At 33.3% G+C, this 110996-nt stretch overlaps 11 protein-coding genes and 1 long non-coding RNA gene across 20 annotated transcripts; 5 read left to right on the top strand and 7 right to left on the bottom strand.

Annotated features, from left to right (window-relative positions):
• The first annotated feature begins 5320 nt into the window (after positions 1-5320).
• LOC7462865 (kinesin-like protein KIN-4A) lies at positions 5321-16514 on the top strand. 2 transcript variants are annotated; one of them, XM_002302396.4, is made up of 26 exons: positions 5321-5828; positions 7429-7575; positions 7676-7825; positions 8413-8666; positions 8998-9185; positions 9262-9386; positions 9838-9874; positions 9993-10084; positions 10195-10302; positions 10463-10576; positions 10665-10758; positions 10949-11061; positions 11641-11739; positions 11832-11939; positions 12041-12157; positions 12261-12341; positions 12673-12744; positions 13128-13221; positions 13475-13506; positions 13595-13692; positions 13779-13877; positions 14018-14239; positions 14529-14691; positions 15272-15442; positions 15530-15841; positions 16169-16514. In XM_002302396.4, exons 1-25 carry the CDS (start codon positions 5652-5654, stop codon positions 15740-15742), a joined length of 3168 nt encoding a protein of 1055 aa, XP_002302432.3. In that variant the 5' UTR covers positions 5321-5651; the 3' UTR covers positions 15743-15841; positions 16169-16514. The 2 variants fall into 2 exon arrangements, with proteins under 2 accessions (XP_002302432.3, XP_024451432.2); XM_024595664.2 differs by having other exon boundaries at positions 15949-16514.
• A 5549-nt stretch (positions 16515-22063) lies between these two features.
• Positions 22064-24277, bottom strand: LOC7462864 (uncharacterized). Of its 2 annotated transcripts, XM_024594765.2 has the most exons (3): positions 23900-24048; positions 23021-23258; positions 22064-22786 (listed from the first exon to the last, which is right to left on the bottom strand). In XM_024594765.2, the coding sequence occupies exon 3, from the start codon at positions 22778-22780 to the stop codon at positions 22421-22423; it is 360 nt and encodes a 119-aa protein (XP_024450533.1). In that variant the 5' UTR covers positions 22781-22786; positions 23021-23258; positions 23900-24048; the 3' UTR covers positions 22064-22420. The 2 variants fall into 2 exon arrangements, with proteins under 2 accessions (XP_024450533.1, XP_052306177.1); XM_052450217.1 differs by lacking the exon at positions 23021-23258 and having other exon boundaries at positions 23900-24277.
• A 6415-nt stretch (positions 24278-30692) lies between these two features.
• Positions 30693-32626, bottom strand: LOC7472684 (probable WRKY transcription factor 7). 2 transcript variants are annotated; one of them, XM_002301130.4, is made up of 3 exons: positions 31613-32626; positions 31373-31501; positions 30693-31209 (listed from the first exon to the last, which is right to left on the bottom strand). In XM_002301130.4, the coding sequence occupies exons 1-3, from the start codon at positions 32395-32397 to the stop codon at positions 31047-31049; spliced, it is 1077 nt and encodes a 358-aa protein (XP_002301166.2). In that variant the 5' UTR covers positions 32398-32626; the 3' UTR covers positions 30693-31046. The 2 variants fall into 2 exon arrangements, with proteins under 2 accessions (XP_002301166.2, XP_024449814.1); XM_024594046.2 differs by having other exon boundaries at positions 31373-31498.
• Positions 32627-38215: 5589 nt separating this feature from the next.
• Positions 38216-40227, top strand: LOC7462863 (16 kDa phloem protein 2). Its single transcript, XM_002302395.4, has 7 exons — positions 38216-38438; positions 38546-38650; positions 38808-38934; positions 39038-39109; positions 39200-39245; positions 39375-39672; positions 39827-40227. Exons 1-7 carry the CDS (start codon positions 38396-38398, stop codon positions 39886-39888), a joined length of 753 nt encoding a protein of 250 aa, XP_002302431.2. The 5' UTR covers positions 38216-38395; the 3' UTR covers positions 39889-40227.
• Positions 40228-45418: 5191 nt separating this feature from the next.
• On the bottom strand, positions 45419-47371 carry LOC7472683 (F-box protein At1g47056). Its single transcript, XM_002301129.4, has one exon. It carries the CDS (start codon positions 47194-47196, stop codon positions 45595-45597), a length of 1602 nt encoding a protein of 533 aa, XP_002301165.1. The 5' UTR covers positions 47197-47371; the 3' UTR covers positions 45419-45594.
• A 7505-nt stretch (positions 47372-54876) lies between these two features.
• On the top strand, positions 54877-56830 carry LOC7472682 (cyclin-D3-1). Its single transcript, XM_024594854.2, has 4 exons — positions 54877-55573; positions 55685-55886; positions 55990-56120; positions 56234-56830. The coding sequence occupies exons 1-4, from the start codon at positions 55052-55054 to the stop codon at positions 56492-56494; spliced, it is 1116 nt and encodes a 371-aa protein (XP_024450622.2). The 5' UTR covers positions 54877-55051; the 3' UTR covers positions 56495-56830.
• An 8643-nt stretch (positions 56831-65473) lies between these two features.
• LOC7462862 (probable isoaspartyl peptidase/L-asparaginase 2) lies at positions 65474-68365 on the top strand. The gene is made up of 4 exons (XM_002302393.4): positions 65474-65708; positions 67105-67338; positions 67531-67617; positions 67697-68365. Exons 1-4 carry the CDS (start codon positions 65547-65549, stop codon positions 68198-68200), a joined length of 987 nt encoding a protein of 328 aa, XP_002302429.3. The 5' UTR covers positions 65474-65546; the 3' UTR covers positions 68201-68365.
• Positions 68366-69899: 1534 nt separating this feature from the next.
• LOC7462861 (uncharacterized) lies at positions 69900-70529 on the bottom strand. Of its 2 annotated transcripts, none has more exons than XM_006386437.3 (2): positions 70379-70529; positions 69900-70284 (listed from the first exon to the last, which is right to left on the bottom strand). In XM_006386437.3, exons 1-2 carry the CDS (start codon positions 70388-70390, stop codon positions 70036-70038), a joined length of 261 nt encoding a protein of 86 aa, XP_006386499.1. In that variant the 5' UTR covers positions 70391-70529; the 3' UTR covers positions 69900-70035. The 2 variants fall into 2 exon arrangements, with proteins under 2 accessions (XP_006386499.1, XP_002301164.2); XM_002301128.4 differs by having other exon boundaries at positions 69900-70287; positions 70379-70507.
• Positions 70530-70992: 463 nt separating this feature from the next.
• LOC7472681 (D-3-phosphoglycerate dehydrogenase 3, chloroplastic) lies at positions 70993-74177 on the bottom strand. The gene is made up of 5 exons (XM_002301127.4): positions 73301-74177; positions 72452-72828; positions 72274-72384; positions 72098-72193; positions 70993-71821 (listed from the first exon to the last, which is right to left on the bottom strand). Exons 1-5 carry the CDS (start codon positions 73839-73841, stop codon positions 71150-71152), a joined length of 1797 nt encoding a protein of 598 aa, XP_002301163.1. The 5' UTR covers positions 73842-74177; the 3' UTR covers positions 70993-71149.
• A 16840-nt stretch (positions 74178-91017) lies between these two features.
• LOC7462860 (transcription factor MYB44) lies at positions 91018-92377 on the top strand. Its single transcript, XM_024595947.2, has one exon. It carries the CDS (start codon positions 91172-91174, stop codon positions 92093-92095), a length of 924 nt encoding a protein of 307 aa, XP_024451715.2. The 5' UTR covers positions 91018-91171; the 3' UTR covers positions 92096-92377.
• Positions 92378-96596: 4219 nt separating this feature from the next.
• On the bottom strand, positions 96597-101873 carry LOC7462859 (uncharacterized). 5 transcript variants are annotated; one of them, XR_002980321.2, is made up of 5 exons: positions 98779-101873; positions 98092-98604; positions 97849-98002; positions 96961-97757; positions 96597-96849 (listed from the first exon to the last, which is right to left on the bottom strand). It is a non-coding gene; the product is annotated as an uncharacterized LOC7462859 (long non-coding RNA). The 5 variants fall into 5 exon arrangements; XR_002980323.2 differs by having other exon boundaries at positions 96597-97194; positions 97292-97757; positions 98779-101872; XR_002980324.2 differs by lacking the exon at positions 96597-96849 and having other exon boundaries at positions 97333-97436; positions 97521-97757; positions 98779-101871.
• A 5886-nt stretch (positions 101874-107759) lies between these two features.
• On the bottom strand, positions 107760-108659 carry LOC7462857 (F-box protein GID2). The gene has a single exon (XM_002301124.4). The coding sequence runs from the start codon at positions 108539-108541 to the stop codon at positions 107993-107995; it is 549 nt and encodes a 182-aa protein (XP_002301160.1). The 5' UTR covers positions 108542-108659; the 3' UTR covers positions 107760-107992.
• Between the last annotated feature and the right edge of the window lie 2337 nt (positions 108660-110996).

Genomic DNA, 110996 nt, shown 5'->3' with positions numbered 1-110996 from the left:
CCAAGCAAACATCCATCATTGGATGAAAGAACTGTGTATAAGAAAACAAAATGACCTTGAATTTTTTAATACATGGAAAATAATTTTGTGATTGCCAATGAAAACACGAGAAAAGAAAGAAACGGCCCATGAGAGCTGGGACACTTCCCATTTGTGGGACTCTCCACATTACAATCATGAACACGTCTGATTTGATGGGATTGGTGACTGGATATAAATCGAGAGGAGCCAACCCCACTAGAAAACAGGAGATCGACAACACTTGTATATCACCACTTATAGTCCAACTCTAGAAGCAATGACCCCAATGCGCATGATGAACAATAGCAATCTTGCACATGCTGTGTCTCTACAATTCTAAGCTTATTAGCTTTTGAGCCAATGGATAAAGATAGTCAACAGCTATATGGGTATAGCAGTCTTTACCAAGACGATACACGATGGAAGACAGAATTGAAAGAAGCATATATACAACCCATTAGTATTTGATAATTTGATTGCATGTTCCATTTAGAGTTGACAAGAAGAGGGCCGCAGTGGTAATTATGCCATATATATCTATCCTATGCTTGAAGCCTTGCAAAGAATATCATGTTGATTGACTACTTGAAAGAACGTGCACTGATTAGCAGAACTGCGGGATTGGATTGTAAGATAGTCCACATTGATTTTAATAATGAGCTTAATAATTGTAGTTAATAAAGGGGAGTTGTTAACGAGTCTGACAGAAAGAAAGGGGGCAGAAAGCTGGTGGAGCTTGGATAAAAAGAAAGAACTAGGAATATAATGCTGTGATGAAATTAAAGGAGCTGAGAGCATGTGATGCGAAGTTCCACATGGGGTAGAATGCAGAAGAAGGAAAAAGAGAGAGGCGGGGGATGGAGGGGTGGGAATAAAGAGATCACAGCTTGCTGCACAAGTAGCTATTCCTCTCTGAAATCCAAGAGGAAAAGCTACTGCAAAATTGGATAGAATACGACCCCAACTCATCCAATCATTCGGCTTAATTCCCTCATGGCCTGATGAGAATTATGTGTTGGGTTAACACTCTAATTTAAAGGTGTTTTTATGGCCGAAAGTTGATTATCCACTTTAATTATTATATACACATGTTCGTGGACAAGAGAAGGGAAGGAAATTTGCGTTATGGAAGCATGTTGGCTTACATGATTTGTCAGGATAAAAGATTATCTAAATCTACGAGTATATATAAGAGGGACCTTGCCACGATTTAATTTATCATGACATTCTTCTACTTGTATCATGCCAGCCATATAGAGGTGAGGAAAAAAACAAGAGTAAGATTTCGGTCCCTGCACGCCATTGCTGGTCAACATATGAGATATCCTACCTACCTTCAAGTTGGGGAACAAGATTTTGGTGTCTCTATGCAGTACATAGTGAGTGAAGATTTCTAATGCGATGAAATTGCTGGACTGGATGATTAGCAAGACCGTACCACATATCAGGTCAAGATTGCCTCTCTGTACTCTCAATACGGATCACGCGCCACTACATTGGCTCCAGACATGTCTCGCCAGGGACCAAACAACTGGGAATCCATGCAGAATACAGAAAACAACAGAATAAGGAGCCGGTTCCATCTACGTTGTAGTCAAAGAGTCATCATTCATTGCTTTAGGGTTCAAACTCTTTCCAGGTCGGCTTAATCGTGGGAGATTAAAAGTAACTTAGTTAGTATTGCTAAACACCAACTGAATTGCCACGACAAACTTAATCCAGTCAAGTGGGTCCTTTTACTATGTAGTTGTTGTCTGGTCTGCATAGCCAACGGTCAGAGATGGGGAAAAATTCAATGAATGGAGAGTTAGGTTGGGAAAGAGAAACTTAGGGTTAGGATCTTTGCATCAGCTTTTCTTCGTCTCGATTTCACCGTGTTTCTTCCTTGTGAATAAAGCAGCCAAGACAAGAACTGCAGAGAGAAATTGATGTCTACACACGAGTTTTCTTAACTTGCAGTCTACCACACATGGATAGAAATGCATCAAAGCCAAAAAAAGAAGAAGAAAAAGGTCTCATTTAATTATTTTTACGTCCTTATTCCCCTTTTAGATGAGAAATATCTGTCAAGATCTTGATGTTTTTGTTTTTTTTCTTTTCAAGAATTGGTGCTGTTAGTTCTTGCTAGTTACTGCACGAGAAAGGAAAATAAAATGTGATGGTTCAGGCTTGACCCCCATGAAAGGGTTAAGCGCACGCTCTATGATATGGTGAGAAGAACCCATCAATCTCCCAATTAATTCACTGTCTTTCTTCTGGAGATGATCAGTAACGAAAAATAAAAAAGGAAAAGAGTAAAAAATCAATCCTAAGAAAAAAGACTTCAGTCAATAAAAGGCGTAGCTAACCGGAATGGAGGTGACTGTAAGAAAATGTTATTGCTGGGGGTGTTGATTTGACATGGAAAAGAAGAGCTGGTCTGGCATGTTAGAGAGTGCCCACGTAAGAAGGATGGATGATCATGTAAATTTGCAAAATTCCAAAATTAATCAACTGCCATAACATCTCTCGAAACATGGGACCAGTAACAAATACCGACCACAGTGTGAAAGGAGTAGGGTCGATTCCTGTTTACCAAAATAATATTTTATTTTACAAAAATTATTTTAATATTAATACATTAAAATAATTCAAAAATATAAAATAAATTTATTTTTAAAATATAATAAAATGATAGCTCAACGGCTAACCCAAAAGATCCCTAAAATAAAATCTAAAGAGTATAGTTGATAACTAGTTTACGTATGGGTGTGTTTGTTTTTCTAACATGGTGGTGCTTTTAAAAAAATTATTTTTATATTTTTATATTGTTTTCATATAGTTATATCAAAAATAAATTTTAAAAAATTAAAAAATATATTATTTTCATGTGTATCAAAACAATAAATATTTTTAAAAGCAACTGTTACCATAAACATCAAACATTATCTATAAGGTTGCGATGCCATGCAATTTAAGTACAAAAATAAATATAAAAAAATATTTAGGACATAACAAATTATTTTGCATTGTTATTAAACCGATTTTGCATTGTTAATAAACTCGGTTTAATAGTTTAACTTTCAACTTCTCAATCCAACTATTTACCTAACTCGAGTTTAATATCAAGCTGTGTAGGAGTTTCTGATATGATCTAATTAATTTAGTTGGCTTAGATGTAACTTTGATGATCGGTAAAAAGCTTGATAGGAAAAAATCAAGGTGATTTTTTTTAATATCAAGACGTCAACATATTGGATCGATCTGAATTCTGCGATTTAACTCGCCAAATCCACTATTTAAGTAATGGTTTCCACCAGGATTAAAATTTTGGTTTTTTTTAATTGGTTTTTAATTAATTATACAATAAAAAAAATATATACTCATAAAATTGAGCACAAATCAAATTTCAAAATATTTATTTGAGGGTGTGATAACCTTATAAAAAGAACTTTAATAATTCATGAAAACAAATTTAAATTTAAGTAAATATTAAATGGTGATTTTTTTTAAAAAAAATTGATCAAAATCAATAGATTTAATTGATAAGATATAGCCAAAAAAAACTTATATTTTTTTTAAAAATTTCCACAGTAACATAATTTTATTTAAAAAACTAAAATAATATTATTTCATAATCATAAAACAAATTTGGAAACCAACCATGAGCCCTATAGAGTACACTGGGAGGTTTGGGAGACCAGCAGCTCGCTATGTCTAATACGAGGGTCTCCCTCTCATGTCCCCTCCCATTTACTACTACTGCTATTGACTAGTCTACCACTGCGACTCCTTATTTGTGTTTATGTGGCAGTGGAGTAGTTTTTATTTCTAGCTATTTTTTAAAAGTTAATTTGTTTAAAAATATATTAAAATTATTTTTTCAGGTTTTTTTTACATTAATATATCAAAACATATAAAAAACATTAAAAATAATTAATATAATATTTTTCAAGCTAAATATATTTTTAAAATATACTCAAATACAATTTTAACTGTAATAACAAACTGAATGAGCTTCTCTACCTCCGCCACAACCACCATCACCGTACACCACAAACAACAAATTATACCATAAAGTAAGATTTTATAAGTAGTTGGCTCATCAATGTCCATCGCTAACTAGCAAGATAAACCGAAACTGATCCTTAGAAAAGTAATATAGAGTGAAAAAGAAGCACAAAATGGTGCCTTCCTCCGTATGCAAAACATACCGTCCGGCGTCCAGGACCTCGTCTTAAAAACAACTCTCCACGGTGGTAATATGATTCGACATCACGTGGGTTGTGTGCTGTGTTCTCCCTTTTTTCTACCATATTTTCGGGGACAATCATGAATCACAAACATCGTTATACGCGCTGTTATTCTTGTTACCAACATACACTTGCTAACTTGGCCTCAAAAAGAAAATAAATACTCCTTTTTTATATATATTTTGGTAAACGCTCATGGGCAAACGCTCAAGGGGGGGAGATCACTCACTATGTCCAGAATCCAAAGATTCTCATCAAACATAGAGAATTTGGAGGCCCCTCTCCGATAGCACGAAAGAACCCTTTCCATTAAAAAAAGCTCCAATTCGAAGGTGAACCATACAGAGGGTGTGTATATTTAACGTGTTTAAAAAGTGTAATACAATTGTTTTTTTTAATATACTAAAATGATTTTTTTTATTTTTAATATTAGCATAAGAATAGCAAAAAAAAAATTAAATTTTTAAGAAATTCTGTTCTCGCGCGTTCCAAAACTGCTTCTAAAAATTGTCTGAAAACTGGTTCTGTAATTTGTTTTCCTTTTTAAGAATTGGTTTGCGAATTCCCCTGAAAAACAAAAAGGGAAAAGGAAAAACTTTGAAGAAATGGAGAGAGAATCCAAGAGGGGTAAAGCGGTAATAGCGAAAGGAGAAACGGAGAGGACAAGAACATGAAAGAGAGGTGTGAGAGAGAGAGAAGTTGGCTTTAGAGGGCAAAATAGGAAAGAGCGTCATGACAGATTTACCAAAGCAACCGTAAGGGCTAGTGGGGGCGTGGGAGTTTGTGAAGGCTAAGGAAAATGGTAGTGGTTGGAGTTTGGGAGTTGAGTAGTTTTGTTTTTATATGCGTTTTAAAATTATATTTTATTTTTAAAAATATTAAATTAATATTTTTTAATGTTTTGTAATAATTTTAATGTATTAATATTGAAAATATTTTTTATTTTTAAATAAAAAAATATTTTTAAAAACATATGTATTATGATATTAAATAGACTATTTCGGCGTGTTTGTTTAGTAATGCGGCCCTAGCAAAAGAGGACCGGCTACCATCCCACCGCTTCTAATCTGCCACCGTTTTGCTGCTAATTCCCCAACTACCCCTTCTCTCTCTCTCACTCTCTTTGTAACCAAGCCAAACTAAGCTATCTATTGTACACAGTACTCTCAAGTCTCAACTCCACCAGCTTCTTCTTTCTATCAACCGCCTACAACTATTTACTGTTGTAGTTGTTGTATCACCTTCTTGTCATAAAATTCTCCAATTTCTCAGACAATGAGAACTGTTTTTCTTTGATCTTTTCACATACACAATAACCTTTGTAAATTTTCTCCTCTAGCTAAAAAGAATAAAATCTGTGACTTCCTTTTCTTCTTTTTGTTTCTTTCTAATTTCTCAATGGAAGCTCCTTCTTCTCCTTCTTCTTCTCCTTCTCCTTCTCCTTCTCCTTCTCCTGCTTCTAACGGAGGAGAGAATTGCTGTGTTAAAGTTGCTCTTCATATAAGACCGCTCATCGCCGATGAGCGAGCTCAAGGCTGTAAAGATTGCGTCACTGTTGTCTCTGGAAAGCCTCAGGTTCGTACAATTCCACTATTACACAATGTGCGGAAGGGTGAGTGAGTAACAAAAACTAAAAAGTAAAAAAGAAGAGACAATCAAGGCTAGTTTTGGTGAGTCTAATGGGGAGGGTGCCTTTTTCTTTAAAAATTCTTAGAGTTTCGAGATCTGGATCTTAGTGGATGTTTATTGGCAATGGAAGAAGTTTACTGTTTAGGATTATTGTTATGCTTTACTACTTTTCTTCTTCTAAAATTTGGAAATCTGGAAGTATTGCATGTTCGACTTGGAACAGTGTGCTAAGCTACTCTTAGCTATCATAATCTGAGTTGGGATCTGAAGTAAGTCATTGTCTGGCATTTTCATGATTGGGGAATTGTGTTCGATTGAGTAAAATCTTTTATGATTATCTTAAATTCTGGTACAAAATGTCCCGTTAACATTCCAATTTTGGAATGGCTTGAGCCTTGTTTTGTGTTTGCCTTTTTGGGATATTCTTGTAGAATCTAGTATACATACATATATAGAATTGAGTTTTATACGAAATCAGATTGACTAAAAGGGCTGACATTTCTGAGGTTGAGATTGTGATAGACATTAATTGCAAAGGAATTGTATGAAAAATCGGATTGACTAAACAGACTGACAGTTGTGAAGTTGAGTTTATGGTGAAAGACAGTAACTACTTAGAATTTTTAACAAAATCGGATTGACTAGGCACCGTTTGGGAGTGAGTTTCAGCATGCATTTCGTCAAATTTTGATTTTTTTCCTTCAAATTAATTTTTTTTAGTGTTTTTGGATGTGGTATTGTCAAAATGAATTTTTAAAAATAAAAAAAATATTATTTTGATGATTTTCCGAAATCACTTTGAAAAGCAATCCTACCACACTCATAAATAACCTTTAAACTGATTGAAAGTTGCGAGGTTAAGTTTATTGCGAAAGATATTAACTGCTAAGGAATTTCTGTTTAGCTTAGTTTTTCTTTGGTTTTTATACAATGGTGATGATAGTGATAAGGTGGCCTGCTTGCTTCGTTAGTCAATCTTTTTTCTTTTTCTTGTTGGTTATTTCTCAATCTGAATAAGGTGTGTCTTCTTTTCAATCAACTTATAGTGTTGTCATGTAATTCTAGTGTAAGACCTGGACAAAGCTTCTCTATCATCAAGGGATCATGAAAAGTTACTGTTCCTTTTCTTTTCAGTTTGGAAATCCAAATTGGATTTCCTTAAGGACTGGTCAAAATCTGTCAACCAGTGCTATACCTGCCATGCAGACTTGTCTCAAGCTCATGTTCAAAGTTGCACTTTCTATTTGCAGTTCAAGTTGACATTTTTATTACCTTCAATGATGAGGAAATATAAAGACATCAGAATTGCATTCATTTTTTGTGTTGTTTATCATCTGCTATTTAATGGATAATGTAGGTGCCATTTTCCTTTCACTCCTTTTCTCCATGTGACATTGCAGATGCATTTGCGTGATATAGTTACAGAACTTTTAAAGTTTCTTTAAGCTCTGCTTTCTGGACACCACAAAATACTAAATATCTTTGGTATCTGATTGTGTTTATTATTTTTTTCTGACATTGTATTTTGATCGTGAGGATGTCTCAGGTACAAATAGGCACACATGCATTTACTTTTGATCATGTTTATGGGAGCAGTGGCACTCCTTCGTCTGCTATGTTTGGAGAATGTATTGGCCCATTAGTTGATGGTTTATTCCAAGGATATAATGCGACTGTTCTTGCTTATGGTCAGGTAAAGCTTTATTTTCCATGGAAAATCTGCTCAAGTGGAACAAAATTGTTCGTGGAAATGTTGATTTCTTTTCTTGTATTTACTTTTCAATCTGTTGTAGACGGGATCTGGGAAGACATATACAATGGGCACAGGCTTCAAAGATGGTTGCCAAATGGGAATAATTCCTCAAGTCATGAATGTTCTATTCAGCAAGATTGAAACTTTAAAGCATCAAATTGAATTCCAATTGCATGTTTCTTTCATTGAGGTTCGTTGAAGCATTTCTTTTCTCCATCTGCCACTCTTAACTCTACGGGTTTGTCATCAATTAGCTCTCTTTTAACTCTCTCTCTCTCTCCCCCTTCCTTTTCCTCTCTCTCTCACACTCACTCACTCACTCACTCACTGACTATCTTTAAGCTATAGCATTTTACTCTAAATATCATGTTCGATTCAAAAATCAATTGCATATCATATTTCTGGCTTGTAGAAAGATAAGTTGCTGAATCCACATCATCTAATAATTTGCTTTTGCAGTTTATGTTGATAGAATGTCCATTAAAAAAACTGCTTGTATATATTTGTAGAAACCTGGTCTAGTTCTAAACATTATGTTGAATGATTAGACTGCTCCCTCATCTGTTAGTGATTTAACTGAAGATAATGAGATATTAATGCCAAATTGTTTATCTAAATCCAGTAACTTTTGATTGGAAGTGCTGTGTGAGTTATATGTATACTCCTGCAGTAGTTTTGAAAATATCTTTCTACCACTAGTTTCTAGTATGTGTATGCTTCTTAACAAATGTTGGAATTGTGTGGTGGGTATCTAATTGTGAGATTTTGATGTGAAAGATTCTGAAAGAAGAAGTGCGAGATTTGCTGGATCCCACCACTTTGAACAAATCAGATACTGCAAATGGGCACGGAGGGAAAGTAAATCTCCCAGGAAAACCACCAATACAAATTCGTGAAACATCAAATGGTGTTATAACACTGGCAGGATCTACAGAAGTGAGTGTTAGTTCATTTAAAGAAATGGCCACTTGCCTAGAACAAGGATCTTTGAGCAGGGCAACAGGAAGCACAAATATGAACAATCAATCGAGGTATAGTACTGATCTTACTATCAGTATCTCTAGGTATTGATTTCCCTTCATCAAAGTACCATTTGCTTTCTATAATACATTACATGCTGATGGCTTAGCTAACTACAACTTATGGAAAGACTCGTGATGATGATCTGTTCAGATAGAGATGCATAATAGAGTTGAGTATTGTTGTTGACTACCATATGCATGAGCTTATAAACTTTCCAGTTTTTAATTATGTTTTATCACCTGGTTTGAAGACTTTGCAAGTAAATTCTTACTTTTGAAGCTGAAGTAGATACCACTAGCTTTAGTGACACATGATTTTTTTTTTTTTTTGTTTATCTAGTCGTTCACATGCCATCTTTACCATCACCCTAGAGCAAATGCGTAAGCTCAATCCAGTTTTCCCTGGTGATAGCAATCCAAATGACAGTATGAATGAAGAGTATCTATGTGCAAAGTTGCATTTAGTAGATCTTGCTGGATCTGAGCGTGCGAAGAGGACTGGTTCAGATGGCATGCGTTTTAAGGAAGGTTGGTGGAATTGCTTGTGACTTAATGTATGTGAATTTTGTTGTAAGGTATATAACAGCTTTATTTTTTTACACAGGAGTTCATATCAATAAGGGCCTTCTTGCACTTGGTAACGTTATCAGTGCACTTGGTGATGATAAAAGGCGAAAAGAAGGTGTTCATGTGCCCTATCGGGACAGTAAATTGACTCGGCTTCTGCAGGTATTACACACTTGAGAGTGAAGAATGGGAGCTTTTAACAAGGATTCCTATGTGAAAATAGTCAAGCGAATTCTTTCATATGGTTAATTGTCCTGCCAGCCACTGAATGCGATGCATATAGCATTTGATTGACTGATTTGAATGATAAATAATTAACTAATTGAAAAAGACATTCGAAATATGCACCTGGATTTGTTGAACGTTGGACACCATCAAGCTTGTTTTTCATCTCTGACTCTCAGACACAATACACTAGCCTTTTTCCTGTAATTTAGTCAATTCAAAATCGGTCAGACATATGGACTGGTACTAATTATAAGCCATTAGGAAGATGAGCACACCACCTTTATGGTGTATGAGATGGTTAAGAATGGTCTTCGTGCCTTCTAGTTTTTCCTTTTACTCCGATGCTTCCTATAGTGATGTAACTTAGAGTTGTATATTTTGACAGGACTCCCTTGGTGGTAACAGCAGAACTGTTATGATAGGTACCCTCCCAAAACCTAATTCCTCTGTTCTATTTCCCTTCAAATCCTTGTTACTTGTTATCCATTGCGTTGTTTTTTTTTAATGTTTCCCAAACATCTAAGTGGTTGCCTTTTATAGCCTGCATTAGTCCAGCTGATATCAATGCTGAGGAAACCCTCAACACCTTAAAGTATGCAAATCGTGCCCGCAACATCCAAAACAAGCCTGTTGTAAGCTTTTCAGAATAACTCTTTCCTATTTCTTTTCCATGTGTAGATAAAGATTGAATGCTTTCATGAAGCATCATGAATGAAACTTTTTTGTCTTCGTGTGTTGATAGGTTAACAGAGACCCAATGTCCAGTGAGATGCTAAAGATGCGCCAACAACTTGAGTATTTGCAGGCGGAACTTTTTGCCCGAGGAGGATGCTCTTCCGATGAAGTTCAGGTATTAGATTATGCAAACGTATACCTGAGATGTTCTGTCAATCACAAGAATAAACTTATGTATCGTTTATGTGCTAAGGAGAGCATTGGTTGGTCCTTTCTTTGTACACAATCTACTCTGCAAGAGTTTTGTGTAAGTTTCCTAATAACCATTCATGTAGGTTCTTAAGGAAAGGATTGCTTGGCTTGAAGCTGCCAATGAGGACCTTTGTCGCGAACTTCATGATTACCGCAGCAGATGCACTGCTGTGGAGCAGCGTGAAACAGACGCTCAAGTACGTGACAGATACTCCTTTTTGGAATGGAATGATTTTTCTCGCCTTTCATAAATACACAGCATGAATATAGAGCTTCATCTTTCAGGATGGCAGTATCTGTTCTGTGAAAACTGATGGGCTCAAAAGGAGCTTGCATAGTATAGAGTCTCCAGATTATCAAATGGGTGAAACTATTTCTGGTGAGCTCCACTAGATCATCAGTTGCTATCTTGGATTTCCTTTATTTTTTCCAGTTGTGGCAATTCTTTCACAGCCTTTTTATCCTCCTTTTTTTCCACATCCCTTTCTTCTCTTATTTTAGTAAATAAACAGAAGGTTTGTTTCAGTTGTAGCAGTGTTAACGGTATTAATAACTCCAACTTTAAGCAGGTGACTCCAGGGATATTGATGAAGAAGTAGCGAAAGAGTGGGAGCACACACTTTTGCAGAATACAATGGACAAAGAATTGCATGAACTGAACAGACGTTTGGAGGAGAAAGAGGTGGGTCTTTTATGTGTATAATAGTGGTAATGCATATAATTTCTGGATCATGCATTTCCCATACAATATTCTACAATCATACTGCTGGATGTGTTTTTCTGCATATTTTTACAGGACATGACTGAAAATTTACTAACAAATTTTAAGCATTTGTTAAGTTTACTAAAAAAAAAATTAAAAAAAAAAAACTGAGGGGAATCGTATAAGGTGATTTTGACTGAATCAAGTAGAACCAGAAGTCTCTGAAGCTGGAAAATTGTACTTGTGCATTTTCAAATTTATAAATTATGGTTTCTGAAATACATATTCAAATTGGCAGTTTTTGTTTCTATTAAAATACTCCATTTAGAAATATAGCCATCGTTATTCATAAATGTAACTGTTCAGTGATCTGTTTCTCATTTTGCCCATTTCTTTCCATTAAAGCACTCCATTCAGAGATAGAGACATCGTTATTCATAAGTGTATCTTTTAAGTAATCTGCTTCATATTTTGCTTATAATGCATCTGCTAACTGAAATCTTTGAATAATATAAGTAACTTGATCTTGTATATGATGTTTTTCTTTAATCTGAGCAGTCAGAGATGAAACTTTTTGGAGGGGTTGACACTGCAGCTCTCAAGCAGCACTTTGGCAAGAAAATCATGGAATTAGAGGATGAAAAAAGAGCCGTGCAGGTTGAAAATAACTCAACAAATTTCTATAGCTTATTCTTTAAGAGTAAGAGAGTGATTTGTCCATTATTTTCCATTTTTTCTTTTGACTTCAGCAAGAGAGGGACCGTCTGCTGGCTGAAATTGAAAATCTTTCTGCTGGTTCTGATGGGCAAAAATTGCAAGATATCCATGCCCAGAAATTAAAAACTCTCGAGGCACAGGTGATAATGTTATATTACAAATTCCATTTAATTTTCTTTCTGAGGAAAGAGACTCATAACAATGTTAAAAGTTAAACAAACTTTACCATCAATGCTGCCAGATTCTGGATCTTAAGAAGAAAGAAGAGAACCAAGTTCAGCTTTTGAAGCAAAAACAAAAAAGTGATGAAGCAGCAAAGCGGTTACAAGATGAAATTCAATCTATGAAGGCACAAAAGGTGAATTATCTTGCAAGATTGCACATATTTTTAGTTTTTTACAGTCTATTTCTACTTTACGTTGCAAACATTTCTTTTATTTCCTTCTCTTTTGAGAATACAGGTTCAGTTGCAACATAGGATCAAACAAGAGGCTGAGCAATTTCGACAGTGGAAGGCCTCTCGAGAAAAGGAACTGCTGCAGGTACTTCCCTTTTTGTTCTGCTCAAGTATCTTAAAATCTCTATTACACCTATTCTTCTGTGCTTTCTATTGAGTTATGACTACTTGTGGGATGTGATGCAAAAAGGAAATAAATTTGGTAAGAATTGGATTTCATTGCAACTCATAAAATCTTCTCATTTGTATACGAGATTGAAGCTTCTTATGAAACTATGATGCCAGGATAAACTTTGTTTGACCATCAGAAATACTTTAATAGATGCAAACTCTTGTTTGATGTTTGCTGTTTTATTAATTGATAATACTGTTCATCTCCTTATCCCCCTCTTATGATAGTGAGTTTGCTTGTGTAGTTACGGAAGGAAGGTAGAAGAAATGAATATGAAAGGCATAAGCTACAAGCTATAAACCAGCGCCAGAAAATGGTGAGCTCAAGCAACATTATTATTTAATTCACCATGAACTTCAAAGAGCTTAATGTATTATGTGGAGACAAACTTTAATTCTATAAAGTTCCAACTTCCCATCCCCATCTGTTGGTTATGCTTTTTGTAATGGATCATATTGTTCTGTATGACAAATTCTTGACTCTGGATTATATCACTGGTATTTGGTATATTTTCTGCCTTTCCAAAGGCATCGCTGCTTGGATAAATGTTTCAGTTCTTTTGGTTGTCACTAGCACTGCTTGTTGTTGCTGTTAGTATAAGTGAAAGCAACTGCATGCACAATCATTGGTTTCTTGTAACTGTCTCTAAATTAGGTGTAATATAAATAATTTGTATCATAACAATCTTCTTTACTTCAGGTTCTTCAAAGAAAGACAGAAGAGGCTGCAATGGCCACCAAAAGGTTAAAAGAGCTGCTTGAAGCTCGAAAATCTTCTGCACGAGACAGCTCAGGTATGCTTGTTAATTTTAAATATATTGTCCCCGAGGCTTGTGATCTTGAACCCCATTGTTTCTGTTAAACACTAGCTTCTACAATATAAGGTTAGGTATTCAAAATGAACATTTTCTTTTACGACCATGGCATATGCAGCCAATGGTTAATTCTTCAGCTGGTAGATCTATTTTATTATTGAAAACATAGGGTATTTATGTAGTGTTGTTTCTTTTTGTACATCACATTACTAACAGTATTACCATCATGCAGCTATCTCCAATGGAAATGGAGCAAATGGTCAGGTGATTGTCTTGACTTCCTCTTTACTAGTTATGTTTGTCTAATTATTCTTATGATGCGTTTTCATTCAATTTAAGTTTGCATATCCAGAGCAATGAAAAATCCTTGCAACGTTGGCTTGATCATGAGCTAGAGGTCATGGTAAATGTGCATGAAGTTCGCTTTGAATATGAGAAGCAAAGCCAAGTGTATGAACTTAATTCTATATTTGGTAATTCCATCTGTTTTATAACATACTATTGTAGTTTTGTTTTGATTATACTGCAATCTACAGGCGAGCTGCACTTGCAGAAGAGTTGGTGGTGTTGAAGCAAGTAGATGAGTTTGCTTCAAAAGGATTAAGTCCTCCACGAGGAAAGAATGGATTTGCTAGGTATAAGCTATGTAATTTAATTAGTTTTTACTTCTTTTCCCGTTGCCAGTGATTGATAAATTAGGCAGCATCAAGGAGGTAAAATAGCAATACTTCAAATCAACATCATAATATCTTAACATATCTTTCCTGCTTTTCAGGGCATCTTCTATGTCACCAAATGCGAGAACGGCCAGAATATCATCCCTTGAAAACATGTTGAGCATAACATCTAATTCACTTGTAGCAATGGCTTCACAACTTTCAGAAGCAGAAGAGCGAGAGCGTGCATTTACCAACCGTGGACGTTGGAATCAGCTTCGTTCAATGGGAGATGCGAAGAATTTGCTCCAGTATATGTTTAATTCTCTGGGAGATGCAAGGTGCTTGCTTTGAACAATGGATGTTTAAAGTTAGAGCACGGGTGGCCAATAAAGGAAATTATTTCACCATAAAAGAAAAAAAAGGAAATTGTATTAAATCTAGCAAGTTTCTGTCTATTATATTTTATTTCCAAGCATATAGGATGCACAGCATGCAAACATTCAACTTGTCTACCTTCAACACAAAACATGCTTCATCTAAATTCCCATCATTTGGAGAAAGTTTAAATGTTCTTTAATTGTAATGATTGGTAAAATGTATGCTTACCTAGTTGCGTGTTCTCAACAGGTGTCAACTATGGGAGAAGGAAATGGAAATGAAAGAAATGAAAGAACAATTCAAAGAACTTGTAGGTCTATTGCAACAAAGTGAAGCACAAAGAAAAGAATTTGAGAAGGAGCTAAAATTGAGAGAGCATGCACTTGCAGTTGCTTTGGCTACTGCAGCCTCTGTAAGATTATGTCACTTTGTAAAATTATTCTTCTCATGCGTCAAATAACAGTTTTTAGAATTCCTGAAGATAAAACTGAACATGTTAGATCCATGATTCAAGGCAAGACAGAACTAAGTTAAATTGAAGTGGTCTGGATCATATGTTTAACATCTTATGATGGTCCAGTAATATTAGAGGTTGTTAATTTTATTGACTTTGTAGGAAAAGTTTGGAGCTTTGAAATCTACCTTTGTTTGATTTAAGATTAGAATGATGAAGATTGCAAGAACATGAATCTTCTAAGCACTTCTTATAAGCTGGCCCCTTCATACTTTAGCTAAAAAGTTCTAAGAACCATCTCTAATTTCGTTTTGAACAAAAATTTGTACAAAGAATAGTAAATATGGATTCAAGGAGAGGGAATCCCAATACAAGAGTAGAAGTTTGGGCTGTTGTGATTGTGTATTCTTCTATATATCTATGAAGCTATTATGACTCGTGAGCGTGCCATGGTTTCTTTAGCCTTGAACTGAAAAAAGTGCATGTTACATATTATTATCATTCTTAGTTTAGACTATGACTGCCTTCAATTCTACAGGCTGGACAAGAACAGAGGAACTCCCACAATTCACTGAAACACTCGAATGATGACATGAGTGGTCCACTGTCTCCAGTGTCTGTGCCAGCACAGAAACAGCTAAAATATACGCCAGGAATTGCTAATGGTTCAGTCAGAGAGACAGCAGCATTCATTGATCAGACTAGAAAGGTTAGTCTGCTTCTTCTCCTCCTTCCATTGTAGGCATGGATCTGTGTTGTTGCTTGACTAAGAAAATGGGTTTTATTGTTAGTGTAGATGGTTCCACTTGGGCAGTTATCAATGAGAAAATTAGCAGTTGTAGGACAAGGTGGGAAGTTATGGAGGTGGAAGAGAAGTCATCACCAGTGGCTTTTACAATTCAAATGGAAGTGGCAGAAACCATGGAGACTGTCAGAACTGATCAGGCATAGTGATGAAACAGTTATGAGGGCAAAGCCTCGCCTGCAGGTTCTGCCACGTAAAGTATGATGTTCAGTTGTCACCAGATTATTCCTTCCTGTTACTCATCTTTGACCTATAAGCCTGGTCCCAACACACAGCACAGAAAGAACCTATAGATGCGTGGAGGTAATTCTTTTGTGTGACGACACCTTTTAACAATCCATTTAATCTACTACTTGAATCTATTATTGCAATTTGCATCATAAAATGAGAGTTGGAATGCTTCTAAACAGGCTATTTCAAGACGTTGTTTGGGAAAGTATTCTTGCTCAAAACATCCTTTCACTTGTAGTAGCTAGATATATGGAAATTTCTTATTGGAAAACAACAGCTGATTGAAATTACAATATAGGCCTTGTTGGTCAATTTAGTTCCTGAGAATATGACAAGATAGCTTTAGGGTAGCAAGGCCAAGTTTTATGGACAGTGAATATGCCCTTTTACTGCATGCAGCGTGCTGGAAGTGGCTGTTGAAGAGATATGCTTATAGCAATGTGGTGGATGAGTTGATTTTGAAAGGCAATCTTGGAATTTATTTTTTTCCTTTTTTTTTTTCCCTGTGGTCTCCCCATTCGGAGCATCTTGTAAAGCAGTATTGATGCGGCCGATTGTTGACCAAAATATTTACTACAAGTGCTGACACCTGTGATGGTGGGGTGAGTTGCAAGATGATGGGTAAGAGAACATCTTGCTCCAGGTGTCAGTAATGTTTTGATATTCTGTCAATAACAACTCTTTAAAGGGAAGAAATCTCTCTCCAGAAGTCACAGAAATGTATAATAAAGGTCTTTTTGATTTATTTTAGTAATTGTGAGTTCTTGCTAAATGTGTTCCAACGTTTATTCTGTATAATCTCAATATTCTGTTGAAAGGATTGAAGGCTGTAGCGTTCAGTCACCCGACAGAAAAAAACTGTAGTGAATTTCTTGTACTTTTACTTGTTGGCAGTGATTGTATCTAAAAGAATAAGAGTGGTTGTGTCCAAAGAGGAGGGATCATACTGCACGCACTTACTCTTGTTGTTGTTGAGATCAGTAGAACGCCTTAATTATCACTCACTATTCATGTAGACAGTCATTGATTTTCCTTTCTTTCCTTCTCATATTTTTTTCACTTCCCTTTGCTTGGTTATGCACACCCATCTCTTTCGTTTTGAACGAATCTAGAAATCAACTCTGTATGATACTTCCTGCCATCCTTGAACAAGCTAAATTAAATACCTGTTTGGGCTATGTTTGCATTGAGTTCGAGTAAATTTTGAATTTTTTTTATTTCAAATTAATGTTTCTATTATTATGTTACATGTAAAAAAAAAAGTTAATTTTTTTATTTTTACATTTCTAGATAAAAAGTATTCAGAAAAGCGCAATTTCAACGGCAATGAACTATCTATAAAATAAATTTCACATGTTATAGTTTTAGGGTCTGTTTGGGATTGTGATAGCGGTGATGGTTTAAAGTGTTTTTTGTTTAGAAATGTATCAAAATAAAATCTTTTTATTTTAAAAAAATTATTTGACATCGGCATATTAAGGTATATTAAAACATGATTTGAAAATATAAAAATATATTTTAAATTAAAAAAAATTAAAATTTTTAAAAACATGGTTTCTAGATGGTGTATTTGGGAGCTCCATGTTCAGTGCAATGCATGGTTTCTTGGTTTGGTAACCTCTTACTTTGGTGAGGGCTGAAAGAGCCGGCATTTGTAAAAGACCACCCCGTTTAGAATTCCGGCCTCTGGGGGTTTCTAAAAATATCATTCCATCTTTATTCGTCATCAAAACATTATTAACAAAACATTAAAAGGCATGGCTATTTTACTGTAGAGAAAGACACTAATGCACTGTTCACACTTCCATATTCATCTTGGTTTTTTTTTTTTGTCATCAAACTTTTATTTTGAACGATTTGATTCTATTTGAAGATCAATTACTTATGATTTTTAAGGTAAAGATAAAATTAAAAGATAAAAAACCCAAATAAAAAGGGCATCCATAATGGATGACATGTCCAGAGTTTTGCGTGGAAAAAAAAAACTTGGCTAAATTTTTACAAATAATGCAATTTAGGTCATTTTAAATGTTGAAAATTCAATTTTGGTCTAAAATTTTTCTTCTTATTTTTTACTCCTTGGTTTGAGAAAGAAGAGAGATTGCATTGTCGAACTTCAACGATCGAGAGTCATTGTTTCCACCAATTTTGGCCATGAAAAATGTTGATATTGGATTAACGGGTTTCATCTAATGAGAGGATTTTAACTTGACTATTATTTAACCTTAAAATTGCATGAGAAAGTAGATCTAGCATCAGGGAGTTTTTAGGTTTTGTATTGATTTTTAATTTTTGAATCAATTTTTGAGTTGTTTGAAGGCATAAACAAATTTATTGAGGTTTTTGGATGGTTTTCTAGGTGTTTTTAGGTAAAACAAAAGCGTTGAAAAACAACTTTCGGTTGAAAACCCACTACCTCGATTTTCAGGGACCATTCAGTCGCCAGATTTTGGGCCTGAAAATAAGTTGTTTGTAGGCCCAGACAACGAGTTATCTCTTATATAGACGACATATCGTCCATTTAAACATACAATGTATCGTCTTAGTTGTATTTTTCTAAGAAAAATAAGTGTCGTCCACCCTCTATTTTGTGGGCAAGACCTCTTTACATAGGCTTGTAGGACATTTGTACAGGCCGAGAGTGTTGGTTGGCCCACACGCATGACCTGTTTTTTTTTATGTATTCTTCATAGTTATTAAATCCGACCTAAGATAACGACTCGAGAACAGGCCAGATGAGTTGAACACGGAAAAGAATTCATTTTTTTATATATAAAAGATCAAAATGACATTGTTTTGCGTTTTTTAAAATTTCACAGGTTTCAGACCAGAATTTAACAGGGTCAAGGATCAAACCGGGCTTTTGAGGGGGCTATGTTAAGTCAATTACTCTTTTTATTTTTATTTAAACCTTACCTGGCCTAGGTTTTGAGTTGACTAGGTTACACGTCATCTCAATGAGTCGATCTGTGTTGTTTTGTTATTGTATTTCAACCCTTAAACTTAAAAAAAAGAATATTTTTCCATCCTTGTTTTGATATTTTAAAGTCTGTTTTTTTGGCATAAAAAAAGGTCTCTTCTTTATCAAACTTTGAAAACTTAGGCAAGTTTTTTATTTTAGTACCATGAGCTACCATGTTTTGTTTTTTTGGAAAAATATTTTTTTATTGTTTTGTGTATAAAAAAATCACGTGCTATGCACCAAGATTTTATAGTTATGCACCTGGTTAGTAATAACTGAATGAAAAATAATTTTTTAAATAAAAAGTTATTAGATCTAATTTGGTTCATTACCTATATATGGATTTTGCACTGAATTCATTGAATAGCAAAATCTAGTCAGGATGTGTGTGTATTTGTATAAATAAAAATTATTTGTTCTTGATAATAAAAAATGATGTTTAAGATAAAAGAAAAAGAAAAAGAAAAAGAAAAGTATGCATTAAAGGGAAAAGCTAGGGTTAAATATATATTTTTTTAACTATGTTAAAAATTAACTTTATTCTACATGCGACATTGTGTTAACAACTTTTTTTATATTTATTAACGCATATGATTCTTGTTTTATTTTATTATATGTAAGTATTAATTTTTCAATTCACAATTATATTTTTTTTATGTAAAAAAAACACGTTATCAACACCTAGACATTCATTCTTTTGCGTAAGGAAAAACAATTATTTGACCCATAGCGAAGCGAGTCAAATAAACATGTTAACACTTCTTTAATTTTTGCATTTATTAGAGTAGATAATTCTCGATTTATATTAATTAAATACCTGGATAAACTTTTTAATTTATGATTATGATTTTTTTGTCAAACAACACATTTAAAAAGCCTATATATTTATTTTTTTGCTGAAAAATAATTATCTAACCCGCGGTAAATAGCGGTTCAAATAGCTAGTTTCCCTACAAATTACATGGTTTGGCTGATGCCCACTTTTTATCGATCCAACCTTGCTCTCCTCATCTTCAATGCCTGGCCTGTTTTCTTCAGGTTTGCTCCATTTCCCACTTGAATGATACATTAAAAACCCAGATTGAACTCATCACAGTGGTCACTAACCAACAAGCTCAAACATATAGTTAGCATTGCAGGTTCAATCGGCAATGAACCATCAGCAGCAATAACGTGGTTGCTTAGATATAGAACTTTAGTCTTTTGAACACTGTTTGCTTAGACTCAGGTAGTACATTACTAGATTTTACGCTACACTGTGGAGCGAGTTAATTTTTTTCTAAGATAAAAAAGATATTCAAACAATAATAACTTGAATGAATCTTGAATTAACTTGATTAATTCGCTATTCAATATAACCTCAGAAGAAAGAAAGGAAAAAAAATAGAAAACCCAAGTCTCGATAGGTTAATGTCAAACGATGAAATTAAAAAAAAAAACCGAAGTTAAACTAGGTTAATATTCGAAATCAACAACTCTAGTCATGAGATTAAGACGATCATACAAAAGATCAAAAAACAATCTTGAACAAAATTCTTAACCATCAAAAAATTAAAAAGAAAACAAATAGTAATCAAAACAATGAGAACCAAATCTGGTATAAAAACTAATGAAAAAAATAATGAGGGACTCAATCAAAAATGGAATAAAAAAAGATAAAAGATAAAAAAAGAGCAATTAAAAGAATGAGAACCAAAATTTGATAAAAAATAAATGAAATAAAATTTTGAGGAACAAAATTAAAAGATAAAACAAATTAAGAAAATGATTAAAAAAAGAACAAATAAAAAAATAAGAACTAAATCTGGAAAAAAATAAAATGAAATGTTAAGGGGCTAAATTGAAAGGAAAAAAACCCAAGAAAAGGATAAAAAAGTAATAATCAAGAGAATGAGTACTATATTTAATATAAAAACAAATCAAAATCAAATGGAGAGGGATGAAACTAAAAAAAGAAAAACAATCTAAAACAAAGAAAGACTAATAAAAAAAAGGGTTATAATTGAACTTTTTCTCCATTATTATTTTTTTTATCAAAATAATATTATTTTTACTTTTTTAGCTAAATAAAAAATCAAGTTATTAGTTAGGGGAAAATCATGCCAACATCTGTTGATTTTTTTAATCAAAATAATATCATTTTTACTTCCTGCACAATTAAAAATCCGATTGACCCTGATAACCCTAGTTATTCAACCCAACCCGTAACCCGGGACATGATAGGGGTCAACTCCCGGACCGGGTTTTAAAAGTATGGTAAAAAAAAGCACCAAATATGATATGAAAGTTCAATGAAATTAAATAATAAGGGATGAAATTGCAAAAAAAAAATTAATCAAGAAGAGAACTCAAAATAAAAGGAATTGCAATCATAAGAATGAGGATCAAATTCAACAAAAAAAAAAATTAAAAACAAAATAAATAGAAATAAAAAAAATGAGGATCAAATTTGATAAAAAAAAACATAAAAAATCAAATGTCAATGGACGAAATTGAAAAACAAATAAATTGAATTCGAAACAATTAAATGATTGAGGATCACTTTGCAACTTTGCAAGGTCAGTCCACATTTTGAGGTGGAGGGGAGAGAAATGAGAGGAGAGGGGAAAAACTGTCTTCGAAGCTCCTTCGTGCCATGGAGGCCAACACACATTGGCCCACCGTGTAGAGGGTGATGAAATACTTCGAATGTTGCTACAAAAGGCTATTGATGACCATCGGAAGGCATCACACGCGCTATCCAAAAGGCGTGGGTACTTCTCATGCACCAACTATTTTTTTTAATTATAGAAAGACTAGAATACCCTTAACCCCATGAAATAATTGCAAGAATACTAAGATTAAAACACCTAAAATGCCACTGACCTTAGGAGGAAAAAAAAAACCCCAAGAGCTATGAGGTAATAAAACTGTATAAAAAAATAAAAATCTAATAACACCCTGGACATTAGTTGTGTTGTTTTCTTTTTCAAGGACATAAGAGTAATTATATTATACAATAAATATATGAAAATACAATTTTACCTTTAAATATATGTTTTTCATTGAAGAGCTCTACCATCATAATTTCACTATGAACCGCACCGTGTACATTCTACGGTAAAACACTAATAAATTCTGGTTTTATTTGTATTGTTAGTTTTATTTTTTGTAATTTGTAATGAAAGACGGAAGGACTTGAGTGCTGGCGTGGAATTTTTATTCCCCTGTGCCCGCCGGTTTCAGGGGGCTCACTGGGGATCCGAGCACAAACCCCCACCGTTACAGAGACAATAAGAACGCCACCAGAAGCCATGACTCCCTTAAAAAATGAACATACAGGATACACTCTATTGATCCACATCGTCGTCGTCATTTCTTTGATGGTTTAACCACTAAATAGTAAAAGCCTTCTGCAAGAAGTTTTACAGTAGTACATTTCTTTTCAGTCTAAATCAAAACCGGACCTCTGTATCTCAAGTCAAGCATTTGATGTTTTGGTTGGTAATGATAACATCGGGCATATAAGAAGAAATTTCATCGAGTAAAGCAACCATGCAGTTCAGTGCAGTAAATAAGGAAAGCAGTGTGCTAATCATGCATGTCGGGGAGCACTGCATCACAATACAGGAAAGTGGTAAGTTAATCAAGCATGTCAAGCAGCACTGCATCAAAGAGCAAAAACTCGTTCCACATTCATGAGCTCAGAGTCAACCACACCAGAATGCATAGTGCTCGTCTTTGCGATAATTACTTACGAGACCACCACAGTGAAGGCAGATGAAACTGCTCCCATCTGAGAATGCATCCAACACAATTTGCGTCCTGCCAGTTTCTGCAAGTATGGAGTTTACATGAACTTCGGGTACAGCTGAAGGTGATTGGTCACCTCCATTAAGTGGTGTTTGTTCATCTTGTAAAGGCTGGGCCTCAGCAATTGCACATTCAGCAAACAAAGAGGCCAGATGATCAACATTAGTGCTCTCTTGCAATCTGTTCAAATACAGCTCACGAGCACGGTGCAAGGATTGAAATACAGCTTGATCCCCACCTTTGGTTCTCATTGCCATGACCACCTGCCCCAAGTATCCAGTAAGCACAAGTTCTAAAATAAGCACCTCATTTAAACGGAAAAGGGATATAATTTTAATGAGAACTTTTCAACCTTTTTCATGTTTGAACTGTGGTGTGTGAGACCACTGTTTGCGTGCGGATGTGTCTGTGCACGCACACAGGAACCTAAGTTTATGGCTAATGTATCGCAATAGATAATGATGAACAAATAAGTCTATCATGAATGTTTGAGATACCTAAGCTTGGGAATCAAATGCGATAGCCTCGGAATAACTCTATATGTCCTTCATTAATAGATTCACTTGCAAGTTATCCAAATTGAAAAAAAAAAAAAAAGCAGCAGCTCGAGCTTCCAACAAACAGATGACAAAACTTGTAAATATGACCGAGCTTGGGACGTAACCAAAAACATAGTTGAGTAGTTTTGAAGTTATTCTAACTTCCTTGTCACGCCCCTCATCGTTTCAAAGACTCCTGCAAGTAAGCTGTTAAATTACATGGATTTTGTACTTTGATTCTCCAACGTCAAAGAAATCAGCATGTTGGACACCCTTAAAAGGGAAAAAAATCAAGCTTAAACCCTAATGAGTGAAAACTACCATCCTAATAATTGTGACTCACCCTTGCCCGCGATTAGAAATGGGCATTTTTTTTTTCTCACTAAAGCCCACCTTTTCTCCTCATTTCTCAACTCACAACTTCCCAGATAGACCCTAATCACATTGCAGGCTAACAGATCCCTCAGCTGTATCATTTGGAAGAAAGACACATTAGAATAGGCATGCACTCCTCCTAATAAATGAATTAATTTCTTGATAATAGTAGAAAAATCATAATGCGGAAAAGTGTGAGCGATGGCGAATTGAATGACCCCTCTACAGACAAGCAGGCATAAAAACTGATTAATTAAATTTCTAAAACCTATAAGATTGGTCAATCTTCTAAACATCTGAATGATAATAATTTTGTCAACAAAAAAAAAATCAAGATAAAAAGAACGCAAAATCTGATACTGACTTCATTAGATAAAAGAGAGCGAGAGAGAGAGAGGAAGATGATCCAGACAATTGAAATGGTAAATTGAGAATATTTATTTAATTTAATTAATTCATTACCGCTTGGAGAGCTTGAGAAGGGTTGCCTTGATTGATGAGTTGGCGAGCCAATGTGAGCATCTCTCGAACGTTGTTGTCATTTGGGACTTGATGCTGCTGCGCCGCGGTAACGTCAGACATCTCTCTGTCTGCAGTACGATGTTCCATGGCATCAACCATTTCACCACTTGTCTCCAGATTTTTGCTTCTTTTTTTTTCTGTGTGCCAATCTTCTATCCCACTCTGCTATGCTATTTGTCTTCTTTCTTGCAAAATCATAAAGCAGAAAATATCATAACGGGCATTTTATTTTTGGTGTTTGATTAATCATCGCTGGACGATTCCACCAAATACTGTCCACCCTCCTCCTCTCTCTCTCTTCTTCGTGGATTGATTTGCTCTGCTCGGATTGAGCTTGGGCTCATTTTATGTTTAAACAATTAGATTGGGCTTGAATCATTTGTGTTGGGCTCTATTTTGCTAGGCTTCTCTTCTTTTTGCATTTTTTTCTTTCCCTGATGCTTCCATATAATGTTGAGAGAGTTTCGAGCGAGCATTGTGGCCTAGGCCATCACTGCCAATCAATATTGTAATTGGTGTCCATTTTCTTACACCAAGCAGGTGGTGTTGGAACTTGGAAGTGAATCAAAGGAACTTTCGCAAACGTGAGGCATGAAAAGCTTTAATCGAATGGTTTTACAAGTTTTATATTTTGTCCAAAAAAGGCATCGTAGCTGGTTTTACCTAACATGATCCTGTCTTTCATGACACACACACACACACACACACACGATACTGTCTTTTGAGGATAATAAAAGGATAAACTAAATTAGCCCAAAAGAATGTGGACATACATCGTCTTATGGTACCTTGCAGGTTTTCATTGAATCACGAAATTGCAAGCCGTCCATTCACACGTATCATTTATTCATGGGGAGCAACATAAAGCATAACATGGATGCAAGAATCATTAACTTGGATGCACTGTACAGCATGGCAGATGCTACCGTGAATTTAGCTACTCTAATCATTGATCCGAAAGAAGGAAAAAGAATTGGTGGTTTTACAAAATATTTTCAGCACAAGGCTCCCCACGGAGGATACTAGCAGGAAGAATTGAATCCGCATGCAGCAACACAGATAATGTAAATTGAAAAGGCTACAGAAAAAAAAGTAGGACATATTGCATATGCTATATCATCTATTTCTCTGCTTTTTCTATTAATTCATTAGTTTTGTGGTACAGTAATATTACTTAGATAGGTTATCCGTGCTATACCACGGGCTATCTTTTAAAACACAAATAAAGTTATGTGAAAGCAATCATTTAACATAGATCGTTAAAAATAGCAGTTTAAGCTGATGTATTTCGAAGGAGAAAGCAAGACAAAAGAGTCTATGATGTATGTTCTAAGAGCATAGGCAAATGTCAAGTAAAACAGTTACGATGTAAAAGACCAACAATGCCAAGCCATGCAAAGTTACAAAGTATGATACATAAAACATGTGCAAATGCTGGGAGTGGTGCCAAGTTCTTTGCAAAAGTACAAATAAAGATGCTTGCTTCTAGCTACACTGTGAGTTAGATCAAAAATATATATTGATATTGTTAGTGTATTTTCTAGTACTAATTTTTTTAAAAAAAATATTGTGAGCTTAAAATTCGATGTACATTTAATAAATAAATTAAAAATTATATACATTATTAAATATTAAAAAGAATTGTTAATATTCACTAAAGACCAGTACCCATGGCCTCATCTGTTTTTTCTAGCAAGATTAGAGATAAAATTAAAAAAAAAAAAAAAACTCAATGGAATTCCTTCAATGAAATACAATTCATTAACACCAAGAACAATTTTTTTGGTTGTTGGAATATAGCCAACCGATAAATTTCTCTTCTTTATTTTTTCTAACAACTTCTTTTTCTTTCTCTAAATCAATAATTAAAACATAAATAAAATGAATTTTTAGATCCAAAATGTAAAAAACTCATAAAAATAAGATTAAAAAATAAAAAATAAAAAACTCTAGAGACCTAAGAAGTAAAAAATGCACCTCGATTGCAATAGAGAAAAAGAAAAATGGTCTTCTTTAGTAACCACAAGAATGTTAAATACCTTCATCAAACTGGTCTTCTCGAGAAGCAACCTCATATACGCTTGGCTATTGGTTAGCATGATCTACTCTTGTTGGCTAAGTGAAGGAACCTACACGAACTCCCTCTAACGCACCAACCTTGGTAAGAAAATCACAAATTATTGCTGGACATTTATTTCAATCTCTATGCTCGTTAGAAGGGGCTATGGATACACTTCTTGCCTGTATCCTAAAAGCCACCACTCTGAAAACCTAATGATTAGTAAGAAATAGGGATATCGCACTACTGAGAAAATGAAGAAAGTATCAATGAGAAAATGAGATGTTAGGCAGGGAAAACAACATTCTGTGTAAAAATAAAAGTTCAATAAAAGACTAAGTCAACATCACCACACCTTGGTGTTTTTAGTATCCTCTGACTTCACATCAATTGGCTTAAGTTCTTCTTTGGAATCCTGGGCTACGTACATTAGCTTTCTCACCAAAAAAGCGTTCCTCTTGGATAGGACAACACTCACTTCTAGTCTTCTAGACCTGTGGTCATAAACGACTTATTAGTGATCTCAATGGCTATATATAGCTTTGAAATTACTTAAATGAGTCTTGTTCTTGTCATGGGCTTCGTTGCATCCTTCAAGGTTCTTCTTTATCGTAAAAGCTTCAACATTTTTGTTTATTGATTGTATATTTCAAACTTTCTTCTTTTTTTAGCAATAACAAAAAACTTTAGTCAATTTAGAGGACCATCCAAAAGACCAGAATATTTTAAATGGCTGACACTATCTTCCCTCGACTTAGATATCCTATGTCTAGAATGCGATCCTACTTGCCTGTTAAAATCAGGATATTTGAAATGACTAACACTATCTCACCTTAGCTTAGATATCTCATGTCTAGAATATGTTCCTAGTTGCTTGTCAATATCCTTATGTTGTTTATTATTATCTACATGGAAGAAGAACTAAATCAAGAATAATACAAAGCTATCAATTTCTCCAGAGAATATGTTTGCATAATAAATTAGATCCTAAAAGATGATTTGATTTGCATAGTGTTCTCTCTCTCTCTCTTTTTTTTGTCCCAATTTTTTTTTCATTTTGTTCCCTCAATTTGTTTTTCTTTTAATTTGATTATTTAACATTGCTTTTTATATGGAATTGGTCATAGTAATTTGTTTTTATGTTTACATACGGGGCTTTGTAGTGTCGGGGGAATATTTTGTTGCTCAGTTGATTCTCGATTAAAATTCAATTTTATTAAACTATAAGAATTAGAGCATCATGGACCGAATTTGAAATTAGAACAACTATTAAGTCCCTTTTGTTTGCTAACATCGGGGATGATTTGCAAGATCGAGGTAAGTTTTTTTTGTCCCTTAACTTTCTTTTTTTCTAATCTAATCCTGTCAAATTGACTTTATTTGAAATTTAACTTGGTGGTTTATTTTTTTTTTTTTAGTTTAACGTGGGTGTCCGGGCCAGCTTGCGCACACCTCGACTAATCCCACGGGCCCTGAAGTTAACAACCATGTAAGCCTCCAGTGACCATCATATGAGCAACCACAGGGCTCGAACCTGAGACCACAGAGGGAGCAAACCTCTTGGTCTCAAACTCTTACCACTGGGCCACCACCTAGATGGTTATTTATTTTATTTACCTTGATACGAGGGTCTTGCAATATCGAAGGTATTTTTCGATGCTCGATTTTGCAAAGTAAAATAACATTTGGCTAATATATAATAATTAAGTGTCTAGGGATCAAAATTAAAATTTAAACAAATATGGAGATTGGGGTAAACTGACAGAATAAATAGGTTGGCGCTTGAAATGCATGCACCAGTTGTAGGAAGCCTTTGTCGTCCTTGGGTGATGCTTGAGGCTTCATATTGCGGCCGAACGCCGCCTTCTGTAATAATGTTGGAAGTGTCCTGACATGCATGATCTTTATGCTTGTCAAGTGTGTGTATATGGCGGCGTAGTGATTGGGCTCTGATAGATTTTTTTTGTTCTCCCTCTCTTTCCTCTATTTTCTCTCTCTTCTCCTCGGGTTTCACATTGGCCTACTAAAATTATTTAAAGGTATCATGTCATTTGTTTTTTGTATCAAATTTGATCTTATTGTTTTATTGTTATTTTTTTATCCTTTTTTATTGATTTTTTTTCTTCAATTTCATTCATCATCATTTGGTTTTATTTAATTTTTTATATCAAATTTGACCCTCATTCTTTTGATTTTTATTTTGGGCTTTTTAATCCTTTTCTTAATTGATTTTTAAAAAAAAATTATCCCTCAACATTTGGTTTCAATTTATTTTTATATCAAATTTGATCCTTGTTTTTTTTATTTCTATTTGTTTTATTTTGGATCATTTTCTTATTTAATTTTTTTTTCAATTTTATCCCTTAGCATTTGGTTAGTTAAGAATTTTACTTCATGATTTTTTAGGTTTTGCCTTCTACGAGGTTAATCATGTGCCTATGACCACGGTCACGACTTCTGAATATTAGCCAAGGTTAACTTTAGCTTTTTTCATGTCTTTTTTTTAATTGATTTCTTTTTATCCTTCAGCATTTGATTAGTTATCTTGGTCTTTGTGCTTTTTTTTACTTTTTTTTGCGGGGTTATCCTGTTATCCTGATTTTTTTATCTTAGGTCGCGGGCTTAGCGATTAACTCGAGTTGATTAGGGTCTTTTTATTTTTGCTTTTTTTATTTTATTTTTGCCCTATAAATTTGGGTTGTTTGATGATTGAGTTTCATAATTTTATTCAATTTTATTTTGACAGAATTACCTGATATTACGACCAGGTTACAGATTTGGCACGATAACCCGGATAGGCTAGAGTCATTTTTTTTACCTTTTAAATTTATTTTTTCTTCAATTTTATCTTTCAACATTTGATTTTCTATAAATTAAGCTTTGAGTTTTTTCTATTTTACTTTCTATAGAGTTATCACATTCTTATTTATTTATAATCGTTATATTTTTTTATTATTATTAAATTTTATTAAACCCCAATCAATTTATTGCTAGAGTCTCAATTTTATTCTTACTTTTTTCAAAGTAACTGTGTCTCCTGAAAAAATTTTCTTTTCGTTGAAAACAATTTAGCTCGGATGGGACATAACGCTAACCACCTGTCCAATCCTATGTTATTTTAAGAAGTGAAGTCCAATGTAGTGGCTTTGTTCTTGTTGATTTCGAATATGCACAGTTATTCAATATTTTACCTAACACCCCGATCAAAGAACGATGCAATTCATAAACTAATGCAGTGGTTCTTCTATTTCTTCTTATATTTTTTATGGAGTCAATTCTATCCTTACAGAAATTTCAAGTGTTTAATCTACCATTCCAATGAGTTTTATGAGACTAGAAATAGTCGTGTGAATAATTTGTTTTAAAAAAATGACTTTTCCAAGGTTAATGCGTTAATATATCCTTCTATATAAGATTTTTTTTTTCTAATTTGTCTTTATATTTCTAATTTAGCCGATTTTATTCTTGAGTAGATGTTGTCTTTAATATATTCGTATAGCAAGGTTTTTAGGCCAATCCATTGGAATTAGTTTGTGATTTATACACGAAGCAAAGTTCTTAGAAACTTAACTTGTATTTAAACGTAAACTTATGATCACGTGAGTAATTCTGATGGGTTGGTCTCAAAATTTGTCCAAATAATAGATTTGAAACTTAATAATCAAAGATAAAGTTAATTGAATAAAAAATATAAATAAAAAATAAATAAAAATATCTTCATATAAGAAACATGTTGAGTCATTAATTAATCCTGTATTATAACAAGGATATTAAAAAAAAAATCATGTGCAAGTCATGTGACTAATTCTAATTATTTTGATTGAAAAACTCATTGAAATGATAGATTAAACAATTAGACTTTATTTAAATATAAAATAAGCTAAGTTATAACATAAGAATAGGTCTTAAAATCACCTCATTATATAAAAAAAAACAAGACATTATTTTCATAATTAATTGCTTTTGTGTTGATAATATCATACCCCAAACTTTCAATATCACCTTTCCACTTCATCATCGAGTTACGAATATAAGTTAGAAAGAGATGCTCAACTTATCAACATTTCACACAAATGAGTTCAAAAAATCACATAGAAAGTTCTATCCAAAACAAACACAATTTTGTGTGATTAAATGTGGGAACTAGTGAATAAAAACGTTGTGTTAGAGGTTTTCAAAGACGTTGAAAAACTAAAGATGGTGGAGAACAATTACCAGAACCCCCACCTGGCCACTTTGACTTTGCATTATTTTACGTGGGTCACTTGAATGAATTCTCAAAAGTCGTCCATGACTTCAAAAATAAGAACTTTGCTAATCCTATCCGCACAACCCTTGAAATTTTTTTAATGATGAGATCAATGCGAGCCTTCGATTGTTTTAAATGGTACTCAATAATTAAAGAGGTAGGTAAAACCCATAAACACAACCCTTTAATTTAGTTTTTCTTATTTAAGATTGCGTAAATCCCTTCGACGCGATCCTTCAAATATCTTTTAAGAATTGCGCTGATCCATCAGCAAATTTTGTCAGTGTTGTGCTGATGAGTTGCACTTTCTCCCCTCTGCTTGGTTTGCAAATTTCTTTCCTGTTCTTATGATGAGGACCACTTCTTTTCCCATCGACTAGCCCTCATTTTCACCCATAAAAAAATGCACATAACATGATTCGAGATTGGAATAATATTAGGTGGGAAGCCTTGCAAGATCCACCACGTAACCACGTATATAAAAATTATATAAAAAAAATCTAGAAACCAGTATGAGACCCTAAAAAAATCAAAAGAAAATTTTCAATAACCCACTACTTGCATGATTCAACTCCCACCAAATCCACTCTTTCCACCCTTTTCATCTCTAATTCAACCAGATGAAAGAAAACAAAGGAATCCTATGCATTTCTTTTCTGCTTAGGCGGCTAATAGCCTACTAGCCTTGTCCGTTTGAGTATCTGAGCCCTGCTGTCTTGCACGGGTGTGGATGATGATGAGCTGGGGAAGAGCCTTTCTCAGCCGATTGATTAGTTGACTTAAGATGATTCAGGGACGAGAGCAGCAGGTGCATCATCGAATGGATGAGAGTGATTGTGTTCCCCTTCATAGGTCACAATAAGCATCATGGAGTCATCTAGAGCTCTCTCCACATGTTTGCGTGCTGGACATCCTCTCACGCTGCTGCACTTGTAATATCCCCTGACAAATTGAAACAATGGCAATTCAGACTGAGTTTTTGGTCTAGCCCAGATATCTCTAAAAATAAATCGGAACCTAGAAACAACATTGAAGGACCAACAATGCTGGAAATGTGTTAAAAATCAAGGAAAATCAAGGGAAACCAAGAGAGCAAAAACGATACCTTGGATGAGGAGAGCCTTTGATGGGCTTTTGACCATACTTTCTCCAGGAATAATCATCAGGTGGAATATCAGCCATCTTATTGCTAATTGCAGGAACTCTGACCACTCTTTTAGCCCTTGATTTTCTGCTGAATTAATGAAAACACGGTTAGGAAAATGAAATCAACACCATTTCAAACAATCTCACACAAATTTACCGAATGAGAATTGATGTTAAGAGTTTAGAGAAAAAGACAAACCTTTTCTTGGAGCAATGGCAGCGACCAGAAGAAGAGCCACACTTGAGAGCAGCATCATCCATGGAGTTGCACTTTCTCTTAAGAGAAGAAGAGGACAAAGGGGGTTTACCAGCAGAAGGTTGGGTAAAATGAAACCTAGAAGGCATAGAACGCTGGAAGCCATCAGTTTCCCCTGTAAGAGAAGACATGAAAGAAGTGGCAGAAGAAATTGATGGCGAATTAGAGAAATTGATTGTGGTAGGAATTTCATTCCGATCTGACAACCCTTTTTTTGTAACCAGAAGAGGGCTCTTTTGCTGCTGATTGTGAGGTAAAGGAGGGAGACGATGAATTGGGGTCGGTTGATAAACTCTAAAAGCAGAGGCTTGCTCTGTTGGCTGCGAATTAATTGCTCGAACAGATGGTCCAGGCTCTTGAACTTGCCGTTTTTCTTGTTGCGATTCTGGTTCTTCTCGTATTTGTTGTTGAGTAGGGGGGGTATCAGGAGCTCTTCTAAATCGAGCGTGGCCAGTTCTTGTGGTGCGACCCAGTAAAGAGATGACCTTTTTGAAGTTGTTCACCGCCATATCAGTAACAGTCATGATATTATCCGTGCCAAGATTGGAACTTGAAGAGGCTGCAGATAACTCTTGGTAGTGTTGCTGTTCAAGTTGATTTTGTTTGAGCAATTTTATGACTTCCTCGACGCTTTGTATCCCAGAAGCTGCCGCTTCCCTCACGGCATTCTCTTGCATTTTTGTAGCAAAACAATCACCAGAATACCCCATCATAAGCTCCACAGCCATGTCTTTCACAGCATCCGAGACTGTATCTCTCTTTTTCTCTATAGATTGATTGACCGATATATAAAAAAGAGGAGAGGGATAAAGAGATATTATTATCACTCCATTATAGATATAGATACACAAATAGAATGGATTCAGTTCAACGGAAGTTTGAATTAGAAACAAGAGATGAACATTAAAGAAGGAAAGAAAAAGCAAAAGAGAGACGTGAGGGAAGATGATAAAATAAAAGGAAAGAGATTTTCTTTTATTACTTTCAGGTCAAACCTCTCGGCATCAAGGGTCCCTTCTGCTTACCTTGCCGTCAAACTCACTACCTAATGGGTTTCCACCACGTGGAAGGTTTTTTCAGGATATTGGCTGCCTCTTTAAACGTGGGTCCCGGTAACGGGATTGAAACTGGTTGGAGAAAACGATGAAAGATAGAGAGATAAGGTCAAAATGTTTTGTTTTTTATGAGCCGTTGGATTGATGACGCGGTAAAATCGGGGTTTGTGTTGGTGACAGTAAGGTAGAGTTGACCTTTAACAGCTTTTAATACAAAAGTCGTAAGTATGTAACAGTGAAGAGTTAGGTGGGACCAAGAAGGTTCCTCTTTAACAGAACACAAGAAGCTGCGTCAAAATCTCTACCTACAAGTCACATGGGATTCTTTTCTTTTTCTTTCTTTTCTTTGGCGCTTTTGAAGTATAATTCTCCTCCGGTCCGCTCACCATTAGATATGATTAACCTAACAGTACTTGTTCTTTCACCGTTGATCAACATCTTCCAACATTTTTTGAACATCAGATCTTCAACTGGAAATCCCGCTTAGGGCCCACATAAATTACAAATTAAGATTAAATTAAATAAAACAGAATAGTGTTTCATTACGCATCATTCCGTTGACGCAACAAAACGTTATTCATGAGGTGCCTTTTTTTACATTATAATCCTTGTAGTTCTTCAAACTTATATTTTTGTCATCACACTTTATTTTTTTATATTTCAGTCCCTAAAAGTTAAATACTTGCTTGGAAGTGTGGTCAAAATTGTGTTTCAAAGTACTTTTCATTTGAAAATATATAAAATAAAAAAATTTATTTTTGACATCCGCACATAAAAATGATTCAAAAAACATTAAAAAAATTAATTTGAAGCAAAACTCTTTTTTTTTAAATAGCGAAATGGCAGTTCAATCGCAACGCCAAATATTTTCTAAGAAAGAAAAAAAGATGTTGACAAGGGAAAAAAATAAGAGAATGTTGAGAAGGAAAAAATGAGAGAGTTTTCTATTTGCCACAACCCAACATAAAAAATAGTCTTTGTATTAACAAATTCATATTGAAAAGGAGAGTTCAATATAAGTGGTTTGGGCATTAAATAATGCTAGAAAAAATATATATTTTAGAAAATATATTTTGATTTGATTTGATTTGATTTTGAATTTTTAAACTGATTAGGTTGTGTTTTGGAGTTTAAAATCGAATTACAAGAGTATTTATGAACTATTTTTAGGGAAAACAATTGAAGTTTGAATTTTAGAAGTCAAAGAAAATTTGGCTTGGCGCTTTTTTTAAAAAACCAGGTGTACAGGCTTGGCCTTGCAAGCTGAGTCATACATGGGTCATTCTTTGAAGTCCAGGGCGGTTAGGCTTTATTGTTTTGTCCCTTCTCTAATTTTATTTTTATTTAATCATTTTATTTTTTTCACATTCTAAAATAAAATAATTATTACTGTATTTTAAAGAACAAAAAATGACACAATGATATTGTAATTTTTAAATAAGATAATAGACTTTATATGGTAATATTGACAATTGCTTTATAAATAATTATATATAAACCTAACATGCATTTTTTTAATTTGTCATGAATGTTCAATCCTCTCAAATTTACCTTTTATTTTATTTTCACATGTAATCGTATAAAAATTATTAAAACATGCTTTTTTTATTCAAAATTGCTTTCAAATCATGAAAAGTTTTTATTCAAAAAAACAATGATATGAATAAGATATATGTTTTTATAAAAAAAAAATACATGAATAAGGAAAGAGATTTTTAACTAGAGAAAATTTTAGTAAAGACTCATAACTATATGTTAAAAATGTGTTATCTCCTATTTTACCATTAAAATAATTTGGTGTTCATGTATCATGATGGACTTCTTATATAAATAAAGTAAATTTGATTATGCTAATATAAATTAAAATAAAACTATCAATTTTTTTTCTTATACATCTTCCATATATTCATAAATTAAAACACAAATGCACATGTTAAAGTGGTTAATAAGACTAGTTTATCGAAAACTTAAAGTACTTCCAAGTTGATCGTGCACCTTTGATAGATATGATGGAGATGTTTTCGAAGGATGTGAATTCTTATTTGTCACATCGTTAGGAGATTAGCCAAAGCATAAGTGATGCATAAAAAGATGAGAAAATCACTATTTATAAAGATCATATATTTTTATAAAATTGCACAAGGCCATCAATCAAATAAAATCCATAGATGAGTAGATTTCAAGATTGCAACAATAAAAAACAATGTTGTCACCCCTGATTGACTTGATTTGTGATTAGTAACAAAAGACAGACGATAAAATTAAGTCCAAGAAAAAAAACTTTTAAAGTTAGAAGAATCCAAGGTCCAAGGTGTTGCAAGAGGTAGACCAAACTGGGCAGTATTTAGAGCAAACTTTGCTTAGAATGACAATCACAAGTTGGGCAAAGATTGTGTAGTTATCTTTCATTTATTGTTGTTTTATTCTTTTATTCATTTTATATTCAGAAATGAACATCTGGTTTAAGAAAATATTTTGTTTTCTCCTTTTTTATATTTTTTTGAAGATTTTATTTATTTATTTCTTTTTGTACCTCGAATTGGACTTGAAAGTATTTTAATATCAAGAACCTAAAATAAAACAAGAATTTTATATATATCCTTGCGGGCCAAGAATATTACTTTTTTTAATGTCTAATAGTTTAGGCTCATGTGATATGGAGCTTGATAGTTCTTCAATAATAGAATTGCTTCATAAACTTCCTATTGATAGGTCTAATTCGTATATCATCTTTGTCAACAATCTTGTATAATTCATTATTTTTCCTATTCTTCAAAAGTTTATGGAGTTAGAGTTGGTTTATCCTCAATAGATAACTCATCTAAGTTTGAGTTTGTAATTTGTAATTTGATGCTTCATCAATGGTGATATGGTTTGTGGATACAATCTTTAATTTTGAAGATTAAGTCTCTACTTTTGTTAGAGTCTTTTCACCTTTTTAAAGCTTTTTGTTTCCTTGATCAGGATTTACTTGATCTTCCTGACTTACTCCTCTTCTATAACTCTATTTTTCTTTTCATCACTTTAAAGCCCAATATGGAGAAAACATAAGCCTTTAGTCTTGAACTCTGTGTTGGGTGGAAGAGGATATTTGATCACCCGGTCTTTCAAATGCTGAAACACGTAAATCCTCGCCCAGTCTTTTAAACATTGAAATAAATGAATTTTATTTATTGTCTTGATATGAAAGACAAGGTTTTTAGGCATCTTCTTCATTGTATTCGATGATATGGATCGTAATAGGGTTTGTTGCAGCATTCTACACCTTAATATTTGGAGGTTTACAGGGTCAATATCCTATTCTAAATTTTGATTATTGGACCGATCTTCCTCTCTGTATAATCTTTCCTGCTCTTTAAATGGTCTTCTACCTATAAAAATGTCATATGCTTCATACTTCTTTACTCGTATCTTATCTTTTGAATTGGAATTAGGTATGTCTTCTAGCTTAAAGTAGAACCTGACATTTGTATAGTGTGATTCTTCAATAAAAATTGTTTTTTTTTTTTTTTTGCAACCATAACACACTTGACTTCATCATCACAACTATATAAAAAACGTTGATGGAACCACACCATTCTCGTGTAAGCAAGTTCTTCCCAAGAGCAAGTCTTTGCCTCAATAATATGACAAAGTGTTGAAAAGTTCATCTCTCCAATCTCAATCTCAATATGAATCTTTCAAATATATGTTGTTCTTTTTTGTTAAAACCTTGGATAATCATCCTACTTTTGGATATTTCATCCAGAGATATGCCAATATTCTTCATCATATGAACCTGCATAATGTTAATTATCGATCTATCATCAATTAAGATGCGTCTTATTCCTTGATCTCGGACCTACCCACTTATATAAAGTTGTCTATTATATGATTTTACTCCAAGCTGTAAGTCCTCATTTGATAATTAATTTGTTGTTAAACAATTAACATTGATTACATCATCAGCCCTTGAGAATAACTTTTCTTCAAACTTTTTAGAGCCAATAAAAACTTGAGCAAGAGCCAATCAAGAGCAGTGGGAAATAATTTTTTGAATTGTTTTTTAATGTACTTGTAAATAATTTTTTGTCATTTTTATCTCCATTTTGATTTTTATGTATCATTGTATATGTTTAATGAGTATCACTAAGACAATGAAATCCAATAACAAATTCAAATTGGTTCTCTTGTTCAATTGAGGTTCAAGACACTTCTTCCTTTTTTGGGTTGTTTGGGAACATGTTTGAAACTGTATTTCTTAAAAAATTAAACTTGTTTTTGCTTAAAATTATTTTTTTCATGTTTTTAAATTGTTTTGATGTACTGATATTAAGAATGATTTTTAAAAAATAAAAATATATTTTATTTTAATATATTTTTAAATAAAAGTATTTTAAAAAATAATTTCTATCATAGACCTGAAGTCAACCATGAGTTAACCCTGAGGGGGGTGTAGCTCAACTGGTCAGACCCTAGGTTTGTCCTTAGAGGTCACCAGTTCGAGTTTCACAAACCTCAGGGTTACCAGAGGCTTACATGGTCATTAACTCCAGGACCTGTGGAATTAGTCGAGGTACGCGCGTAAGCTGACCCGAACACTTACGTTAACAAAATATATATATATATATATATATATATATATATATATATATATATATATATATATATATATATATATATTTTCCTCTGAGCCTTTGATGCCCGGTCAACAGCGAGAGTATTTTTCGTGAGGGGCACGAGGAAAGCCAAAAGTATGGATGAATCGTGGCCCGATATAAATCATTTAAACATATAGAAAGACTACAAGGCCCGTCTTTCCAAAAATCTGTTTTAATCTTCTGAAATAGCCTGCCTTTAAAGTTCACGCGTCACTATTTAATATTGGGCTTCTAGACCCGGGCTTAAAGAAAGCAGGAGTATAACATGTAGCTGTTTTTTTTTTTATTATTATTATTTTGTTGGCAAATTGCGGCCAATTAGAGCTGACAGATTCTCATTCAGAAAACGTGGAAACTGGCAAATTGCAATACCAGACTCATTTCCAAAAGTCAAAACGTAGAAAAAGGCCAATTGCATCACCAAACTAATTTCCGAAAGTCAAAGGATTGATTAAAAGAAAAGGAGAGAAGTTGCTAAATAGAGCTGACGGGGCCATTGTCTCTACGGGGAGTGGAGGGTTGTCAGGAAGTGAGTTTTAATTTATTTTTTTATTAAAATTTATTTTTTGTTTTAAATTAAAAATTTTTAGTGTTTTTATGTTATATATTAATAATAAATTTTAAAAAATAAAAAAATATATATTATTTTAATATTTTTTCAAACAAAAAACATTTTTAAAATCAGATTTTATTGAGCTTATCATTGTGAACTATCGAAATAAAGAAACAGCACCACCATTTCTTCCATGTTACTGTCGTTAAATCCACCGATTGCTTGTTAAAAAAACAAATCAGACTAAAATTTGGAAAATTCTACGAAGACTTTCACAATAATGATTGTTTACAGAAGGGGAATTTATCGCCACTAATGAAGATCCCTTGTTGTGATTGAGTAGTGAAAGCATCGACTAAAAAGTCTACGTCAACTCTTCCCACATCACCAACCTCTATTCCTACAGCTATAAACAGCTGCTAATTCTGTATTGATTCAATATCGCTAAATAACCAGCTTCATTCCCGTCTAAGTAGCCATGGCGATCTGTGGAATCCAAGGCTTTCCTCTTGAGGTCACTGGTATGATTACCTACCTAGCTCAGACTCGTTAAGTGTCAATCGATCAGTTTGAGACTGACAAGTGACCATCGTAATTATCTCTCTGTTCATAATGTCTTTCTTTGCAGTCGTTGCTTGTTACAATTTGGAGGACAAGGAATGGATATCAAGACAAGACCCATATGTTAGTGTTGAGTATGGAAACACCAAGTACCGAACCAAAACGTGCACAGGTGCCTATATCTCCTGAATTTTGCTTTCATGTATAAATAATACATGCCAAACCACTTAGTTTTTAATCTCAAGAATCTTCCTTCATGTTTGCTCTTTCTTGTTTTCCGACGTAAGTTAATTATTGCATTACTTGTAAATTTTGATTCACTGAATCAGATGGAGGCAGGAACCCCGTTTTTCAAGAAAAGTTCATTTTCACACTTGTTGAAGGCCTCCAGGAATTGAGCGTTGTGGTTTGGAACAGCCACACCCTCTCTGCTGATGAGCATATTGGCACCGGAAGGTAATTTGTTGTTAGCCCTCAAGAAGTAGTGAGGAAAAAGAAATTGAAATGTTTAGGATCTTACTGATCACTTCGCTGTATTCCTGGAACCTGCTTAATGTAGAATCCAGCTCCATAAAGCCCTTTCCCAAGGTTTTGATGATGCTTCCTGGCCCATACAGAGCAAAACTGGCAGGTTAAACATGAGCTCACATAACCTTCTGTCGTTAATTTTGACTCTTGTTAGTATTATTCTTGAATTTCTGATACATTCTCTCCAATGCAGGCATTCAGGGGAAGTGCGGCTTATGTTACACTACTCAAATCCCAATGTATTTTCAATCCCAAAAATTACTTTGCTTCTCTTGCAAATTAATAGATCAATTTATTCATATGCATGATAGAGAACTGGTTTGCTAACAAATTAATAAAAAATGGTTTCTTTTGTTGGAGCACCACAGCAACATAAAGGGAAAATGACTCCATCAGATTTAGGATCAAAATATGCATCGCCACCACTGAACCAGGTTCTGCCATACCCTTCCATGCCACCAGCACCCGCTGCTCTTTACCCTGCTACAACTACCTACTCCTCCCCTTCTCCGTACATGGGGTACTCTCCTAACCCTGCGAGCTATCCGCCACCCCCTCACGTTCCTCCTCCAGCTGGCCGCTACCCTCCGCAAGCGTGTTTTCCTGCAGCCTACCCTCCCCAAGCATATCCACCTGCTCCTCAGCCCTCAACGTACTATCCTACAGGTAAATTAACGCTTCCTTGCTGGTTATATATCAGGCCTTCAAATAAGGAAAGAAAACGTTACTCAGATGATTCATGTACTTGTCAGGTTCTTTATATTTATTAATGGTTCTAATGTAGTCTAATAAGTGGTGTTTTTTTTTCGCTTGATGTCAGGTGCATCCGGGGTTTATCCACCACCACCACCACCAGGAACATATCCACCGCCGCCGTACTGAGTTTTTTATTGGATTTTTTCTTGGGTTAAACAGATAATCTGCAGAAGATATAAAATTATTTCTCTAGTAAATAAATTTACTCGACTTGGAGCGCAATTTCTACAGTCCCTTTTCTTTTCTTCAAAAATGTCACTGCTTTAATATGCATGATCAATCAATTAGCTCTCCTTCAGCTCAAGCAATTGTATGTGCTTGACTTTGAAATTCATGTGATTTATTAATATCTCGACGTTGATGTTTATCCTTTCATTTTCCAAATAAAATCGCTGGGTCGTCAGGATTTCTTGTACACAAAAAAAATCCCAGATGTTGAATTAAATAACTAAATTTATTGATTCATTATGGTTTCAGTGTCTATTTCTTCTTCTTCTTCTTCTTCTTCTGAAACTCTTGCTCTCGATCTGCTGCTTTTATCATACATAACAAGCCATCTTCTTTGAGTTATCTAGTCTGTATTACCTCTCTAATGAGATCAATGTCGGTTCTTGTTGGTTATAACCAAAATTTGTATCAAACCCGCCTTCATTTATTGTCAGATTTCACCCCTTTTTTTTAATTTATAAGGTTGGTTTGGCTATGATATGATAATATTAGCAATTTTAGGCGTCACGTTAGTCTTGTGTTGCGCCAATTATACGTGTAGAGTTGTGACACAATGTTTTGGGATTGTTTGAAATTATAATAGTAATTATTTATTAAAATATTTTTTATTTAGAAATATATTAAAATAATATTTTTTAAAAAAATAAAATTTTTAAAAAATATTTTTAAAATACAAAAACAAAATAAAAGGATGTAAGTTTTTTACCCCGATCCGAAATATCTGTTTTCAATTGGCATATCTGTTTATCCGTCAAAAGTAAGTTGGGCCGGGCACCAAAATTTTCATTGTACACATGGCAATTTTGTAATTATCTTTGTACATAAAACTAAAAGGAGAAGGGCAATTTTGTAATTTTGTGTGTGTCTGTCAATTATGATCAAGACAATGTTATTTCAACAAGTTTGTCTTTTATTTTGATTTTTTTTAAATTTGAATATTTTTTATTATTGTTTTGTTTTTTTAATTTTACATAATTTGATTGGATGTGGTATATACAAAGATGCTAAGCTAAATTTCTTTATGTTTTAAAAGTTTTAAAACACATGAGACTCGAATAAAAAAAATAAAGATATAAACACTTAAATGTGAAAAATAAAACTAAATATCTTATTTGATTAGAAATAAAGTGAAATATCCACACACGTGCTTGATGGACACATGAAAACTAATTTAATGTACATATTAACATATGTTCTGACAAAATATGATAGAGAAACACTTGACACTATTAATTTTGAAAATCTTGCACTTAAACACAACATTATATAATAAATCAATAACCTATTATTTTTGTTTTTCAATAATCTCTTAACTTATAATGTATTTTATTTTATTGGGTTAATTACATTGAACCTCTTATAGTTTTTTTTTTTTTTGCCCCTATTTTTTAAAAAAGTACACTTTATATTCTAAATCAACTTAAATTTTTAAATTAGATAAAATAATTAAATTTTTGTCATATATAATACACGTAAAATTAAACCAAATAACATATTGAAAACTCGCGTGCACGCAACAACAATTCAGCCACATCATATGATAAATCCACGAACACAAAGGACAAACACAACAACCACAACTTTAAACCCAATTAACACTAACCAAAAAAATATTTAAAAAATAAACAAAAGGCAAAAAATTTCCACTGGTGTTGATTTATATTTTTTGGGTACTCCAATTTTCTTCATCAATCTTGCTATTTTTTATTGGATACCGAGAGTGAAATTCCCACTAGTATGGTGAAAATATATTAAGCAATAATAGATTAATGAAATATCACAAGGATTGACCGCTATGCTAGGAGGCCCTGGTGTTGATTTTTGAAATCCTATGTTCCTGACTTGAACATTGTTGACTAATCTACATAACCCTCCCTTTCTGGGCAACAAAAGATCAATCAATCATCATAACCAACAGAACCTACATCCCGTGCTTCAACTCCTACTGCCACCTACTTTTACTTTGGAAAATAAGCCCAAGAATTTAGGGGGGGGGGGGGGAGACAGGAGCAAAATAGTCCCATTAGATTTCAAAATCAGAAAATAAACTCCAATCAATCTCTTTCTTGTATGTAAGAAATATAAAAATCAATCTCTAATTAAAAATTGATTTGACAGGGTTGTTCAAGTCAATGTGCAACAGCTATCTAATTGATTTGGAGTTATAATTTAGATTGGAAAATGTGTGATTTTATGGTGGAGCTGGTGAGAAAGATGAAGAAGACTGCTTGGTTGAATTAGGTTGTTGAGGAGGTGTGATACGTTACTAGAATTTCTTGGTGGATTTGGGATTGAATATGTTGTTGTTTATTAAGGCTTTTTGTGCAATTGAAAGGAAAAGTAATAAAAAAGAAGAAGAAAATAACATAATGGCTTCAATTATTTCTTGTGGGGGTGTTAGCGGGTGGCTAGGGTTTTTTAGTTCAATGAAAAAGTTGTAATATTAATTATAAGAGCTTTTTAGTTATTATATTATAAATAATTTAATTTTTTTATTGATTTTTTAAACTGTAAAGTATTATAAATTTTATAATATAAAATGTAATTTCTAAAATAACACGTAAAGCAAAAGAATGAAAAAACTATTGGAGGCCGAGTATAAACCCTATTTTTTTATTATTGTTATTGTTTTGATACATATGGACAACAACACAGTAGCATAATACACATCCTCAGGCAAATAACATTTTACCAAAAGCCTAGACCAAGAAAGAGAACAAAGTAAATTTAAGGTTATTTGGAATTGGAATAGCAGTAACGGTTCAAAGTATTTTTTCTTAGAAATATATTAAAATAAAAAAAATTATTTTTAATATCAGTACATGAAAACGATCTGAAAACATAAAAATAAAATTTCAAACAAAAATTTCAAAATTTTTTGTTATACTTTCCAAACATACTTTAAAAGGAGACAGTTCACACGAGCTCTGCTTCGATATAGGATCAAACCGATGCCGTGAGGGGGGCATTAATAAAGGAGTAGAGCCCTATACAATCATGATTAAAATAGACGAAAATACAACTTCATGATTTATGCAATGGTGCACAAGAGTTCTCCTAGCCTATCAGTTATGTTGGCCTCTGGTGATATATATACTTCCAGCCAGCAGTTTGAGCTAGCCCTAACGGCTAGAATGTCATCCTGACACTGATACTAGACGACACCCAACATCCAGTTAGTCTAATCTTACCATGTATTTTTTTCGAGTTTTCAAGAGTCTAACACGTAAACTTTTTATGTATAATTTATATTTTATACACGCACGCAACTTTTTATGTGCATAATGGGCATCTTTTACACCAATGACAATAATCATGACTAAGATTTTCACTAGACACGACATGACACAACCAACGGTCACTGTAGCTAGCCAATGACTTTTCTTAAACGAAAAGCACCGAATAACATTGACAAACACTTCTTTGTCTTCTAAGGGACCATACAAAGCCAGTTCAGGCAACATATATGGTGTCCAAGTTCTAGGCCAGCATACAGGTCACTCTCATGCCATACAAGTTCAAGGCCGCCATACAAAGCAAGAGCTACTTTAAAAAGTTTCAATCAAACAGGATATCCCAGGAGCTAACCATTACAGTTGCGTGGCATATAAAATATCTTGCACTCCTACATATCAACAATTATTTTTTAATTGAATAATATAATGTTACGTTAGCAACGACCGCGGCATAACTACCACCATAATAGTATTTGTCTCTATCCGTGTTTTAAAAAAAATTTATCTTTTTATAAATTTTTAAAAAATTAAAAATATCTTATTTTAATACAAAAAATTAAAAAAAATCTTAAAAAAAACCGCCATTTCGACCTCGATGTCTACCAAGCGCTCGGTTTTTAAAACCATGATTGTGAATAACATAATGGTAATGGGTTTGAAATTGTAATAGTGATAACAATTTAAAATATTTTTTATTTAAAAATATATTAAAATAAAAGTTTTTTAAAAAAAAATAATCTGAAACTATAAAATAAATTTTATGGTGGTACTTACATTTACAATTACTCACCAAATTTTATGGGAAAAAATGTAAGTACCACCATAAAATTTCACTCTAAATACGGATGCATAACTTTGTTTCGCTTGCTGATTGCTTTAATCACCCCCACAAACAAGAAAGAGAGTCTTTCGATTCCTATGCCTCGCAAAAATAACAAATCAATCTGAGAATACAAAACACATTCCTTCATTTAATGGATTAATTTACCGCACCTCTAAACAACAGTAGATTAATCTATGTGGCACTTACATTTACAATTACTCACCAAACCATGGAAGAAAATGGTTTCAAATGCAAAACATCTCGGTGAAAAAAACACAAGAACTGAAGCACACTGTACCTTTTGGTTGAGTGAAATACCATCGTACAGCCAAAGAAGCCTAGCACTTCTACAGTGCTGAAATAGCTGTCACAGCAGAGAAATAGCAAATCGAGCAATTGTAGTGTTTTGCCGATTGAGCCAACAAAAATGATTAAGTCAGCACAGAGCTTGCTTGCACCATATGCTCGAAGTATAAAGATCCTCGCACTACACTGCATGCAAGAAGCTGAAGGGTCAAGGCCTATTTGGGTTATAAATCCCAACAAATATATTATTAGACTAGTGTTGTAACATATGTTAGTGTGCGGGTTGTGTGCGCAATTGTTATACCACACTAGTAACACTTGTGATTAATCCTAACAAGTAACTAATTAGTCTACAACGCCTTCGAGAAACTAAAGGATCAAAGACTATCTGGGAAATAAATTCCAACAAATATACAGTGTTCGGGTGTCAATCTGTGTGTTTTAGAGAGAAGTTTCATAAAACAAAAGTAAATTACCACTTATGACAGACTCACTTCTTGAGAGATTGCATAAAACAAAGGTAAATTACCATTTACTACAGATTCACTTCCTGATCTCCCATTCATTGAGCAAGGCACGCGAGAATCTGATGATAGACAAAACAGTGTTTGGAGATTTATAGACTGCATAATGATTGATCCAGCATCAAGACAATCTGGCGTAACTCACGGCAATCAGCTTTTCATTGAGTCATTGCCATATATATTAAATAAATGATAGAAATCTGTCACTTCAAGAATTAGACTTGGACTAGCATGATGCAGCTTATGCAGCAATTGTAAATGTATAACTAGGTGAACAGAGACTAGTAGACAACAAAATAGTATAACTAGGCACAACCTGGATCGTATTAACAAACCAAACAGTTAATTTTCAACAAACAATACTATAATGCAAAGATGTATTTCCCAGGACTAAAACCTTAAGAATCTTCTCATGTGTACCATCTTCTCAGAGAAGATACAAGTTATATAAATAGGAACAATCACAAATGTAAACTAGAAGTGTGTTATACAACTCACAGCATAAAAAACACAAAGGCGAAGTGAGCAGCAATCCAAGAAACAAGAAAACGATAACTTTTTTTATAGAATGTTCAATAGGAAAGGCAATAAACAGCACACAAAGTCAAATTAATTACATGAAAGCCAGAATCAGGTAATACAATCCAAACTAATCCAAACTGACCAAGGACAATAAAAGTTTTTCAATAGTTCACATTTCAGGTTCACCGTCTCATTATCCTCGAGAACTGCTATTACCACTCGACCATCCTCTAAATGTGCAAGCCGCGAAACTTTTCCCACTCCAAAGCCCAAATCTTGACTTGAAAGAAGTTGATCGTCCAGTACTGCTCGGTGCAATGCTAGGCAGCGGCATTTGATTAGGGACTGGATGAAACTCATCTACATTTTCCTGCACCCCACCATCACTAGCACTGGCATCCTGATGCTCGGGTTCCCCACTATCCAAATTGACCGCCAAAGATCCCCTCTTCATTCTCAACAAATCAGCACACTCATAAGTAACTGCTCTACACTTCTTCACCTTCACTTTAACCAAATTCGGGCACCCATTTGCAAGCGCTTCCAATCCATGATCCGATACAGGACAACTCTTAATACAGAGCTTTTTCAATGCCACACATTTGGCTGCAATACAAGAAATCTCCACGTCACCAACAGTATCACTCCCACACAATGCTAGCCGCTCTAGATTCTGACAATTTGAAGCTAACAATTCTAAACTAATCTGTGTAGGATTCACCCCGATCAGCACCAACTCTTGCAAATTAAGACAATACTTGGCAACTGCCATTAACCCATCATCACCGATCCGATGTGCCTTCCAACCATCAATATGAAGCTTTCTTAGTAACCTACATCGCTCCGCAATGGAAACAAGTCCGATATCAGTACACTCCGGGGTTTTAACTAGATGCAAAATCTCTAAATTCAAACAATTAGAGATGGCTACAAGGCCAGTATCGCTAACTTGGAGCCTCTCTAAATGGATCTCAACCATACCAGTAACCCGATCCGCAATAACTTGAAGAAGCTTATCCCAATCGCCAGAGCATCTAAAAAGCTTCAAAGTTTTCAAATTCTTTGACCCGATTATAAGCGGGCCAAAACACTGTCCATTGTAAAGTTCCTTTAAGCAAATCGTTTTAAGTGAAGCCGCAGCTAAACCCGGTCCAATCGGCTCAGCCGTCGCGCCATCCGTAATTCCTCGAAGCCGTTTTACCGATAAATCCTCGAGCGACGCGCAATTATCAAGCATCGCGTTCATTCCTTTGGCTCCGAAAGCGCAAGATCCACACGAAAACTTCTTCAATGCTTTACAATTTTTAGCGAAAGCTGCCATGCCTGCGTCTGTGATTTCTCTACATGCGCGGAGCTTGAGGCGCGTGAGGTTACGGCAACGAATAGATATTGCAACTAGCGCCTCGTCGCCGATGCTAACGGATCTACGGTCACATTTGAGAGCGAGCTTAGTTACAGCGTCGAAGCGAGAGAAGAGAGATGTTACGAAAGGAAGGAGATCTGATTGGGCGTTGAGAGAGAGTCGGTGACGGCTCTGTCCTTCGATTCTTAGCCATCTCCGACAAACTAAAGAGCAGCTTTTCCGGTCGCCGGAACTAAGTGACTGGAAAATACAAGCTAAGCATTCATCGGGAAGATCTGAGATATAATCAGGTGCTTCCACGAGCACGTATTCGGTTTGTTCTTCTACTTGCATCGGAATGATGGGGACAGTGAATTTGGATTTTGAGCGCTGGCTGCTGAGATTTGAGTCTCGACGGCTTGTGATTAAAGCCGTCGAAGTTGTCTGGCCCATTCACGGTGACTGATTGATTGAACGGTGTAGATTTGCAGCTTCAGCTTAGGAGGGAGGAGCACAGTTCTCTCTCGTAGTGTTTGATTGGCCTTTTTCTTTTTTTCGCCTATTTTCAATAACGGAACTGAAAATGGATTTCATTCGGTTTTATGGAATAGTCTCCTCTTTTGTTGAGTTTACGTGTAGTGGATAAGTTCTCATTTGTTTACCCTGCACTCTTCTTCCTGACCTGGTCTGATTTGCATTTTTCCATCGTCCGATTTTGATCTCTGCAGATGATGTTAGAAAGGGCTCCATGATGTGAAAGGGAGGTTTATGATGGGAAATAAGGTCGCCCGCTTGGAATCTTGTGCCATCGTTATTTTTAGTATAAACAATATTTATCTATCCATTTCTTCCACGAAATCTGATGGCAACCACCGTCCTTGTTAACGTTTATTTATTTATTTATTTAAAGTAATAATTGATTTCGCCAAAGCCAATGATTTTTCATCCTTCAATTTCTTTCTGTTTTTTTATTAAAAAAAAAAAAAAACAAGTTTCGAGTGCTGCGGCTTGTTTTGGGAAATATTTAAAATTTGAATCTTCAAACATTTTATTGGCTTTTCGAAATGATGTTTAAATTCCAAAATCAAAAAAAGAAAAAAAAACAAGAAGAAGATTATATTTTAGTTGAAACTTGGGATATACTCATTTCTTTTAGATTTCAGAAACCAGTATTTTGCTGTGCCTTTCTGGAAAGTAAGGTTGAATTTATACTTATCTAATTAAATAAATTAAAAATTATTTATCTTGATAAATATAAAAAAAATTGTTAAGAATAAATAAAGATTAAGCTAAAAAAATTAAGAGATTTATAATATATTTTATCTTGTAATACAACCATGTATCTAATTATATTTTATAGGTTTGTTTCTTTAAAAAAAATTATTTAATTAAAACTGTATGTGCCAATAAAACATAAAATACTATTAATGATTACTAAAGGCTAAACTTAAAAAATTGAGAGATGGTTATGAATTAAGATGTTTGATATCGCAATAGAACCATATATCCAGTTGTTTCTAATAACTTTGTTTATATAATAAATTATGTATTTAATCAAATAATAATGGAATTGGTTAGCGCTAGGGTCGGAGCAAAATTTTGTAAGAAAACCAAAAAAAATGCTTAGGCATCGCTATCATGTTTCTTTAAAAAATAGATTTTAACTATGAATTCAAAATTAGCTGCATACAAAACGATATTTTTATCTAATATTAAGACAATAATATATTGGATTTACCTGAGTCAACTCGGATTAACAAACAAAACTCGTGGGGGATAATATTGCAAAAAATAAATTGGAAAGCTCAATCCCTGGATGCATTAAACAGTAAATAAATAATAATATCATGGATGCGTGCCTTGGGCTGGACTCTTTTTTATGGACGGTGTGTTATATGGCAACCAAGGTTTTAGGCACCACCATGACACCCAAAAAATCAAGGCAATGAGTTTTCCCTCTAAAAACTTATTTTGAAGTCATTTTAATAAATAAAAAAATATATCACCAGCATACTTAGAATATTTAAAAATAAATTCATCAACCCAACAAACCTATAAAAAAGTTTAAAAACTCAAAATCAAACCAAATTAGATATATGTTTTCCTCGACTTATATATGTTTTTTACACAGTATTAAGGCTTTAACGCAACCATCATCAAACTTCTCTAATCGTATAGAACTTATTGACAGTAAGAACTATCATTTTAGTAGTCAAAAGTGGTGTGGCCAACTTTCTTTCTCAACACTAAAATCTGGTAATCTCTCTCTCTCTCTCTCCAAAAACAATAAAAAAGAACTTTGTATAACAAAATTGGATTGCAATAAATTAAGAGACCAAATGGGTATAATTTGAAAAGTTTGAGGACTAAATTGAACTTTTCTTGAGAACTTTGAACCCACTACTGATTTTAGTGTCTTTTCCATATTGGTCCTCTCTTCTTTCAATCCTATCTTTGTTCAATAAAATTGAATCAGTTGTTCTTTAATTTAGCTTAAAAAAGATGCAACTGACCATAAATAAGTTTAAGGGCCAAAATGAAAAAAATAGAAATTTTTTGAACAATGAGTACTGTCACACCCGGACATCGCGGTGACCAATTAAAAATTATCTCTCGATATGGAAAAAGAACAGATATTTGGCATCTTGTTCTTTTATGGGAAAATGTCTTGTTTAAGGAGTCGCCACCTAGTATTATAGTCACTAGGAATCCTAAATTGGTCAACAGATATTCTATGATACCAGACTGGTTACGCAAAAGGAAAGATGTTATCACCCCTTAAGCGTCCTACCTAAAGCAGACTGCATTGCTGGTTTTGTCTAAAATTGCTAAGAATTTATTCTCTTTTTCCTTTTCTATCATTCCTTTCATGTTACTGACTCCGGCGTCAGCGAACAATTCCTACGAATATTTCCAACTCTGGTGTTGATAAATATCGCGCAAATCCAAAAAATGCGATACTCCTGACTCTGGCGTCAGTGAATATTTTCGCAAAAAAATGAATTTGAAGAAGAAATTTTCTATGCCATTTTTCTTGTTTATCCTTTATTATTATTGGCCCTTTTTAAATAGAAATAAAAAAAACCTTGCACGACATATTTGCATTTAACTGTAATAGTCCACAGATTGAGCACATAACTAAAAAAAAATACAAACACAAAGAAAAAAAATAAAATAAAGTGCGAGGGACCCATAAATAAATCAACGAAGACCCCTGAATATTTTTGGAATTTTCCAATATCGAAAAGGAACTCATTTGGCCAAACATCAAACTAGAATGGACATAAAAATTATGGCCAAGGCATAAGGGTTTGTTTTGCCAAACACACTTTTAGCAAACACAATTTGGTTTTTTGAGGGCTGGGTCTAGCCCAGGGTGCATGGGTTGGAATGGACCCGGCCGGCCCAGCCTGGTCACTGGCCTAAGCTAGTGACCCGGCTGGGCAGCAGGCACGCGTGGCTCAAACCACGCGTAATTAAATATAAATACTATTATAATTTTGCATGCATCTATTTGTTTTATCATGTAATTAAACATAAATACTTTTTATTTTTTTTTATTAAACTCAATGGAGTTTATAATTCAAGTTACAGGCTAGACGGGTTAACCTAGATTAATCTAATATGTTGCAATCTCAATATTTTTTAAGAAAATATGTCGGCTTGAATGTATTTTTAAAATTAACTTATGTTTTTATTAGTCATTTGGGTTTTTTAACCCTTTAAATTAATCAGATGATATCTGAGTATTTTTTATAAAGTTTAATTTGAAATTTAAATCAGATAAAAAGTATAATCAAGAAATTTCAGGTTTGATCTACTAAATTGAGTTTACACGGTAAAAACAAATAATCTTTGCTTGGGCATTTTTACATCTATATTTTTTTTAATCCCACTGTAACTAAGTACGAGGAATTATGTAGGACAAGTCTATCAAATAAAGAATTGCATTTTATTGTTGTTATATATAGTCTGTGTACACTTCTCTAAAGACAACGTATTTTGAACTGCAAGGACTTGCCTGTTATGTTATCCCCGACAGTTCTCTGCGAAGCAGAACTGAGAGTGAGATTTTCTTTTTGTTTTTTGTTTTTATTATTATTTTAATACTCTTAAATTGTCGATACTACGGTTTAAATATATTTTATAAATTTAGGCATTTCCTTTGGTTTTTTGTTTTTATATAATCAAAAACTGTTTTTGTTTATTTGCAATGTGTAGTTATATTAAGAAGACATTTTATATGAACTGAATTTAATATAAAAAATAAAAATAAAATGCATTTTCAATTAACATATAAAAACTACATTTAGTTATATTGGTGAAATTGTGCATGGTGGTGGTGGTGGTATGCTATAGTAATGATTGCTAATAACAATAACAATAACAATAACAATAATTAATTTATTAATTTATCATGATAATTATAATATTTGTGAGTTTTTTTTAATTAAGTATGCTTTATAACTCAATATTGTTAAGTTGTAAGTGTGATTAATATTCTTTATCTTGAAGCCAACTTAAATGGATTCAGACTAAATCTCTTTTCAGTAAAGTTTCAAACCAATGCAATCACAAAATATATATATATATATATATATATATATATATATATATATATATATATATATATATATTGTGATATTCCCTAAAATCCACATATAAACCAAGTCATTATCTTAGATGGGAGGTTAAATGTTAATTGTTAAAAATATAAAATAGTTATTGGAAGGTGAAAATTTTAATCATACTAGCAGTCCTTGACTAAACAATAAACTGCACCGTAGACGCTCAATACAGGGTTCATCACATACAAGCGTTCGAGTATATTTTGGTCCTAAAATTTTATACTCATGCAAACAAGTCCTCAAATACACATAGATTTCATAATCATTTTTATTACGTTTTTGCCATTGTAACATTCAAGGAAAAATCAGAAAACATATTGTGTGGATCTGAGAGTAGTTGGCTCTGTAGGATCGGTGTAATATTGTGTTGTGGGTCATGTATCTATCACTTTTTTTTTTGGTAACCCGGGGTGTCCGGGTCAGCTTACGCGCACCACAACTAATCCCCGGACCCATTGAATACCCTGCAAGCCCAGTAGACAGGTAAGACACCGCGGGAGTGACAGACATGTACACTGAGACTCGAACCCAGGTGACAGAGGCAAGGAAACCTTGCCTCTGCCGCTGGGCCACAAGCCTCGGTGCCATGTATCTATCACTTGATTAAGGGAGATATTGGTGTGCCATGTTTATGTGGTATTGTACATTTATTTTGCATAGCATAAATATGATAGAAAAGTATGTGAGTTTGAGATAATAAAATTTAAGCATGTTACACATCAAAATTACCGGTATCTAAAAAAATAAATATATAAATATTAGAGAAAATGAAAGAGATAGAAAAAATCACAGGAAAAAAGAGAAAATTGCACTCATCACCCATGGGACGACTGAAGTGGTTACTCACTAGGCCTGGCCAGACGAACATAATTTTTTTTATTTTTTTGGGTAAATTCTACCCTATCAAAAACTATAACACAAATAAATATGTAGATAACAAAGAAAAAAAAAGATTAGAAAACAAAAAAAATATTCAAATCAACTAAAATTAAAAGAGTGTTACGAGACAGCAGTGTGATGGTTGAATGTCATGAATGTGCCGTGGTCCCTAGCCATTCTTTATTTTGTTTTTTTTATTAATATAGATGTGCGGACCAGCTTACGCGCATCTCGACTAATCTCATGAATCCTGAAGTTAACGACCATATAAGTCTCCAGTGACCCTGAAGTTTGTGGGACTCCAATTGGTAATCTCTAGAGAGTAAACTTAGAACCTGACTAGTTAAACTAGATCCTTCGTGTTACCATTCTCCCTTCTTTTGTTTTCTTTGTTGATCGTTCCTATAAAGATTGTTAAACAACATTAATAATGGAAGGTTTATTAATAAATCGACATTTAACTTGTTTTTTCTACAAAGACACGGTTTATAATTATATTTTAAATGGTGTTTTATAATTTTTTTATATAATTTTTGAATTATTATAATATAATAATATAAAAAATAATTTTATTTTAATATATTTTTTAAAAAATAATTATTATATTAGTCACCCATAATGAGATCCCACAAACAGCAAGCAGGGCCCAGTAAATTTTCAAACCGCGGGACCAGGAAAAAGCGTTGTACAGGTGTCACGTATCGAGTAATTGTGTTGCATGGCCCGTATCATTAACAAAAACCTAAAAGGCTACACTGAAATACTGTAGTACGTTAGGAGATATACTGTTCATTCGAATAATGTTTTTCTTTTTAGTTTCTAGAATTTTTTAAGAATTGGTCTCTGAATCTTTTTCTTCTTCTTATTCGGTCTTTTAAAACTGATATGATTTATGATTGGTCTTGCTAATTCTTTTTTTCTTGCCAGCATATGAGAATTTCAAAGTGTCAAGGAAATATTATGTTGTTAGTTTAATACACGTTTTAGCAAAATAAAATAAAATTTTATTAATTTTAAATAATTAGAGCTTCATGGAACGTATTTGAAGTTTACAGAAATATTATTCAGTTTTTTTTTTTAAATATCAAGGATTGATTTACATGGTAAAAGAAGATTCATGCCTTTTTTTTAATTTTGGTTCTTTGACATTTTTATTTTTTAAAATGTTCCCTTCACATTAAATTTATTTGAAATTTGACCTTATAATTTATTTTGATTGCTTTGATATGAGGATCTCACAGCATTAAAAGAAGTTTTTGGTGCTTGGTTTTGAAAAATAAAATAAATTTTGGCTTCTTTAGAACAATTAAGTATTCAGGGGGCAAATTTAAAACCAAAGCAAATATGAAAACTGGGTTAAATGGATAGGGAAAATTGATTGGCACGTGGACGTCCCTTCATGACAAAACATCGGCTTTTGCAATGGTATTGGAAGCACTACATCATGCTTTTCCTAAATTTATTTTTTTCTCCTCCCTCGTTTCTATCTCCAATTATCATAACCTGTGCCTACTAAAATTAAAAGTTTTCCTGTTATTTTATTTTTATATTAGGTTTCATCTTAACTTTTTTAATTGTATTTTATTTCGTTTTACATCATTATTTTAATTTTTTTTAATATTTGATTTCATTTTATTTTTTAAGTCAAATTTAGTCCTTATTTTTTTTTATTGTTGTTTGTTTTGTTTTGAATTTTTTTTTTAATTTCATCCACCGATATTAAGTTAATTGTGAAATTGACCTTGTAATTTTTTCGGGTTTGCATTCTATGAGATTAGTCCTTACCTTATGATCGAGGTCATGAGTTCTGAAGATTAGCTCGATAACTTTGATTTTTTTATGTTATTTTTTTTATTTCATCATTTAACATTGAATTGGTTGAGATTATGCTTCGTGTTTGTTTTTACTTTTTTGTTTCACGGGGTTATCTCAGTCTCATGTTCTGAATTGTAGGCTTGGCGGTTTAACTTGAGTCTTTTTTTTGTTGTTTTTTAATTGAATTTTTTTATGTTTCGCCCTTCAACATTGAGTTAATTTAAGAATTGAACTTTGTAATTTTATTCAAATTGCTTTATATATAGTCATCCTGTTTTCATTGCTAGGTTGCAGATTTAGCAAAGTGTCTTCAATGGTCTCAAATTTGTTTTTTTATCTTTTTTTATCTGGTTTTTTTTCTAATCTTATCTTTTAATATTTGATTTGCTGAGAATTAAGTTTCATATTTTTCTTTTGCTTTTTACATGGTTGTTACGATATTATCTAATTTTTGCTTTGGATCATGAAGATCTTTTAAGAATATTGAAAGGATATATTTATTTTTATTTATTATTTTTCAGTGTTAAATTTTTAATTTAATCATTGTCAATTTTTTTGTTAAATTTAATTTATTTACTAATGACTGTTTAAATTATATTATTAAATTATACAAGCTTATTTAATCAGTAAAATCAATAATAATTTTGAATTCTTTTTACTTTTTAAAAACACCATTATTGTGTAAATATTTGTTATATTAAAACAATTTAACCCAATTCACAGCTGAACATCCAATCTAGATCAAGTGTAGGACATAGACAATAGATAATAAGATAAAGACCCACCGACCCGCTCGAAACCCACAAATAAAACACAACCTTTGGATCACTGGCCAGTCCCCTCCCTTTTTGCTCTTTCCTTCCTTCACATCGAAAGAGGAGAGAGAGATGGCTCAAGCTAGCTGTTCTGCTCTCTTCGCAAAATTCATCTCCCTCTCTTCTTCTCTCTAATGAATCAAGATCTATACCTCTTCTTCTTGGAAGAAGATGACATCGAGGTATAATCCAGAAATAAGTGAGCAACAACAATATCAGCAAAACCCTACATTTCTTTATGATAGTCTTTATTGTTCCGAAGAGAATTGGGAGAAAGAAGTTAGAGAAGACTATTTTCAAGATGAAGTAAAAGGAGAGTATTTTTATAGTATTGATAGCAATAAACGAAACACCTTTCCAGTCTTCGTACAACAGGACTTAAGCTGGGAAGAGGAGGAACTTTCCTCTTTGTTTGCCAAGGAGGAGCAAAATCAGCTGTACAAAATTTTAGAAATCAACCCATCTTTAGCCAGGGCTCGCTGTGAGGCTGTAGAGTGGATTCTAAAGGTCAATGTACACTACTCTTTCTCTGCTGTAACTGCAGTCTTGGCCGTGAACTATCTTGATAGGTTCTTACTTAGTGTCCACCTTGAGAAGGATAAGCCATGGATGGCCCAACTTGCAGCCGTGGCTTGTCTCTCACTTGCTGCCAAGGTGGAGGAGACCCAAGTGCCCCTTTTATTGGATTTTCAGGTAGATATGTGTATTTGGCTTGATATAAACTTATTGCCTCGTTTGACAAATGCTTGTGATTAATATGTTTGCTTGATTTTCTCATAAAAGTGTGATGTTTGGCTTGTTTAGGTGGAGGACAGTAAATATGTGTTTGAGGCCAAAACTATCCAGAGAATGGAGATTCTGGTTCTTTCTACTCTTAAATGGAAGATGAATCCAATAACCCCGATATCATTTCTTGACTACATCATTAGAAGGCTCGGCCTAAAAGACTATCTTTGTTTGGAATTTCTCAAGAGGTGTGAGCGCATAGTACTCTCTGTCGTGCCAGGCAAGTTGTCAAAATCTTTCCTTTACCTCATCCATGGATAAGGCTTCTTTCATTTAATTTCTCTCAATTTTTTACTTACGCTATGTTTCTTGAATATATGCAGATTCTAGGTCTATGCTTTATGTCCCTTCAGTAATGGCTACTGCCGTAATGCTATATATTATTGATGGTGTGGAACCCAGTCTTGCAGCAGAATACCAAAGCCAGCTTTTGGGCATTCTTGGAATCGATAAAGTTAGTAGGTTTACTCTCACTTCATTGACTTCCATTCTTTTCTGTTCACATATTGAATCAGAAAATGTCATTGTATATGCACTTTTGTACTGAATCTCGATTATGTCAAACAGGACAAGGTAGAGGATTGTAGCAAGCTTGCAATGGAATTGGCTCCCAGAGACCATTTTAAGTTTTCAAGCAAACGCAAGTATAGTTCAATTCCAGGCAGTCCAAACGGGGTGATTGATGTGTCTTTTAGCTCAGACAGCTCAAATTATTCATGGTCCGTGGTGTCATCGGTGTCTTCATCACCGGAACCTCTGTCGAAGAAGACCAGGGCACTGCAGAGTCTAAATGATGCAACTACAGATTTTCTCAGCCTTCCTCGCTAGTGCCTTAAGATTCCTCCTTCCTAATGGACTATCTTTTGTTCCATTAATAACTGTTATGCTTTTTGTATGTTTAAGTTAACTTGCCTGCATCTCTGCTTTTCCAGCCCAGGTCGATGCATAGAGCGGTGAAATATGAATTGATTCCTGGGATTTGGAAGTAGAGATAGTTGGCATTTTATCCGGAAATGAACAACAGGGAAAACAAAAAAAAACAGAGAGAGACGACGAGGAAGAATTCTTGTAGTAATATGACCTCTTTCCCCCCAGTTCATTAGGTCCTTTAATTTTCTCATATTCTATAAATAAAATATCTCATAGTGTGACCTTATTCATTAATTAGTCAATTATTATAAGTAAATCTAAAGTTGCAGGTAATCCACTCTACAAAATGCACTATGTATCTTTTCCATCGCACTGTAAAGGGACTGTTCATAATATCTTTTTTTTTTAATTTAAATTTGGCCTATACACTAAATTATTAGCAAATTTTTCGATGAAGGGTGGGATTAAAAACGGGGGATCAAAGTTAAAAACATGGAGGGAATAAGTTGAGAAGGTTGCTGGAGTTCTGGATTTTAGTGTTAGAGTATTTCTTGGCACTATTTTTGGCAAAAATAAAATAAAATTTATATTGGTGTTAAATTATTCCATTTGATAATAGTAACTCACATCAAATGTTTTTTTTACCTTGAAATTTTATAGAAAAACATATCTGAATTAGATATGATTTTTAATTTTGGGTTTGTGATGTTGTATTTTTGGTTTTTTAAGGTTATGAATGAATTTTTGAGGTTATGTAGGATGTTTTCTAGATGTTTTTGGGTGAAAAATGAGTGTTTTGATCGAAAAAACTTCTACCATAATTTTTCAACCACCACAATAACCGAAAACTGGACAATATCAAACAACATGTCATTTGACTTATTTTTTTTTTAGAAAGATTGGGGTCATCCGTCTCATCTAAAATTAAAAAAATAACGGTCTAAGTGCGTAGGCTCTTACTAGATGGGTCAGGTGCGTACTAGATGGGTCAGGTGCGTTGGCCTGACTCGCCAGACCCGTTGCACTTGGCTTCTTCTTCTTTTTTTTTTTAAAAAAATGGTTTTTAATTAATGTTTTTTTATATGTATTTTTTTCAAAATAACTTTGAAGTTTATATTTAAATTAGAACTCCTTTTTTATTTTTCTTATTTAATATTTTTTAAATAGTGATTATTGTTTTTACTTATTTTATATGCATTTAATTTCTTAAGAGATTGTTCTAATTTATTTATAATTTTTTTATGTTTTATATAAATAAAATTTATTTTTTAAAATAAAAAAATATTTATTTTCGGATAATATTTTTAATATGTGTACCTTTGCATAATTTTTTTGTTTTTTTATTTTATTAAATTACTTTTATGTGTGTCTATTTTTATTACTATTTGATTAAATAAAAAATTAATTTTTAAAAATAAAATCATTAAACACAATCATGTCAAAAGTATAAGTTGAAGACCAAATATCTTGATTGATATCTGTCTTTTAATTTTTAAATTTTATTTTTATTTATCATTACTAATAATTATTTATTTATTAATAGATGTAATTCTGAATTTATTTAATTATATATATATATACACAAGTTTTTTAATTTTTACTTAGAATGGTGTTGAAAAAACTTGAATTTTTTTTTATAACATTCAATCCACGGCTAGGCTAGACACGGTTAAAAAGCTAGTTTCATTTGTAGTCTGTATAGAGAAATAAATATTGCGTACTTTCCCTGAGCTTCACGTAGATCAACAACAGTAAATTTCAGTACTGTCTACACCTGTTGGATGAAAAAGAGAAGAATCATGGAGGGAAGATGAACAACACCAAATCCAGGAGGGGGGAATGGAAAATTGAAAACATACATTACAAGGGATTTTGTTGCATGTGAGGATAGGAACATGTTGTCGGCCACTGGCAATATCAGGGATTTCATTTTTTGTGATTTATTTGTAATATTTTGGGGTTTGACCTCTTCGGAAGAGCTCAGTTTTCCATTGACCAGTGTTCGGTATGTTACCCACTAAATAAATCAGACAGACAGACTCTGAGGAGGCTAATCTTGCAGCTGTAACAACACCGTCCGTTCTGCTTTTTCTTATTATAAGCACTTTCTCCTATGCGTAGACCTATATACTTGCTCTTAAACAACTCTTTCTTTCTATGCAGAGGTTAAAAGCTTTCATTTTCATTCCTAATCTATACATAAAAATTATTGAATATATATACCAGTACTAAATTTCATGTCAGTAATACCCAGCGATCACCAAGAGTTACCTTGTTCACATGCTTGACGTTCGCTTTTCCTGGGCTTATTCTTGCTTGTCAATAATTTTTAAAAAAATATTGATGATATAACAATGACGAAAAAATTAGTGAAATAACATAGTTTATATTCGTTGTAATTAAAAAAATTGATATTTAGTTTGTTATTATTTAGAATAGTGATATCTTTTTTTTTTTTGAAATGATTTGCTTAGGAGAGAAATTCATTTTTCTAGGCGTTTTGACACATTGATTAAGAATGTGTTTGGTATTGTGGTAATATTTGTGTTTATGATTTGAAAAATAAGTTTAAGAAAAGTTAAAAATTATAATTTTTTTCTAACAAAAATGTCAAGAGAGTTTTTGATGGAATATATATAAAATTATAATGTATTGATTAACCAATTACTTTTAAAATTATAGTTAAGGTAAAACACAACTTTAACTAGATCTCATTATTCTACCAAACGAATCCTAAAAATGCAATTTGTTCAGGGGAGATTAAAGACTTCTGGGTGTTTATGCCAATTTGAATTCTGACGCAAAAGCTTTGAGTTTTTTAATGATCCACTTTTGAACATAAAGAAGCCTGAAGAATCCAATCTAACGGGGCAAAGTCAATGGACGAGCAGAGCTAACTGCCCTTCAATATTATTTCTTACAAGCTGAAACTTCAAGTACAAATGTATTTGATGTATATGAATTGTACAATGCTAGAAGCTTGATCAGTGTTTGGATCCTTGAGGCAATCGAAATCGGCAAGTGTAATGTATTTCACTGTCCTCTAGACTTCCAGTCATTTTTCCCAGAATAAAGAATGCCAAGCAGATGTATCAGAACTCCAGGAATAAGGAATTTTGATACAGACCATCACCTTTCAGTCAAGAAGGCTTGCATGTGCTTTCTACCACTTTAAACTAAAGGGAATAATGACTTTTGGCTTTATTCTCAATCCTAATTAACACAGCTCTCTAGATTTATGCTTAACCAGCTACTAAACTCACTAAATTATTGAATCCAAGTCTTTAAATCTACAGTGAATGTAGGAGCTACTATGTAGTCTACAAAAATTTTAGCCATTCTCGGTCTTCTAGCTCGAACATGCCATGGACAGGTGTAGTTTTCGTAAATGGCGATAGTTAGAAAAACTTGCCCTAAATTAATAAAGCATGTTACACACGTATGTTTTTCCATGTTTATCTCTCTGCATGTTCTAATCTCTTTGGAGGATTTATCATTGAAATGGGGACCATTTCATGCTGGAGTAGGTTATCTCCAGCAATAAATTGCTCAAATTAATGGTCACGCACGCAGTTAATTTTTTTTTTTTTTTTTGACTATGCAGCCAACTTGGGGGGGGGGGGGATGAAGAAAAAGAAGAGCATAAAAGAGAGTACCCAGAGTAATAAGTCGCATTAACCAAATAAAGAAGCCATGAGGGAAGATTAAAAGGGGATTTAGATACAATTAGATCCAATAAAAACTCAAGCACTGAAAGGGGAAAAGTTGAAAAGTAGGAGGGGAATGTTGAAATTGGGGACAAAATCTTTTGTTTTTGTTTGTGATGTCTTTGTTGGTGCTTTGTTATTTGCTTTTGATAGTTAGAAGCAATGGACTGTGGTGTATTTCATGTCGAAAAGGAAAAGAAGGAAAAAGACAACGATAAGATATGGATTAATGATCATAAAATAGAGAGCTGATAATTGGTTCCAGTGAATCTCCTCTTTTCTTTCTTTTATGGACACCATCTTTGAACTTCTCAATGCTTTCAGCCGCACCCTTTTGACCCAGTGAGCATTGATATCTTCAAGCTTTTTTCTCTATTAGACAGACAGACACACCAGCCTAATTTGGTGCAGCTTGCGTCTACACTTTCATTCCAGCCATCCCATCTTATCGAAATAGTCACCTGACCAGGCATGTGATTACCTTTGATAAATGTAGGCATGCATCAACATTAAATAGCTCGAAGCTATTCACAAAAACATGGACATCTGTCTGCTTATACGTTTCTCTTTGACATTCGACGCTCTTGCACTAACCTTTACAGCATTGCATGAACCTCTGGCTCTTTTATTGTATAGTTGTCTATTTAGATACAATTAGCTAGATCCATCTGCAGTTCAATTCCATCGATAGTCACAGTCGTGGTCGATATCAAAACCTAAATATAGGACGATGCCGTTGAGTTTTGGGGGACCCCAATTTAGAGGAAACTATCTAACCAGTCTCAATTTCGGAAATGTAGATACATGTTTTCGGGACTTGGGTCGTGCATGACACTGCTAATTGCTTCCTTTGTACCAATATTATCAAATAGTCATTTGACAACTAAATTAGGCATGCAATGATGACTTTTCTTGATATCACTGGAATCACCTCGACAACTACTCTCTCCTATGGCAGCGCTTGTCCGCGGCACACCCTTAACATGGCTCCAGTAGCATTATTTATGATTCGATGCGGCGAGGCGGCTAGAAGGGTATGATTGTTTCTTTTTCCTTATTTATTATTGATTTTTTTAGTACAATATGGGTGGCATTTTAAAAAATCCTCTCAACTTAAATTAATTTAAACTGATTGATAAAATTTTAAGAATAATTTTATATTATTCTTGCATCAAAGAAACAATGGCATGGTTTTGATTTTGGCTGCAAATCCTTAGTCTCTGCAAATTTATTGTGGTTCTCTTATATACCAATAAGTTTTTTTTTTTTTTTCATATTATTTCTAACCCAATAACATCATTTAAAAATACTAACTCTTTATTTTAATTTATTTCACTTGGCTGTCACTCTCTTATCACTATTTAATTTTCAATTCAACATTCTTTATCAAGATCTCTTTCTTAAAATAACTTCATCTCGAAGAATGTAACTTGCCATTACCAATCTCTGTGTGAAGGTTCATTCGACCTAACTTTATTTTATTTTATTTTTATGCTATGCATGTCCCTTTACTTTAACCTTTTCGTTACATTACTTTGGTGTTTTATGCTATATAATATTTATACAAGTGTTCTCCTTTTTTATATATATAATTATACTTTCATTTATAAAAAATAACCCTCAGAACTTGTCATATTATAGTTTTGAGTATTGTTACTGAATTTGATTAAGTTGATATATAGTAGAAAATATCAAAAGACAATTGAGAGATACTTGTGAGTTTCGTTTCAAGTTTTAAATTGTAATATATGGATTTTGATTAGACATACGAAGTCTATCATCTCATACTATCTATTTCAAAGACTATGTATAAAATTTAAGATAGAGCAACTGTGTTTGCAGCACGTTGAATCGGAGATAGATAGGGGAAGAGGATTATTTGGGTCAATTAAAGCACAAAAATGTTAAGATTAAAGTATGTTAAAATAGTTTTCATATTTTTTTAATCACAATGAAAACACTTAACTACCTTTAGAAAGCAAGAATTTTTAGCCTAACGTTGACGGGCTTCTTAGCCTTTTCGTCTTTTTCAAAACAATTAAATGACTAACTTGTTTTTAAAGGCAAGAAAATATTAAATTTATTGTTTTTTTTTTCTTTATCTTTTCAATGTAGTTTTTTTTATTTTATTTTATTGTCATGCGTATTGATAAATGATTTAGTAATTTTCTTAACTTTTAATGAAATAACTATATATAGCTTACATCAACGTAAATTTTTTTTCTTAACTTTTCAATTATTACACTTCATTTTTTTTATTTTTTTTTTATAGCATACATGGATAGCTATATATGGCTACAATTACATGAATTGTTTTTTTTATTATTTTTTTAATGTGAAATAACTATACTATTACTAAACTTCACATTTCTGTTTTAATTGCTTACTTGTACTTGGATTGTTTTTTAATTTTTTGATTTAGGATAACTATATATAACGTACGTCCACATGGATTATTTCTTAACTCTTCAATGTCAGATAAATATATTATACTACACTTTATATTTTTTAATAGCTTACATTTTTTAATTTTTTAACATGGGATAAGTATATATAAACTAATCCATGTAAATTGTTTCTTTTTAGCTATGGAATAACTATATTAAACTTCAATTTTTTTATACCCTATATCTATATTCTTATTAAAAAAAGAGATTGAAACATGTTTTTTTAATGTTAAAATAAATTACTCACAATTATGTGTATTGAATGCATATCTGTGTACATTGGAGACGAATAAAGAAAGCTTGCATTTATGATGGGAAAAGAACACGTGGAAAACTTGAAAAGAAAAGCCATAAAGAGCCAGTGAAGGACAGCAGAGTTTTAATGGGACAAGTGGTCCTGAGGTGGGGTTGTTGATGGGCCTCTCCTTCTTTTGTGTGGCGATTGCAGTTGGATCTAACATTAGCTAATCGACGCAGTGCCAAATGACTTTTAGGCCTCAAGTGTCCCTTTTGTGGGCTTAGCGAAAGGGACACTGCTACATTTATTTTTATATTTTAAAAACATTCTTGAAAATATTTATTTTATTTTTATTTTTTTAATTCAAATTAATTTTTTCCAGCGTTTTCATATTATTTTGATGTATTAATGTTAAAAATATTTTTTAAAAAAAAATACTATTTTAATATATTATTTTCAAACATCCAAAACAAATGGCCGCTACCAACCATCTGTTAAGAGATACCAAGATGTGGCTCTGGTTCTAATTGGCAGCGTAGAATGTCCAGCCTGTCAAATTTTCAGAGATTGGAATCTTGTTCTTTGATCTTTAGGCGGATGATAAGCAGACAAGGTATTCTAGTTACATTTTAACTGGTGAACGTGGGGGTGAGATGCCTTTTAACTAGCATAAGGACATTCTAGTAATCTACTACCTAGATAGATAAATGAAGCCGTCCACGTTGGAAAAGAAGAATCTTGCATGCAGCTGGATTTGCAAGATGGAAGCAAATTGGGTCAGGGCCCAATTAAATATCTTAGCCCATCTCAACTCCCGGAAAATGAGATAGGCTCACTTTACTAACATTACGGTGTAGCCGACTTGTCGCGCAAACTTCTTGAATGGGCCTGAATAACGGCGGACTTTTTTAAATGAAACTTTTTTTGCGCGCTTAGCCACCGGTTATTAGATGTACCAGCCAGTGATGACTTTAGCCCAGATTGGTTAACTAAATAATAAAAAAACAACGACAACTAAATGTGCTCAAAGAATTCCCAAACTGAGGATAAACATGGTGGACATGGCAATTTTTTTTTTTATCCTTTTAATATTTTTTATTACAGTATTTTTCAAATTCGTTATTCTATATTGTGCTAGTTTAGAATTGGTTTTTATATTTTATTTCATGTTATTGTTAATGAGGTTGCAGTGTTAAAACATTTTATTAATGCTTGATTTTATTTAAAAAAATCAATCAAAAAAATCTAGAACAAAAGAAATAAAAATTAAAAGAATGTGGACTAAATTTGATATAAAAATAACTTGAAATCAAATGTTGAGGGATGAAATTAAAAACAAAATTAAATTATAAAAAAGATAAAAAAAAATAGATGACACCTTTATATTTTGACAATGAGAAGAAAGAAAAAAGATGGAGAAGAAATTAGTCTACTGAAACCCAATCACCGCGCCGTCATGTGCACGCACAACAACAACTGAAAAGGGATGGTGAGGTACTTTCAACGTCGCTCTAGAAGGTGGTGTTTGGATATGGGTCGACGTCGTATGTGCCACTAGAAAGACACGAGTATCGTATAAGACTATAATTTTTTTTTTTATTTTAATATTATTTATATTAATCAAAAGATCAAATCATCGTACTATCAACTTTATTTATTAAAAATAATAATTGAAAAGACAAAAAAATAATTTATTCTTTACATTTTGCCTTTTAAACTTAAAAAGACCGAAATTCCCGTTCAACTTTTAATTTTTTTCCTTTTTAGGGTTATATAGTTACTAAACTATGCATTTAAAAGATAATAAACCTGAATTATCCCCCATAAATCTCATAATGATAAATGAACCCTAAAGGAAAAATATCATTTTACCAAGTTCAATGATTTTTTATTAAAAGAGTAAAATAATATAGTCACTAAAGTATGATTTTTTATTAACAATTAAGAGTGCACAGTGAGCATGCAGGAGTAGGAAATTGTTGTTCATTGTGTAAATATTAATGAAGAAAAAGAGCCAAACGAGAATTATTCATGTGCAATAAATATTATACCTTCTAGAAAAAAATATTCTGATTCTGCTTGATAATAAAATCTAGCTGTATCAATGGTGGTAGAATCTAGCTTTACCAAGAAGTGTATAATAATTTTGCTTGCTTATTAAATTCTGTTCTCTTCCACTACTTCTTGTGGAGGAGGGTGTGGTGTTCTAACCCTGACTAGACTAGTTTCCAAGTGCGTTGGTTCAGGTTTTATTTAAATTTAAATTTTTCCAACCACCAATTTACGGTATTGCCCCTGTGAATTATTTTAACTTGCACTAAATTTACTGTCAAGATTGGTTATTACTACGAGCAGACATTATAAGATAGTCACTTTAGGTTTTTTTTTTTTTTGTAATAATTACGAGTAGAGTGGGCTTGATTTGTTTACGATCTTGCCCTTTATCTATTTTGATTCGATATGAGTCGGGACTCAGGTGGGCAAGGACAGAATAGAACAATATACAGTAAGGTTTCAGGTGTACGAGGAGTCCGCGAAACGCCTATATATACCGAGACCACGAGCTCTCATTGCACACACAAAAAACACGCGCCTCCGAGTAAACAAGAGCGAGAAAAATGGGAGGGTGGGCTATAGCGGTGCATGGAGGCGCTGGTGTCGACCCAAATCTCCCACAAGAGAGACAAGAGGAGGCCAAAAAACTCCTCGCTCGCTGCCTTGATCTTGGCATCTCTGCTCTTCGCTCTAATCTTCCCGCTATCGATGTTGTCGAACTTGTTGTACGTTATCCCTCCCTTTCCATTATTAATTTCTTACAAGCAAGTTTTGTTTTTGTTTTCAACTGTCGTGAACAAGAAGAAGAAAAAAAAACTGCACATCATCAATCCCAGATCTTTCTTGGTATATAAACATGCACGGAATTGATATAAACAAAAGTTTATGATTTGCACTCGAATTGATACCATTTTTATTCTACATTAGTCTTTGTGGTTTTTCTTTTTGGCATGTGTTCACGGACCAACCTCGTCCTGTTTCTTGATTGGACAGAGTAATTTGGGGGCAAATTAGCATCTAAAATAAAAAAAAACTAACAAATTAAAAAACAACAAAAAGTTTCAGCAAAATCACAAACTTTTGGATGACGTGGTTATAAATTGTGATATTTAATTAAATTTTATATTTTTGAATTACAATATCAATTAAATTCAGAATTAATCCATTGACCGTATTGTAATTATCAATTAAATCAACCAATTGGTTTATTGGTATAAGCAAAAGCTAAAAACAATAACAAATAAAAACACTGAATTTTTTTTATGAGCAAAATAGACTGCAAATATAAACTCTAAATTCACAAGTTTATTCTCTCTAAATAATAATAATGAAGTATGTCTTTTTATGAGGTTTAAAAAGCCTTAAATAGATAAAAAAAAAAAAACCATATCTTAACAAGCAAACAAAAAGAAATTGAAAAATAACAAGTAAACAATCATAGAATCCGAAACAATGCATGAAGTCAAAAAATAATAATAAAAGTTACAAAACTACTAAAACTAGGGTTCCGGTGTGAGATTTTCAAAATCTAATGTCTCACTGATCCATAAATACATATGTTAGACCATCTATGTAATTTGTATAAGGCAAATTCTTATCTAGTTTTGGCAAACTCATATCTTACTGTTCAAAATCACTTCTTATTGCAAGCCTGACTACATCATTGACACTATGTAAATAATATTTTTTTAAGATTTTAATTGGAGTCTGTTTTTTAAGTCTACAAGCGGGGAAAAATATATTTTCACACAAAAAACATATTTAAAAGAAAATATTCATAAAATTATAATTTTTATATGAAACGGTTAACCAGTTTATATAACTAGATCAACCGGCCCACTAGTTGAGCTAGAATATTGACAGTGAGGTTACATGTTAGATTGTATTGCATCAAAAATACAACATGTTTAAAAATAACTATTTTAAAACGCGAAAATATAAAAGTGTTAATCTTTCTTAAATATTATTATTCTGCTCAAACTTTTAATTTAAGTGTGCTAGGTTTTTTTTATAAAAAAAACATAATTTGGTGTTTTCTGGTTTCAAACGTGAAAATAAAGATTAAGAACATGGCTAGTGAATGATTAAGAGTTGAAAGAATCCTGTTTTTTGTTGTTACAGGTGAGAGAATTGGAAACGGATCCTCTGTTTAATTCTGGGCGTGGATCTGCTTTAACAGAGAACGGAACAGTGGAAATGGAAGCCAGCATAATGGACGGGCCAAAGAGAAGATGCGGTGCCGTATCCGGTTTAACAACAGTGAAAAACCCAATCTCTCTCGCAAGACTTGTGATGGAGAAATCTCCTCATTCCTATCTTGCTTTTTCTGGCGCTGAGGAATTTGCCAGGCACCAGGTACCCCCCCCCCCCCCCCAAGCAATTTGCTCTTTTACTACTAGAAGAAAGGGTGAATAAAAAAGATAACGCCTCCTTAAGCAATTTGCTCTCTTACTACTAGAAGAAAGGGTGAATAAAAAAGATAATTAATGCATTTAAGTACGAAAAACATGATGATTAAGTAGATTACTTATAATTGGCTTTGTTTAGGGTGTTGAGACGGTGGACAATGGCTATTTTATAACGGAGGAAAACTTGGGGATGTTGAAGTTAGCAAGAGAAGCCAACTCCATCCTGGTATGTTGTATCCCTATGATGCTTTTCATTTGATGCGGTGGGCCCATTAATTGACTCTTTTCTTGGTGTCCCAAACCAGTTTGATTACAGGATCCCAGCCGTTGGATTGGAAAGCTGCAGTGTGGGGCCCCCTGATGACAATCTCTTGGCAATGAACGGACTCCCAATCAGCCTGTATGCGCCAGAAACAGTGGGGTGTGTGGTGGTGGACAGCCAAGGGAGGTGTGCTGCAGCCACGTCAACAGGTGGGCTCATGAACAAAATGGCAGGTCGTATTGGTGACTCGCCCCTGATCGGTGCTGGGACCTACGCTTGTGATCTTTGTGGGGTCTCTTGCACAGGAGAAGGAGAGGCCATCATACGTGGGACACTAGCGCGCGATGTAGCGGCGGTGATGGAGTACAAGGGATTGAGCCTGCAAGAAGCAGTGGATTTTGTTGTGAACGAGAGGCTTGATGAAGGGCGAGCTGGTTTGATAGCAGTATCCAGAAACGGGGAAGTGGCGTGTCGTTTTAACACCAACGCGATGTTTAGGGGATTTGCCACTGAAGATGGTTTCACAGAAGTCGGTATCTGGGACTGAACTTTTTGCTGTGAACTTGGTGTTGCTGTGTTTTGCTTTTGACAAAGGGATGCTTTTATGCCACCCAACGTCGCGTGGCTGTCAAGTCGGAGCACAATCTTATTCCATGTTACTATCAAACTTATGCTATTAGAAATAAAACTGAATGCTCAATTAGCGTTTAAAGTCTCTGTTTAAATTCGTGATCAATTAATTCCTTTGAAGAACTTTCTTGATGAGTAGCAGTACTCGAATTGCCCGCGACAAGGAAAGAATTTCTCGAGAAAAATAAGGAATTTCGTGAGAAATATGTGTCAAATTTTCAAGAAAGGTAAGACAACACGTGTCTAAAAATTGTTTTCTCTAGCTAGCTGTAACCTAGCCTAAGTGTGTGTTTTGCAGATATTTTTGTTACTTATCACATGGAAAAAAAATATCACAACCAAATTTTTTTTAATAATAAATGTTATTTGTGGATTTTATATCACATTTAATATCTACATCACCCACCCGAGTAGCAGAAAATATTTACAACTCAATCAAGAAATATTTACAGAGAAAACAATTTAATCTCAATTAATATAATTATACAATTACCAATTAACATAACATAAAATTTTATTAAAATCAAATTAATTAAATCTAAATTATTTATTTATAATTTTTAAAATTTAACTATATTTAATAATCACTTTAGCTTATGAATAAACTTGTATATCTGATAATCACTTCAGTTCATGAATAGACATGAAGCGCTGAAGTGTTCATAAACAAACCTGAAACATGACCCTAATTCATCTAATATAAGGATGAGTAGTAGCATAGATGTAGGGGTGATGACTAATATCATCCTAGCTTGTAGACAAACTTGTGATACTCGTGGACAGGGGTGATTATTTTCGGTTCGGTTCGGTTTTAATAAAAAAAAATAACCAAACTGAAATTTTTTTTTTTGAAAGAAAAACCGAAACCGAACCGAAACTGGATCAAACCGACCGGTTTCAGTTTGGTTCAATTTTTTTAGGGAAAAAACCGGTTCAAACCGGTTTGGCTCGGTTTTTCCGGTTTTGACTCGATTTTTTCCAGTTTTGGCTCGGTTTTTTTCGGTTTGGCTCGGTTTTTTTTCCGGTTTTTTGTCGGTTTCGGTTAGGTTCGGTTCGTTTTTTTGATTTTTTGTTTATAAAACCAAAACCGAACCGAACCGGCCGGTTTTTTCAAAATTTTAATCGGTTTTTTTTTTTGGTTTTCTCGGTTTAATCGGTTTTCCGGTTTTTTTGCTCATCCCTACTCGTTAATATACCAGTCCTCACCTCAACTCGAGGACATGTCTGTAACGAGAATATCTAATACAAGTTGTATCTAAGTTGAGTTTATGTTAATAAAACTATATTTATTTTTGCAATTCAATTATATTTTAAAAATAATTTATTAAAAAACTAATTTTTTTCAAATACTAATATAAAAAAAAATATCTATCACAACCTCCAACACTCAACATCTAAGTTTTACTTTCTTTTGACCATGCACTTCATCATAAAAAGAAAGCACAAACTAGCACCACCGTTCTAGCACCGTTAAATTTCACCCAATTTATAAGCAAATAGCTCAAAACTCTACCATGAGGTTCAAGCAAAGATTTTTCTACAAAATGCTTTTTTCCGAACGGGATACTTCAAAATATCTGCATAAAAAGATTCCGAAGTACGGACTAATATCCCAATTAAGAAACATGAATTTCTGCATAAAAAGATTCCGAAGTACGGACCAATATCCCAATTAAGAAACATGAGTTTATTTCTTAAATTTCATTTTCTACATATATCTCACACACATACAGAAAGATGGTGATATCATGATCATTTGGTGGTGTTATCTTTGCCACGACCGCCCATGATGGCATCCTTTGCAGACTTGAAGGTGTTAGTCACTGCAGCAGCTGCGCTAGACAAAATTCCACCACCACTGCCAGAATCCCTCGTGTTGCGCTTAAGATGAACCACCCCCACTTTCTCATCGGTGGGTTCGCCTTGCCCCGCTGATTTCCGGTGATCGACAGTCTCCACCCTGGTTTCAGCTTCACCTTCTTCGTTTATCCTTTCAGTCTCCTGCTAAATACAATGAAATTAACAATATATATATAAGTCAAATAAACCATTCGATAATTCAAGTTAGATCTTGGAAAATGGACTCATTTTGTACCTGTGTCTTCATGTTGTGGGAGTTTCAGATTTGTTTTTTTTGTTACAGCGTTTCAGATATGTTTGAAGCAACTATATATAAACTTATCCTGCTTTTGCTCCTTCCAGATTTTTATGATCCCGTGAGCATATATAATACTCTCCATTTCACCTAACAGCATGAGGTATGGACACGTGTTCCAAGCGTTGGCGCACACTGCTTCCTCTTGGTTGAAAAAGGTGGACACGCGGCTTATTGTTGTTTCCTGGCAACCACCCAGTAAGGGCCGGCGCAAAAACAAAATTTTAATTTTAATTTTTTAAATCATTCCAAATCAATGTAGTATCTTGATGGCATTTTAATTTTTTTAAAAAAACTTGAAACATAAACATTAAAATTTATTACATTTCTAATTGTTTTATTTTAGAGGAGATATTTTGTCATTGTCTTAGTAACCCTTGTCTCCCTTGAATGCGGATTTGTAACATTTTCGTTGTTCATTTTGGCTAACTTTACTAGCATTTTTTTAAAAATCATTTAAACAAAAGGATTTATAGAATTTTTATCCTTGCATGTAAATTAATTTACTGCTGAGACAAACATCTGAAGTGCCGAAGAGATATGAAAGACTAGACTATCGGAACGCATGAGCAAGCATGGAAATTGATTAAAAAATGATCACTCGTTTAGGGGGAAAAAAACAACAAGAACAAAATCAACCTTGGCCTATTGGCATTGATCTCTTCAATGTTGGGCATGAAATACACTTCAAGAATGACGGAATTGTGCGCCCTACAACTTAAGAAACACAAATTCTTCAACTGCTGGTATCTCCCCGATCCTCTTTAGCGCTTCCTTGCTAGGTTCCTCGTCCACACCAATGATCATTACTGCTTGTTTTCGTGGAGCGATCCTGCCAACGCTCATGAAATTCACATTTACATTCTCCTCACCAAGGATATTCCCCACACTGCCAATCATACCTGGTTGATCTACCTGCCTGCAAAGTACGAGACTGCCTTCCATGCTCACATCAACACCAAATGAACCTACCTTGGTGAGGTGGGGCTTCCCGTCTTTCACTCTTCCCTCGACTTTAATCTCACCAGAGTCAGAAATTGCAGTGGCAAATTTAGATTCCACATTGGCAATTTGGACCTGGATGAACTCAAGTGGATTCTCAGGTGAACCATCCAACAGAAAGCGCTCTTCTATTATCCTCAGTCCTCTCTGCTTAGCAGTAAAGTCAGCATTTACCAAGTTAATATAAACACTGGCGATAGGCTCAATCAGACCCTTGGTAATCATTGCACGAAGAAGCCGAGTGTCGAGATCATCCGGACCTCTGGCAGAAGCATAAGTCACCTTTACTGATTGTACACCACTTCCACCGGCAACCAGTTGCGCTGCCAGTCTGCCAAGCTTTTCTGACAGAGTGACAAACGGTGCAAGTTCTGTTAGAACCTGTAATGAACAAAAATAATCAGAGGAGAAAAAATTCAGACTCTCCGCCTTACACTAAGTAAATAAACATGAGCAAAGGGAACAAGTCCTCTACACCATGATCAAAAGCAGAGAGGTCACAATCCTTCAACTAATAATATCATATCCATAAACATCACATAAAAATGGTGGAAAGCTAAGACTTGAGGTATTTCCAATTTGATTCATCAAAGGCATGCATAAAATATCCGTAGTGAAATGCTGGTGAGGGATTAAAGGTTTGAAAGAAATGATAACCTCAGCAGTAACCATTGGCGCGTTTACCGCAGTTGCAGCAAGCTCCCCTTTTAAAGCTCCAATAACAGCTTCCGCTACTTCAATGGCTACACCTTCCTGGTTAAATCTCATAACCATTATGCAAGATGATGAAAATGAGATGTAAACCAGATGCCTAAATAGATGGTCATGCATACTTGAGCTTCTGTAGTGCTAGCACCAAGATGAGGAGTCACTGTCACGTTTTCATGCAGCACCAACCTGCTGTCTTTTGGAGGGGGCTCTTCTGTAAAGACATCAAGTGCTGCCTGCACGAATGAGGACTTGGTGAAGAAAACAGGAATAATGCAATGAGGACTTGGTGAAGAAAACAACCTGAGCAACAATCCCAGAATCCAGAGCTCTAACTAGAGCTTCCTCGTCGATCACTCCTCCACGAGCAACGTTGACAATTCTAACTCCTTTCTTCATCCGGGAGAAAGCCTGATCGTTGAAGATTTTTGATGTAGCAGGGGTAAGAGGCATGTGTAGGGAGATGAAATCTGCTATCGATATAGCTTCTTCGAAAGTCAACAAATCCACACCTATAGCGCGGGCACGGTCTGCAGGGGCATAAGGATCATGTGCAATCACATGCATGCCAAGACCTTTGGCACGCCGAGCAACCTCTGAACCAACCTTTCCAAACCCTATGACAGCAAGCGTCTTCCCCACAAGTGAAACCCCGACATATTTGCTTCTTTGCCACTTGCCTGGACAGATACAATAAATTAACAAGTTATTTTATTAACATGATTAATGTTCATGCAAAATGAGTCATTACCATAAAATTTGAAAAATTGGTTGATACAGAGACATGATAAGCTATTGTTTGGAAATTACTCAACTATTGATGAAGGATATGGCCAAAACACAACCAATTTGCTAAATCTCAACAATTTTGTGCATATCAGAAAACAAGATTTGATGGATGCCAATTCTCTAAAAAAAAAATATCAAATCACATTATCCTCCAAATTTTCACTGACCATGCAGTACGGTTTAAGACTTTAAATAAGCAAACCCACATTAATCATTATAACAGAAACAAATTGAACAAAGAATTGAGACAACATACCGAAGAACAAAATTCAACCTACAATGGTAAAGCAAGCCACCTGCTCGAATAAATGACTAAATGAAGTATGAAAAAAACATAATAAGAAAAAATAATAATTTACAAACCGGCTTTAAGAGAGGCATCAGCTTGAGCAATATTCCTAGCCATAGCGGTAAGCAAAGCAATCCCATGCTCAGCAGCCGCAATCGTATTAGCCGTCGGCGCGTTAACCACCAAACACCCATGTTCCGTGGCAGCCGACAAGTCAACATTATCAATACCAACGCCAGCCCGACCCACAACCTTAAGTCTGCCGCCTGAACGTTCAAAAACCTCGCGGGTGACCTTAGTCCCACTTCTCACAATCAACGCATCACAAAGTGAAATCTTAGTACATAACTCCTCAGGGCTGAGGTTGTAAGAGCAGTCAACATTCGCAAATGTCTTTAGTAGCTCGAGACCAGCTTTTCCGAGTTTTTCGGCGACGAGAACTGTGGGCTTGGGGTCAGCCAATACAGTGGCAAAGACAACGAATCTATATGCTTTTCTATCTTGGCGGCGGGTACAGTTGGCTGTAGTGAAAGGTGAGGGAAAAGAGTGTTTCCATGAGAGAGATGTCGGTTTTGTGGGAGTAAACACCAAGTTTAAAGAAGATGTAGTCACCATTTAAGGTCCTCTTTGCCTCGGCCTGCTGTCTGTGTAGGAGTCGTGAAATCAAATGAGTGTTGGATTCACGTTGACACTGCACAGTAGTACAAGTGTTTGTAAAGTGGAGGGGAATCGAGTGCGAGTTTGATGGATGGGTATATGCAATAGCGGCTATTGATTGGCTAGGGTCTTTGAAGCTGACAAGTGAGCAAAAAGAGAAGATTGGATTGGTAGGCAACCACGACCCACTATTTGTGTATTTGATTAGGTTTTGCCCTATAAAAGTAGATTGAAATCCATGAATCTTGTTGTGATTCGTTTGATTTACTGTTTTTAAACGGATTAAATGTTTCTTCAAGCTTGGAAATAACTTTATAGAAATTTTTAGAATATTTTTAAATTAAAATAAGTTAAAATTGAGATTTTTGGAGTTTAAAAACTCTAATCACAGAATTGTGATTTTTTAGAAAAAGAATTAATATTTTTATTTCTTGAATTTTTTTTTTTATATAAATTCTAATCGTTGACAAAAAAAATTCAAATAACAATTGAAATTTGATAGAATTTCTAAACACAAGGGAGATCCGATAAAATTAGATTGGTTGAGAAAGAAAAAAAAAATGAATTATAGCTATTTCTTAATAAAGTAGCGCTTGGTTGAGAAGCAAGATGAGGAGGACGAGACTTTAGAGACAAGATGGTACGAGATGAAGCGTGAGGGGCATGAATGCTTTGTGTTTGGTTTGGTCGACATGAAAGAAGGTCTTGTCTCTACCTCCACTTGATTCTATAGGATAAGGCAGAATAAATTGCAATAAGATAATATCTAGTTTACCCTTATACAGAGTTTGGTGCATGCTATGCATAGGATACAAACTTTTTAGTTTTCACTACATTATACATATTTTATATGTTTTTTATTTGTTCTAATATATTTTTCTTATCCTAAATTTTCCATTAAAAAAAAAATGTTGTTGGGCTTGGAAGTTTTAAGAGTGCCTTGCTCAAATCCAAGCCCAACTATAATAATAATAATAATAAAAAGATGTAAAAGATGCGATATTAATAAGAATAACGTGTTATCTATTTGTTATATTTGTACATCGGAGTAATTGTGTTAAATTATAGTATCATTGTAAAAGATGTTGAAAATTATCATTTTTTTATTTTACTTATAGTTTTAAAACCTGGTTTGGCTTAGTGGGTCGACCCGGGATTGACTGAGTCGGGTTTAAAAAAAATAAAAGAAGTCAAAAATTCAGTTGCAACCCGTTGATTATTTATTTATTTTTTATCCAAAACGACATTGTTTTGATTTATAAAAAAATTATGGTTGACCCAAATAATCTAGAAAAAAACTTGTAACTCAAGCCTTGAACCGATTCGACCACCAGGGTTTAAAAACCTGATTTTACTATTTTTCACACACACTAGCACTATTTTTCAATGGTTAGAAGCAATGCTGGACCTTTTTAAGGGTAGAGCTTTATCCAAGCCTTTGATTACAGCCTTTGATTACATATACCTCCATTGCCATCTGACAAATTAAATAATAAATCGGAAAATGAAAGTAAGAACCTATGTGTTTAAATTGTATCTAAGAGCGATTTTTAAAATGAGTTTGAGTTTTCAATTATAAATATCAAGAAATTATTATTTAAAACGAGTCACGACCACGGTTTTTCTATCATTAGATCATCCCTTCATATAAATCTTAATACTATTTGACAGAATTAATAGTATAATTAATTGGAATTTGAGAAGAAAATCGATGTGAGAGAAATCATACAAATAATTTATCAAACATCACATCTTTGATTCGCCTAACAAGTGAGACAAATTATTCATATATTTGGGCTTCTGTATTTATGGGCTTTTGTGTTCATGAAAGAGAAAGCTAAAACATGTAAAAAAAATATTATGTATTTATTTATTTACTGTGGATTGTATATATTATATAATAGTGACTTACTTGAAAAAACTCTTAATAAACTGTTTTTTAAGGGTAAAATGATTTTTTTTAATTCATTTACTATTATTCTCTTGCATAGCAAAATGACTTTGTTAACCTTAAAGGCAAATAATCATTTATTATGGTCTAGGGTCTTTTTAGATATTTTATGTTTTTTACCATAATATAACTATTCTATTACTCTTAGTTTCAAATTTTCAAAAATTTAACTTGAGGGGTTAATTCATAATTTTAAAATGATTTTTTTTAATAATATTTGGCTCATAAGGGTAGAGTTGTGTTTTCAAAAATAAAAATAACAACCGCAAAAGGTTATGCATGCATTAGCCACTCCTCTGCTGCGTAATGTAGTTGACTTTGATGGTCAAAAATATTATTTCACCACATCATTTAATTCATCTCGGTCTCTTTTTTTATCTCTATATATGAGTGTATAGTTATCGGACTTCCGGTTCGTCACCGCCATCTTTTTTTCTTTTTTTTCTCTTTCCTCCTAGAAATTCATGTTGGCCTTCCATATTTTCGTTTAAGCCCTTCAAGTTATTTTTCTTTTGATTGTCCCTCGTTTTTTATTTTAATTTTTTTATCAAATTTTTTTTTGTTTTCAATTGCATTCTCCTTTAATTTTTTATTTATCAGAGTTAGTCCTCATTCTTTTGATTTTTTTTTGTTTAAGATAGTTTTTTAATATACTTTCCTTTTCAATTTCACCCCTTTATTTTTTCTCTTTTCATCGTTGATGCTCATTCTTTTATTCCTTTTTTTTTTACCTCGGTTAGTTTTTCGCTTCGGGAATTTTTTTTTCAATTTCATCATTTATCATTAAATTAGTTGACAATTAAAATTCTTAACTAGACCCGAGTTTTCAATGTCACGGGTTGCGAATTTAAAATATTAAACTAGGTTTAGAATATCCACCTGGATAAATTAGTATAGTTTGAAACAATAAATTTACTGGTTTTTCCTACAATTAATTGATCGAGGTTGATGTTGTTTCATTTTTTTTTGTAAAGTTAAGTTACTATAATGACCATAAATGCAAAACAACATTTAACTCGGGTTTAATTGAAAATTGATACTAGATAAGAAGTTAGTTCAAAGAATTTCAAGATTTAATTACTTCTCCAAATTTAATAGCATTGTAAAAACATCTCCCACTCTTAGTGTTTGGTTTTACATTTTAAAAAAAGCGCAACCAAATATACTGGTTTGAGATATATCTAAGCTGAAGTATTTTTGGACTCTGAATGCCGTCACTTATTAGTTGCTTTTAAAATTGATGAAATGCTAAGCTTGAGGGAAAGGATCACAATGTCGTGGGGTCATGGCCTCTTGGAACAATAGTAGAAATCATCGACTTACTCTCTCCTAGCATTAGAATTCGACTAACACCATTTCCCTCCTGTACGTAGTTTTGGGCTGTCCCAACATTAAAAGCCCGTGCTACTAACAACGAATAATTAGCTAGCTACGTCCTCAAATGTCACGAATCTCCTGTTTTTTGCACTCTACAGCATCCAAATCAAAATATAGAATATGAATATTTCTTCAACTGCAGCAGAGGACAAAGATTCGGAGGAGGAGATATATGTAGGTTCATGTTCAAAATGGACAAAAATTCATCTTGGTTTAACTGGTCTTATGCGGCCCATTAAGATTTTGTCTTTGTGGGCTAGAGCTTTAACTTGGGGATAAGGATGGGCGGGCTCACCTAGGTTTAAAATACATTATCAAAGACAAAAAATAGAAAGAGGTCATTGAAATGAGTCCAAACTCGAACGCATAATTCCGGTTTATTCAATTTAACAATCAAATCCCTTCTGGTGTTAGTAAGTAAATGGACAGACTCGGAAAACTTGAGGTTTGCAGTACGTTTTATTTCTCGATTCAATCATTGAGTCATTTTTGCTGCTAAACAAAGACAACAGAACCCTATTAGAGCAAGAAACTAAACGTGTTAAGAAATTGAGGCCGTATTTGGACAGACATCCAACTGTGGCCCAACCAGCCGCTGGCCAGTGTTGAGCCGTGATACCCCATCCCAGCAAGCACAAGCATGCCTCGCCTTCCTGTGGATGGTTTTATCTCTAGCGGGTCCACCTATCAAATTATTGGCCGCTCTTTGACCCCCAATGTCCGTAGCCATCATGGCAGCAAGTGGCTCCAGTCCAAGCCCTCTTGACTTGATTCAAAATTGTCTAGTTTCTGAAGCCGAGACGCAACATAATTCTAGAAGATGTATAGTTGCGAAACTGCATATTTGGTGGGCACCCAGAAGACTTTTGTTGATTTCAGTAGATCATTCGCTTGATTGAACTATTGAATTATAGCTAAATATTTGATTAATAAAACCCAGGATGTTCACAAGGTTAGTTGTAATCCACTTGGTTGATTACTGTATTGACCACGTGGACAAAGATGCTCTCCCAAGAAGTCACAAAACTAGCAAATAATTTACAATACCAGCGATTACAAGCGGAGTCAAATGACGTTTAGCATCAACAAGTTGGATGATTTCAAAGGACGACCCGAAATGAATCCATCTTTACTATTTTTCTCCTCGTAATTTTCAGAGTTTATTTTGAGCAATCAATTCCTAAATGGGACCCTCACCCCTTCTAATTGGATTAGAACTTGAAGCACGATAACCACGAGTTATCACTCTTAATCATTCTCGACCTTTCTCTTTGTCCTTGTATTTCGTTTTTTCTCGAGTGGTCATTCGGAAAAATGATGCAAAATGCTAGCTTAGATCGACGTAAAGGCCAATATTTAGATTTGTTCAATGCAAAAAAAATTCAGAGAGTTTCAAAGGGCAGGCATGAGATTCTATGACAGCGAATGCTGGAGTCTAAATGTTAAGACGGGGCGGTGAAAAGTGGACGCAACGTCATTGAATTGAAAGATCTGCCTCTGCATCGGTGGGTTGTTGTCGGCTAGAGAATGATGGCCCGTGATCACAAAGAGTCAAATGACGTGATGAAATTGAGAGTCAATGTCGAACACGTAGTAGAGGCTGTCTCTACATTGCTAACTACCCGATCGGAAGTCTAGAGATTTTATAGATACCCAGTTACGTGAATTGCATATCAAAGAGCATGTTTATCTCAAAAAATTGTTGCTTTCCGAACCATCTATGAAATGGAAGAGAATCATTCAATAACTAAAAGCATCAAGGGATAAGCTTGATTTGGACAGCTTTGTAATTCTAAACTGAGTTTCGATGCTAACTCCCAAGTACTTAATTCTCTTTGAAAAAAAGAAGAAGCTAAACACTCGCAGAACAGAACTCCGATTAAATCTCAATAATCACAGACAAAACCAGGCACTTCATGGTGGTCTTGTACATTTTGACAACCTAAACGTACCACCAGCTACTATAAAATTAGAAAACATCAATGGAGTGTTTCGATGGAGTTTAGGAAAAACTTATGTCGGTATTTTAATTGCCAATAGAATTTTGAATGAAAACCTGTCGCCGGTAAGTTTCTCGTCAGAGATTGTCATTATAAATCTTTAATTCATAATTTTATTTTCAAAGTTAAAATTTATGGTGATGGTCTCTTTAAAATATTTACAAGAACTTTAAAATGCTATAAAACCTATTTCTACTATAAAAAACAACTATGAATCTTGAATTCTAAAGGGAATAATTATAAATTTTGAATTAAAACATAAAATCCAAAAAGATATTGAAAAAAATTAAAAATTATTATATCAGGAATGTCAATGTTTAAAATATAATTCCGAGAAATCCAATGATCAATTCAGCAAAACAATTGCTAACCTAAAAAAGATTTCTTTAAAAATTTAAACTTGATTTAATAATCAATTTCCTATTATCATAATATTAAATAGCTAAGCAGTCATGGTACTTCAAACCCTTTCTTGAAACTACAATTGTTTCAATGACCTGTAAATATATCAGTTAGACCACACGCATAATTTATTTAGGCTATATCTTTTCCAGTAATGTCATATCATCACAAAAGTACAGTGGACAGGACAGTCCAGAGAGAGAGAGAGAGGGGGGGGGGGGGGGGCTTGTAATTTCGAAGTTAAAAAAACGAGAAGCAGTAAAACAAACAGTTAGAGGGAGAACAATCCGTACGAATAAAACAAGACCACACGCTGACAATGCAGACGTGATACGCATCGTACGATGGATGCATGCAGCGGAAAATCATGGTTGGAGGACCCCACCCGACGCCCCTTTACGAATCCCAAGAGTTTGATTCTCTTGGAACTCGGGTTTGAATTTAAGTGTGTTCTAGCTGGCATGCTATTGACGTGGCAACAGATTTTCAAATGCTTGCACTGAGCTCCGTTACCGTGTTTGTTTAGTCTCATGTGCAACGTCACACAAAACCGACAAAACTAACCCCTACCCCACTCCTAACAGATCAAGCGTGGCACTGTCAGCCATCAGCTGTCGGACGTTTAGTCATCATCGATTTGTCTACGTGTCCGCGCTAGGTTCCACACGATTTAACTGCCCGGCTGAGAATTAGAAATATAGAACTCTCAATGTTCTGGGCGGCACCCCAATAATTCATAAATAGATTAAGCAAACGGTGATTTTAATTTTTGTGTTTTAAAATAAATTAAGTTTTTTATTTTAAATTAATTTTTTTGATATTTTCAAATTGTTTGAATGTATTACTATCAAAAATAATTTTTATAAAATAAAAATATTATTTTAATATATTTAAAAAATATTATTTTAAAAAACAATACCTAATAGAATGAAACTGGTAAACTTAACTAGACAGCAGTTAAGTTAGCAAATTCTCTTTATAACCACCCTGTTTTCACATTTGTTTTTATCTAACATATAAATTGTTCGGGTTTTGAATATTGAATGGTAAAGACATATATTAGTTTTCTTGGGGGCTAAATCCTGGGTTATTTTTCTTCTCCCACGTGCACAATCCTCTGGGGCCTTTTTCTCCTCATCGTCATGTGGATTCAAACGAGGCACGATACCACTTGCTTTTAAATTATAGAAACAATTTTTTTTTCTCTTGATCTATTTGGATCCGTAGGTTTGCCTTTTGGGCACTGTCAATGGAAGCTTTGCTTTACCTTTTTCTTTCTTTTTTGCACCCTTAATAATCTTTTTTAATCCAATGGCTATACTTAAATCATGAGCTCGAACGGGAGGAAACACCCTCCCTCGTTCCAAACCACGTGCCTTACCAAAGGGCAATCTCAGATCCCTTAATCATTCCTTAATTGCCTGATTAATCCGTAATTATCTGTACTTTGAGGAAGCGTGCACCTTCTCACGCACACTGACACTGCCTACAAATGTCTCATAAAAAACCTGTAGCATTAATGGCACATTTGCAGGAATCCAAAGCATTATAGTTGTTGACTTGTTGCTAAAAGGCAAGCCTTAAGCATGCCACCCGCTGGGACCATCTCTCTGCTCAATGGTTATCCTCACCACATGTATCCCCTAGAGACTCCGCAACCTTCACCGTAAAAAACAAATACATCAAAAAACAATAATAATAATAAAAAAATCAATGAAATTCAACTTGAAATTCAATTCAAACAAACGGGGCTCAAAATTACAGAATATACAGAATTTAAATAAAATTCAGTAAAAAGAATCGGAAAGTCAAAATTCAAAAAAGATATGAAATTTTAGAAAGTGTTTTGAAATGTAATCGGTTATTTTGCAAATTGTTGTTTGTTTAAAAATATATTAAAATAATATTTTTTTATTTTTTTAAAATTATTTTTGTTATTAAAACATCAAAATAATTCTAAAATAAAATTAATTTTAATAAAATAAAATAAAATTTAAATTCTAAAATACTATTCAACCACGTACCTCCAAGAATATGAAACCAGATATTTCCTAGCTACTTACGTAGCCAAAATTAAACATTTGTTTCCAACAGTGAGCTATCAAATTCACTGGATCTTATGTTTTTACATGTTGAGACACGATACATTTTCGAACGGATGGTGGCCATTATGTTGACGGACAAAAGTTGATGGGTATTATTAGGGAGCGATAATATTTTGGATACTATTGGATGATCCCGCCAAAAATCTTAAATAGATTGAGAGGAAGGATAATATTTTGAATAATAAGTTAATTTCTTGATTTAGATAATCTGATTTATACTTGTAACATATATATATTTTTTTTGATGAATTTAGATACTCTTGGATGCTTAATTAAACTTGCAATGGAGAATAAAGATTCAGAACCTGAAGCTTTAAGGATGCATGAGGTATTTATAACCTGTGAAAAAAAGCGGAGGAGTATAAGAAGCTAAGGGGGGCTGTAGCCTAGGTAAAAAATTAAATATTTATAAAAACCTAATACTCTCTCTGCTAAAATAAAAAATAAAAACTTTCTCTTTTGTCATTTATAAAAACTCACTACTTACAAAGACTTTCTCTTCTATCATTTATTAAAACCCACTCCTTTACCTTTATCAATACTCGAGAAGCACCTTAGGATTTTAACTTTCTTCTTCTTCTTCTCGGCAACATCGGGTTTTAGCTTGGATTTTGAAGAGAAATTTAAACATAGAGCCACAAGAATGCAAAACTATCACAATCAAGTAAGATTTTTCAAGTCCTAACTTTTTATCTGCTAAATTAAAAAATAATAAGGACTAGTGATTTACTTTGTCAAGCTTGCAACAAACATCTCTTGACATTTTAAATGCAATGGATCTTGTATCAACTACTAAAACATTATTTTGAACTTTGAGAGATGCTAGATTTGATCATCTCCTTACACATGTGCAATTTGTTTGCACACAATATGAGATTGACATACCACATATAAATACTTCGTATAAAAAGTCTACAGGTCGTTCATGTCAGCAACAAGAATCAGTGACAATTTACCAACATTATTATTAATATATATTTAACTCAACAATAGATTTTCAGTTGGAAAAATTAAATTCTAGATTCAGTAATGAGACAGTGGAACTCTTTATACTTGGCTCTACAATAGATGTTATTTGCAAGCTTGCTGAGAAATTTTATCCTAAGGATTTCAATGAACAAGAAATGCATTATTTGACATCTCAGCTAGAGCATTATCAGATTGATGTGATTCATCATAAGAGCTTTCAGAATATATCTACCATTTCTGAATTATGTCGAGGATTAATTGAAACAAATAAGTCGCAGCATTATCATTTAATTGACAGGTTGATTCGTATTTTTTTAACTTTGCTTGTTTCCACAGTCACCATAGAGCGGGCATTTTCAGCTATGAAACATGTTAAAATTGTGCTTCGAAAAAAATGAAAGAGAAGTTCTTAGCAGATTTTATGATGATTTACATTGAACGAGAGTTTGCTGAAGATATCGATTCGGATTCGATCATAGATGAATTCTATTCCATAAAACATCGAAGGATATAACTTTGATAGTGTATTTTTTTTTTAATTTTATGTACTTTAAATTTTATTTTTTCATATTTTGTGTTATGTATTTGAATTGAAACTTCATTGTTAACTTGACAAATTTATATATACGAGTTAATGATTGATCTTGAAAAACATTTTATGTGTATTTGCTTTGTAGCCCAAAGCAGAAAAAATTCATGGCTTTGACATTGCCTTTGAGTCTTGTACTTTGCAAGAAGAGGAGGAGTTAGAGTATAATTTTACTTTGATAGTATTAATGAGCAATAAATATCTCTTACACAAGCATTAATATGACGGGAATATGATAGATCCTTAGAGGACTCTTATACATTATCATTTGCACAACATTAATATTGATGGAAATACGATATATCTTCAGAAGATTTTGATACACTTAAGGATGTAGGGAGAGTAGGATTCAAAATGTAGTTAAGCTCATAAGGGCTAAGTTCTTCTCCAAGATCGAGCCTATGAGGGTTGAGCTCTTCCCATAAGTTGAGCCCGTGAGAGCTAGGTTCTTCTCCAAGACTGAGCCCATGGCATTGGGTTTTCCTCGAGGCTAACCTCGTGAGAGCTAGACTCTTCTCGAAGACTGAGCCCATGGCATTAGGTCTTCCTCGAGGCTAACCTCGTGAGGGTTGAAATCTTCTTCTAGGTTGGGTTCTTCCTCAAGATTGAGCTCATTAAAGCTAAACCTAGGCACATTGTCTAAGATCGTAATTTTTTGAGCTTTATTTTCAAGAGGTTAGGTTCATTAAATTTGAATTTATAACTATTTATTAATGTTTCATTTAGGATTCGTGCTGCATTAAATTGATGTTAAACATAAAAAAATGATAAAAAAAACTATAGAAGGACTATGATTTTAAAATAAGGCTTATTTGGAGGTTACATATATTCAAGTATACATATGTATTTTGGAAGTGTTTTTGTTAATTTTTTTAATATTTAGCATTACTCTCGTATTAATTTATTAAAGATGGACATTACACTAACAATATGAGATAGAATCTTGTTTAAATTAAATATGGAAGAAATTAAAAAATTAATGCTGAATACTAATAATAATGTCTCGTTCGGGGAGGTGGGGGATCACATTTTATGTAGATTATAGCCCCATGGAATAAGTTTTTTTTACTAGAACAGTAAAAACAAAGTACATATTCGAAAGATAAACCGGAAAGAATTTAAATCCGAAAGAATTTCATCCAGAATAATTTTTATTTTTTCAGAATAAATACGATATATTATAAAATACACTAATAAAGGGATAAGATATCAAATTATAGAGATTAAAAGCATAACTGGATTTTATAGCAGCCCCTAGGACTAGTTTCCATTAAACTGGGCCTTTATTCTCGCAAAGAAAAACTTAAAGGCTAAGACCTCGCGTATTTGTTAGAAAATGAATTTCATATAAGAAAAACATTTCAGAAAAATTGGAATACTTTTCAATATTTGGTCGTATTAAAAAAAGGCATATTTTTTTTTTAATGTTTGATTATTTTGTAAGGAACTAGATGAAAAATTTATTTTTATATGGTATTTTTTTCATATCAGCATGCACATTTTTTTTACAATTTTTCATAATTGTTTTTTTCTTCAACTTTAATTAAATTTAATTATAATTAAACAAATAAAATTATGTTTGTAATATTATTTCATTAGAAATCAATCAATTCAATATTTATTTTGAGATAATATTCTTACTTTTTTTTTTGTTTTGAAAGAGTTGAAATAATGAGTTTTCCTACAAGAAACAATCCTATTGTTGTAGGCTACAATAAAATAAAATAAAAAGTTTTAAAGAGTTTCTTGTGTGATGCAATATATATTTATTTTTAAATTTATCGGTTTAATATTTGGTTATCATTTTATAAACTCTTTGAACATTTATTAATACATATAAAACTTGATATATTTCATTAAATATAGACATTAAATTTTTGTTTTGTAATTTTAAAAAAATAACAGTGTAAAACATGTTATCAATGACTATATTATTCTTAGCGTCAGATAAAGAAATCTGAACCGAGCCACATGCAAGGGAAGTAGAATAATCTAATGTGAGCTATCTAGATAGTGGCCCAGTGGTAAGAGCTTGGGACCAAGAGATTTGTTCCCTCTGTGGTCTCAGGTTCGAGCCCTGTGGTTGCTTATATGATGGTCACTGGAGGTTTACATGGTTGTTAACTTCAGGGCCCGTGAGATTAGTCGAGGTACGCGCAAGCTAGCCCGGACACCCACATTAAACTAAAAAAAAAAAAGAATAATCTAATGTGTATTGTTATTGTATATTATAAAAGAATAACTAGCTGGAAAGGGCGTACAAAGAGCAGGAAAAAACGCAGTCAAAAGAAATATTATATAAATTAAAACATCACATGCACTAAGATATTAAATAAATAAAAAAGTTACATGTCATAATTTATTATTTCATATACATGCTCATTAGAAATTTATATTTTTATACTAACATCAAACACGTAAAATTATTTTTATTAATATATAAATATTTTTATATTTAAAATACAAAACACTATGCGACTTTAATTAGTTTTTTAATACTTTATAAGAAGTGTTCTCTCCTTATTTAAAATGAAAAAAAAAAACTTCTGAAGCTATTTTTTTTTTTAATGAAAGTGAATTTTTTTAAACAGATTTCCAAAATGCATCCATAATATATATATAGAGAAATAAAAACAAAATGTTCTTTAAAAGAACTCCGAGGCGAAGATCATAAAGATTGTGCTTATCGGGTAACACGTGCATCGTACTCGTTCGGAGTAGGAAGTCATGTGGAAGTACGGTTAAAGGACAGGGTTAGGTAAGAGGAGGGTTCGTGTGGGAAACGAGAGTGGTTAATGGCAGGGGGTGTCAGGAGGGCAGATTTAAACAGCTGTCTCCCTCAAAACGACTGGATGTTGAAAAGAAGCACACCCGCTCTTTTCCCCTCTCTTTCCGCTTTCTGTTTTTGTTGCTTTTTTATTATCATGTATTTATTTTCTCTCTTTTATTGTCCCTTTTTTTCTGCTTCTGTTTCCCTTCTCCCAGTTCTTGGTAAACATAATCCCATCCCAGCCAGCCATCCATCCATCCATCCCGGGGGAGGTAAGAAGTAGAATATATTTGTTTATAAAAAAATATTTTTTTATTTTAAATTTATTTTTAATGTTTTTTTATTGTTTTAATGTTATGATATTAGGAATAAGTTTTATAAAATTAAAAAAATATTATTTTAATATATTTTATTTTTAAAAAATAATAGCTATAGGTGAAACACTACCTTATCTTTTAGACCTAATAATTGCTTTTATTGATGTGCTGTATCCCTTTATAAAAGGAGGGCAATGTCGTTCTCATATCTGTATTGTTACTCTCCTCCGTTCTATTTTTTTACCTGTTATTTCTCCTTGTAATAAAGCTTCGAGAGAAATGACGGGATGGTGGACTGGGGGCCAGATAATTTACCTCATTAAGGAACCTGAATTATGCATGACTGTAAACTTTTTAAGTACCAATGTTGTCTTAAAAAACTTTATTCAAATTACTTTTTATATGCGCTTCTTAACTTAAGTAGGATTCGTGGGTGGTTTTCATTGCTAATTATTTTTATGTGGTGTTTATTATAGGTTAGAAAAATAGAGGTGAAGTATTACAAGAATAATTATTATTAGACTAATCCTTAAAAGTGTGAAAATTTGGTTCTCAGAGATGCTTGGTGTATTCATAAACTTAAAGGTTAGATATTAGTGGAAAAAAAATATTATTAATAATTATATAAAAAAAGATCTCAATAAAATCCTTGTACATATGCAACTCAATAAAATTTATAATTTTCCACGTGGCATCAAAGCCTTCCCAAGACTAAGACTATTGTCTCTCCTTTTGTTTCTCGAAACCTAAATGGCCTCCTCATCCTCCTATGCTTCTAGCACTAATTCTATCAATCCTACTATTATCCCAACCCCTTTTAATATTTCATTTGCTATCAATGACAAATTTAATTTATCTAGCTATCTTATATAAAAAGCTCAAGTCTTACCTTACTTCAAAGGTCAAACTATTTTTGGCTACCTAAATGCCAATATCTCACATATACCATTATTAAAATTCTCAATTCTCAATCCTCAATCCATAATATGATTAATAGATTCTTTAACCCTAGACGTCGTCCAATTCTTCGCTCTTTAAATATGTTCTTACTCAAGTCAAGTCTCATACAATCTCTCGTGAAGTTTAGTAATTTGCATTGAACAAATTTTTTCTTCACTCTCCCGTGCTAAAGCAATTTAGATTTGCACTCGCCTAGTATATATTAAAACAGGTGTTATGTTTGTCGATACATATTTTTTCTATATCGTACGAGCAACTAATGGACTAACTCTTGCTGGACAACCCTTTAAATATGATGACATTATCACCTATGTGTTTATAGAACTTAGCCGGTTATGACTTATTGGCCTCCATAATTACTTCTCAATCTAATCTTGTAACCTTGAAGGAGCTTCACTCACTGCTTCTCATATGTGAGTCATGGATTAATCATAATAATAAGCCCTTTCCCATTGTTGTCTTACTAAACTTGGACACCAAGTAACCTCAACAACACCATGAGCCTACTTTTTAGCTAGTTGCACATTTTCATCTTGCCAATCGTAGTCGTGGTGGCTACAATGGTAGAAGACGTGATACTTATTTCCACTCTCTTTATTCAAATCAATATAACATCAATTATATGTCAAGTATGCTTCAAATCGAGCTATACTACCAGAAAATATTATCATCACTTTAATCTTTCTTATTGGGACCTACAATCTCATACAAATCAACAACAAGTTATGATTGCTGCCAACTATCAACGTGTTGATAAAGAGTGGCATCACGACACAAGAGCTACCCATCATCTTACCAATGATATGGATAATATCCATCTTTATAATATAAACTATGACTATCAAGATCATATTCAAGTGGACAAAGGTGCAGTTTTGAAAATAGTACATAATAACACTTCCACCGTCTATTCTCCTTCTAAGTCTTTTATACTTAATGAAGTTTTACTTGTTTCATAAATTCATAGAAATCTTCTATATGTTCAAGGCTTTTATCTAGATAACAATGTTTTCTTTGAATTTCATGCTTGTTTATTCCTTGTAAAAGATTATGTGGGGACCATCTTTTATCGCTAACCATTTAGTGATGATCTTTATAATTTCTCAGCTTCTCTATCTATTTTCATTTATAAAAATTATCTACCAGTCATGTCTTTGCCACTATTTATCATCGTCGCCTTAACCAACTAAGAGCCATGTTATATGCCATTTAAAAACATGCATGTTTATGTTTTAAAACCATTAGAGTTCTATATATTCAGATGTAAGAGGTTAGTTCCTGTTTTATCCACCTTATATGAATATTACTATATCATTTTTTTGGATAATGCTACTTAATTTTTATTGTCTTTTCCTTTAAAAATCAAATTTGATGCATATCATACTCTTATATGTTTTCAAGCTGCTACTAAATGCCAATTTAATTTTCTTCAATTCGAACAAGAAACTTAATTTCTTTATAATTTTATCATCACAAGTTATAAGACATTTGTTTTTATGTGTTGTGATTTGTTTTGTTTTCTTTGCTTTCACATTTAAAAAATGTATAAAAATATTCTGATATTAAATTAAAAATTAATTTTGATGTCAAATGGGTTGTCTTGTAGAAAAGAGTTTAATCGAAATTTGTTTCCTTCCACGCATGCCAAAAAAAATAACAGATCAGGGTTTGTGAATTTTTTTATTTGGTTGATTTTTTATATTTACATTAATTAGAGATTGTTTTACAGTTTAAAATATGCCTATAGTGATTTTAAGAATATCTTTTTGATATTTTTAAATAAAAATGGATTGAAATCTAAGTTTTCATAATTCAAAAACTCAAACTTAGATTTTTCGATCTCCAAGGACATCTAGGGTTTTCCTTTTTAGCCTGGCATAAGGGTTTGATTTTTTTAAAAATTAATTTTGTTTTTCATTAATAACCTCTCTATTTTTTTTTTTATAGAAAAAACTGTTTTGTTTAACTATTTGTCAAATAGAAACCAAAAAACCTTCTTGCAGCCATGGTCTCTCCGAATTTAGATTCCCTCGGCGCAAATTATTTTAGTAAATAAGAGGACATGCATTCCAAGGCTAGCACGGAAGAAGTCCAAGATTTTGATACACAAGAGAGGCGGTATCCGTCTCGTATTCACAGTTTAAAAATTCAAAATGTAGCAACTAGGAAGCCACGTAGAGGAGAGAGAACAAACAAGTATTAAACGAACGACTTAACGCAAGCAAGTAAAGGACGATGCAGTCAGTTTTGGCAGTTCAGGAAGGAGAGGAGCGTGACTGACACGTGGTAATGGTGGGGGAGTAGGCCGTTAGGAGGGTGGGAAATAGTAATGCTTTTTCTTTTCAAGTTTTTTTTTAAAATTTTTAATATAACAACATTAAAAATAAAAATATTATTTTAATTTATAAAAAAAATACTTTAAAAAATAATTACATTATTTAACAAATTCCAAATGAAGTATACATGGCAAAGATTTTAGAGTATATTTGAAAGTAAAATATAAATTATTTTTTAAAATATTATTTGCTTGAGAATATATTAAAATAATTTTTTATATTTTTAAAATATATTTGTACTAATATTATATTAAAAATTTGGAAATATAAAAAAATAATTTAAATTTTAAAAAAATCAAAATGTTTTTTAAAAATCATGATCAGATTTTAAAGACAAACGGGCCAATAGTACCGTTCGTCCCCCGATTCTGATTCCAAACTTTTGTCGTTTTATGTGCCAGCTCATCACTTCCGAGCGTCCTTTTCACCCCTACCCATTTCAAATCAATTTAAAACAAAATCCTTTCACGTTAATGCTCTCCAGCCTGGCTCGGTCAAAGTCACCCCCCCCCCCCCCCCCCCACCCCCGCCTTCATTTGCCTTTTTTATTTTCTTAATGATGTTTTAAAAAAATGTTCTTTTATCATATGATCAGATAAGAATCCCATTCATATCTCCCTCTCTCGGGTCTCTATCTTAACCCCCACGTTTCCTTCTTGTTTGTTTTTTCCCTTAAGATTTACCCCTCTTTGTGTAACTTCCAAAACAGTCGCTTATCAGAGTTAGCTTCATAACTAATTTTTAAAACTTATTTTTAGTATTTATACATCAGAACTTTTAATAACATAAAAATAAATTAATTTTAAATAAAAAATTAAGATCTCAGACAAATAATATCCTAGCCACTATACAAAACACGTTCCAGTCTATTTGATATTATAATACTAATTGTTTGTTAAAGTAATTTTTATTAAAAAATATATTGAAAGAGTTTTTTATGGTTTAAAATTTATTTTTAATATTATTATATTAGAAAAAATTTTAAAAAATAAAAACATTAAATTTATTAAAAATTATTTTAAAATACAAAAGCTAATAACTAAAAAAAACAATTACAATTTTAAAATTTGAATTTCAGTTCCTTTAACGGGTTTCTCTCTCTCTCACTCTCTCTATTATATTTGTGTGTGAACTTCACGAGCCGTATAATGCAAACAGTAGATAAGCCAGTTGTTTCTTTTTTGAGTGGAAGTGCGTGATAATAATACGTGTAAGTTAGAGAAACGAAGTGACGACGCGTGTTAGTTTGACAGCTGTTTCTTAGTAACTGCCTTGCCAGGAAGAATCCCCACTGTTTAACGGCTATGACCGGTCATTATAACCGGCTTAACCAGGCATCCTTGCCCCTCACTTATATACACCTCTCCCTACCACTTCCACCATGTTCTTTCATATATACTAAGGTGAGGCTCCGCCTCCACCACTTCACAAGAAAAAAATATCCTCTATTTATCAGCTTAATTTTCTCTATTCAGTTTAAATTTAGGATTTAATTTATCCCTAAATCAATCTATGGCTTCTACAAGAAAAGATGTGGATCGGATTAAAGGTCCGTGGAGCCCTGAAGAAGATGAGGCGTTACAGAGATTAGTCCAAACCTATGGACCAAGAAACTGGTCTCTAATAAGCAAATCAATCCCTGGTCGATCTGGAAAATCATGTAGGTTGCGATGGTGCAACCAGCTATCCCCTGAGGTCGAGCACAGACCGTTCAGTGCCGAAGAGGATGACGCAATCATCAGGGCCCATGCTCGTTTCGGCAACAAATGGGCCACCATCGCTCGCCTCCTCAATGGACGCACCGATAACGCTATCAAAAACCACTGGAACTCAACCCTCAAGAGAAAATGTTCCTCTATGTCTGATGACTTAAACGACGACGCACACCAACAGCCTCTTAAAAGATCCGCAAGTCTCGGGGCTGGTTCGGGTCTATACTTGAACCCGAGTAGCCCTTCAGGATCCGATTTGAGCGATTCAAGTGTACCCGGTGTGAACTCATCTCCGGTTTACAGACCACTGGCTAGAACTGCCTCTCTTGTTCCACCAAGTTTGTCCATTGATGTGTCCTCTCCAACTGCAGATCCCCCAACTTCACTGTGCCTGTCTCTGCCTGGATCCAATACTTGTGAGACTCCGGGATCCGGATCCGGATCCGGATCGCGTGCTGATAGCCAGACGCAAACACCGGTTGCACCTCCACCCGCTGCAGTTACTGTGCAGCAACAGCAGCAAATTCCAGCAGCGCAAGAAAATGTTGAATTTGGATACGAGAAACAGTTTTTCAGTTCAGAGTTTTTGGCAGTTATGCAAGAGATGATAAGGAAGGAAGTGAGGAGTTATATGTCTGGGATTAAGCAAAATGGGCTGTGTTTGGGAACAGAGGCTATAAGGAGCGCTGTCGTTAAGCGAATTGGGATTAGCAGAATCGAGTAGCCAAACAGAGGGAAGAGAAGTAGTTTGTTAGTGATGATCATGATCATCGGGATGATCATGATGATGATGCAGCTGAGTTGACTTGTCGAGAATCGGAGACACCATGAAGGAGGAGGAAAAAAAAAGAAGAAACAATCTGTTTTTTTTTTTTTTTTTTGAGTTTCTTTAATCGTCGCTTTATACTGGAGTAGTAATTTTGGTGGTGTACAGGGCAGTTTCGTTCACCAGAGAAGAGAATCTCAGTGAATTTGGATATATATAAATTGATCTTGCTGTGGACCATCTTCAATGTTAAATTTAAGAGGCAAAAGAATGAAAGAAAACTGGGATTTAAATGAATCTCTGATAATGTACTTTAGGACAATTGCAGTTAAAAGGGAAAGCTGGTTTGCACTTTATGGTGAGTGATGAAAGGCAAAAGAATTAAAATGAATTCCTGAAATTAAAAATCTTAGGACAAATTCAATTGAAAGGGGGAGCGCTGGTGTAGTGATGGACCAGAAAGGACACTACCATTTCTGTTTCGCATTCGAACAAAAATTAAATCATAGTCTTTGAATCTTGTTTGGAAGGGGGGAAGAGAAGGAGAACACTCTTTGATGGAATGATTTTGTTTCATAGCTGGCGCAAGTGTTTTTTCTGTATTCTGGAGATGAAAAATGAGAAATGGATTGTGCCATGTGCAAAGACTGGCAAAATCAATTTTTCGCTTTGGCTCTCATGCTTTTCAAATGATTAAATTTTTTCCCTTTAGTTTTCAAAAATCTGGATTATGGTTTAAATTTTCTTTCCTTGCTCTTTCAATCTCTTTAAGAGAAGAGAGAGAATGTCATTGAATTTTAACAATACATAAAAAATTATCAACCACATCAATTTCAACCATAAAAGATATTTTTCTTGTTTTTTTGACACTCTATTCATCTGAGATGGCATATCAAAGCAGAAGAAGTCTTTTGAGTTTATGTTGATTTTGGTTTTTGGATTGATTTTTAGATTATTTAAAACTTTAAATAGATTTATTTTATGGTATTCCTAGATGTTTTGGATCAAATATTAGTTGAAAATCAAATTTTTAAGCACAAATTATCCAAGGCTCAAATTTTTTTTATGATGATTCTATTGTTGAAAATTAATTAATTATATATATATAAAAGAGCTTTAAATATAAAAAAAACTTGGTTTGCGAGCTAGGCCTCTTTTTATATGGGCTAGACACATATGCCCACAAACTTTTATTTTTTTTTCCCTTTCATCCCTCCCTATTTTACACATTAATTGATTCAAATAGATTGAATAAAAACTAAACTTAATTTTTTTTATTGAATACCATTAAGATTCTAAATTTTTTATTTATGAAATTATAGTTTTTTTTATTTAACTTGAAAAAATTAAGTTGATCTTTGTTTTTTTCAATTTATAGTTGATCTTTGATTCAAATTATAGTTTTTTTTATTTAACTTTTATTTATGAATACCATCCAGATAGAGGCTTTGATTTCTATTTTTCCTTTTCTTTTTATCTCTCTCCCTCTACGTACAAATCCTTGCAATCAATATGTATTGAGGTTTCATGATCGATTACAACCCCGTCCATAGCTACCGATGAGATCTGTACCGCTTTTGACTTCAGCCGCCCAGGCAAAACCTGTCTACAGAAGCTCGAATAGGTTTGGCGTGGAGAGATATTTATGACAGAAAAGGTTCCCTTTTTTTTTTTTAATTATCAAGAAAAAAACTGACCAAATGAACCTAAAACATTTCGACTAGAATGTAGATGAGAAATCTAAAACGACTTAAGAGCCTAAGGGAGATAAAATTTATTTCACTTTGTTCTGTTTTTTTAAATGTTACGATGTATAATGATTATTCTAGCCAGAATAAAATAGAATTGACTACCTTAACTTGTTCTTTTTCTAATTATTTTTTTTATTTCATACAAAAAGAATCTCACATATCTTGATGTTGTATGAAGAATAATTTTAGAAATAAAAAGCTATTAAATGCAGTGAGATATATAATATTAAATGCAGTGAGATATATAATTAGGATTACGAATTTAACAAGTTAATCCATGATATCATGTCTTTTATTTCCTTTAATAAAAATAATTATGATGCCTAATTTGCTTGGTTGTATCTTAAAATTGTTTTAGTCAAGTTATATATTTTTTTTTTTATCAATCTTGTACCTTTTCTTTAGACTCAACAAGTCTTCTCATGATTTGATTTTAAACTTAGGCTAGTTATGAATTTGGGTTTAAAAATTTTCAGGATGACTACTATAGCCGAGTTTGATGGAACTTAATAAGAGTGTTAAGCAATAATGCCCATGTATTGTATTATTTTTATGTTTTTTAAAACACTTGCATTAAAATGATTAGGGTTTATTTTAATTTTAATTTTAATTTAAAGTTGATTTAGAGATAATAGTTAAAAAATTTCATGCTATGGGAGAACAAGTTTGCACACCTAGATAGTTTTTTCATGTTTAAAAATATTTGTATGACCTATGTCGTAGCAAGAATAATCTATCTCGTATATATCTAAACCAAAGCCCAGGAATGTCAATAACCCAATTATATTAACGTGTGCTCCTCTTGTATAGAAAAAGTAAAGGCCAAATTATAAAATCGTCCCCTCAGCTAACGTTAAAAATGAGACAACCCTCAATATTTTTTTTTTAAAATCCCATGATAAAATATTAAATTGAAAGATTTGCTGTTTTTTTTTATAATTTTAATAGGCTAATATTAAAAATAAAAATAATCCAAAATAAATATTATTTTAATCTATTTTAATAAAAATAATTATTTCTTTTGAAAACAAATATCCAATTCATCAAAATAACACACAATCTTTTAACTTTTTATGTTTTTCTACACACAGACAAACGCTCCTATCGTGTATTTTTTTTTAAAACAATGTATATTCATATGCAAAACACATCATGCTAGAAAATTAAACACACAAAAAAATCAAATACTTATACACAAATAATATTAGCGTATAAAATTATCAGCGCGCACACACAAAATCAAACATGCAAAAATCACTCAAAATAACAAATCTAATATTCAATAACATGTTAAATTTTTTTAAAAAATTCATATAGGATTCAAAAGTAACCTTCCAGGTGGCTCAAGTCGATCAAAGCAGTTGGAATCAAACGAAGAAACTCCTAGATCTGAGGGGACAATGTTGACGCATGGATCCAAGCATCATTAATATTACCGATGCGTGGATTCATATGCCACCTTTGTTAAGTTGCATTTTGGAGCAGATCAGTAGTGTTTCCCACACCTCGTCGCTTCTATATCAACGGTGAAGTCAACCACCACTCGAGGAGAAAGATTTGGGAACGATATGATTAAGATTTCTTCTCCTCTCTCTCTTTTTGTCATTCTCAGTCTTCTTGTTTCCTTTTTAGGTGGATATTGTTGTTGTGGAGAAGATGAAGTGCTTGGGTTGACTGATCAATATAAGAGGTTGTTGTTGTGTGGAGGAGATGTTGATATTAGGTTTCATCTAGGTCTTTTCATATTAGAGAAGCTAACGGTCATAGGGATGGTGACTGATGATGTCGTGGTGGTTATTATCTCGTCGTTGATGTCTGGTAAAAGAAGATTAAAATTAAACGAAGAGGAAAGGAGGTGGTGGCGGTTATTTTTCTCTCATAAGTCTATTCTTTTTTTCTCAACATACAATATCTTCTCTCTTTTTCTTTCACTTTTTTTTTCTCTTAAATCTTTTCTATCCCCCAATGGTGGCTAGGTTTCTCTAGCTCCTATCCCTTTTCTTTAAAAATCTCTTCTCTATTTACAATCAATTTATTTTATCATTTTCTCCCAATTACTAGGGGATTAAGCAACCAAACTTCACTATTCTTCCTTTTTAATTTATTTTTTTATTTTATCTGTTTTTTTTTTATGTTTTAGCTTTTTTTTAAAAAAAAAATATCCCAACAAAAGAAAACTAGTCTAAAATTACAAAACGGGTGCGGGAATGATAGATATATATTGAAGAACCATTCAAGACAGCAATTATATCAAGTGATCAATTCATGAAAATCTCAAATTAGATGTTGGGTTTTCCAAGGCTATGTTTTAGGTTGAAAGTGTTTGAGCTTTATTGTGGGGTTTTAGGCTTGGTAATCTATGTAAGACAAATCTTTTATTGAAATAAATAAGACTCTGATATTTAAATCAATAAATTATATGAGAGAAATAATATATATATATATATGGATAGTATGTGATTTAGACAAGAACACTCTTGTTTCGGCTATAAAAAGCAAAATCTCCTAATTTTCCTTCAATTGTTTTACCTGTTTCTTTACAGTTCCACAACCTGTTATAAGTAGTTGATCTGATGGTTATGAATATTTAGTTCTCGTTTTAATTTTTCAAGTTTAAATATTAAACCAACACCTTGATGAATTTATTCTATGTATTCTTAAAATCATCATAGTAGTTTTTTGGTTGATGAGCAGAGAAATATAAAGTATTTAAGACCACCAATCAATCAAAGCACACAGAGGGAACTGATCCGAATCTTTTTTTCTTTTTCCTTTTCTTGTTAAATACAATAACACAAGGGCAGAGATAATTGGGCCAGTGCTCCAAATGGGTTGGTGCAGCGGACTTGGACAGATAAAGTAATTTGGTCATCATTGTTCACTGATTTTACTCTTCGTAGCAGCAGCATATCAGCTGCTGCATGGGTCCAGTTAGCCTCGGGCACTCCAGGAGACGATGGCCTGGGATAAGAGAAGGACAGTTTAAAAATTAACAAGACTGTAGAATATGCAGGCTTCATGATTTCCTACGTTTTTCCCCGGTTGCAGAGAGCATGGCATTGTCTAGCGCACCTTAACATATCTTCCTCGTTAACATACTAATCGAAATGATAGAAAACGCGCAGATAAGTCTGGTGATCATAGCTCTGTTTGATGATGTATTTTGTACAAATTGACATCCTTTAGCCCCCAATCTAGTGGTCTTGTTTGTCGGTGCTTCCTTCAGAATCTTCTGGGGCATGGTTTGTAGAAAGATAAAAGGCACTCTGATTCTTCTGTAGAAAATGTATCAGCGCGGTGGAATGCCTAAAGTATGCAATGTTAATATAGATGGAAAAAGAAAAACAAGAAAATGAAGTGCTATAGATACCCAATTATCTGAAGTATAATACCAGAAACATACACAAAGGCCAAAGCAAACTGTCTCCTGAATTCTACAAGCTGTTCCAATGAAGTTCAACACTTGGAATTACTCACAACATTAAACTGAGTTAATTTTTTTGAAACAATTAGTTGCACTTAATTTCGGTGGTAATCTGGATTAATAACTGCCACAAACCAGAAAAAGATTACCAGCTCAGAATTCATGATTTTCATCAAGTATTGAAGATTAAAAACAAAGTATTGCGTACATCGTGGTGCACAAAGTCCAAGTTAGACTTCTCATCCAACTATCTTATGCTCCTGAGATCAACTACTATCCTGGGCAACTCAAACACAAATAAAGGTGGTAATTACAGAACACAAGTCCAGCCAAAAGAGCTACTTAGATGGGAGTTCCTACCTCAGAATGTCAACTAATTTTCTGTGCAACCCTGTGAGTGTCTCCTCTTGGTTGTTTGCATGGGCCAATAACTCAGGCAACTTAACTGAAAATGCCGCAAAGAGAATAGTAGCACCATAAGTTGAGATGGATAGCAAGTGTATTTCAGAATCTGCATTTCCAATAAAAGTCATTACCACTGCGCTTCGCTTCTCAAGGCTTGTGTACAGAAAAATGTTTCAAGTACCGGTATGAACACCATGAAGCATCCTATCAAAACCAGCGTTGCATAGAATTGGATGCTACATCTATTGCCTGAAGACAAGATCATAGCTCACTGATTTAAATATTCTGGAAAAAGGAAACAGGACTCAGTTTTCAGAGCTCTTTTTGATTAAAAAAGAACACCATTTTTTCCCACAGCAAAAGAGTAAACATACCAAAGAGGCGTAATAGATGCTCAGCGCCATATACCATCGAGGGAGAAACATTGTCTCTAATTGCATCAGCATACTGATGGCGCTCACTTTTATACAGAAGCATCACTGGCAAGGCTTTGTCAAAGTAAAAACATAAACCTTTCATAATTTCAGTGGTTGATTCAAATATCCTACACCCACCATATCATCAGGCATGGGAACATCAACAATCAGATTAAAGTATTCTAGAACTGAAGGGTACTTCAGTTAGTGGCAACCAAAATTCTACAAAGATCCTAAACAACCTTCCCTCTCCTTGGGCCAGAAGAGAATAGAAAAAGTTTCCAATTATTTTTTTTTCAACTAACTTGCGCCTGCTAGATCTTACACCTTTAAAGTAGCTGTCACTAAAGGTGTAATACCAGGTTGACAAAAAAGCAGGTTCTGTCCTCACATGACATAGTTTTGGGACCTATACTTGCAATACTTCGTGCATATGTCTTGGATATTTGGGGTGAGAGGGAGTTTGATGAGCTGAAGGAAAAAATATAATCAAATACATTAAATCAGTCATTAAAGGGAACTCTTCAGTAAAACACAAAAAAAATATCTAATTATAATTTATAATTTTGATTAAAATTAAAGATAACAATAATATCATCAATATAAATATTAAAACTTTACTATTAAATTAATATTATAACTTACAGCTTTCCCAGGTTGAACCCTAAGATGTTCCAGTTGAACCTCACAACCATCCATGGCAACACCATGGAACTCAAATGGCACATTGCATGACTTAGCAACTTGAGTCATCAATCTGAGCTAGTTGGTGCTTCACACTTCAAGGCTCTGTAGATTTTACTTCCTGAGAGCTCCAACCTTGCCCCTATGCCCTTCCAGCATATAAGCACCCAACCGCGGGATTGGCTCTCTAGAGGCTGGCACCACTTGGTCCAGAACATGCATTAGACCTGCTGCTCTTTGTATATTTGCATTTGATACTACATCAACGCAGGCAAGGAGCACCTGCTTAAGACCCAATATGGGCAGACGTGACAGAGAAACAAATCTACTACACTGTAAACTATCCCTCTCGCTCGCTGCCGAGAGAGATAATGAATAAATCTACTACACCGACAGTGCCTTGCGGCGCTAGATGGAGGGAGATGAAGAGAAAACAACACCAACTAGATGAAATGATCGATTTGGGTTGGATTTTCGTTCACAAAATGAGAGAAAATGAAACAGAGAGATAGTAATTCGGCCCGCAGAGAGAAGCTAAGAGAAAATTATTAGTTTCACATTAAGACGTGCACGGTGCACACATATTATATTTTTATTAGTTTATAAATGGACGATGATCAGTCGGCAGACCAAGTTAATCTTTACGCCATAGCTTGAATATTATTAAAGGAGAAAAAGATTTTTTTTTCTTAACAATGTAGGTTATGACTTCAATAATATTTTCTTATCAAAGACAGGCCCTCCAAAATTGGACTAATCAAGTGGGACAAATATGTTAGCAAACAGAAATTTAAGGAGGATAAATACCTAAATCATACACTAACAACAACCATCAAGCGTTTTCGTTTCTTGGAGTCTGGTTGAAGTGTTGGTTTTGACTGTCAAAGCTTTGAACAACGATAAACAGAACAGAACAGAACGGAAGGAAGCAGCCAAGTTTGGTTGTCGTCCACAGCACTTTGAAGCAGTCCTACCGTCTTGAATTTGTTCATATCCAGTTTTCAAGCTCTTCAGGAAAATATAGTTATACATATTCTCTTCAGGCACTAGTTTCTTTGCTTTTTAATATATTAATACATAGCCACCATTCATGCATAGGAAACAGGGACTTGTCCCTCCCTGACACAATCCATTTCTAGTAGAAGTACGTCTATTAATTCAACTGCATAAGTATGATTTATAGCATTAACGGACGATAACTCACATTGGACCTGTGTGCTGGTTCTGGATATATAGGTATAGGATGGCCTAACATCTCATACTGTGCCAAGGTGCTGTTCAGCAGCTTGAATGAAACCCCCCTCTTTGTTTTACGCCCAACAAATGCATTCCTTTAAATTGTTTCTCCTAATTAATATATTTTAGGTGTTTTTTTAATGATTTTAACTAGCAACTCTGTGCAAGATCAGGAAAAAGGTATCCTCTCGGTTTGGTGCAACCTGATTAAAGACCAAGTCATTCCTTACTAACCATATAGACCACAAAGTTGAGTACAGAACCAAAAACCAAAGTTTCTTTTGCATCTTGCCGACAGCAAAGGATCTCTAGGACTGAAATAAGCCAACAACATCCTTTGAAATGGCCCAAGAACTGCCCCCAGCAATGCATAATACATGACCAAACTCTACAACTGTTTAGGAGCAAGTGATTACTAGTTTCTGAACTTCATTGCAAAATGTACAGGAGTAGTCTACTACAATAATTCCATCATTTGAAAGAAAATCTGTAGTTGGAAGTTTACCCAAGGATACTAACCAAACAAAAGCTTCAACCGTCGGTGGAACTAGAGATTTCCAAATATATGAACTATTGGATTACTACCTTGTAAAAGTACTGAATCCATCAGCTTTCTGCATGAGCTAACCGACAATTGTCCTGAGCTATCATAAGTCCAAATCAATCTGTCCTTCTAATTAATGCAACAGATGTAACAAGCGCAACCATGGGAAGAAGTTAAGGGACAATTAATGGAAGGGATTGCTAGCTTGTACTGGCATAGTCCTAATAAATACGGTTAAATGAGGTCCCTTTTCAACTTACTTACAAAAACACTATGGATCACCGAGCAACATTTTCGATATGATCTGATGTTCAATAGCCGATCGTAAACTAGTTGATCATGGTTGGACAAATTAAACTGTGCTCGTAGAAGAGAGATTATTGAAGAAAGCTTCATTACCAATTAAAGATTAAAAAAATCATTGGAAATTCATAATGAGACACTAACAAGACAAGATATAATTGCTCTGTCTTGAATGGTTCTTCAATATATATCAGATCACGGAACTCTGAAAAGGAATGATTAGAACCTCTAGATAAGTTACATTTTACATTTATATCTGAAAATAAATGACCGAAACGAATGAATGAATTGCTATATTACTCGCATGCTACAAAGATTGAAAAAATCATTGATGCACAGCAAGACTGGCTCAATATTATATCAGTGCCCGTCTCCAGGACTAGGACCACCATGTGTTTCTCAAGAGTGGACAATCTTGAACGCATGGCCCCTCCCTCCTTCGCTTGGGCCGCTGTTTTTAATTCCTTCAATGTTCATCTCGTCAGAGAATATTGTACCAATCCTATTGTTTATAGAGCCATGTGACCCTACCACACCGAGAGGACGAGCTTCTGAGATGATCAAAAGCAGAGAGCATACAAAGAGAGGCCCGACGAAGAAGATCGAAGACGTGGAAAGTCTTGCCATTATTGGACGGTGTCGTCAAGATAACTCTTACTGTTGACAAATTAAGTTTGTAAGTTTTATTCACAGAAATGTTTTTTGCAAGTAGAGCTGATTAACTTGGTGTCTTATTTATAGGGACTGCCAAGTCTGCAACCGAAGACCTTGCAATTTGACCGGGAAAGGAGAGGAAAAGCCCCCGGAAAACACGTGGTGCATTCCAGAGCATTTTAGTTTTGCCGTCACCTGCTCTTTACCTTTTTCCTGAAAGGAGGGACTATATACGTCAGTCAATACGTCCTGGGAGAATCAATATATTGTTTAATAACTGCAAGAGGAAAAACATAAAAAGATGTAAGCCCTCGAAGAAACTTTGACCGCGATCAATTTTTACCTTTCTCTGTTGCTTTCTAGTAGCAGAAGCCGGAAGGGTCTGCGTCAGTGCCTTCGTAAAAACATAAAAGGCAGCATAAGTGCGCTTCGGACCAAGTCCATTCACAGGTGCAGGTGGAATACAAGTCATGGATTATTTCATCATCAATTACTGCAAGGTATGTATACGTAGTCAACCATCTCAAATCAATTAGCAAATAAAAAAATATAAAAGATAAAGATAATCAATTACGCGAGTATATATAAAATATATGTAGTTCAATAACTTAGATCTACTTCACGAACGCCATTAGAAAATTCACTATAAAAATTAAAAGATTATAAGATACACAAAATATTCTCTCACAAAAAATTCTAAAGTAATTCATAACTCATGCTCTCTCTCTTTTCTCTTGCTACCAAAGTATAGTGAATATAAAGTACTACACAAAAGAACCAAGTAATGCTTGAATTTAACTGCAGAAATGGACTTCGTCAACATATCTATATGGTTCTCAGCTGTAGTAATCTTCTTCATTGATACAAGATCATGTGATAAAATTTCTAGAATAAAGTGATATTTGACATTAATATGTTTAGTTTTTTCATGGTATATTCGGTTCTTGGCCAGATAAATAGCACCCTGGTTATCACAATGCACAACTATTAACTTATATGACAAACTAAGATTGTCAATCAAACCTCTTATCATAAAGCTTTTTTTATTGCCTTTGTTGATGTCATATACTCAATCTTTATTGTAAACAATGCAATAGTGGATTGCAAAATTGCTTTTCAACTAATGACACACCATAAGAGAGTGAAAACATAAACTGTCAGCGATCCTTTTCTATCCAAATCAATAGCGTAATCTAAATCTACAAAGTCTTCAACATTACCTTTAATGCTGCTACCATTGTCATGTACCAAACCAATATTTGTAGTACCTCTACGGTAACAAAATATCTATTTCATTGTTTACTAGTGAACTTTAACAGGTTTCCATAAATCTATTGACTACACTAATATCATGTGAAATGTATGGACGAATGCAGACCATATCATATATAATGCTTCTAACTGTACTAGTATATAGAACACCTAACATGTGCCCCTTCTCCTCCTCAATTTCTGGTGACAAAGCTGAAGATAACCTGAAATGAGATATAAATAGAGTGCTTCCTCGCTTGCAATCTTGCATAGCAAAATATTTAAGAACCTTCTTAGGATATTTTATTTGTGACAAGTATAATTTGTCAGCACATCGATTTCTGCGTATCTCCATACCCAAAATATTTTTTGCTACACCCAAATCTTTTATCACAAACTCAACTCAATTGACCATTTAAACTGTTGATCTCATACATGTTCTTAGAGGCATCAACATGTCATCAATACACAACAATAAATACATAAATGAACCATCTAATAGCTTTATGAAACACGCATATCAATCATAATAACTCTTAAAATAATCATGTCTAAGTATAAAAGTATAAAACTTTTTATACTACTACTTTGGTGACTGTTTCAAGATATACAATGGTAAGCTACATGGTCTTCCTTACTTTAAGAAATGAAACCCTCTAGCTAATGCATATAGATCCTTTTTTGTTGCTCATTATGTAGAAAAGTTATTTTGACATCCAACTACTCAAGTTCCAAGTCAAATAAAGCAACGATAACAAGCAATATCCAGATGAAACTATATTTCACAATTAAAGAGAATACTTTATTGAAGTCAATACCTTCTCCTTGTATAAAGCCCTTAACAAATAATAAGTGTGCTTTAAAACTTTAATCCTTAACCTCTAGGATTCCATCTTTTCTATCGTAAGCCATGTTTCCTCTTGTAAGCCCATTAAGAATTCATACAATTCTAAATGAGCCTTTAAATCTATTTGAGTTTTTTCCATAATTAATTTATAATTTGACCTAAAATTTATAATCTCACTAACAACTAAACAAAAGCACAACAATTCTACATTTCCCCTAATAATTTCCTTAAAAATCTTAAATCACCATATACTAAAACTTCAAATATTAAGAAACAAGCAATTCAATTCATCTCCAATTATAATTATCATCACTATATCATTACAAATTAAATTCATACAATTTATAAACATTTAAATCAATTTAAATTCATCTTCCTATGCCACATCTTTAGCCTGCCACACATCCTTCAAAACACCAAATTTCCTTCTTTTCTTCTAGATTTTGCACTCTTTCCTACCTATTTCATCCCAAATGAATCAATTTCCATCAACTTTGTATTTCCTTAAAATTTTTACATAAACCCTAACTTGAATTAGTTGGGATTTTTACTAAAAAAAATATAAATAACCTCAATCAATTATGAAAATAATGTTAGATAAGACATTACTTAATCAACCTTTGATGCCAAAGATCAATTATTTTGCAAGCTCAAGCTTCCAACACCTCATTCCTCTTCAAACTCCTCTCTCTCTACTCTTAACTTTTCCTCTCTTAAAAATTTCCTCAATACATGATTAGATTAATGTTTTCTCCGTCAATTCTATCTAAACACCCTAAACATACCCTAATTATAGTGCAAAATAAAAAAATGAAAGAAATAAGAATATGAAAGATATACTCTTACATAAATGGTCGATTGTACCATTTATAAAAGGGGAAGATGAACCTTTTCATTTATTTATGATTTTGCTATTAATGAGTCCCTATATTATTTTATGTATTTTCTCTTGGCCATTGGTAAATTTGTACAACCTTTCCGAACTTTAATTGACTTCAATTTTAACTCTAGGTCGAACAACATATTGGGAGACTATTTAAAAAAATTCAGCTTGATCTAATAATCAGATTGAGAGTTATGCTTGATATTATAAAATTGAATAGTAAGTAATTTTTATGCAAAGATATGAATTTGCGTATAAAATCATATATTAATTTATTTATAATTTTGTTCTATTTTTATGAATATTCTCACCCCAAATTTATAAAAGTTCTTCCTATAAAATAATTATTTTACCTAATCATAAAATTTACATGATTTATCATTAATTAACATTTAATGTATCAATTTAATTATTTTATCTCATATGAAATTAAATTAATTTAATGGGAATGTTCCCTCCTAATTTATCATTTTTTTAATTTAAAATTATCCTATTTAAGATCAATTTATCAATTTTTTAGTTGAGAGTTTACAAAGTAACACTTGAACCACTCGATAAATCTTTGGTAGTGAGATAGTGAAAAGTTAAAATCTTCATCCTTGAAAAAGATATTTGTGAAAAGTTGTCTAATCTTAAACCTATAAAGAAGATCATGAGTGATAGTTAATTCTTGAATGGTAGTTCATGGAGTAAAATATATCATTATCCGAACCATTATAAACTTGGTGTCTCTCTTTTAATCTCCATCTTATTTTATTTGTACCTTTCATATTTCATATTTGTTTTCAAGATTTGAAATGTTAAAGGATTAAGTTTTTTAAAGTATAAATCTTCAACTAAACCCTAATTCATTCCCTTTCTTATATGCTATTTTAGACTTTCACATGTGGGTTGAAACTCTATGCAAAATGGAATTCTACTAATATTCTTACATGTGCAATTTTAATGAAATTCTTACATATATGGTATTTTTATAAATTTATTTTTGACAAATGCAAACTGTATTGATATATATATTACTTGTCGTCTGTGTAGTTACTGTTGTTGTTCTAAACTATTAATTAAGTTGCTACTTGATTTTGATAAATACATACCTATTTTATTTATACCAAACTTGAAAAGAAAACAATTATGTGGGAGCGGGGAGTTGAACCTTAATTGTCAAATCCTATTATAAAACTAACACCCTCATTGTTGGGTTGCTGTAGTAATTTGTTATGATTGACGTAAATATTTAGGGTTAATAATGTGGAGGTAGAGGTTATTTAGAGTTTGGGGTTAAGGTTTGTATCTAGTGTTAATTTAAGGTTTGGTAGATGCTTGTTTTTTTAATTGTAATATTTTTAAATATTATATTTGACAACCAAGATATATATCAAACTTTATTATTTTATAAAAGAAATTACTTTTTTTTAAAGGGTGCTAATAAGCAAAAATATCTAAAAAATTAGCGGCTATGCAAGAGGATAGAAAAGCAAAAGATTAAAGAATAGGTTTGGAGACAAGTTCGAGTTCATCAAGGAATCATTTTATTGTCAAATCAAGTCACACAAGGATCTTGCATGTATAGTTACAACTTTTAAATAGACGAAGTTTATGTGTACAATATGTTCCCAAAAAAGCTTTCAATTAATATAATGGAAGAATTGATTATTTTCAATTCGCTGTAACCCCTCGGACAGGGATCTTGGGTCCAGCAGCCACGGGGCAAAAAACCAAGCCGTGAAAATGACGAAATTAAGATAAACAGAAACTGTAACTGTGAGCTTCCAACTCGGAGGTATACACGGGTCCAAAACGTAGAAGATACCAAATAACCGAGACAGCCTAGTCCTCTTTCCAGGGAGTGCGGCTTTGTACAAACATAATTGACGTGGATCGCCCAGGATTTTAGGAACACGTCGATAGACAAAAAGTGTTCAAGAAGATGTCCAAATCCGATAATTGAATCATGTTCATATTTTATAGATGAATTTCTGATAGAAGATTGAACCGTGCCAAGCTTGTTTTCTACTCGAGATCCCACTCCACAAACTCTTCAAATTGCCTTTGAAATCTCATACCGTATTTTAAACTTTTTAAAGGCATTTAAAACCTTTCTTTTTAGATTTTATAAAATTTTCCATAATAAAACTATAGGATTTTACAATTTAATTGTATTTTATCTTGTATTAGAGTCTTACACGTGTGTCAATAATACTCAACAATCAACATACTCAACCACAACTTTTATGTCTCTTTTATAGAAACACCACTTTTATGTCTCTTTTTAATGAGTACATGAGAATCTAGCGTATACGAGAATAGTTATTTTTTAAAATATATTTTATTTAAAAATATATTAAAATAATATTTTTTTATTTTTAAAAATTATTTTTTATTATAACACATCAAAACAATAAAAATTATATTAACAAAAAAAACACTTAAAGTTTTACCTAACCTCCAAACACAATACCAACCAAACAGATGTTCATTACCTATTTGGAAGTGTGGTTACGGTTGTTTTTTAAAGTGTTTTTTCATGTTGAAATACATCAAAATGATATTTTTTTTATTTTAAAAAATTATTTTTGAGATCAGCACATTAAAACGATCCGAAACATAAAAAAACTAATTTTTAATAAAACAAATTTAAAATTTTTAGAAACATGAGTTATCTCACATTTACAACCACCAACGGAGTGTTGATTAGAAATATAGAAATCACGTTTGAATATGTTTTTTATTTAAAAATATATTAAAATAATATTTTTTTTATTTTTTATATCCTTGTTTTTCTCTGTACATCCATATTTTTATATACACTTTGATCACACAACTTTAAAATAAATTAAAATAATATTTTTTTTATTTTTTTAAATTTATTTTTAATATCTATACATAAAACCAAAAAATATAACAAAATTAATTTTTTTTTAAGTAAAACAACGGTTCAACCCCCTCGCCACTATGGCAAAATGGACAGAAAGCATGGGAAGTGGCAGCCTTTAATTACAACTGTGCCCTACCCATTTTGGCCCTTTCTGTTGAAGCCTGTTCCTGCAATGAAAACCCTTCCTTAACCACCCCTTTACTAAAAGGAGATAACGAATAGATAAAAACAAATTCACTTTCTTCATCAATTTGTATTTTTCCATGGAATCCAAACACAGATTCGTAGCTCTTGCAAACTCAAATAAAAGTATAATCACATTTGTGATTACCCAATTGGACATAAAAGCTAGCAAAAATGCGAAACAGCAATTACTTTAGTACATTAAGGTTTACATATTACAGATCTAATTAGTAATAATCCAGATCAAATACAACAAGAAACAAACCAAAGCCAAAAAGACAAAGGAAAAGAAAAACCCAAACCAAATTTAGACAAAAACAAGGAAAAAAAAATATAAAATCCCAGATTAGGATTTAACAAGACATTCTCTTATATAAATTACATAATAATAACTCTAATTCATCTCCCTCTGTTGCTAAAATTCATCTTCTCATAATACCGAATTGAAAGCAAGGACAAAGACAGATGCACCTCATCCTTCCCCCACCTAGCCGGTGGCTTATTTCCAATCATAGGCGAGAACGGATTCCAGGCAGAAGAAGAAGTTGAAGCAGAGCCTGCGGAATTTGACTGTGGCTTTGATAGAGGCCAGAGGTACTGGGAGTGAAGTCGACGAAACCCACCAAGAGCTAAAACAACAGATCTCATTTGTTGATTACCACAGCCCATGTTACCCCAGTGTTTTGTACAGACCAGCTCCCATAACCTCTCATCCTGTACTGTCCGGTGCCACTGCTTGCTCACACACGCTGCACTACCCAAAGTCCTCGCGTCCACGTGCTTCAACACCTCAAAAAGTAAATTCTCGTCTAAATTCATAAACCCAGATCCTGTATTGACCGCAGATTCTATTTCTTCCTTGTTTTCGTCTTCTTGGTACCTCTTCTTCTTCATTTTTATGTCAATTTTGTTTTGGTTTCCGGGATCGGTGTCGAGTGGGCGCTTCATGGAGAAAGGGAGGGAGGGGGGATAGAGAGAGGGAGGGAGGCGGGTGTTAGATAAAGGAAATAACGAGGGGGGATGGGGTTGAGATGGGTGGGAAAGGGGCCTTGGTGGTTATCGAAGAGGACAACAAGGTGAATTGATGCTGTTTTCTTTTCTTTTTTTTATATTTGTGTACATGTAATTGACGATTTTGTCCTGGTTTGTATTTTTGTTTTATTGTACTAAAATCTTATCGATGTTTCGGTGTTTTTTGTTTGTTAATTTCCTTTTATTTATTATTATTCTTTTCAAAGCCAGCTAACCTGGTTGTTTTAGGCGGTGTTTGATTTGATAGATGATCGTGTTTTTTAATTTTTATATTGTTTTGATATAATAATATTAAAAATAAATTTTAAAAAATAAAAAATATTATTTTAATATATTTAAAAAAAACAACTTCTAATTCTATTGGTTGCTTATTATCTTGTTTTTTTTTTTTCACCTTAATTTGCGGTGGATGTAGGATCATGTTTCTACCATAAAAGCCTGAGAAGGAATCTAACGAAAGAAATGGGGGTCAGGAGTACGAAGACAGGGTGTTTTAAGTCATTTTCTTTTTTTTATTTATTAAAAAAATAGATTGAAGTCGTTTTTGTTACGGTCTGACCATGCTTGCCCAACAACTATGCTGAGTCATCAGTTAATTTTGAATTAAATTTCTCTTTTAAATTTTAGGAATCACTTTTTTCATTTTCACAATTAAAATGAGCAAATCCTAAGTTATATAATTTTTGCTTCATGAGAATCTATCCTCTGTTCTATACGAAAATATCTTCGAGTGAGAAATAAAACCGCCCTATAATATATGGTTGACTTGTGATTTCTTTAATTTTATTAATAACATAAAGCCTTTAATAAAAATAAAAGACAATTAAAAAAATAATGAAAGACAATTACATTTATAAAAAATAAATAATATATGTAATTCTAATATTTGTTTTTGTGATAGAAACCGTATTTTATAAATATTTAAATTATTATTTTTTATGTTTTAAATCGTTTTAATGTATTATTAAAAATAAATTTTTTTAAAAAAATATTACTTTAATTTATTTTTAAATAAAATATATTTTAAAAAATAACTATTATCATTATATAACTATCGAACACTAACTTATTTTTAGAACATTGAAAATAATAATTTCCAGTGAAGTCTTGAAAAAAAATAAAACCAGCCTTGTAAAAAAATAAAATCAGCTTTGTTATCTCCTGAACTTAAGAACCCATATCTGAATTTGATCAAACCAGCCTTGTCGTCTTCTTCTTCGCTCCATATCCTCTCTCATGGGATTGTTGCTAGATGAGAAACTCGAGCAGGAGTGTTGAAAGGGAAAGCATATTGCTTTTTAAAATCTCCACAACAAGCCTCACCAGCCACCTCCATCAAAGCCATCATATTACTAGTTAACACATGTGAGTTAACTCGCCCCCTTTCCCAACTCATTCACACTACAGATCTGAAAGCTCCATCTTCGCCTTTTGAATACGTGATTCGGAACCCCGACGCTGCTGTACCTTGTGGATTGAAATAAAGATCACGAGGGTTGATTCTTTCTCGTCTTCTTTTTTCAGAATTCACTTGAAGTTGTTTTTAATGGAAATGGTACCGGGCTTTAATGCCTGAGAATGTTCAGGGAAGAAGACGAAGAAGAAGATCGCATTTATCACAACCATTTTTTTTTCCCTATTCAATGTTATCTCTAGTTGAAAAAAGAGGAGAATAAATTGTGAGTCAACCACGTTAAAAGATGCACGTCGCGTCATTATTAAGGTTTTTAAATCCCTTCAATGGCATAACTAATAGAAAAAATGTATTAAATAAATTGATAGATTTAAGGAATTCATTCAATCAGCTATTAAAATAATATAAGAATTTGATTGTGTAATTTATCACAGTACAGGACGATATGTTAACTTAACCCGAAGTAAAACTTGTGGCTTGCTACAACTAATGTTTCTGACTCACACTGAAAATTAAGGTATATACTGTTGCATGTGACATCTTGACATTCCAGTCGTCTAGTTTTATGGTATTTAACAACTTAACAAGTTTTTCTAAGTTACAAGTAGATAATTGATTATGCTAAAAAAAATAATTATCTTAAAATATTCTGATTAAAAAAATATTTTAATTTGAGTTTTAATGATAAAAATATTTATTATATTTATACAATAGATTTTCCTCAATTAATACATATATATTAACTTATTGAAAGTAAAAACTTCTACAAAAACTAGTGATTTGAGATTAGGTTTAGCAACAGAGTCTAATTCTCTTTTTTAAAAGGTAAGCGCAAGATTCAAAAGAATACTAAATAATAAGTTATAAGTTGAGATGTGTCCCATTTTCCTTTTATTATGCAATTTGAATTTTTATTTTTTTTAAGCAAAGTTTTGACTTTACAAGCACAGAATTTTT

The sequence above is a fragment of the Populus trichocarpa genome, chromosome 2 (genome assembly GCF_000002775.5).
Source record: "Populus trichocarpa isolate Nisqually-1 chromosome 2, P.trichocarpa_v4.1, whole genome shotgun sequence".
Taxonomy (NCBI): domain Eukaryota; kingdom Viridiplantae; phylum Streptophyta; class Magnoliopsida; order Malpighiales; family Salicaceae; genus Populus; species Populus trichocarpa.
Note: the sequence above shows the minus strand (reverse complement) of the source record. Positions and strands in the feature narration are given on the sequence as shown.

Coding starts and splice junctions, on each gene's coding strand:
- LOC7462863 (XM_002302395.4), top strand. CDS start 38,396: ATGGCGATCTGTGGAATCCAAGGCTTTCCTCTTGAGGTCACTG. Junction 38,439..38,545: donor CTTTCCTCTTGAGGTCACTG/GTATGATTACCT, acceptor CTTTCTTTGCAG/TCGTTGCTTGTTACAATTTG. Junction 38,651..38,807: donor CCGAACCAAAACGTGCACAG/GTGCCTATATCT, acceptor TCACTGAATCAG/ATGGAGGCAGGAACCCCGTT.
- LOC7462865 (XM_002302396.4), top strand. CDS start 5,652: ATGGAAGCTCCTTCTTCTCCTTCTTCTTCTCCTTCTCCTTCTCCTTCT. Junction 12,158..12,260: donor AATCTATGAAGGCACAAAAG/GTGAATTATCTT, acceptor TTGAGAATACAG/GTTCAGTTGCAACATAGGAT. Junction 15,443..15,529: donor TCATTGATCAGACTAGAAAG/GTTAGTCTGCTT, acceptor TTGTTAGTGTAG/ATGGTTCCACTTGGGCAGTT.
- LOC7472681 (XM_002301127.4), bottom strand. CDS start 73,841: ATGGTGACTACATCTTCTTTAAACTTGGTGTTTACTCCCACAAAACCG. Junction 72,385..72,451: donor ATTCTGGGATTGTTGCTCAG/GTTGTTTTCTTC, acceptor TCATTCGTGCAG/GCAGCACTTGATGTCTTTAC. Junction 71,822..72,097: donor CGCCAATGGTTACTGCTGAG/GTTATCATTTCT, acceptor TGTTCATTACAG/GTTCTAACAGAACTTGCACC.
- LOC7472682 (XM_024594854.2), top strand. CDS start 55,052: ATGACATCGAGGTATAATCCAGAAATAAGTGAGCAACAACAATATCAG. Junction 55,574..55,684: donor CCCTTTTATTGGATTTTCAG/GTAGATATGTGT, acceptor TGGCTTGTTTAG/GTGGAGGACAGTAAATATGT. Junction 55,887..55,989: donor AGTACTCTCTGTCGTGCCAG/GCAAGTTGTCAA, acceptor GAATATATGCAG/ATTCTAGGTCTATGCTTTAT.
- LOC7462860 (XM_024595947.2), top strand. CDS start 91,172: ATGGCTTCTACAAGAAAAGATGTGGATCGGATTAAAGGTCCGTGGAGC.
- LOC7472684 (XM_002301130.4), bottom strand. CDS start 32,397: ATGGCTGTGGAGCTTATGATGGGGTATTCTGGTGATTGTTTTGCTACA. Junction 31,502..31,612: donor TGCCATTGCTCCAAGAAAAG/GTTTGTCTTTTT, acceptor TCATTAATTCAG/CAGAAAATCAAGGGCTAAAA. Junction 31,210..31,372: donor AAAGGCTCTCCTCATCCAAG/GTATCGTTTTTG, acceptor TCAATTTGTCAG/GGGATATTACAAGTGCAGCA.
- LOC7462857 (XM_002301124.4), bottom strand. CDS start 108,541: ATGAAGCGCCCACTCGACACCGATCCCGGAAACCAAAACAAAATTGAC.
- LOC7462864 (XM_052450217.1), bottom strand. CDS start 24,058: ATGGTTGATGCCATGGAACATCGTACTGCAGACAGAGAGATGTCTGAC. Junction 22,787..23,899: donor CTTCTCAAGCTCTCCAAGCG/GTAATGAATTAA, acceptor TACTTGGGGCAG/GTGGTCATGGCAATGAGAAC.
- LOC7472683 (XM_002301129.4), bottom strand. CDS start 47,196: ATGGGCCAGACAACTTCGACGGCTTTAATCACAAGCCGTCGAGACTCA.
- LOC7462862 (XM_002302393.4), top strand. CDS start 65,547: ATGGGAGGGTGGGCTATAGCGGTGCATGGAGGCGCTGGTGTCGACCCA. Junction 65,709..67,104: donor TCGATGTTGTCGAACTTGTT/GTACGTTATCCC, acceptor TTGTTGTTACAG/GTGAGAGAATTGGAAACGGA. Junction 67,618..67,696: donor GAGAAGCCAACTCCATCCTG/GTATGTTGTATC, acceptor GTCCCAAACCAG/TTTGATTACAGGATCCCAGC.